Here is a 138,256-nt window from a genome sequence, read left to right as displayed (position 1 = left end):
AATTCAATCAGCTTGGATTATAAGCAAAGGAAAAAGGACGGCTTAAGAAGTTTGCAAATTATTTGTGTGGGAACTGTTTTTAGATACAAGAGATTCTCTGCCTAGCAGATAGAAGAAAATTTAATCTGAAATCAGATTAAGAAAATCTAGAATCTGAAGTCAGAAGTTCAGAAGGCAAGGTGTGAATATTTCCCAGTGTGAGTGGTTAAATATTGCAGCAATTTACCAACAGTTGTGTAAAGTCATTGATTATCCTAATTGACGGGTTCAAAACAGAATTATCTCAGGGAAGGCCTTATAGTGTTCAGTAAGTTTTCAGTAAACATCGCATTTCTTTCTAGTTACATAAGCTATGAATGTATCCTAGGATTTGGAAAGCCACTGGAATGCAAAAATTGTTCCATCACATAAAAGTCAGATAAGAAATGAATTCAGCTTCCTTTTAATGTTTGCTCAGATACAAAACGTTCTGCAGCCAAATTCCGGCATCTGTGTATTTCTGTGGCATTTAAAAATAAAAGCCATGACAAAAAGTTGAAATACGTTTTTTCATCAGATGCCTGAAATACAGATCTAAATGTGAACATGCTTTTATTGTTCCAGTGCAGGGGAACACATGAAGTTACGTTTTCATTTGTGAGGATAGTGTATAGATAACATTTGCAATGGATGGCAGATCTTTCCAGGACTTCATCATATAGCCTAGTGTTTAATTTGGATTGTATATTAAAAGCTCTAAGCACTAACCATGCAAAACCTAGAAAGAAATGTTTGTTCTTTGAAAATGTAACACGTAATGTGATTCCTAGTGAACAGACCTTGCTCCTTGTTACCCTTTTGCAATATTTCTCTAAGCTATTATTGGTATACGAAGTTGATAAACATGATGGGATGCTTGGGAAAGCTTCCATGAATGCTTAGGTAAAACAAAATATTTGAACAGTGTCTTTCCGTTTGTGTTTTCAGGCACTCCAACCTTGAAACCATTATCCATGCTGAGAAAATGTGAAGCAAAGGATTCTTCACTGGAACCAGATACTTCTACACCCATGAAAAAGAAGAAGGGATGGCCGAAAGGTAAAAGCCGAAAACCAATCCACTGGAAGAAAAGACCTGGTCGAAAACCAGGTTTTAAACTGAACCGGGAAAAAGTGACACTGTCAGTTCAGAGTGAGGGAGTTGATGCAGTGGTAACTAGCTCAAAAACGGGGCGTAAGCCCAAAATTTCAGATACAGAAGAAAGTGTTGAGCAGAAAGAAGAGTTGCCCCTTATTGAGGAAAGAAAAGAAGAAGATGCGAGTATGGAAGCAGAAGAGGTGGGAGAAGGGGAAGAGGAAGATGCAACCAGCAGTGAAGTAAGGGCAGTTTCTCCAGTGGACAGCAGCAGCAGTCCAGTGCCAGAAGTTAAAGAGCCTGAAATAGAGGAGGAGGTAGAGGAGAAGCCAAGGGTTTTAGAAGAGCAAAGGCAATCAGAAGAAGAACAGCAAGAACTAGAAGAACCTGAGCATGACCATGAGGAAGAAGAAGAAGTTACAGTAGTGACAAATCAGAATGAAGACCATGATGCTGATGATGAAGATGATGGTCAACCGGAGTCTCTGAAGAAGAAAGAATTGGAGGAACAGCCTGTGAAGGAAGGGGTGAAGGAGGAGCCTGATGTGCAAGAGTGTTTTTTAGAAACAAGCATATCAAGCAGTAGAGAGGATGCAAAGGGAAAAGATGAAGCAGAGGCGGATTCTGAGGAAGAGCAGGCTTCCAATGAGACATCAGTGGGTTCAGAACATGTCCCTGGGTCTGAAGATGATCATGAAGAAGAGCAAAGTAATAAAGAAGGGTTAATTGAATTAAAAGAGGAGGAGGAGATTCCTCATAGTGAACTAGATCTAGAAACTGTTCAAGCTGTCCAGTCCTTGACACAAGAGGAGAGCAATGAGCATGATGTAGCTTACCAGGACTGTGAAGAAACTCTTGCAGCTTGTCAGACTCTGCAGAGTTACACCCAGACTGAGGAAGATCCTCAGATATCAATGGTTGAAGATTGCCAGACCTCAGAACACAACAGTCCAATATCCTCTGTTCAGTCTCACCCCAGCCAGTCTGTGCGTTCTGTCAACAGCCCAAATGTGCCTGCTCTGGAGAGCAGTTACACCCAGATAAGTCCTGAACAAGGATCTCTGTCCGCACCCTCTATGCAGAACATGGAGACCAGCCCCATGATGGATGTGCCTTCTGTATCAGACCACTCTCAGCAGGTGGTGGATAGTGGCTTCAGTGACCTTGGTAGCATTGAGAGCACCACAGAGAATTATGAAAACCCCAGCAGTTATGACTCCACTATGGGAGGCAGCATTTGTGGAAATAACTCTTCCCAGAGCAGCTGTTCCTACGGGGGATTGTCGTCTTCTAGCAGCCTCACTCAGAACAGTTGTGTTGTCACTCAGCAAATGGCAAACATTGGCAACAGTTGCAGCATGATGCAGCAAAGCAGTGTCCAGCCTGCAGCAAACTGCAGTATCAAGTCACCTCAAAGCTGTGTGGTAGAAAGGCCTCCTAGTAACCAGCAACCAACAACACAGCCACAACAGCAACAGTCTCAATCACAGCAGCCCCAGCCCCCACCTCCACCTCAGCAGCAACCGCCAATGTCTCAGTGTAGCATGAACAACAGCTTCACTCCGGCACCTATGATCATGGAAATACCGGAATCAGGAAGCACTGGTAACATAAGTATCTATGAGAGGATTCCAGGGGATTTTGGGGCAGGGAGCTATTCACAACCATCAGCCACATTCAGTTTAGCCAAGTTGCAGCAACTGACAAACACCATTATGGACCCTCATGCCATGCCTTATAGCCATTCTCCTGCTGTGACTTCCTATGCAACCAGTGTTTCTTTGTCCAACACAGGATTAGCTCAGCTAGCTCCCTCTCATCCATTAGCTGGGACACCACAAGCACAAGCCACCATGACACCCCCACCAAACTTGGCATCCACCACCATGAACCTCACGTCACCTCTGCTTCAGTGTAATATGTCTGCTACCAATATTGGTATTCCACATACGCAGAGGTTGCAGGGGCAAATGCCAGTCAAAGGGCATATTTCCATTCGCTCCAAATCAGCACCACTGCCCTCCGCAACTGCGCACCAGCAGCAGCTCTATGGCCGCAGCCCACCTGCAGTTGCCATGCAGGCTGGCCCTCGTACATTAGCTGTTCAACGGGGTATGAACATGGGAGTTAACCTAATGCCAACCACCCCTTACAATGTTAATTCCATGAATATGAACACCCTGAACGCCATGAACAGCTACAGAATGACACAGCCCATGATGAACAGCAGTTACCATAGTAACCCTGCCTACATGAACCAGACAGCACAGTATCCTATGCAGATGCAGATGGGAATGATGGGGAGCCAGGCCTATACCCAGCAGCCTATGCAGCCAAATCCTCATGGAAACATGATGTACACTGGTCCCTCCCATCACAGCTACATGAATGCTGCTGGGGTACCCAAGCAGTCTCTCAATGGACCGTACATGAGAAGATGAGCAAGATGAACTTGCAACCCAAAAACTTAAATATATATAAATAAAGGAACCTTTTATACTGACGAACCAGAGAAAATGGACCTTTTTCCAGTTAAAATATTGCTGTAGATTTAGAGGGATTTTCTTTGGTTTATTTTATTTTTTAGAAAGCCTGGTCTCTGTTTTTTGTTCTGGGTTTTTGTTTTCTTCACAATCCTGAAACATTTTACAGCTAAAATCATTTACAAAATGTTTTTTAGGGGGAAAACATGCACAAAATCTTTTCATAATTTAAAGGAGCCTTACTTTGACCACTTGGACATAATATGTGCAACAATGAAATCATCTTTCTAAATTTTTTTCAAATGTATGTTCTTCTCCTTCTCCTGTGCCCCTCTGTAAGCAGTTCCGAGTGCTGCAGTCATGTAAAATGTCTGAAATTTCAAAAGGTAACAACCCTTCCCTCTAAACCCCACCTAGCATTTTCCACTTCTAGCAGGAGGCACTTATTGGGAGACTCAGAAGGGGACACGGAGGATAAATGAAGCTCTTTATTTCTGCAAGTCAGGAAATTTTTTTCATTATTAACTTTCCCTGACTCCGTTACCCTCACTAAAATTTGGAGTTATATGTAAACAATAAATTCTATTCACACTGGTGTTTCTGTAGATGAATTAATTGAAATAATCTGTATGTTTCATTCTGAAAGTATAATGGAACTTTTAAATGATTCCATTCACCATTCAGAAATGCACACATGCGTGCACATGTGCATGCATGCACACACGTGCACCTTCTGTCACTGAACTCATAGGAGCATCTCCAGATCCCTCATGCAGTTATGAGGAGGATAAGGTGGTTATTGTCTATTATGACAGGAAAATGGTTGCAGGCTCTTGTTTTGGTGACCTGCAAGTCTGCCATAACTCTGAAATTCCAAACTCTATTTTAGTATATACTTTGAAAAGTTGAGGGTTGGTTTGGAGCCTTGGAGTCAGGCTGAGATCAAGAGCATCTGTTTCCAGTGGTCTGCCTCTTAATATCTTTGCTTGCCTATTCTTGGAAGATGAACTATAGGCTTTAAGTGGCTTGAGAGGAAACCTGTGGTATCCCTGTCACTCTTCCCTTCCTGGTACGTGATAGGAAATTGCTGAATGTGCCGCTTTCTGGGGGAGTCAGTGTTGTTTAAACAGATCCTGCCCTGATTCTTCAGCTGTTTGACGCTGTTCTTTGGGCATAGCCACGCTTTTGAGATAATGTGGGAAATGATGGGAAGCAGCCTGTTTTACTGGAGTGAAATGGTCCGAACACCACAATATGATGTAGACAGTGGGATTTTGCTGTTTATTACTGCATAATCCAATTCATTCTTTTTTTGGCTACACTGCTCTGTGATAGAGACAGTACCTGCTGGCATGTCACCCAATACAAAAAGGGACAGCATTATTCACCCTTTAATGTAAAGTTCTTTTTTTGTTGTTGTTGTTGTTGTTGTTGTTGTATATGAAGTAGAAAGACACATTAATAAGACTAATTTCTTTTGTTTTTAAACCAAAAGAATCCAAATGAAAGTTGGGGTTTCTTCAGATGCACTAAAATGGACTTTCCTCCTATAACTGCTAACCATAAAAAGCAGAACACAAAGAACTTCCACTTTTTATTTCTCTTTGATTTTGAGCATGTACAAGGCTGTGTAGGACCCCATTTCTCTGTATATATGATTCCAGTTCCAAATCACCCATGTAGAAAGCGCACTGTGCTGCCCTCTCCTTTCTAGATCTTCAGCTGTGTTGCCGCTTCCTTGTTGATGGAGGGGGGTGCAGGTTGGGTTGGAGTCTGAGAAGGGAGAAGAAGCTGTTGAAATGAGGGCCGTGAATTTAGTTTGTTTGCTGTTTGGTTTGGTTTTGTTTTTTTTTTTTTTTTTTTTTTGTTTTTTTTTTTTAATCAATTGGGCAGCTCCCTTTTCCACAAGCCTTTGTGACTGTAGAACTATTGTAGAAAAAAATGTTCTTTTCTATATATAAAAAGAAATTATCCAACGCAGTAATATTGGTACCTACCATTTTTTCACTTCTGTTTAAAAAAAAAATGTATTTTTAGCAAGATAACTTGGGTAATCTTCTAAAAGAAATTAAAAAAAAATTCTCACTGTTAGTGACTTTGATGCCTTTTAAAATAAGAGCTTTTTCATTTCATTCCATCTTTAAAATTTTTTATCTTTGTTGTAGAATATTAAAAACTATTTTAAGAAAGATAAAAATTCTCTTTAAAGAGATCTTTAGAGTGTGTGAATAGGAGCTCCAGATGCCTCTAAAAGCCGCATGTACAAATGAAGCTGAGTCTATTCCTGTCTGTTTATATTTGCTTTTCCTGTTTTGTAACCTCTTTGTACTTTGTTCATGGTGACTTGTAAGCTAAGGGGAAGGGGTGCCTAGATGCCTTTGTAATTCTCCATGTCATGCGCTCCTGGCCAGATGGTCTCCCTTCCTCTCCTTGTATGTAATATCACTTTTTTTTCCCTTTCTAGCAAGTACTTTCAAAAGAACTCTGTACATTTTAACATAAAAAATAAATTATGTTGAGCCATTTTGGATGTCTGTTGTGCATGAGGATTTCTTTCTTTCCTTTGAGCACTGAACTCTCCCACTGATATTTGGGCCTGGGAATATGGTTCTCTGTGTGTCTTTTGATCTGGAGTTTAGTTAGGTGCACAATCTCTGACGATGTTAATTTTCGATTTACAGTTTCTACTCAGAGAAAGATTTTTAAAAAAGGAAAAGAAAAGCTTGGAAAGCTTCTCCAGGAATTTTTAGTTTTAAATTCTTCTCTGCAGAGTCAGCCAAAAGTTTAAGCTAAATGTTTTAGCTGTTTTTCATCACCATTTGTTTGTAAAATCATCTTGAGTTTTGAGTGCTCTAAAAAAAACCCCAAAAAACAGTATATTTTAAGCTTCCCCCCCCTTCTAGTTTCAAATTGCTTTTTGATCTTAACAGCTAGCTCTTTGAATAGGAGAACTAGAATTTTTACACAACAAAGTTACCAAGCAGCTTTAAGGCAGAACTGGATCAGTCATGAGCTTTAAATAAATAGCGCTGTGCCATTATGCCACTTCTGGGACTTCTTAGGGTATACTTACAGAGCTTTTCCTCTGCAAACTTACAACTTTCAAAACACTAGATGGAAGCAAAGGTTCAGTTGCTGTATGATTATCACCAAAATTTCATCTTGGGAAAACTTTGTGACAGATGGTAATCCTTAGCTCAGCTCCCTTTAGCAATTCAAGAGTGAGCTTTTGTCTACTGCTTCTGGTGGCTGGCTGGCTGCAGCCCTTCCTGCAGCCTGGCAGAAGCTCTGGGGCAGTGAGCAGGGAGCTATGAGGGAGCCAAGTTGGGACAAGAGGCTCTGCTAAAGGCTTTTCCACAGAGATGTTTTCACAAGTATTTCTTGAAGTAAGCAAACTGTGATTGTGTATCATGGTAAATAAATGAGAAGGACCTTGTGATTCAGTAACATTGGACTGGAGATACTAAATTTATTTAAGATGAGAATGTTGCTGAATCTTCCTTTACCCTGATGTACTTTTCTTTGAACTCATAATAGTTTTATTGAGAGAGCTGAATTTCCAGATGTAAACATGTAAGTCCATAAAGATAGGAAAGTCCTTTCTGAATAGCTTCTGTCCATGAGTGACTTATTTTTTCCCTAGCAGTTTTAGGGTATTGAAGCATGAAGGAGAAGGAGACAGAGTAATCTGAGATAGTTTTCACTGCAACTTTGATCACTGGTGAATTACAGTAGTATACACTGACAGTGTTCAGGAGCTCAGTAAATGTGTAACGTGTTCTGTGCACGTGCATGTGTGTATGTTCCCATAGTATTTGGGGTCTTTTCTGTGTGGGTTCAGTTTCTTTTGCTTTTTTTTTGTTGTTAGTGTTGTTGTTGGTGTCTTTTTTTCTCTTGTTATTTTCTATATTCACTGAATTTATGGGGCTTGATTTGACCACTAAAATGTGCTTGGGTTGATGGCTATCTACAAAGAACCCTGCCTAAGCCTGCCTTTATTTCTTAACAATTTTCAGAACAGCTCTCATTTTTAGGGTACAATATGGGGTTTAAAAATAAAATACCAATGGAAAACCAGTATATTTCTTCCAGCAATTGGAAATGGCCTTGATTTCAAAAATCAATGTATTGAACGGTTAGACTAGAACATAATTCTGAAAAATAATTCTGTTTCTTTAGATAGCTCGAATTCAGAATGGTCATGGCAAATCCGTTCTGTGAAATGACAACACGCAGTCCTGTTCTAATAAAATGTTTGTATTGTAAACTGACAAGTAGGACAATTCAAAGGTTTTTTTTCTGCTGTTCTGGTAACAAATTATGGTCACACCTGCTGATACAAAATGCTTCTCAATTGTTTTGAGAGCTTTGGAATACTTAATCAGAAACTGCCAAGTTTATAACAACTTTATCTCTCCCTCTGTGGGCCAGAGTACAAAAATAAGTGTTTATGGATATAAACAAGATTAAGGAAAATGTGATTCCAGAGCTAATGAGCTGATAAACAGCAACTGCTACTTAGGAAATGTTTATAAAAAGCATTATTTGTTCAGATATACTGCATTGTAAATAGCCTCTGTGTTTGTTGTATTAAAAAAAAAAAAAAAAAAAAAAAAGTCCTGTCTGAGTGGGCTAACTTGATAACCACATTTGGAGCCTTGAACAGGGTGACCTCTTTCTTAGTATCTTGTCATTGCAAACTATCAAACCTCACCGTTAGTGGATTTTTTTTTTTTTTTTTTTTTTTTTTGAGAGAGAGAGAGAGTTCCCATGCTAGAATAGAGCTGAAATCAGACTGTACTGAACTGCCAGAACTGTTAGTACCTTCCAGCCTGGGTGTGAACAGCTGCTGCTGCCGGCTGTGCGTTGCCACACAGTCGGATCTCACACTGTGGATGTAGTGAGAGTCGTTCCATTCAGCACTGGCAGATTTGCTCTAAATTAATTGACATGTGGACCAAAACCTCTATTACTGACTGTCAATGTGCAGCAAAGAGACTAAATGCAACCCACAGCAATGTACCAACTTCTTCTAGTTGAGTGTTGTGGCTGTGAAAGATGATAATTGAAAGGAGAATGGTCTTAAAGAGGGCTGACAGCTCTAAAAGCACATCAATGAGATAATTAAGGAAATGCTAAAAAGAATGGAACCATCTTAATTAGGTTTCCAACTTGGGGGGAGAGCTCCTTGCTGAGATCCAGTCTCTGCACTAATTGGGAAATGCAAACAGACTGAGGCAGGTTCAGCTTACAGCAGCTAAGGTGGGGCCTGCAGCATCTTTTATCTTCACAGGATGTCAGCCAGAATAAATTAGGCTAAAAATAACTGCCTGAAACCCAATTTAGAATGTTAAATCCTTTCACACCTAACACAGGGAATCTCAGCAGTTTCATCAAACATTGATTTTCACCTAGGACAGGGCAGGGTTGCAGCTACACATTTCATCTCTTGAAACAGCATGCAGAGGCAGGAATTCCTCTTTCTTTCTGTGCTTCCTTACAGAGGGTTTGCTCTGGAGGAGAGTTGTGTATGTGGAATGGCAGGTAATGACCTTGTTAATTTGTGTAATTGTTTTCTTAATGGTTCCCCTGTCATTCATTATCCATTTGTTCTTCCTTGCCAATAGTTTACATTGTAAATTCTTTTGGACAGGGACTCTGATATCCTTTCTTTCTTTTTTCTTTTCTTTTTCTTTTCTTTTTTTCTTTTTTTTTTGGGGGGGTGTGTGTATCATTTGTCCAACATGATAGAATCTCAGCCTATGATTTGGGTCCCAGAGCGTTATCATAATACAATTCACTTGTTTTGAAGAAGAAAGTAGTAAATATGGTGGTGTGAGGCAAAATAATTAAATAAGGTTCTTGAAAATTTTCTTATAACACGTTGGTTACTATGTGTGCATAGTACTTACACCTAAAAGAGGAAGTCTGCTTACTGAAATTCTGTCATCCTTTGTTTCCCTATTTTATATAGCTTTTATGTTTGTCCATCGGGAACAAGCAACAGCAAGATATGATCTATAAAATGTTTTCTACAGTTCTAAATAGTTCCAGAGTAACTTCTTCAAACAAGGGAAAAATCACTGTTGGAGAACAATTAAATGGTGAGTTAAGTGAAATTACTAGCAAGCCCATTTCCCACTTTCTCATCTGTCCTGTCCAAAATCCTTGCTCCAGTCTGAAGTAGCAGAGATGACAAAGGAAGTGAGCTGCTCTTCACGTACAGCAGATTGCTATGGTCCCTTTATACCAACCAAACACCCACAGCGCAAAAAAAGCTTGTTACCAATTGCAGGTCAATCACTTCATGATTTAGAACATCATGTTTGTAAGCCCCTGCAGAGGACAATCCAGAAATATCTTTCGTTATGTATATGGCAGAAATATCTAATTCTAATTAACTCAGTTTCTTAAACCATGCTGTCATAATTCAAGACAGATGTTTCAAGAATGGTCAATGACTCAGAAGCTCTGTTAACAAGCATGCCACTCCACCTAGAGTTGGAGCGCTAAACATAGTTTCAAACACCAGCAGCCGAAGTTTTACTAGGTCAACAGTCCTGGACCCAGAGTTTGATAGGGATGAAATCATTCCTGGTATCTTCAGGGAAAAGGGTGCCAAATAAGAATTAAATTGTTACTGGACAGCAAATTTCCTGCACCAGGGCTTCAGTTAGTTCTGCCAGGAGGAGCTATTTTACAGAGCGACTGGCTTAAATTGCTTTGGTGTTGCCTTTTGATATGTCATCTTTTGCAGACTGATGTAGGCAAGATTACAGTTGCTTTAGGAATCCCCTTGCCATCCTTTGGTTTGTATTAGTAAGCATTTAGTTGAGACTAAAGCGAATTGCAGAATTTCGTCCTCAGCAAGTGTTCGGAACTGCCTGGCCATACAGCAAGAGGTAGTCAGTAGGTGGTGGTAGAAAGTCTGAAGACAAAGAAAAACACTGAAATCAGTGTCTTTAAGGGCTATTACAGTTGCCCTTGATCACCTCTCCGTGCCTCCAGATGTGAGCCATGTACTTTGATCTGTTAGGAAGTGTGACTGCTGGCCTCAGGAGCCTTCCGCACAAATACCATGCACCCCTCAGTGAGGAGAAGCAGCCTGTCGGAGTAGGAACAAGGTGTATAAGGAAAGAATACTGATGTCACGGGAAGCATCTGTTTGGAGGCTCCCACAGCATGCACACAGCTGTGGACCACTGCACTGTAGTCAGGATTCTGAAGAATGCAATATTACCCTGGATAAGTTGATAAGGAAAAGACATTTGAACAGGGAAACATTTCTGGCCTTGGGAAAGCATGGGGCTCCATCTCAGCTGCACTGACGAGAGTGACTGATCTGCTCCTCCTTTTCTGGGGACATTAGGTGATATAGTGGGTGTCTTATAAAGTGTACCTAAAGGGGAATAGATCAATACTCCCTCTGATTTAGATACAGTATGAACCTGGGACTGTCTGGAGTCTTGCTAGATACTTCTCTCCTCTGCTTTGTGGCAGGCAGTCCAGAGAAGGAGGTCTTTTTATTTGTGCAATAGCCTGCACATCAGTTGAGGCCCCCTTTATGTTAGCAGCTATATTCACCTATGTTAATGAGGCTTATACTTTCTCTGAAAAATGTCATCTTTATGGTCACTCCAGGCTTGTACATACATATCAGGGTTCTCCAGAGTCCTACTAAGCTTATTAATAATAATTTCTCTCTTAGGCAGTGTTTAGAATTCCACCCTTCAAGCTGATTAAATGCCCCTGTTCTTTCATGATGCATTTTCTGGGCCTTTGTTCAGAGCCTGGAAACACTGCATAAAGCTTCCTGGAGGAGGAAAAGAAAAGCAGACAACCGAGATCTTGGATGTTCTCATTCACAGGTTTCTAATTGTGCAGAAAGAGAAAGAAGATAATGCCTGGTGCAAAAGCCAGCAGCTGTCATAGAAGTTTTAAAGCAGTAGGGACAAAATAAAAAGCTTTCCAAGAGACTCTTGTTCTCAACAAATTTGTCATGGTGATGTTTCTTAGCTCTTCTGCACAGTCTTTCCTTTGTCACCAGAAGAGTCCTGCCTTAGCCAGCCTCTTCTCTATCCCACTGCCTTCATTGTCCAGTGTTGCTAGCAGGTATGGAGCAAGGCTGGCCTTTACCTCACATGCTTCCCAGAGTTGGTGGCAGTAGCTGTCCTTCCTGCTCCTCATTCCCAGAGAAACTTAGGAATTTTCCCTTTTAGCAGCTGGGAGGTATCTCCCCAGAGCCAGGTAGTGAGCTCTGCAGCTGCAATGGTATGATGAGTATGCAAAACGAGACAGCCCCAGGAGAGGCTGTGAGTATGCACAGACTGGCTGCCTCACCATGTTGTTCACCATTCCCTGGCTATTTGCCAGTTAAAGAAAAACCTAGGACAAGCACTGTAGAGAGGAATCTTGAGTTTCATCATTCTGACATCAGCCATTTGAGCCATTACCCCTGCTGAGTCTCCAGAGTCCACTTCTCCTTGCTGAAGCATGAGACCCTCAGTTTGTGCTTCCAGCCCAATAACAAAAGCACACTCATGAGCACTAGTGTCAGGACTTGCACTGCCACATAGGGTGCATGCCAGGACATTTGCTCTTATACCCCAGTGTCAGGACTTTTGCTGCAGCTGTGTTGTGCTATGTGCTATAACTGGGCTTGCTGTCAACCTCAGGTTGCAGGATGATTTACATCCTTGTACTAATGCCAGGGTTTATGCTGCAGCTGCTAAGCATGATGTCTCCACTGCTGCACAAACAACAGGTTTGTGCTGTATTGAGTTGTGGGTGATTCTTGCTCTGCTGTTAGTGCTAAGGCTCAAAGTGATACTTGTAACCAATTGTCAGCTGAAATGAGCTAAGGTGACTTTCTGCTCCTGCAGTACTGCATTGTGGAATTGCTCTGCAGTCAATGCAAACTTCCAGGCTGCTGCTTTGATTTTACGGGGACAGGTAATGTAAAATGTGAATTAGAGGACATAGGACAGAGGACAACCAGGCCATAAGTCTCCATGTGGTGGTATTACTAACATCTGGCCATTCAGTGACTGTAGGAGCAGGTTGTGCTCAGAGCCAGCGCCAGGGCCTGTTGTGTAGACAGGGCTGGGGTGAGGGAGAGTTCAGCAAACTGCTATGGCTCCTGTGCCTTTCCCTAGTGGCATGGACAGCAGTGGCTGCAGCAGTTTCATGCTCACTCCCCTTCTTGTTTTAAACTGGTCATAGGAAGCAGTCACAGCTATTGCAGAGACATTTCCAGACCCAATCTCTGAATGCTCTGAGGAGCTGAATCAATACAGGATTAATTGGTTCCTCTTTTTCTTCTACAGAAGCCTCTTAAATCAGCATCTTCCTCCTGCAGCCATGGCTAGTCACTCTCATATCCAGACATTTCTCAGTGGTTTTCTGCTGTCTTCTGACACCAAACCTGTGTATGAGTACTGTTTGCAGTGGGTCAGAGTTGTGGAAGTGACAGGAGATCTCTAGATCAGGCTTGGGAAATATATTATGCCAGCTCTACTGGTTTTGCTGAGGGTTCTCACTTGCAAAGACCACATCTAGCTCTAGAGGCTGTACATATGGGCCCTTAAACATGTTGATCTTTGCCAGAAGCATAGAATAAAGTCAATTTATGCAGGGGAAGGGAAAGGAGGAGAACAATGTTTCTTAACTTGAGTGGAGCGAAAGGGAGAGAAAGCACCTTCCCCATTCAGCTGGGAAGATGTGCAGTAGTCTCACTTACCAGCTTTGGGAAGTTGTTCCGGGTTCTTGTAAAGATTCTCTTCAAGACATGAGATTCATTCTGTGGTAAGACGCTAGCACAACAGACACCATGCAGGTCTGTCCTCCATGCTACAGAGCCAGTATTGCCAACTTTGGATACTAGAAATCTGACTCAAGCCACCCAAATTTGCCTGTTTTGTTTTAGATCAGGGTTTTGGAATTGGCCCCGATAGCTCTTTACTTTGTGGCTCCCAAGCCTATTGATTCTATTCATCCCATGCTTTTCAACTTTTCTCTGCAATCATTAAGAGCTTAATGCCATTTTTTTTAAAAAAAAAACTTCCTTATGTTCTCTCAGTTTCAAAATCAAGGGCTTTTGAAAAATGTATGAAAAAATGCCCAACTCACACTAAGGCTGGGAGAGAGAGCAAAATCACAGTGCCACACCTGCCCTCTGACCTCATCTAATGTGTTAAGACAGGAGCTTGAATTCAAAATTGATAAGCTCATGAAAATGTTCTTGTTCCTTCTGTGAGACTAAACTCTCTCTGTTCTGCTTATAAGGAGTGAAGAGGTGGGATCTGTTTGTCACAGGAGGTGCAATATTAGGAGGCAATGTCCTACCTGCATGTACAGGCAAAGACTCTGTGTACTGCCACTGTCTGCCAGTTTAGCCGCATTTATAGCAGATGCATTCTTAACATCAGGAAATAAAGACTGCTTATGCCAAAGCCTGGGCTATATAGCACCAGCTGCCCTTTACATCCAAGCATGCAGATCCTGCTACATAACAGGGCTGGGTTTGTGAAGTCTGATCCAGCTCAAGTCATGGAACCAGGAAGGCAGGACTCATGTTAGGGATGACATGTTATATCCCAGAGGTGCCTCACCGCAGCCCTGTTGGCCATGCCTGGAGTTCAAGGTGGATAGTGCATCCGTTAGCACAGAAGGATGAGCAGGACTCAAATGCTAGTGAGGACATGTGGTCGGAACTGTGGACATGTGGTGGGTACTGTATGTAGCAGAACTTAGTTTCATTTCTGAATTCTCTATTTGGAAAATTAGGCAATTTCAGGGAAAGAATTCCAAGCTAGCAGAGAGCTAGTTTAGGACACAAAGTCCAACACACATAAGTAAGGAACTCACAACATGTTATGGTTACTTGTACCAATTAATTTCCTGCCATATGCCTGCTGTTGATCACAGACACCCCCCACCCTTTCTTTTTCTCTCTTTGGTTCCTTCCTCATTCAGCCTGCAAAGCGCTCATGTGGAAGACGCAGGATTAGTATGTCTGGTGCAGCTGTGCACCTGGCATCTCTTATCTGTGGAACTTTTCACTTTTATTAAATTTTGTAATATTTTTTGCAAGAACATTCACAAGATTTTGCTTGATTGCATTATTTATTCATAGGGGTACAGTACATAGAACTAAAGCTGTCCTTGGAAAAACTCTGTGCAGTTTAATGATATCCTTTTCTTCATTCCTTATAGGACCCCACAAGCCTTCTATGTATGCTCACCCATCACACTCTATAAAAGTTATAGGGAGATCTATTTTTCTGTTTTTAGCATCATCCTTGGTCTGTGGATGGAGCAAGAGAAGCAGAGGAACCTTAGAGAAGAAAAGATGCAGGAAATTAGGCTGGAAAATTTACTCAGGCAAGCCTCTTGGACAAAAAAAAAGTGACCTATATTTTCCATGCAGTTAAATCGTCATCTCCCAAGTTCCTGTCAGTCTGAATGACCTAAGAGTGACTGTGAATATTTGCTGAGAAAGAGCTATTAATCCCTGCTTGTCTATGTTTTGGCAGCAAAAGGGACCCTTTCTGTTCAGAATAAGGTGGGCTCTGCCAGAAAATTGCAGCATATGCAGGGCTTCTAGCTGAGCAGGTGAATGGTGATGCTCCTGGGGTTCTGGCCATGCCATGAGTTCGCACATGGGGGGAGGTTTTTCCTGAGAACAGGAAGTGAGCTGATAGAGGTGAGGCTGCTTGGAAGTGTCTGAATAGCACAGCACATTCTGCCAGGTCCTATTATCATCATGACCAGAATCTGCCTCAGTTTTATCCTGATCACCCCACACTGAGGCTGTGTGGTGGAATCTAAGTTACACCTCCAGGCTCAACTTACTGGCTTCCAACATGTAAATTGTCTGTGCTTTGGAGAGGCAGCTGCAGGCGAAATGTATGGATGTATGTGCAGAAGGGGTCACTGACCCCCAGGAGTGCTGGCCAGGGGTTCTCGAACAGGTATTGAGTTCTGGTGGTGCAAGGGTGGGCAAAAGCTGGTGGCCCCAGTTTACTTTTCTGGTGCTGTGTAGTCAAAGAACAGTCTGAGATCCTGGTTTCTGGCTCCCATTCACAGCAAAGATCCCTCCCCTCCTCTCACTGCTCACTCAGTGGAGGGATGCAATGAGGGAAGGATGCTGTTAAGCTGCACTTTACTCCAGTACTTGGCACATCCTTTGCAGTATTGGCTGTTTTCTGAGCAGAGATGCTGCCCGCCTCCTGACAGTGTGCGGCGATTCCCTATTACTCCCCTTGAAAGGAGCTGCAATCATAAGCCAGCAAACAAGCGGGTGATGCGGCTGCTGCACAGAGTGTGACTGAGAGGGAGAGAATGGGAGAGACTGGAATATGTGCCTGCCTCAACAGCACTGCAGTGGTAAAGCCACCGACTGACTACATGCAGGTTACTGCTCATAATGCATTGCTACAGGGAGCTCAGAAGTCAAGATGAAATGCATCAGCTTTCTCTTTTACTGCTTCTTTATTGTCATCATGCATTAATTGCTGAGAGTTATTTTTCCTCCTGTGGCTGACTGGCTGCATCTCTTCTTGTACTGCAGGAGAGAGTGAAGGAGAGAGCACAGCACCAGCCAGATGCCCTGTCCCGCAAGAAGGATTCTACATGATGTGTCAGTGCAGTCAAGGGCTTCTGCAATGGTGCACAGAACCTCTGGAACAGCTGGATTTAGGATTATTAATGTTTTATAGAGGTGTCCTGGACTCCATCTAGCATTTAGCTCAAAACATCAGCTGCCCTTTGGGGCTTGTAGTCTACTCTCCATCTTCCTCTCATTGCTGGTTTTGCACTCATCTGGGTAGGTAGTATTTGAGCTAGAGGAAGGGACTTTCTTGGCCAGGAATTGGAGGGTGCAGTGTGGAGAGTGCCGGTGTGAGCTTTGGAGAGAACTGTAGCCTGACCAGCCATGGCTCAAGCAGCTAAACAGCTGAAGAAAATCAAAGATATTGAGGCTCAGGCTCTGCAGGAGCAGAAGGAGAAGGAAGAATCCAATCGCAAGCGCAGGAACCGCTCTCGGGACCGGAAGAAAAAGGTAAGTGGCACTGGGGATGGCAGCCTTATATCCACAGTCCTGTGCTTATGGTAGTGGGTGCAGTTTGGCTAGCTGGGGGGTGGGGGGGTGGGGGAGGGGGCAGTTCCCTGTACAGATCTATGTGTTTCAGTCTGCCAAGCAGAGGACAACTTTCAGGGGCAGCAATCTGCTCTTTGCCCTGACAGCTTAGAGAGGGGATGACAGCTTAGAAGGAGGATGAAGGAAGAGAGGAAGCAAAGGGTTCATTCATCAAGGCAGCTCAGGAGTCTCACTCAGCCCAGTTCCAAGTCTTTAATAATCTACCAGTAACAGATTTGGTCTCCAAGGTAAAATTTCTGGCTTCTAGTGTCATGCAACTTCGCAGAGCCACTCAGTTTGAAGAGTGGAAGAGCAGGAGAACTGCACCCCTTTCTCTAGTGAAGCAGTGTTTTTTAATGACCACCCCCTGCCTTGCTTGAGCTCTACCAGGACCTTGAAACCAGGGTAAAGTGAAAGCAGGCCACTAAAGTAGAAAGAGCAGTTTTATGCAGGGTACTGTGAGCTGTGCCACTGCTCAGGGAAAGATGTGTTTTAGTGGGACATAGGTGTTCCCTGTCAGCAAAGACATGTTACTTGCTGGCAGCAGGTGAGTAGGGGATCGGGAGCAAGAAGAAGTGTCTCTCCCCTCTGATAACATGAACATGCTGGAGCCTTGGGTCCCCCAGCTGCTCCAAGTAGCAGCTCCTTTCTGAAAAGTCACTGCCTGTTTGCTTTTCAGCTCCCTGCAGGAGCAGGCGTGGAGCTAGGAGAGCTTTGCTGCCCATAGGAGACCTCTTGAACAGAATGCTTTTCTCACCCCAGGTCTGGGAACATACGTGCTACTCCAGTGCAGAGAGGCAGTGAGGAGAGAAGTAAAACCAAGGGAAATCCAGAGTGTATATGAGAGGAGGTTGCAGTACAGGCATGCCTTAGGTGGGCTCCTGTTCTGTGTTTAACAAAAGACTTGGATACTCCATGTGTCCCCCTGCAAGCAAGAGCCTTACAGCAGCACTCTGCTGCTCAGAGCCTGTCAATAGCTGCTCCTGGACAGCCCTGCCAAGTGCCCTGCTGAGATGAAAAGCACTGCTAACCAGCCCTCAGGCTTTTATTTTTCCTACCACACTGCTGGACAACTGCTGGTTCAGGCTGTCTGGCCAGTGCGCTCTTGCCAAGGGCCAATGCTGAACACTGGAATTTTTAGATTTCATCTCTTTTTCTATAAAGGCTTGCTTTGCATGACTTTGAAAAAAAAATCACCCTCTTCCCCTCTTTGCCCCAGCTGGACACACAAGTCCACAAGTGTGTCTTGGTGAAGAGCTGGGAGATCCAAAGATGCCTGTAAAGTGACTGGAGTTCCTCAGATGGAAGGTACTAGAGAGAGCATCCTATTGATAGTTCCTTGTGAGGGACCTGAGTTGTACTTCCTACTAAGATGCTCTGTGACACAAGAAAGGAAGCTGGAAAAACACTGCTAATGAACCCAAAGGAGTCTGGTTCCCTGGATGCGATGGACTTCATAGCCATGAGCAAGCCTTTTATATAGTGTACTGTTGGGGATTTTTGCAGCATGAAAAGCAATGAGAAAGGTCTCCTTGGAGAACTCTGCAGGGCTCTAGCACACCGAGGAGAGGTTGATCTTTAATTACTCCTTCCAGAGTGGCAATTCGCAGGACCATGCTCTGGCAAGGGAAGCTTGCCTACCTCTTAGCTCAGTGATTACAGTCAGGAGATGTAGAATCTCTGTTTACCTGCCTATTCCTCTTAGGACCAAAGCTAGGTGTAAGGGTGTTTTCTGTGTGACTTCATGCCAGACCATTTGACCAGGGCAGCCCAGGATGGCTATATCTCTGCAGAGAGCAGTGACCTTTTGGGAAGTCAGTGGAAGCATTCAGGACTGAAGTGAAATCTGCAGACAGCAGCTAGGGCCTTGGCTATGGGTCTTTCAGCTATCATGATGCTATCATGTCAGATGCTACCTTCCTCAGTGATAGCTGCTTGCTGCGTACAGGCCCAAGGCTTGTCCCCATAGGGACTCTTTTGCTCCATGCTGACAAAGCAGGTAGCCTCTTATGTTACCAGAGAGCTGTAAAAGGGGTCTGATGTTAAGAATTAGGTCCAGCTCTCTCTCCTTATCCCCCCTGTCTCAAAGCCTGAGTGTCTCTGGTGACAGTGGTTTATCCTGGAAGTCTCCTTGTTGGCATCAGGCTGGTGGCTACCTGAATGTATTTGAATTTCTTGTTCTTTTTTGCTGCAGCAGCTGTGGGGGTTTCATTTGTGTTAGTATGGATGTCTGGTGAATCTGCATTGGACTCTAACAGCATGTAATGTCTGTGCAAAAGGCCTCTGTTTCAAAAGGCTCCTGCACTGGCCCCTGGAATGAATTAAAACCACTGTTGTATCACAAGGTCCTTCTCTTTCTCCACCTGTGCCTGACTACTGTCCCTTGCTTTGTATACAGATATAGATATAGGCTCTTGGTGCAGAAACTGTTTTTTTTTTTTTTTGCTCTACATTTGCACAGTCCAGCATGTCAGTGCCTCAATTTATGCCTGATCCCACCATGCACCACTGCAATGCAATTTGTGTTAATAGTAGAGAAGTAACCTGTGATCCAAGGAGGTGCTAGCATGAACCAAAGCTAAAGGAAGGAGATAGTGTCCCCAGAACAAGTTTCTTCTCATCCCATGTAAGCTATCGTTATGCCTTGGGGCATGAGAGCTTTGTATCCTTTAGCATTTCCAGCCATTTTGGTGTGGTTGTATGCGCCCCGTGAACTGCCCAGATTATCAGTTGAGGGTTGAATCCTGCAATCTCTTGTTTCCTGTTATATCTGGAGGGAGTGAGTTCTGTTACTCTATTCTTTGTTGCCCCAAAACTTTCTCCTTGGACCAAGATTATGTTTGTTGCTTTTTAGTTTCCATGGTGATTACTTGGCTTTTGTTTTGAAAAAATGGAACAAGCACCTGATGACCTTATCCTTCCATTCTCCTGTCATGTCCCTCTCATTTTTCTCCTCAGCACGGTGACAGCCCTTGTATGCACCCTTGCCACTGCTCCAGTATTCCCTGTCTCCACTTTTGTAACTTGGATGATGAGAGCTAACGTATGATTTGACAGGGTCCGTGTCAAAGATATAAGGAATCGTACTCGGTTACTCACCTCTGCTCATTGTGCAGCCCAGCCACACAAATGCCATGGGGACAAGCAGTCAGTTCAACAGCCAGGCACTTCCTAAGAGTGATCCGAATCTGTGGGCTCTGCACTTTGGTTGGAGTTTGCCTGGGACTGAGGATGGCCCTGGTGAGCCAGGTTTCAGTGTTGCCTGTTCCATTACTACATTTAGCAGAACTGCTGAACTTCTAGCATAAAGTGTCTAGCATAAAGTGTTGGTAGCTTTTTAGGATGCACTATGGGCAGACAGGGAAGACAGAGTAGCCCATGAGCAAAGGAGAGTATGAATTAAATAATGTCCATGAAATGGTGCTATTAGAGAACTTGCCTAGCACCATCTAGGATGGCTCCTAGCTCCTAATCTCTAGGTTTTTTATTTAGATGGCCAGTCCACAACCCCTCAGTTACAGCTGCTGTGCTGCATGTGAAATCACTGACGTAGCCAGCTGTGCTGACAGTGAAGCAAGTGGTGACTGGCTGTATCAGTATCTCGTTTTTGGATCCAGCTGTCATTTTGTGTGGTTCTGGGTGATGCTGTTGGTAAAGAACACTTCTCTCCCTTCACTGTAGTTGAGCAGTGGTCACTTCAGAGGCAGAAAGCCTTCCCGCAGTAGTCACAGAGAGCATTTAAAAGATACAGCCATGCCTTCTGCAGGATTAGTGGGGGCAGCACAGCACCCTGTGAGAATGTGGTGTTTTGGCACAGCTGTGAGCCCGTCTGTGAATGCCGTATGTGAGTACAGTGCTGCTCAGTTCTTATCCAGTTGTATGTAGTTTCTTGTTGTGGTTATATGTTAAAGTCAGAAAATAGACTGAATCCCTGCCAAAGAGCCCTGGAAGCAATAGGGGAGCTCCCCAAATGAGTTGCTAGGAAAAGACCCCAAGAGGTGTTAACCTCATGCTGCAGTTAAGACTAATAACACTTCAGTATGAGTGACAGTGCCAGTAATCTCCGAAGGACACCTCAAGTGCACAGGAGAGTGTGCATGCTATCCGTGTGCAGTATAACTCTGGCTGCTATATTAAGAAACTAACTAACCGAAAGCTCAGAAGCTGACAATTTCAATGGCATTTGCTATCAGTGTTTAAATGATAAGCTGTTAGTGTGGAAGATGTTATACATCCTTCCAGTATGTTCAGGGAAGTTTTGCTTGGACATGGTAGCGTAGCGTAAAAAGGAGCACAGCACATGCACTGATGTCTGAGTTTACCACTGCTTTTTGAGTGATGAAGAACAAACCCCTTCTTTTACCTTTCCCCTCCTGTCTGCCTTGTTTGGCTTGCAAGTGTCTAAGAGTAAGACAGTCGCTTGCTATGGATTTGTACAGCACCTGACACAGTAGAGTCTTAAACACTAAAAGAAATGATTCCTAATAAAAAATTATCTATGTAAAACTCTTTCCCTTGTTTGTAGTTGTCTGTTTCTTGGAAACAGAATACAAACCAGTCTGAGGACTCATGACTCTCTACAGTATAGGCTGGCACCTATGCTTGGTGCAGTGCTTCTTTTACAGGCTGTAGCAGGAAATGTTTTTGTGTTCAACTATTACAAAATGAAATACGTCTCAGCAGGACAGGCTGGGGGGGATGCTTCAGATAAGGGAGACAAGAAATTGTCAGAGAGAGTTTAAAATAGATGGAGAAGAGGAGAGATAGAGAGAGGCTTTTCTGTTTGGCAGAAATTCTGTAGGAGAAAGTTCTTCCACCAGCTAGGATGAAATGATGGGAAGAAGCAAACAGAGCAGTTAGCGACAGCAGATGGGCTCACCCCCCTGACTATTCTTCAGCATGAATAGAGAATATATGCAAGGAATAACTGTGAACATAACAGATTGGCATCAGCTTTCAGAAGAAACTCCAATCTGAGGTGTGTGAGGTGAGTTGGGATAGAGGCTAGATCCTGGATGGGCAGCTTCTGAGGAGATAGAGGTGGTATTGAGGGTGATCATTCTTTTGCATAAAAGAAATTTTGCTTCCTTCGGGAAGTAGAGAAGTGTAGGAAAGAGAACAAGTCAAACAGGGTTTCGTACAACAGCCACAAGTTCAATCAGACAGAGGAGCAATGATGCTTCCTTAAATGTGGGACTACCAATGGTCACATAGGGTGACCACACTTGTGCTTGGGGTATTATAAGCTGAAGAGTTTACTCATCTGCTATTTGCTGATGAGTAGTATCAATGTGAAACCTGAGACCAAGCTTAGGATCCCTGACATGTAAAATCCAGACACCCCTGTCAGAATTATGCAATAAGCACATGAGAAACTGCAGTGAGAAATGGCTGCTGGAGTGCTGCCAAGGAGAGGTCGCTATGGCTATTCTCTGTGCTTGCCTACCATTCTTTCCAAGGGCCATTGTCAAGCAGCAGCCTTCAGCTTACACTAGGTTTAGAGAGGCTGCACAGAAGAGTGATGGACAGAAAGAGAGCAAAAGATTTCAGCAGACCTGGGCTGCAGAGAGCTTAGAACATCCCCAAGATGAGCCTGGGCTTCTGAGAACAATTGTGCACTTCTCCCATGGGTGTCTGGCCTGATGCAGTTGCTGGACTGGGCTACCTGGATTCTCACATTCAGTGGCAGTAGGTCCTGCCAAAGATGTAAGATGGCTATCCATCATCCAGGGCTGCACTGGCTGCTGGGAACTGTGTTGGTGTCTCACCTGCAAGCTGCAGATTGTCAGCAAGAGAAAGGACTGTGCCACCTGCAGAGTCTCAAGCACAGAGCTGCTTCACCTTCTCTGCCTGCTTCTAGAGCAACAGCTGCAGTGGCAAATTCTGTCATCTCCATCAGCCAAAATTCCTCTTGCCCAGCTTTGGTTTGGCACCAGGGTGAAGTAGACAGCATTGCGGATGCTGAAGCAATGCAATCTCTTGCTGAAGCCAAGAGATTTTCCTGGCTGGTCTTGCAGCCCAGTACTTGGATCTTGAATTCGCTTCTGGCTGCGTCCACACTTTTTTGCAATGGGATGCTGGAAGCTTCGGTATACCACCTCTAATCCCTCATCTGTCATTTTATCATTACCACCCTCTCTCTGAAGGCTGTCTCTGCAGGGAAGAGCACGGGATAAGAGCCTGGAGTCCTCACCAGCTTGGGAAGAACAGGGAAGTGAGACACTGTGGGAGGCCCACTGGGGTCAGTAGTCCTATTAGCTGACACCACACTGAGAAGCAGCAGAGAAGAGAAGCTGAGCAGGGAAAAGAGGTGTTGAAGTGCATGTATGCCATCTCACTTGAGGCAGCAGCAGCTGCAGAGCAAGAATGGTGGTTTTGCAGGCACCTTCCCATGGACGTTAACCAGCTGGTGGGGTGGGACAGCATTGAAGAAAGCACATTCAGGACCACATGAGATAGGCACCAGGGTAGACTGTTAGGACAGAAGACACCCAAGCCAGCCTCCCTGCTGTCTGCAGCAGCTCTTTGCAGCCAGGACTGGGTACTCCAGTACTCTCTCTCTGAAGCACTTCTTTGCAGAGAAACTGGTAACTGCTGCCTGCAGCATAATGCTACAGTACAGTGGCAGGGACATAGGATATCAGAACAGCCAAAGCCTTTGAGACTCAAGGAAGCAAATGAGGCAATGCATGAGCTCCCTGCTGTCTGCAGCAGCTCTTTGCAGCCAGGACTGGGTACTCCAGTACTCTCTCTCTGAAGCACTTCTTTGCAGAGAAACTGGTAACTGCTGCCTGCAGCATAATGCTACAGTACAGTGGCAGGGACATAGGATATCAGAACAGCCAAAGCCTTTGAGACTCAAGGAAGCAAATGAGGCAATGCATGAGCTCCTTAACAGGTGCTGCAGTGCTCTGAGTGATGGAGCAGCTGCTGAGGATTTGCACCCTGCCTCTGTCTGCGCAGCATGCCAATGAAGAACTGTTTTGTGTGAATACAAGCCGACTGTGACCCCCCCAAGCTCTGCCAAGGTTGTTGGGGAAGTAAGTCTCATCAGGATTTGGGGAGATGATGTTAGCTGGCTGCACTGTTGGGAGATTCAGACCTCTGACCTGAAGAAGCTTAATAAATATGTAGTCTGTGTTTCAGGCTGGGCTGAGAAATTCTTTGTGTGACGATGACTTCCTCTAATGCTGTTTATCTGACCTGCCACTGGAGTCCTTCACAAATGAAAATGCTGACAGGATTAAAGATAGCATCAGTGCTCTGCTTTATTGTACTCTGTTGCAGACTGAGGCCTATAAAGGGACACTTTTCTCTCACCCCACCCAGGTTCTCACTCCATCTCCCTCCTCCCTCTTTCAGTACGGTATTAGCAGGAAGAGGAGTCAAACTCACCTTGGACTAAATGCTTTGTCTGATTTCAGCCACTGTTGCTTGCAATCACCCTCCAGCAATTTCCATTAGGCTTCAATACAGTGTGCACTGCTTATAATGGGAGCATCTGTGCTCCCAGAATTTGTGTTTTCTGTCCAGTGATTGCATTAAGTAAGGAGGAGGAATGGCAGAGGACAGCATGTGGCATATTTGTGTGCAGGAAGGGAAACAACAGTGCAGAAATCAGACTGCTCTCAATGCTTATTTGCAGTGGAGAGGTTACAGAGGCTCGTGGCTGAGCATGGGATGTTGTAATGGGCACAGACCAAGACCTCTCTCAAACTGCTGCATTAGGAAAACAGCACGTTTGAATAGTGGCAAGTTCCTCTGTTGTGTTTACCACCTTCTTCTTTCACTTGCCCTTTGCAGGATGAAGTGCCCAAAGAGCCTAGTCTCTCAGATAATGTGAGCTCAAGTATAATGGCTCACATTTGCCTTAGGAAGTCTGTTCCTTTCCCAGTAACCGATTGTCCACAAATGCTAAAGTCAGTTGTAAGTGAAGAACTGCTTGTCCATGACTAGCTGGCAGTGCATTTTAGACTGTGTGCCTTTGTTCTTTCCTGACATTTCTAGGCAGGAGGAAAATGCAGTGCCAATGACGGGAGGGGGCTGGCTGATGGCTAAAACCTGAACAGAGTATAGGCATCTGGATGCGAGGGACATCAGGTCAGAGCAGACCCTGACTGCTGAAGGGAGGAGGCACTGAAAGGAAGCTGGTGTCAGTCTGCACCGCTGCTTTGCAGGCTGTTAAATTATTCAGGTAATAATGAAGTCTAGTATGCACTTGGTGAACCCACCAGATACCAGGTTGTTGGAATGGGGTGGGAAATGTTTGAAACCTTGCAGCATTCGGAAATCTGATTCATGAGCAAGTTCTTTCAGTCTATGCCCTATCCTCAGCGCTCAGTCCCTCACTGTACTGTGGGTAACAGCGAAGGTGCTGCCCAAACAGGACACTTGCTGTGTCCATGAAATGAGACCCATCTGGCTTGCAGAGTGTACCCCTAGGAGAAGGCAAGGCAAAGGACTGTGACCCTTACGAAAATGCTATGTTTGATGGTTCACGGGGCTGTTTATTCACTATAGGAAGCTGGCTGTAGTGTGCTGCAGCTGAGGCACTGTAAGTTAGAGCTAAGCTCAAAGGAAAGCAGCTTTAGAGAGTGCTAAAATTAGAAGTTTAGTCTGAATTATGCTAATTTGGTTTTATTGTCTAAGTATGTCAAGGTTCTTCATAAATGTACCCACTGTGTGCCAGTCTGGGAAGGTGCAGCATCACTGAGGGCATGATGGAGGGATGGGTCAAGGATTGCAGGGGCTTCTGGGTTCCCTGCCCTACTTGTATCTCTATAGCAGTCCTCATTGCCAGCTCTTAAAATGCCATGAGATTCTGAAAACATCAGCCATGGATTCGATAGTCTAGCCATGTTAAAGTCTTAGATGAGCAGAGGGCAGCTTCCTAGGAATGGCGAAGTTCCTGACATCTCCCTCTCTTTATAAGGGGATTGCTCAACACCTCAAAGCCCTCTGAAAATTCACATTGCCATTCACAGCTGAACTGTATCATGCTTTGAGCCATGTCAATGCTGCTGATAGTAGCAAAATCCAAGCTCCCTTCCTATTTGTGAACCAAATTTTGCTGAGTGGCTGAAACATTAAGCCAGAGCCATACAGTTCTATGCTGGGGCTGCAGGCATAGGGGACTATGTTAAATCTAGGGCTTATTGCAGCCTGTACAATTGTTAGTGAAAAAATCTACAGCAGAAACAAAGCAGCAGGTATTCACCAAAGTGTTTTGGGAGGTGGAGGCAGAGAAAGCAGCAGCAGAATAGCGTTTAGAAAACAGACGAGGTTTCTATATTTATACAGAGATGAGAGAAGAGGGAAAGAGAATGTGCGCCTGTGCATGTGTGTGTCCAGGTCACTGAGAAGCCCACTGTTTAAGCAAAAAGATACTGCAGGAAGACAAAAAGTAGAAATGAAGGCTACATTTCTTTACTGCAGCACACTACTGGGCCTTTTCAGGGCTTATTAAATGTGTTCACATGCATATGTTGGAAATACAGGGAACAGAGGGGTGAAACCTCTATACCATAGAATAGAAACTATGTTAGGTCTTTAACGTATCTGATGGTCTCTTCAAAGGAATCATGAGTAATTACACCTTTCACAGAGTCATTTGTCCAGAAAACCAAGGCTTCCAGATACTCTACAGGAAATGCTTAGTGTATTCTGAGTCCATTCATTTCTGTCATGATGCCATGCCTGGAATAGAGAGCACTGCATCTTTCCTGGGACTTGCTGATTACAGCACAAAACAGAGAATAGAATAAATGCCATGAAAATGTGCTGTTGTGGTGGATGAGTTTGAGACAGGTGTGGGGTGAGTTAAGGACAATTTCAGCTTTAATAGTGACCTTCCTGACTTTCACATAGCATCTTTGAACACAGGAGAGATACTGCCCCTTTCTGCAGACTGCCCTGTGATCAGTGTGCAGATATCTCACTGCTGGCTGTAGGAAGCAGAAGCATTGGCCTGTCAGTGAGATTGCTCCATCTAGATCCTATTCCAACTCTATTACCATGTCATCTGGCACTTCCGTGGACCTTGAGGCAGCACAGATGTCTGCCATCCTTATGCAGGATGCACCCTGAGGGTCTGCCATCTATTTTAAGTGACATATTGGGGAAGAGAGGAGGGGAGTGTCTGTGCTGTCACAACAACTGCTCAGCTCTCTGATTGACTGAACCAGCCTGTGGTCACACATGGTCTCAGAGCCTTGCCTTGGAGAAGTGTTGTGGTAAACTCCAAGGCTTTTGACCCTTTAATCGCCAAACATGCTGCAGTTAAACTTCAGTGTTCCCTAGAACATGCCTTGTTCATGTTGCTGGAACTACTAGTCTGTTCTGCTGCACCTGGGGGTCTCCCTGGTTTAGGAGTTTGCAATGAGAGAGTCTTGTGCTGGCACTTTGGATGGACATTGAATATGACTGAATTTTTTGGAACTGGAGAGTCCAAAAAAGCCATCCCTTTTGCTCCATTATTCTCCATGATCTTTTAAAAATAAAGCTAAGCTGACATTATCAGCAGGTGAAAAGTTTCAGAAACAACTAGGCTTTCTGATACCTCAGATTGACTTGTTGGGAGAAGTAGAGTCTTAATATGCAACAAGTCAAGACTGTGAAAATACGTTGGAACACAAAGCAAATTCCTACAGGTCAGTTGTCTGCCTTTTTGCAGGTATCATGAAAACTGAAGAGATGGAGGAGAAAATGTCCAGTTTGGCCTGTACCTTGCTTCCACTGGACAGGCTCTGTCAGAGCTTTAGGCAGAGATGGGACACCATCTGAACTACTTTTTTCATTCATTGTAAAGGGGAAGGGAGCAAAAAGGAGGGGCTCCTCCTTTGATCTTCTTGGGAATAGGCTGTATTCTGCTGATGACTTGAAGCATGAGCTTTTACTGTGTGTTGTGTGCACACCTTTTCCTTTTCTCGGTTCTTACTTTGTTGTTTGACTCAATAATGTTCTGCTGCGACAATTTCCATGGATTTGATTATAGAAATAAATATTGTGTTCTTAAATAGGATGCTGAACTTAAATAATCCAGTTTCCTTGACTTGCAAACCTTGGCAAGGAGTTTCTCTTCAACTGTTTATTATTATTATTATTATTATTATTATTATTATTAGTTTATTAATTTTTACATTCCTCCTCCGTACTCAAACTGACAGTGGCCATGGGAAATGAGGATGTGTGTGTGGGGATGATGTTCCAGAGAGCTCTCAGTAAGGGAAAAACTTCTCTAATTGTCTTTTGCTTCTCATCTTTCATGCTGAGATAGAAGTTACCCTCTGTGGGTCAATGTCTTTGGCATGGGGACATTTCAGCTTTAGGCAAGAGGCCTGAGTAGTAGGAAATGCATGCAGGAAGTATTTGCTGTGTTTGGCATGCAGGCTGTAATTTTCTAAGCACATCCTTCAGCTTTTTGCCTATTAGCTCAGCTCACATGACAGTAGTTTTTGTCCAAGCAAGAATTACTCAGTGGACCATGGCATGGCAACTCTCTTCACACACAGGTTGGATCTGCCACCACACTGATGCATAACAATGTGTACTTGTTAAACAGCAGCACGATGGTCAGCAGACTAACCTCCTTTCTGTGCATGCTGGGAAAAATGCTTCCTGTCAAAGCCCCTGTCAAATGTCTACAGTGCTGATATTGCAGTAAGAAGGGTTGCAGTATCACAGGATAGTGGTACAAAGTATTTGCTGCCCATCAGTACTGAGACACTGTATCAGCAAAAGTCCATCTCAGCACATGGGAACTCATCCCCATGAACAGTGAGGTATGCCTCTTAGATGTGCCAGAAGAGTGCCCCAAGGCCAGCAGCAGCACAGCAAGACATAAGCAACATCATACTCTTCATTGCCAAAATATGGTACAGCTGCACTCACTGTCTCCTGACAACATAAGTAGTAGGGATCAGCAGCACCTCTTTACAGTAGGGTCTCCCAAGGCATCACACATACCATCAGCATTGCCAGAGGCAACATGTGGGAAACACTCATTTTGTCTTTCTTGTGCTGCCATGGACTTTGTGGGTAAATTGCAGATATTTGGGAAGAGGAGCTGGCATTTTCACTAGTTTGCTTTGCTTTAAAGTCATGCTCTAGAGCTGGGCATATTATGAGCATGGGCCAAACTGATCTAGAGGCTGTGCTCACAGCTGCATTAGTGAAGTGGCTTCCTTATGAAGGAGAGAAATGCTATGGGGCTCAAGTAAGTGGATAGCCAGGGTGCTTCTTTCACTGCAGAATCTGACCAGGTGTATATCTCTAAGCAGGAATTAACCTCAGCTGCCAGTTTCACTGGCATTTCCTTTGCCCTCCACCAGCAGCACCAAGCATCGACAGTATGTGTATTTTCAATGTAGGCTGGCATCAGCCTTGCCTCCCACCACCATCAGCTTCTGGGTGGCATGCAAATCTCATTATCCTGTAAGCAGCCTGCATGTTGTCTAGCATGTGGGGAGGAGGGCCAGTGTTTTATCACATAGGGCTTCATCTGCATGGCAAGAAGGACAGTCTGAGCTTTCTCTGTTACACCATGCCTCTGGCAGACTCCAGTCAAGAGCTGATCAAGAGTCAGAGCCCTAGTCAGAGGGGCACCTGTCTTACACTTGGTGGCAGTGACAGAGCTTGGGCTAAAGATGCCCAGCAGGGCCATGTTCCAAAACATGGTTAGCAAGTAATGGAGCAAAGCAGCTGTAAGGAAACCAGTGTGCTCTCTGTCTCTGCCACAATGTGCTGTGGCCAGGATGTGCTTCCTAACCTCCCCACCTGCTCGCATGAGAAAATGGCTCCTCTTTTCTTTAAAAAAGAACTAGAGGAAACCACAAGAGGAAATAATTAATAGGGAATAGGGTTTCTTTACTGTTTAATCTCATGCATAGGCATGCACAGCCAGGGTATTTGCTGTAAAACAAATATTTAGCCTGCTCCCCTACTCCATTAAGTTTAAAAGAGGAAACCTAGAGGTTTTGGGTTTAGCTATTTTTGAGCCTGGTTGCCAGTGGCTCCCAAAGTTGCTGTCAGAGTTCCTGTGATGCTTTTCCCAAGAAAGTGTGTGTGTGTGTGTGTGTGTGGACTGACTCCTCTGTTCAGCCAAATTCCCTTTCAGGTAAAATAGAGTCACAAAGATGATTAAGGGATGGGAGACTCTCTCCTATGAGGAGGGCTATTCAGACTGGAGAAGAGAAGGCTGCAGGAGATCTTATTCATGCATATAAATATCTGAAGGAAGAGTGTAACAAAGACAGGACCAGACTCTTCTCGGTGGTGCCCAGTGACAGAATGAGAGGCAAGGGGCACAAACTGAAACACAGGGAATTCCACTTGAAAGCACAAAACACTTCTTTACTGTGAGGGTGATTGAACACTGGCACAGGGTGCCTAGAGAGGTTCTGGAGTCTCCATCCTTGGAGATATTTGAAACCCAACTGAATGTGGTCCTGGGCAACCTGCTCTGGCTGACTCTGCTTGAGCAAAGGGTGTTGGACCAGAAGGTCTCTTCCAACCCCAACTATATCTGTGATTTTGTGCAACTGCATTCTGCATCCTTTAATTCACTTCGCAATTTTAACTGGAATCAAGTTTCTCCTGTCTTACAAGTTCTCTGTAGCATTTCTGTGGGCTGCTGAAGGCTATTTTCTCTTACTCTTGGTATGGTCACATTAGTTTAGCAAGAGGATGAAAGAACACATGAAAAAATTTTTGATTGTGAAGTAGGCTTCAAATGAAAGTCGTAGAAAGGGGAGAGTGTAGGACATATGTCTTTGTAGGAGGCTACTCCAAGTTCCTGTTCATGTTGTCATGCAAATTCTGTCTGAAGTCTAGCATAAAACCCCCTCAAATACATAAAGTCTTTCTTGGTGACCTTACATTTCAGGGCTTCTTTGACTGTCCTGAACCGCCCTAGTGCAGTAGCTCAGCAAGGAATGCATGGTGCAGGGTTAGTGCCTAACATTTCCTGGCACTGGCAGCATCAGTTTTGGGCAAAGCCTCAGGGAATCCTGGTACTAAATGCTAGAAGAGAGTTCATCTTTGAAGGTAATGTAATTTTGCAGTCCTTTGGAACTTGTAGATATCCTTGTAACGCAGGGGGATCTCTGTGAGCTGCTGGAGAGGAGATCAAACAGCCTGCCTTTCCTGTGGTTCACGCAACCTGTTTGTCATTTAGAATTGCTTCCTCCTCCTCCTCCTGTGACGCAATGGGAGATGGGGACATGCTATGCTGCGTGCTGCTTGGCTCTGCTGGCGTTTCCGCGGCCTGAAGCAGCCCTGCTTGTTTCCATGTTAACTGCTCTGTGGCCAGCACTCTTGTGGTACTTGGCTCCCAGCACTCGCTGATAGTTCGGAGTAACAATATCTTATTTTTGAATCATTTAGTGGGAGATTTTTTTATTAATAACTCAGATTAGCTTGTGAAACAGCAGCTTGTTGGATGTTAAATATTAAGTTCCACTAAGTGGGTGAGCTGGAGCACAGGGACAGCAGCACTCTGGCAGAACTTGGCAGTGGTGCTTGCCATGCACAGAACCCCTTGCTCCTTGGAGAGCTTCTGTTGACAGGGTGGCCACGTGCCCCTCCGGCAGCTCTGCAGCTTCTGCATGGCATTTTGCATGCTTTCAACAGATCAGCACATCAAAGGCTCTCTCTGGCGTTGCCATGGCAGCAGCAGCTGAGAGGATTTGAATGATTTGGCTGTTTCTGGGGTGGGACTGTGTGGCCAGCTGCGTCCCGCTGAGCGGGGCTGCTGTCCACACAGCCGTGTCTGGTGGCCTGGCCAGTGCACCTGGCACTGCCTGCAGCACGCACATGAAGCCCTTGCTGCAGAAGGGGCCTGGCTGCCTTGCTTAGGGGTGCAGTGATGCAGACCTTGCATCTGTGCTGCTCGCCTCAGTGCCCTCCCATCCTGAGTCCTTCCCACGATGCATCGCACGTGGAAGTAGGTCAGCTGAACCCTGCCCTTAAAAATGCTTGTCTCTCTGCACTGACTCCTTAGGGGGCAGAGGCCCTGCTGCAGGTGTTAACTCCATAGGTGCCTAGCACTGTGTGGAGAGTTTGTGCTTCGGGCATCTGCCCCAGGCTCCGCTTCTGTCCTCTGTGGCTCTGTGCTCCTTATGGGATTACTGGGAGTGAAAGCATAGCTGAGCTCTAAACACCGTGAAAACATGGCATGGGTCTGTGCAATCTCCTACAGCAGCATTACCAAGGGGTCTGCTTCTGGCCCTCATTGTTAATCTGTAGAGCTGAAATGCTGTGTTCCCTTGGCAAAGTGCCCAACTGTTGTTATTTTGTGCTATAATTGCCATTGGAAATTCAGTGCTGCTTCATGAGCTCTTGGGTGCTTCTGGCACCTCCAGCGAATGTCTGCTGAGGGAACAGGCACACATATGTGACTTCTTCTGACACATTCTTAGCCAGTGGCCTTTGGGGTACAGTGGTAGGTGCTCAGGAATAGCGAGGTGGTTTGCGGAAGGAGAACAAGTCATGTCAATCACCCCCTTGGTCCTCATGCTTCCATAGCATGGGCAGCCAGTGGTGGCCTTGGTGCTGTTAGCCAGTGCAGTGTTCAGGAGATCGTGAAGTGGTAATAATATTCTGTAGTGTGGTTTGCAGTGGATGCAACATCATTGCCACTGTCAAGTTGCTGTGCAAACACCTGAATTAATTACAAACAAACCTGCAACAGAAGGTGCTTTCTGTTTTCATTGATGCTATGTGCATAAGATTAACATCTCTGCTTCCTGTTGTCTAGTGCTAGGCTTCCTAATGAGGCTGCAGACCCAGTGTTCCTATGAGCAGGGGCATTCCAACAGCAGTATGTGTTTTCTCTGTAGTATCTCAGGAATGATGCTCTTAAGAGTGAGCAAGCATCTCTCTTGCTTGTCTATGAGAAGATGATGTTTCAGGTCTCAGTCTAGAGACAGCCCTTCTGTCTCTAGAGGGCTTAGCTTCCATAGCTCTAGCTGTGGCCTATAGAACAGGCTTGCTCTAGAGCAAGATCAGATTTTTTCAAAAGCAGTTGCTTGCAAAAGGTCTAGTTGAGGATTTGGAGTATGTCTGGTCCGTGGGGAGGTTGATAGTCAGGAATTTCATATTGTAGCATGTTGCAGTGTTTTCCCAGCCTCTGTTGACTTTCCCCCAGTTTTGACCTGGGCTTGAAGGTAGAGGGCAGAGGAGCTGGGGATGCAGTGACTTTGCATGTCAGAAGTAGAAAGGCAGGCACAAGGCAGTTGTTGACAGCAGTGTAGCAAAGACCATGCAAGTTGGTAGAACAAAGTCCATTGCTCCTTCTTTGTTTACCCTGAAGTAACTTTGAGCTGATTCTGCTGCTGCCATACTGCAAGAGACCTATGAAAGAACAAAACCCAATCTGTTATGTAGAATAGGAACACTTTGGGGTTCTCCATTGCTCCTTGGGCAGTGACTTGCTGTCTCCTACAGACTCTGCCTGGTGCACTGCTCTGCAGTGCAGAATTGAATACTGAATGGAGAGTAAGAGCTTTCACTTCACTGCTGGCATGCACAAGTTCTCTGGAGTCTACAGCAGGGAAAGCTGACCCAGAAAGCATGGAGCCTCCGGTCACACTTTTGCTCTCCTTCACTTCTACATGTGTTTTATTCCCTGTCTCTACAATGGAGTAAGTATGTTCAGTTTGTGCTACTCCACTGGTTCAGGGCCAGATTGAAATAGGAGGGGACACACCTCTTCCTCCCTCCCCCTCCCCAAAATGAAGGTTCCTTCATTTGCAAGGAGCACCAGGACACCCTGTCAGCCAGGGTTACAGGCTGATGCAGGGCAAGGGAGGTTCAGCACATTCTGGAAGGACTGGGAAAGCAAAAGGACTGGCTCTTCAGCTCTGAGAGCAGCCTGCTCGCCATCCCTGTGCACACAACAGCTCACAACTGGGAGCGCAGTGAAGAGGAATGAACAAATGTCTCCAGGCTGTGTCCTTGCTGTTATTCCACATTCTCCTCTCTTGTGGAGGCAGGCCTAATGTGCTTGCTGGAGCAGTTGGAAGTACCTCAGTACTGCAGTAATGATATTTCTGGATGCCAGCATAGCCTCTGTAGATGCTTCATTGGACTTGCTGAATGTATTAGCTGGGGGGATTTCCAGCAAGCCTGGACTCCAAGAGCCACGCCTGCTGCTAGCGCAGCAAGGGCAGCTCTGGACATGTGATCTGTCTGACACATGAGCCCTTTGGAAGAAACTGCAGAAGGTCTGAATCCCGCCTGGAGTAGCAAGACAGATGTGGACAAAAGCAGTGCATCCAGTAATGGGAAAGCTTCCTCCAATCTCTGTGCATATACCTTTATAGCACTTCAGGCTGCAGAGCCAACTTGAACACAGCAGACTGCTGTAGGAAAGGCCACACTGGGCTTGACTTTGCAGAGGCCTGTTTGTTTCCTGTGTTAAGAAGGGCCATGTGAGTTTGTGTGTGGCCTACAAATGCACACAGTTGGGTTCCTCCATCTTCTCTCATGACTGGATGATCTCCTGCCTTTCTCTGAGCTTGGTTCCTGTCTTCTTTTGGAGGTCAAATATGCAATCCCTATGCCACTAGGTCCTCTCCATATCAGGATCACAGCATCCTTCTCTTGAGACTGTTCAGACTGCTTTTTCTTGATAATGGTGATCCTTGATCTGTTCCTCTCTAGTGAAACACCTGATTTCTTCTCTGCTTCATGCTCTGGACTGAGTCTGCACATGGTCCCACTACCCTGCTGGTGAGCTCAGGAGCATTTGTCTAACATTACTGCAGGAAAAAGGGCTGCTGTTCTGGGAGCCCAGTGCTTATTTTCAAGCATTTGGATGACATTTGAAAATGAAAACACAAATTTGATAAATGAGTTATAGGAAGAGAGTCTACTTTTCTCTTTTGCCTTAGCACAGTGTCCTGGGTGGCCCATGCTGTAGTGCTGGATTTTTACAGTACGTATTGGGGGAGGAAAGCTGGGGACTTGGTTAGGCAAACATTAATAGGAGAGACTGCTTGTGTAAGAGCTCTGTGATTTCCAAACAAGAAGTGCCTAAATGAGGACCCACAGGGTAGGTTTGTGGAGAGAGATTTTGGAAAAACTCCTTTCTTTGGCACATCTGCTGTGCAGGTTGGGGAGGTGAGGGCCAACACTGAGGTGGGTACACAAGCGCTGCGGCGTGGTGCCCAGCATTGCCAGTGCAATGCCTTTTGCTACCCTGAGAAGCAGGTGCATGAGCCATTGTGGAGCCTTGTGCTGTTGCAAACATTTCAGGGCTGGTTCGTGGCTGTTACGTTGTAGATTGTCAGTGTGTCCGGCAGCAGGGCAATTTTGTGTGTGCCTATGCTTTAGTGATGGTGACCACTAGAAGCTTTGTTCTGCTTTGATAGTTCAAGTTGCAGATGGCATTTGGCTAGTCTGGAAGAGGGGCAAATGCACTGGTGTTTTGCAGCTGGCAGAGAAAGGTCACTTCTGGAAGTAAACATCCCCCACCCACTGTGTGGTAGCTGACAGAGCTTTAGGGGCAGGTTCCAGAGAGAATGCATTCTGGTGTTACTGCTGAGGCTCAGGAAAAGTGCTGATGCTGCAGCCCTTCAGTGAAACATGTCAGCTGAGAGAAAACAAATAGTTGATCTCCTTCAATTTTAGTACAATAGCAAGACTCCCATTAACTCTGCTGGGTCAGTGGAGCTCTGTCCTCATTCCTCTTCTGCAGAATTGCTCACCTTCCAAAGTAGTATGAGTGAGAATTTCTGGGACTCTGCTCCTCTCATCTAGAGGCACCTTATATAATTCAATTAAACCTTAGAAAAAGCTACTATGAGATGAAATCATCCTAAATGCTGATCAGTGAGAGCAGGGCTGTGGGCATACAACAGAAATGTGCACATCTCTTCTGAATCATTCATTAATTTTCCTTAGATGGAACTCATGGGGTTTAAGATTTCAAATGGATTTCTGCAGATCTGCCAAATTATTCTTCAGAACATTACAATAATTGGAGAAAGGTGCAGGCTGCTGTTTTGTGAGCAGGATTCAGTGGAGTGGACTAGGTTCTTGCTGTAAAGCTTATATCAGTTGTCCAGGCATGCCTCGGGTGCTTGAGGAATAAATAAATCAATAGTAACTGGTTATTAGAACACAGGATGGATCTCCGTGCAAGAAAGCATTTGGCTCATTCATTTGCTCAGCAAGGTGATCAGTAAATGCACAGGTTTCTTAGGTCCTGGCTGTCTGTGAGGGACTGGACTCTCCTGGAAGGAGTAGAAATGTGCAGTTGCACTCCAGACCTCAGGGCATGAACTTTTTTGCTCTGAAGCTTTGGATTAGGCCTTTAGGAAGAGCAAAGACTGCTGGACTGAGAGGCTGGAAATGTATTTGTAAAGCTGTTCTCTGCAAATTGTGAACAATTCCATCTTGTCGGTCTGTTTGTTAAACAAAAAACCCAAGGCATTGCAGCATTTGTTGTGCCTGTCAGCATGCCTGGCTGTCATGTCATTCATAGTCACTCAGCAGGAGGATTATTACTCTGAGTGGGTTTCTCAGTGGAGAGAAGGTGCTTAGAGCCGGCTTCTCCCGGCTTACAGTACCTGTCTTAGAGCCAAGAACCGTAGGCAGAGGAGTCATGCACCTTGCCTACCAAGATGTAGTGGACTCCTTCTCCTTCTGATAGCAAGGAATGTAACTAATAGGTACACAGGGCTAAGCATGAAAATCTGCCTGCCTGCCTTCTTCGTTTGCAAATTTCTGTGGTGGTGTAGACCATGATCTTAAGCTCAGATGCTTACATATGAAGTGCTTCAATTGTAGTTTGGGAAATGGGAGAAAATGATGGTTTTCCCTCTCTTTCCTCTCAAAAGTCTCATTGGGTTGGACTTTTTGTACAAGCATTAATTGCCTCTTAGTAAAAAAAAAAACATACAGATGGCAAATATGACAGTGTTGCTGCTAAATAGTGAAGCATCAAAATAGTCAGACCTGGAGGGAAAACAATGGGAAATGGGATGGCCCTTGCCCTGGACATCTCAGGCTAAGGCAGAATCTGCAGCCTGTATTTTCTGTGTTTGTGGCTGTGGAGGGTCTGTCCTTGAAACTCTCCCTGGCCCATAAGCGGAAACAATATTCAGCTCTGATTACAGTTCCGGGCCCAACTTTCACTCCTTGAAAGTGTTTTCCCTGGCACTTGCCCAGTCCAGTCATCAGTGGTCTCTCTTGGAAGCTTCTTCTCAAGGAGGTTCAGCTAGGGGGGGCCACTCTGCAGAGAGACAGTGCTGCGCACATCGCAAGCTGGCTGCTGGAGGTAATGCTTGTTGTGTAGGGCTAGCTCTGCCAGTATGAGTGGTCTAACCTTATTACAAGCCCCTTAGACACCCTGCTCAGAAAGAGGGAGGAATGACCTTGGGAGTGTGTGTGAAAACTGCTTTCAGTGTCAAGTGAGGCTCAGACCTCCTGGGAGAAGGTCAGCGCTTTGTTTGTGAGGACACAGGGAGACAAGTCTGACTCCTTGTGCTGCTGCAGGGTAAATATTTCATGATAATCTCAGTGGCTCTCCCTGAATAATCTCCAAGAGCAAATATTAGTGACAAATGGGTTTTACTAGCACTTGCTATTTTCACAGATATTCTTGGTAATGTCTCTTATGGGATTTGTTTTCTTGTCTATTATGGAATTTGTTTTCTTTTGCTGTTGATGGCATAACCAGTCAAGCTACTATTTTAGCTCCCATGTAGGGATGCTTAAAGATCCAGGTCAAATAGAGATGTGCAGAGAATGGAAACTTCCAATGACTTGTTTATTTTTGTTTGTACCTTGACGCTGTGACCACTAATTCATGGTAACTTGTGGCATAGCGCTGCCATTGTCACAGATACTGCCTCCAGATGCCTTGGCTGCACTTGAGGTTCCACGAAGCTTCTTGCTGATCCTCATTTTGTTAATTCTGTCCGATCCTCATTTTGTTAATTCTGTCCAGATGTATGCCTTGTCTGTCTAGAGGAAAAAGCTCAACAAGTTGCAGTTGATTGTGGTATGAATATTGACAAGAAATATTTTTTGGTGCAAACCTTCCTGCTTTGTTATTGATATCTGAGCTTTTCATCAAACACAAGACAATTCCTGTGCCAAAGCACAGGTGTGCAGCTCACTCTGTTTCTTGCTGTCAATATTAAAACAGAGACTTCTCCTTGCTGAGCTCTGTGCCTTCCAGAGAGCAGGCAACAAGAATGCATACACCACAGAGTGACTCAAGTTCAAAAGATTTTCTTGCTGGTACAAGCCCAGAGAAAAATAATTTGACAAATAAAAAGAGAAGACATTTATAGAAATGGTTTTTAAGTTCTGTCAAACTGCCTGAATAAATGTGATTGGACAGGAGGAGCTCAGGCATCTGGAGATATTGCAGGGCTCAAGGACTGGGTGACTGCTGAGAGTCAAGGTCAATTAAAAGGGATGAAGGCACAATGATGGGGTGAGACCTGAGTTCTTGCTCCCCTCCTTCAATTCTCAGCATCAGAGCAGATTTCCTTCCAAGAGGAGCAGAATGCAGTGTGCCAGGTGGACTGCGCATTCATCTGCTCACACAGGATGTCAGTCTGCACTGCCTCCAGGCACACACTGCAGCCAAGTGCTGGATGTCTCTCTGTCTTGAGATCCCCAAACAGGCAGCACAGTTAAGGATCTTGGTGGTTCTGTAATCTCTCAGTTACAACAGGATAGTAATAGGATCAATAGGGAGGATTGATTAACTGCAGGCTGATGGGAGTCTTATGTCTTTCAGACTGGCAGCTGCCTGAGTGAAAGAAGAAACTTGTACCATAAGTAGTAATTAAGTAGTGATTTGCCCTTGGCCCATGCTGTGGGCATAATGCCAAACTCTGACTTCCCAGAGCTGGGATTTTTCGGTGATTCAGGCTGAGCTTGGGGAAACTGTTTGGTCTAAGGATTGGCTGGCTTCTAACAGGAGGAAAAAAACATGGATGTTAAACTCTGGTCTACTGGATGGAGAGGGTACCAAACACTTTTGGTCTGTGCAGAACTCTCCTCTTTTGCAGTCATAGCTCCTCTTCCATTAGAAAGCTAAAGAGCAGATGTCAGAGGGGACATATATTTCACATGCTTTCTCTGTTGCTTGTGGCTGATGATTCTAGCACTTTGGAAGCTGAGGGATTAGTTACCTGAAAGGTGAGGCACCCATTGACTTCCTATGAAATTATGGACCACCAAGGCAAAAACAGCAAATGATACAGGAAAGCAATCTCAGCATTGCTGTGCTCAGAGGACTGCCTGCTCTGAGCAAAAGAGTGCTTAATTCAGCACTGCAGAGCATTGTAATCTGCTTATTTCCCCAGTATCACTGCTGTTCCTTCTTAACAGGAGGGAGCAGCCTGACAGCTGCACTGATTTTCATCCTGCTTCTCTCCTCCTGTGCAGCCTGTGTGTTATTCATGACTGGGCAGCAGTAACAGAATTACTAAGGACTTAAATTATTCAGCTTCTGCTGCTGACTCAGCTTTAAAACTGCATTCGTGTTTCTTAAGGTAACAGCTTGTTGACCAGAACTGGGGAACCTGGGGCCTCAACAGATGATGGAAGCCCGGGGGCATTTTCCTCTGTAAGCAGAAAGGGGATGCGTTGGAGGAAGGTGACTCCCCTGAAATAAGCTTGTCCTTGCAGCAGGAGGGCACAATGAGGGCTCAGAGAGGAGCAACTCTCCTTTAGGAACTTCAGCCCTGGACTTACTTTAGCATCCCTTTTCAACCTGCTGAACACAGGACAGGCTGCATCTAATTCCTGTGAGAAAAGCCGTTTTCTCAAGGTAATGAAGCACACTGTTAAAGAAAGATATTCGCCCTTCCCAAAGGCAGGGTGTTTAAAGCTCTTTGCTGCCCATGCTCCTCATTCCCTTCAGTGAAAGGAAAAGAACAGCTGAAGATGGACTGGCAGCAAACAGCAAAGTTGCTGGTGCCCGGAGATTGCTTCTCTAGTTACATGAGAGATAACAGCACAGAAGAAGGAGCCTTGCATTCCTTCACAGCTACATCATAGTGCAGTTGAAGAGTTTCTTCAAAGTCTCTCAGGAAAAGGTCAGAGGCAGAACTTTGTATCTTGAAGAAACAAAACTCTTTGTAGCTGAAGGAGAAGTTTTCTTTACAGGTCTCCTCCTCTTTCTCATTCCTGCCAAACAGTTTCACTCTGCCCTACCAACTCTGCAGCTGCTGATAGAATTCATTATTTTGGGGCTGCTGAGTCCCATCCCAGAGCTATCACAGGACAGCAGAAGGAGGAATTATTTTTCTCATGTGTATGACAGATTTTATAACATCCAGGGAATAGCACTTAAGAAACACTGGAACTCCTGCTTGTAAAAATCCCCTGAAGCTCATAGGGCTCATAGCAGAGTGGCACAGGTGGGAGCTGACAGCTGTTATTCACTACAGCTCTTGTCCACTCTTTCACACTATGAGTTTGTTCTTTCTTACAGAGTGTTTTCTCTTGTGTCCATTGCAAACCTTTTCTCTTTGCAGAGCTCTGATTTAGTTCTGTGTTAGCTTTCGTGGAGGCAACACAACACTGACCTGTAGAATCTCAGACGTCTTTAAGGAGACATTCACAAACTCAGATACCACTAGAGAGAAGACGGTGTAAAATCTTTGGGCATGAGCCACCCAGCTAACTTCAGTATAGGGTCAGGGAACATGGAAGTGTTAAGGAATTGCCTGAGAACTTAACCTTTCGAGCTATTAATTTATTAGAGCTGTATTCATTAAGTTTCATGCTCTTCTGGGCTCTGATTTCTCAAACAAGATTGTGCCCATACTGCTATTTTCTCCAGAACTGTAAGCTGTGTGAAAGATGTTGTTGTTAGATCTAACAGGCAAGATGGTGCTGACAAAATGCTAGTAAAGTGAGTTGATCTAGAGAGTTCTTTTCAGCACTGGTATATACAACTCGCCTGTCCACAGTTAGACAGGTGGAACTTCAGGGATGGAGTTTGCCTCAACTGAGGTGGTACTGAGTGAGATGGGATCTAGTGGAGGGATCATGGGAAGCACACAGAAAGATGTGATTCATGTAAGACTGCAATCAGTGTAGCAAAAAGATCAGTTCCATTAGGGATGAAGCCTGAATCAGCCCTACAAACAGCCAAGGAAAGCAATAGATCTTAGTGTATTACATGCTTTGAGGTATGGAGCTCTGTTCCTCCCCTTCTTCTGGGAAAGGAACAAGCAGGCCTCCCTGCCACTTTGCAGGACCCTGTCTGTCCATGTTCTTGCAACTACCGTTGTTTCTAGACCTGTAAAAATGTGGCTGTTAGATTTAACCCTGTGGGCTCCAGTTGCCTGAAAACAAGATACCTGGTGCCATGTGACATTCCCGTCTACCTCAGCTGTTGGTCCATGTGTCTGCCACCATCCTGTGCCTGCCAGCTTGTGTGGATGTCATTGATAGCCCAGGACCCCTCAGCTACCTCTGAGTACTTTCTCTGATGCATGGAGAAGCTGGTGCAGGGCAGTTTGGTGGTGATGTTTCGGGGAGCCTGGGAGCAGCTGCGGGCAGAGCCTGCAGGGGGGAGCAAGGGCCTCTGACTTGGCTGCACTGGTTGGGACATTGCCTGGTGGTAAAGTTTCTCCATCAGTTTTCTCCTTTCTCATGGCTGCAGAAATGCTCTGGCTGAGTGGTGGAGACCTGGGGCAGTTCCTTCTTCTGCCAACTACATGGCTGCTAGGTTCCAGCCAATATACCCTGTGGTTACCGTTACAGTACCCCACCATCACCACAGCTATTTCCTGCTCTGCACTCGGGCCCAGGGTTTCCCTTGTGCAGGTATGGTGCAATTCTGGGCATGCATCATGCATGAGGGAATCCTGGACAGGAGCCAGGCGCCAAAGCAGTGTCCCTTCCTGCCCTGCCCAGGGTCCGTCTCCACCCTCATGAGGAGGACATGGCTTTGCTACTCTGGAGATGCTCCCATTCCTGAATTATTCTGTACCATTTTCAGGAAAGCTGCTCTTCCTGATCTTCAGCTGTTTACCAGTGCCAAAGGCTGCACAAATCACAGCTAAATTCTTGTCCCTGCATAAAGGAGTTCTCATAAAAAAGTGGGGGAGGACTTGTCAGCAAACAGGTGGAGAGGTCGTACAGGCACTTTTACACTGCTTTTCCCAGAGGTGTGATATGAGGTAACCCCAAATGAACTGAAGCATGCAGATCCCATTCCCAGAGCTTTGTCAAGTGTGTGTGTTACCTTGGTCGTTAGAGGGCCTTGGAGGAGGTCTGCAGTATGCTAAACCAAGGACTTTGAATAGGTCTGTGAGCTCTGGTTGGTAAAGTCTTGACTCCAAAGTGAAGAGGGCTCTTATTTGCATTCATGACATACAGTTATGCAGGAAAAAAAAAAGCAATATCTGATGTATTGATACTGTTGCTCTGTAAGTTCAGAGCAGCAGTGCTTTTTGGAGCAAGTGTAGTGTGCCAGTCAACAGTCGCAGTGCCCATCCTTTTGAGTGTTTACATTTGCGCTCTATCTATATTGGAGGTGGACTCTGTTGTAAGTCAAACATCTGAGGGATCCCAGACTTCCAGGGAAATACTGAATTGCACTGGGCAAGGGGAAGATGTTTTCCTTATGTTGAGGTAAGGATTCCACTTTGTTCTAATGCTTTGAACTGGCATTTTCTGTTATAAAAATCTCCATCGCTGTATAATGCAAAGCATTTTTCTGCCCTAACAGTTTGTCTTGATCTACTGTTTCTGCCTCCCAGCTGGTATAAACTTTCTTAGTGGTGGGCTGGGCTATTTTATAGGAATTCATGAGTGAAGATAAGCCAGCAGAGCTGTTTTTGTTCTCCCTGAAGCTGCAAGTGCTACAAGTTGTATTTGTTTGTATTCTGTCTAGACCTTCCCGTGTGTGATCGCCTCAGAGCCTAGAATTCACTTGTTTGGCCCCAGTGCCTGAAAGAAAACACCCTGGCCTTCTTGAATCTGTAATTTACAACAAGGACTTGGTGATCAATAGCTAGAAATAGAAACCAAGCTGTCCAACTCCCCTGCACTCCCCTACTGCTTTGTCAAGACTGCCTAGTTTAGTATGTGGACCCAAAACAGAGTTAGCAAAGCACTGGCATCTTTTACTAGCAGAAGGATGCGTTCTGCCAGCCAGAAGTGCCAAGTAAGCATCACTTGGTGGTACACTATCCTGTGCCTGAGTGTGCGGCAGGAGGGTGGGCGGGAGCTGTCTCCAGGAGGTCTGTTCCTATGAACAATTGGTGTGACTCCTTGCGTGTCTTTCAGAGAGGGCATGCACCAACCACTGTGGACCCCTTGCCTTCTTGCTGCAAGCAAGGATCTCCTGAAGGGATGCTGGAGCAGGAGTCTGCTGTGCAGGTAGAAGGGGGGAAGGGGCGCGTTCATTGTATTGCGGTAGGCCCTGGGCCCTGCAAAGGGCTTAGAATTGCTGTCACTAGACGTTATTTGCCATTTCAGTTCATTGACTGTGCCCTGGCCGAGGTCTGCAGATACAAGTTATGTTAACTGCCTCCACCTCAGCATTCTTTGTGCAGCACAAACCAAGAGACAGTGGTGTTCTGGCCATGGAGGAGTTTTATTTTGCTTCATACTTCTGAAGTTTCGTCTTCATTTGTACTGCTCAAAGAGCAGGCTTCAAGCACATGGGCTCCGCCCTGTTTACAACTCACAAATATGTTTATGGTGTGCCTCAGACACAGCACTCACGAAACACTTCGTATCCAGCCTGGCAGCTCTCCCCAAACCCCTGACGTGGGACGCCCTGTAATCTCCAGACCCCAGGCAGGAGCCTCCCCACTGCGCCTGCATGCAGGCATGTGTGAGCAGTGATAGGTGCAGTCGTGCTGCTGATAACCTCTTCCACACTGGCCGCTCACACTTTGTTTGACTACAGTGTAAGTGGGCTCGTCTGACCTGCAGACCCTGGCTATCCAGGGTGCCCTGTCTTTCTCCTGCAGCAATGCCATGCCTGCATTACTTGAGGGTGAGTATTTGGGCAGCTCCAGGTGAGGTAAGGGGCTCACTGGGCAGCACTGGGGAAGAGGAGTAAGGTCAGCTGTCCAAGTGTTTGTTTGTATGCAGGAGTATGAATATATCCTGGCCAGTAACATGGACCAGAGTCTAGTCCAGAGAAAATGGCCCTTTGGATTGCAGTCTAAGTGGACCGGAAAATGGCAGAAAGTATTTGCTGCCCTTCTTTAGTCACTGGCGACTTGCCTAAGGTCATGCTGGGAGACAGTGGCAGAGTCTGGCACTGGATCCAGAATTCCTGTGTCCCCCTGGTGCTGTGCTCACCTCTGTCCTTCTAACTACAGGTTTGTTGGGAGATGGAAGGTGCCTCCCAGTATTGTTTTTTTTTTCGGGGGGGGGGGGGGAGGGCCTCTATTTTAATGGTAGGTGTTGGTTTTTGTGTCATTGTATCGCAAAGCTCTGGACCAGGTGCATGGGATGATGTTTCTTCCTAGGCACAGTGCTGCACTAGCTCTTTTGAGGAGCAGGTGGCTTTGCTGCCACAATTCTTGCTTGCTTGTCAATCCTAGGGATCAGCTGGCAGGCGTATATTGCCAGGCCTGTGCTTCAGGTGCTTTCTTGGCAATGCTTTCTTCCGTGCATGGCTTCTGGAGGATGCACCCCCAAGAGCTGGCCAGACCAGCTTGAACGCTGCTGGCTTGCAATCTGTTGCAGACATGATGTAAGGTCTGCACTGCGATCCATTGCAGCGTGCAGGTCCTAACAGACAGATCATTGCTTGGAGCTGTCTGCCCTGCACAGGCAGGCAAAGCATGTGTGGACTAGCCCTGCTGAAGCAGAGGTAGAGGATGAGCCAGAGCAGACTGCAGAATTTAGGACCAATTTATAAGCAACCCTAAAAAAGAGAAGGAAGCTTCTCTCACCAGGCACTGGGTTGGACTCTGACAGTATTTCTGGACTTGAGCCCAGCTCCTGACCACAGGGGCACTGCACAAGGCCCATGGTAGGCTGGAGGCAGGTTGTCCAGGTGTGCCTCACAGACCTTGGCTTACATCAGGCAGGCTCAAAGGAGTCTGTGTTTTCCCTCCTTCAACGACAACCTGCTCTGAGTCCTGCCAGCTCTGGGCCTCCCCAGCATCCTCTGCACATGCCTGCATAAGCTATGTCATGGTCCAGGGAAGAAAGTGCATTAGGGAAGGAGGAGATATAATCAAGCAGGTGCATTTCTGCTGCATCTCTCTAACCAGCTATAAACCCTGTTATGTAGTAAGAAGAGGTATAGTGTCTGAAATGAGGCTCTGGTGTATTGTCTTCAGTCATAGTCTATATTCTTTCTGGTGAGGTAAAAATAGCTTTCCTTTCTCAGGATGCACAGAGAGCAGAGGCTTCTGCTAACATCAAAGGAGAATGACAGCTTTCCCCTGGGTATGCCTGGCTGCAGCTGGCAGGAGAGATAGCTGTGTTAATGCTTGCCTTGCTTTTGCTCTCTGAAAGGAATGGTGCTCTGGTCTCCATCTCCTTGTCCAGCCCCTCTCATTTTCCTCTTTCCCCTCATTGCTGCTGGACCCAGCACTGTATTTCCACTGGGAAATGATGGCTTGCAAATGACAGAGCAAGATTTTGATGCTGCTACTTAGAAAAACTCTTAGCAGGTAGGAACTAACAGAGGTAAGCTTTCCTAGAGCTGTAGGATGTAGCACTAGCGGATCCTGATCAGAAGGATTGGAGCCTACTGTGTAGGGGCAGCTCCAAAGTCGTTGCTCAAGACGGATTAAGCTGTTTCTGATATTCAGCCTCCTTGCAGTCCTGAACCTGCACCAGAGTCAACAGCTAGCAAAGGGGACCTATGAGACGGGAAGGAGGGAGCCACCACAGATGCTATTGGGGTATGAATGTGCTTAGCAAGGACAGAGTTAACCTTGGGGCTGAACTGCACCGCCAGTGATAGTCCAGAACCACTCCTCCTGTTAAAAGTGTGCAAAAATGGGATTTCCAAAAGCTAATTACTTGTTATCATATAATGATGAGGGCTTGTGTATAACAAAGGATCCGGACTGGCAACTGCACCCGAAAATTTGCCCCTTCTTCAGAACTTTCAAAACAAACTAACTGACAAGATGCCTCCTTACCTGAAAGTCCACAAGGGACTCTCCTCCCTTTGCTTTGGTATTCCTCTTCTGCGGGTTGTGCTAAGTTCTCTTCCCAACTCTTAAGAGCCCCTTGCTGCAGAAACATGAGCAGATCCTTCTGTTTCTGCATGCCTTGATTCTCCTGCTGGGAGATGGATGGATCCCTCCTTGCATTCTGGTCACTAGGGATCTCTGCCGAGCACGAGCCATTGGCCTGTGATAGTGTGTCAAGCAATGGTGTGTGCCTTGGGGGAGCTTGGTGGTACTGTGAGATCTCTGCCTAGCAGAGAGCAGCATGGACAAAATGGTTTACTTGGGGTGATACATGAAATAGGGACATACTCACTTGCCAGATGACCTCCACAGATCGCCTCTCCTTGTCAGTGCCTTGACTTTTGTCAGTCCTGTTAAGATCTGTGGTCCTGTCCTGCACCATTTGGGCCAGGGATGAGGATGGCAACAGAATAGTATTTGTGTGTATGGATTTATCCTTTTATCTGACAAGCTTTCCTGGTGCTTTTGCTTTTCTCTTTCACCTGAGTTTGCAGTATATGCCTGGTGGCCTCTTCTCTGTGCTCCTCTGCCTGCCTGCCTGAGGCCTTACTGCTATGGCCTCTCTGGAGATGGAGATGCTGTGCTCTGCTGAATCCTTTCTTCTACCTAGCAGACAGAAACCTGACAGAGGGTTTTATTTCCACTGCAGGGACCACTGAGAGTGTCAAGTTTTTGTGCATACACATAGAGGAGAAAGCTCTTGAAGGCAATGCAATTTCTGTTTCTGGGCGTTTTGAGTTAGATCTCTAATTCGGCTCCCCTGATCTTCTTAGGGAGACCCTAGAGGCCAGCTCTGACTGCTTTTAATTTTGGCAGCTGGTGTGTTTCTAGGGCTGACCTATTCTTCCCATCTGATGAGAAAGAATCCAGATTATTACCTGCTGATCTGGACATTTGATGCCTGCAAGGCAGGGAGGTTTGTATGAGCTCTGGCTCCAGAGAAATCACAGGGTTGGCCAGTATCTTACAAGTAAGCCACTACAGTGATGTAAGGGTTTGACCTCTCTGCTGGAAATAATGCATCAAAGGAGTTGGCTGTACCTGAGAACCATGCCCATTGCTGGACACAGGCCCACATGAGCAAAGCAACTTCATTCTTTTAAAGTAAAGGCATATTACGAGGTTTATTGCACTGCCTCCCCAGCTGGTAGCACTGACAGTGGAATTCAGCACCCTGTCACTAAGAACTGGAAGACCTCCTAGGATCTGGTTTCAACCTTTGCATACAGTCTAGGTAGGATGCCCATAGCAGCACATGGCTTTGTTGCCAAGAGTCAGCTGTGCATCTCACTGCTAGTCCTGGGGCTCTGTTGATTGTTGTGATAATTGTGTGCCAGCATCAGGCTGACATGTGTATCCTTGCTGGGCAGACTCTGTCCACTGCTCCAGGAGCCCATGGCAGCCAGGCTTTGTTTTCCCCTGTTAATTGGTGGCTCTCCTGTTGCTGGCTATCTGCTTTCCACAGGTTGTTTACACATCCCACTTCGCAAGACGCCTCAGCCAGCTTTGCTTCTAGTGTATCCCAGAGAAAATATGGCACATGTTGCTCCTGATATGGGGTTTGGAGAGAGTGTTAGAGCCATGGAGCTGCAAATGGATGACAGCAGTGTGCAGAGCAGGAGCTATTAAGCATCCTGCTAGGAGGAGCACATGACTTCCAGGGAATATAAAGGAGACAGTTTGACGATATAGAGTTGTCAGCAGTGGCAAAACTCCAGAGATCCAAATCTGCTTAGTGGTTTAATTGGATCTAATTGCTTTCAAGATCTCTGCTCTAAAGCAACCTTAGGAAGCTTTTAATGCACCGAAACCTGCTGTCTGTGAGCCTCCTCACTGACAATATTTTTCAGTAGCTAGGCCTGGAAGAAGCCAAACTGAGTGCCAGGGCTGACAGAAGAGAGCCTACCCTAAAGACAATGTACATGGCATGGTCTGCATCCCTCAGCCCCTGGCATGCAGGGGCTAGTATAGAGCTGCTGTGCAGACAGTTATCTTCTATTTTCATGCAGGTGTCAACCGCGTGGCTCAGCAGCAGAGTAGACCCAAACTCACTGGCCACTGGGACTGACTACAGTTTGGCAGAAAGGGTGGTTTTACCCATCAAGGCATGGGAAGTCGCCTTGTGAGTGCATCCTTGCAGGCAAGAGGTTCCAGCCTCTTTGGAGTGCCTCCATGTACAGTTCAGTGAGCAGCCAGCTCAGGCCTCTTCCTCGTGCTGATGCTGTAGAAACAGCTGAGGAGTGGCAGTCTTTGGCCAGGCTGCCTCCTGGCTCAAGCAGAGAACTTGCAGGTAGAAAAGACAAGTGGGCAGGGGGGACAAAGAGGGCAGTGTAGCAGGATGCATGTGTGCCTTCTGCCAGTTTAGAGCAGCAACAGTAATTTGCTTCTTGCCTGTCTATGTGGCCCAGAAAACACAGTGAGATTAGCATGGGTTTCTGAACTCATTTTTGCTTGGACTCATCTACATTCAGCATTTACCAGCCTGTGCAGAATAGGTTCCCGAGGACTGATAAACATGTCTACCTTTCACAGAAGTAGGCAGTGTTGTAGAGATACTCCCTTCCTTTATCAGTGATGTGCAGAGGGAGCTGGTGGGGGCCCTCCCTGGGTGGGAGCAAGAGCAACAGCACTGCAAGAACAGATTAGAGAAGGCTTCTGACCATAGCCAGAAGACAAGCACAGCAGGACTGCTGAACCTCTGACTGCATCCTGTGAAATCCATCCTAAACTGTTTTGGCAGAACTTTCCCTTTGCATGTTGCTTTAGCCACAGCAGCAATGCAATAGACTCTTATCAGGTCCTGATGTCTTATTTTAGAGTGAAGGGGAATTAGGGGCTAGGGCACGCATCTGGCAGCAGTAATGCTTTGCTGAGCAGGGCTGTAAGAGCAGGAAGGCATCTGTGAATAGGAATAGAGGAAGCTACTAATCAGGACAAGGAGAGAGAAAAAGGAAAATCTAGATTGTAAGGAGGCAAGCGGTGCTGTTTCCTGAAAGGAAAGAGAGGGAAGGCTACTAGAAGCACAGTCCAATGTGCTGTGTTATGGTTTTTACTTTAGATAGTCTTGGAGCACTTTGCAAACTCCAGATCTGAGGATTTTTCCTCTAGGAATTGCTGGAAACAGCATCCTGCTACTTCACAGGTCCACAAGTCTGTGGAGCATGGCACCTGTGTGGAGGATGTAGCAGTTGTATAAAAGTGCAAGTGGTACACAATAGCAAGTATAAGGTAGTTTGTCTTCTCCCTTTGGAATAATTCCTTCCTGGAAAATTGCTAGGAAGTCAAAGGAGAACAGAAACACTACAAACCACAAAGACAGGAAAACCACTAGAGGCATTCTCTGCATCTGGAAGCAGGTACTGCGTATTCTGGACACATGGATAGCAGGTGACTGCATCTGCCTTTGTGTGCAGCAGTGTGTGTGTGCACGTATGCCAGCTGGGTGCATGTAGTGTGGCCGTGTGTGGGTCTGTGTTTAGGTACATTTCTGTTGTGCTGACTGGGCTGTGTGTGTATCTTTCAACGTGCACATCTACTTACGTTCATAGGATCTCTCCGTTTCTTGCTGTTGCAGCTTCTTTCTGTTGAAATTTAGGAGATCCCAGGGTCCCAATCCATGCTTCAGTTCTCCAGGCTAATTTAGTGCTGTCTTGATCCCTGTGGCACTGCAAAGTAACAGCAAGCTGCTGTGAAGGAATACCCGAGTGATAGGTAGGCAGTCCCTTTGTGCATTCTGGTGTCAGAAGGGCTTGCTCATCTTTTTCCCCTGCTTTTACTGTGTGAGCTGAGCTAGCCCTTCTTCTCTGGCTGCATGTGTGGTCTGACTGCTGGTGTCTGATGTCCTGCAATTTCCTATGCGTCCCTGATCATGGGGAGCCGAAGCGCAGTAGGTCTGATGCACCCAAGTCTCACCATATTCTCCAGGGCCCCAACCCCCACCATCTGGAGGGCTGGAGGGCACTGCAACGCTTCTGCTCTGTGGCAGGTGTTACCTGTGAAACACCAAGCTGCTGGGGGTATCTGTGGGGCTGTTCTCTGCTGTTCCCAAGGTGGCACCTGCAGCTCTGACCTGCTCCCTGCACTTGGCAGCAGTCATCTGCTTTCCAGAGGCAACTTGGTATTAAATACCCTGTCTGACACAATAATGGAGAGAAAATGAACAAATTCCATTAGTGGCTGGCGATCCCTGCAGGGTCTACATTGGAGCGAGGAGGGAGTCTGTATTTTTAGACAGATTGCAATGTAACTTACTGGCTCTCTCAAAGCTGGGGAGTAGATAACTAAGGAGGGGGAGTGGGGACACCAGGCTCAGGTTTCAGCTGAAGTGCTGGACTATGGCAGCACGAAAGGGCAGGTCTGGTCCAGACGTGGCTGTGAGTATACAACGCACTTCTTCATGTCCAAAGAGACCTCCCCTTGCTTTTCTGCTTGCTTTCTGCTGTGGTCTCCACTGCTGGGTATGCTAGGGCTTTGGGAGCCCCTGTGCTCTTGGAGCTTGTAGAGTTTTATCCCTTTAATCTTTGCAACTCCCTATATGTCCTCTGGGTGAGAGAAGCTGGCTGAGCTGTGCTTTAAACTTCCCAGGGATTTGCTGTGCAAGGTCTGTGCTGTGCTTAACATGTCTGCAGCATAGCTGGGGTGCTGCCCTGTCACTGCGCCTGACCATGATGCAGAGGCTTATCAGGAACTGGAGTTGGGAAGGTCCTTTGCATTAAATTTGTTGCTTGGAGCTCTCAGTATTTCCTTGCTGTGAGTCGTGGCCCCCAGACGATGTGCAGGACTCAGAGGGCACATTTCTGAGGGCACAGTGCTGGTGCCGCGTCCTGCCTAGTGCAGTTGAGAAGGCTGAATGAGCAGGAAGCACTGAAGTGCCACGTTGTGGCTGCTCAGTGCTTACAGCGCTCTGTAAAGTCAGCAGATAGGTCTTGGATTTGGGTGCTTTTTCCAAAGGAACAAGGCTATGGTCTGAGGTGGTAGTGAGCTGGCTGGCAGGGGAGGTCACACAGTCAGCACGTGCTTCCCACAACGCCGAAGAGCAAACTGCAGTGCTGCCTTCTGCCACTCACTTGAGTGGTCCGGAGGTGCTGTGGCATCCAGCAGCTGCTTGGGGAGCCATGGCTGAGTCCTGCTGGGTGTGCCCAGCAGGTGGGGGCCTGTGCACCCTGTCTGGGGGGAGCAGGGCTGCAGGCCTGGTCTTGGCTACATTTCTTCAGGCCAGGATGGTCAGGGCAGGAAAGATGGGCCTGAGGAGGCAGGGGAAGGAGAGCAGAAGGCAGCTGAACTGTGTCCTGCTTCAATGTCTGAGTTCAAATGAGTGATACTGAGAACTGAGGGCAGGGGAAGAGTCTGGGGCCAGGTGCTGTGTTACTCTGCCCATCTCTGCCTCCAGTACTGTGCTCTCTCACCCTGCTGCTTGCAGATCCTTTCTCAGGAGCTTTTTAACCCTGGATGTTCTCCCGCAGCAAGGCTGCATGCTTTACAGGCCAGCCAGGGCTAGGTCAGGCCTCCTGGCACGGGCAGTGTACGATGTTTTCTGATTTTCTAGTGGGGCTGGAGGTGGAAGAGGGTGTTCTTCCCCCCCTTGCTGCACATGTCTCATTGCAGAGAGCTCTTCAGGCCTGACCCATTGTGAAGGCACTAGCCCTTGGTCATCAGCCCAGTGTCTCTGCCACATGGACCTGTGTTACCACATTCCCACTATGCTGTTCTCCAGCTGCTGGTCCATCCCATGTTGTGCCTTATGCTACCAAATAGCACTGTTCAAAGTATTGCTGTGCATTGCCCGAGGTGGCTGTGTTTCAGTGGTGCAGGGCAGGCATTACCTCACTCCTGTGATTCTCCTGGCTCCAAGGTGCTCAGTCAAGGTCACTGTTGCTGGAGCCAATACCTGAATTTACCATCATGGCTGGCCAGCAGTCTCTGGAGAACAGCAAAAGTGGGCTCAGCCAGGATGAAGTGTTTCCTGGGCCAAGGAAGGCTGCTATGGCTATAGCAATCCCCTTAGAGCTTATTCTACAGCCCTATGTAGAGCCCTGCTACAGGTGTTGGGGTGAGCTGCAGACCTCGTGTGGCTCTTCTCCCCCTTGTCTTCTCTGTCAGCAGATTAGCATTAAAGGGCTGCTCTTGATTCTAGATGCAGTTCCCAGCCCTGGTATAACCTGTGTGATTCTGGGCGACTCCATCTGTCTAAGCAACTCCCACCTTGGCCTGCCTCTCCTTGGTCTTTTCTGGCTGGTTTCTGTAGACTGCCAATTCTTTGCTGTGCAGCTGTACTGTGCCTGGTACACAGGACTGGAGCTTGAGGATCCATGGTGCAAGGGTGCCCATGGCATGGCCACAGGGAAACTGTCAGCTGTATGCTTTGGGCAGGGCCACAGCTCTTGCTGCAGCATGTGTGTCCTCACGTGTGCCAGCGTGCACAGAACAGGAGAGCATAAAGGGGCAACCCCCATTTGGACATGGCTGTCAGAGGTCCTTCTCCAACATCCTGCCTCAGAGAGCCCAGAAACACTCTTTTCCTTGTATTCCCTCCATGCTTTGTCACCTCCTGCTCATAATCTGAACAGCACTCACAAGGTATTGCAAGGGATGTGCAGAGTTAATAATAATTGCATGTCTGCACTCACCTGTGCTGACTAGAGCATCTCATAATCCACTTGTGGAGGAGCAGCTCTCCTCCTCCCCACAGCCAGGCAGATGCTGCAGGCTCATGCAAGTGCTCTTGTTGGCACTGCTGTGGCTGGCATGAGGCAGGCATAGGAGAGCTGCTTTATCAGGTGCCCGTGGAGATGGTCCCACTGATGACTGACGCTGAGGAGAGTATCCAGGGACTTATGCTCATGCTGTATTGCCACAAGCCAATTTCAGAAGGTTTTTGCTGCTTTCTGGCAGCACCAGCACCGTCTAGCTTTCCCTGACCTTACCTGGGGAGGCAAGGGACTCCTGTAGCCACTACCAGCATGTAGCTAGACTGTGGCTCTGCAAACACAAGAAAGGGAAATAACTTCTCTGTCTGCTCCCAGCTGCTATCACTGCGAGAGGACCATACTTCCCAGCACTGGCTGCTTCTCTGTGCAGCTCTGCCTGCAGGTTTAAACACAAATTCAAAGCAATTGAGTGCTCTCTGGCTGGAGTCTAGCTGGGGAATGCATGCTCATCCATGAGATTTGTTTACCCTTTCAGTGCCCTGAGTCAGGTTGGGTGGGAGCCTTTGAGGAGATAGGAGAATCGCTCTTGTTAAATGCATCCTAGGCTTAAATGTGTCCTAGCCCTGACCACCTCATCCCTCTTCCCTTCTGCTCCAACGCAGACCCTTGCCCAGCTGGTTCTGGTTGTTTACATCCTAGCTGCTTCCCAAAGCTGGTGGTCAGCAGCAAGGTGGCCGGATACAGTGCCCTGTGCCAGGGGCTGACTACAGTCATGCTCTCTGCAGCAGAGTGAAGAGATGGCACAGCGCCAGTTGCAGGGGGAGAACAGGGGGGGACTCTGAGTCTTATACTTTCTCTTTTTCTCCCAAAGGCTGATGCTGCAACCAGTTTTCTGAGAGCTGCAAGATCTGGGAACCTGGACAAAGCCTTGGATCACCTCAGAAATGGGGTAGATATTAACACCTGTAACCAGGTAGGTGAAGCCCATAGGAGTTCTGGTACCATCTCTAGTTCATGTGCAACTGTGCTATGCTGTGGCTCCCCAAGGCCCAGGTAATGATCACTGCATCCCTCCGTTACACTTCTCCCATAGCACAGAGGCAAGGAGGTGCTCCACAGTTTCTTGTTTCTCTGCCCTCCGGGTCTAGTTGAGTCTGCCTTGATCCCACAGTCATACCTGGTATGAGGCAGCGTGTAAGAGCTGCTTAGCACTACAGCAGAAGTTTAAACACTTTGCAGGAGATGCTGCCTATCCCGATCCTACTCCTCTCGTGTGTCTGGGTGTGAAACAAGCCCTCCTCTGTGATGATCTGCACTGTGCAGCCTCCAGGTCACTTGTCTGTGGAGCTGTGACATGCCCAGCTAAGGGCTAGATGCACAGCACCAGGCAGAGTGTGGTGCCAGGACTGTCAGCACAACAGTATGAATGGCCTGTGCTGAGGCCACACTTTGAAGAGGAGTGAGTGGCTGGTGGGTTGTACTGTCTCTGTGGATCCTTTAGGTGTGGATCTGTCAGCGTCCGTCCTCCCCTTCCCCTCGCTCCCAGGCTCCAGGTGATCTGCAGCTCTTGTCCCAGCCCAGGCAGGTGAACCAGGAGCTCCTAGCCAGGACTGAGCTGGGGGAAGAGGGGTGCCACACAAGGCAGAGTGCAGCATGAAAGTAGTTCCTTGCTGGGAGGCTCCCACAGCACTGAGGTGAGTCAAACAAGTCCTGTGCTGGGGAGGAAAACAGCTGACAAGAAGGCAGATCTGGACCAGTGGTCTTTAGGGCAGGGAGGGCTGTGATACCTAAGGATCTGGGGTGCCTGGCAGCCCTGGCTCAAGTGCAACAGAGGAGTTAGCAGGTGGGCAGAAAGGGTGAAGTGAGGCTCCTTCAGGGACGCAAGCAACCAAGACAGCTGGAAGGGGCTCAGTTGCTTGTCAGAGGGCAGAGCAGATGGCTGTAAAGAGTGCTGCACAGTGGCTAGGATGTTGCAGGATTCATTCTTGGGGATATTCTCTTTGCTTGCGATGCTCAGGCTTTCATATTTGCAGAAGCTGCAGGTGAACCTGGACAGGGGCTGTTTGCAAGTGCCAGTCTTGCTGGCCTAAGATGTGTTGGGCAGGTGAAGCTCCTTGTAGCCCAGAGCAGAGGCAGGTCTGACCCAGGGAAGAAGAGCTGCAGCATAGAGGAATTGTTTGCACATAATCAGCAGAACATTTTGTATCTGGGTGGCTGTCAAGTGCAAGCGGCTCAGGCTGAGTCAGGGAAGGTGCTGCAGAAGGAGGCTTAGGCTCAGCAGGGGTCACAGGCGATACTGTTGGCTGCTTTCTGGAGTAGCAATGATGCTGAGGAGGCCAGTTCGGTGTGTAGCACAAATGTATGTTCATCTATTTCAGCATCAAGCCCTCAAACCAAGCACAGTTTATACTTACTGATCTAAGCACTGCGGTGGCTGGTACAGTTACTGCAGGCAAGTTCTTCCTGGAAGCGTTGCTGTCTACTTTCCTTTTCTGACTGATGGTGCTGTGTAGATGCTGAGCGTCTGCAGGCCTCTGGGGCACATTGCAGCTTGCATTCTGCTCTCTGGGGCATGAGAAGAGGTTTGGAGAAAGCTCAAGAGATGCTGATTTTTTTTTCCATCACTGTATTATCTGAATTATTAATGTGTATTATCAGCATTGATGGAGTCTTACAGACTGCTACCATCAGGCTATGTGGGGACATAGGGCTTTTAAGTCAGAGGAGTCTTGTAGGGAGAAGTAGAGAATTTTTGGTTTCGTAGTCCTTTGAAGATAAGATGATGGGCTTCTGTTTGTGGGATAGAGGCTCTAACACCATAATCATTGTGGATTTATAGAGAGGTTTATAAAGAGGAGAAGCTGTGTGACACACTGGCAGTGCTGGGCTGCAGGACTCAAATGGACTCAGTACTGACTACATCACATGCTTATAGCAAATTGCCTCAGAACCAGGCAGGATCTTCCAAGCTGCCGTACTTTATTTCAGAATTTGGCCCACTAATTAAACCCAAGTGCTATTCCCCTGAGCTCTTGTGAGGGAGCAGAAGCCATAATTGAGCCATAGCAGGGGCCAGTCACTCGAAGCACTCACCTGTGCTCGTGGTTCCATTCACTCAACCACAAATTACCAGAGATAAATAGTTATTTAATGTACCAGCTTCTCCCTTACAAGTATCCAGGAAAGCAAGTCACAGGGAGCAGGGGGATCATGCTGCTCAAATCTGTGTCACACTCCTCTCCAGGAAGGACTAGGGATGCTGCCATGTGTGGCACATTCATGCTTCATGTCCCGTGTGTGCAAAGGTTGGAACAGAGCCTATCAGGGAAAAATCATCTTGCTTTGCCTGTTCACAAATGGCTCAGAGAATTCCCTCCTGCCAGTTTCCTGTGAGCATCCAGAGTAGGGAGGCAAAAGGAGGCTGCTGGGAGGGGAGGGGAGCTGTGTTTAGCCAAGCTGGTGCAAGCCTTTTGAGATGTGAGAATCCACAAGCAGAGAGCATCGTGGATATTCACTTAAACCTGATGACAGCCCTAAAAGCAGAGGGAGATTCTCTGTCCCCTGCTCCTGTACCACTAGTGCAAAGGAATACATGGTTCTGGAGAAGGATCTGCAAGGAAAAAAAGCAGAGACCCAGCCATGAGCTAAGGACAATGGCTTTGAACTTCTCCTTCCTCAACTAAAGCAATGGTTGATCACCACCTGTCTCCACTCGCTGGCTGCGGGGCCAGTCTCAGACAGATTGCTGCTGCTGGTGAGGGTATTTAACACCTTGATGGGAGCACATCCTTGCAACAGTATGAGACACTTCTTTCACTGATGTCTTTGCACTGGTTCCTGCCATCTTGCAGTGGTTAGATGGCACTTTGGGGTTTCCATCTGAGGAATATCAGACCTGTGGGAAAGGTCCAACCTCACATGTCCTGTATAGAATAAAGAGGGATGTATGTGGTCAGACCTATCCCACAGGCCCTGTATTCTTACACAAATGCAGAGACCTTGACCTGCCATCTGATCCTCATCCTGCTGATTTCATCCTTATCATTGCTGGCATCTGCATTGTCATCGTCATCCACCTCTCTCATGTCTCACTCCTACACGCTCCCCTCTCATATATGAGGAGCTAACGGCTGGAGGATGAGCAGACCTTGCTACCAGGACCCCTGCCAGCAGGGACTGGAGCTGTGCTGGCACATGGATTCCCAGAGATATCTCTGTTGGGTTGCCAGTTCTGGTCCTGGTGGGTAGTTCGAGGCAGGGACCTGCTTTGGTGCAGGCTAAGTGCAAAGCCCTATCATTTGTGTTTTCTGCAGGGCTGAGTTTGTTGCCCTGGCAGCCAGTGACTGGGATTTCTGGGAAGTGTTTGCAGCACTTAGCAAGGGGAATGCAGCACCTTTCAAATTAGGGCACATCCTGTGAAGGTTTTGGGTCAGATGAGCTGTCAAGCCAAAGGAAATGTACAAAACAGCTTGCTCTGTTCCTGATGCAGAAATATGACAGGACACTGGGAAGCAGTCTTCTACAAACATTGTACTTGTATTGCCAGCGAATAATCATTCCTTACAGGTTTTCAGTATTCAAAAGATTATTTAGGAACCTCTTGCATAAAAGGAGCATTTCCTTTTGATGGCCCTGTTCTGTAAGTGTTGCAGCATTCTCACTGAATTTCCCCTTAGAAAAAAGCCTCTTGTGTTTGAGGCTTTTAGAAACTTTGGAATTAGTTTGCTGAGGAGGCCAGTATTCACTGCAGGTTTTTTGCTCTGCTATATGCTGTGATCAGAGTTAAGAATCACACAGAATTTGAGTCTCTTTGACTGGGGTGTTGGATGACTGTTGCTTCCAGTGAGAGAGAGATGGAAAGCATTTTTGCAGTATGATAACCCTCTCTTAAAGCTGTTCTAAGTTTAACTGGATGGTTGCAGGCTGGTGCTGGAGCTTCCCTGGGCTTTTTCTGCTCCCCTGCCTCTATTCAGGTGGGGATGAAGCAACTCTGTGAGGTGACCTTCTAGGCTTTACAGGAACAGATACAGATGGTTGGCAGGTATAGTACTCACGGAGGGCTGTGTGCTCCCTGAGAGATGACAGCTCTCTGCTGCATGGCAGAGCTCCATAGGGGTGAGTTAGCTTAGCACATCCACCCGGGAGAAGTGAGACACATGGGAAATTTCCCTTAGTGGGGAAAAAGTGTCATTTGAAGTTGCCTGTGAGTATTTAACCTCTTTGCTAACACATATCCCAGCTCTGTTGCTCACATCTGGGAAGCATAGGAGTTTGTCAGAAATAATAGAGGAGCACAGGCTGTCCTGTCACTGCCTTAGTCCCACAGCTGGGGATGCTAGCATGGCCCCAGCCAGCTGTTTGCACTTGGTGCTCAGGAAAAAGGAGAGCTAAACTGGGGCACATGCAGAAATGTCCCTGGGAAGACACTTTACTCATGCTAGAACTATCCGGAGCTGGTAGAACTTAGCAGCCGCACAGCCACCACTTCCTCTGCACTCTCTGCTCCGGAAAAATTCTGAGGGAGAAAAGTAAACCCTTGGGGTGGGGGGGAAAGGTGGGGGAGAGGGAAGGTGCAGGATGGAGCTGTTGGTGGCAGCCTGCAAAGCCAGGAGGAAGCTAGCTGCTGGCCTGGATGCTCCTGAATCATTATCAGTTAAATTTGGCTGCTGCTTGGATAAAAATCACTGTCCCAAGCAGAACTTCTTGCTGCAATTCTGTTTGTGTAAATGTTAAATTTTAAGGCTTGCACACACACTGCAGTTCGGATATATCTTCACTCTGGGCCATAAACTCTGTGTTTTGGATTTGAAGAGCGTAATTGTGGGCAGGCGATCATGAAGAGAGAACTGGCACCTTCAGGAAAATCATTTTTGCAAAGACAGGAGTTGGAGGACCCTGAACATGTACCAGTGAGCTCAGGGATGGGTCATGAGCAGGGAGGAATGGGACAATGCATGTGGAGTTAAGGGCACAGGCGCTGGGCTGTGGCGATGCCTATCCGCAGGAAGTAGGCTATGAAAGCTGCATGTTTTGCTCATGTGAGAAACCTCCCATGTTAGGCAGCAAGTTGGCATTCAGGGCTGCATGCAGATGCTCTGGCAGTGTGGAGCCTGCTACAGCCAGCACAGGACTTGATGGCAGGGTGGTTGCTCCAGCTCCCAGCAGCAGTGCTGGACTGTGACTGTGCTGCCTGGCCATACAGCAGGAGCCTGACAGGTTTCCTTGGCTCTGCAGCTGTCCGACTGGGTGGAAGGTGTTTTGGTGCTGGCCCACTGCTAGCAGATTCCCTGGCTCCTGTATCTTCCCGATGGGGATGCAAGGTGGCTGCTTCCCCAGCCAGTCTTACAGGTCCTGGAGTCTAGTTCCAGCAGTAGCTGATACTTGATGGTGCATTGGGAAGAATATCTGGGGGAGAAGGGCAGGGCTGTGAAGACCTTGGGCTGATCCTCGTCACCCTTGCTTCCTTGCTGTGCCCACACTGGGGACTGCAAGCTGCTTGTGACCTGGAGCTGTGGCAGTGGAGGGGCTGGGAGGGGGCTATATGTCCCCATCCTGGAGGCCCCAAGACCTGGCTCTGCTTTCTCCAGCATTGTGAGCCAAGTGCCTACAGTTCTGTGCAGGAGCTCAGGGCAAGTGTTTCCTCAACAGCCCCAGCTGGTGACTAATGCCCCTCTTCCACTTCTGCTCCCTCCAGAATGGGCTGAATGCTTTGCACCTGGCCTCCAAGGAGGGCCATGTGAAAATGGTGGCAGAGCTGCTGCACAAGGAGATCGTTTTGGAGACAACGACCAAGGTGAGGATGAGGGAGGCTGGTCACATTAGTTGCAACTTGCCACCCTGGCACTGCTGCCAGATGGACTGGCAATAGCTGCACAGTGAATCCTGCTGTTTGCTTTCATCCTCCTGGAGAGGTTTTGTTGGTGGCAGTGCTGCTGAGCTGGGGCCTGGGCAGGGGCTAGGCTCTGCTTTTAGCTCAGTTGTGGCCTTGCTGGGCAGCTCCAGGTGGGAGCCTTCTTCTCCATGCATCTCCTCAAAAGCTAGGGCACCACAAGCCCAAGAGGAGAGTGACAGAGACCACAAGATAAGCTAGTGCAGTCTTCACCCACTTCTGCTGGCACAGGCTGCCACATTCAGGCCATGCCCGTGTTTTGCCAGGGCAGCTCCCTGCACACTGCAGCACTGAGATGGCTTTGGTGCCATTGTTGCAAGCCCAGAGTGCTCCATAAATAATAAATAGTTGTCACCTTGCATCACCACAGCGGGTAGTAGCACTCACTCAGTGATGAACAGGACAAAGGCCCAGGCAACAGGGCTGATAAATAAGCAGCCTCCAGCACTGTCTGAAGGGAGGTGAGGGGGAGGGAGCCTGGCTTGCCAGCCTCTCTGTGCTCTGGCAAGGCTTGGTGCAGAGCACAGTTTAGCATCTGTTCCAGCAGGAGTTCCTTATCCCTTCCACACGAAGGCAAATGTTGGAGGAGCTCATGTCTGCATTTTCCAGCCTGCTTATGCCCAACATTGCTGGGAAGCCTTGACTGTCAGGGCACACTTTGCAGTGTTGCCTGAAGACTGCCATCTCAGTTCCTTGTCTTCCCTCCTCTGCTTATCTCTTGGTGCTGGGGACGCACAGAATCTGAGTCAAAGCTTTCAGCTTTTGCTGCCAGTAACTTCATGAGCAATACAAAATCACTCTCTTCCCTGGCCATGACGATATGATTCGAAGCTACCTGATCTGTGGCTTGGATGAGGTTCAGAGCACAGACTGCCTGGCCCCAGAGGCTTTCCCTGGCCAGATGCTGTCAAATGGCAGCAGCTCTATTTGAATGTGCACGGACACATCAGGCCTATCTTTCCTCAGCATCGTGGGCTGCTCCATGTGCTGCCCCTGAGTGCTGCCTCATGGTGTCTTTCAGAAGGGGAACACAGCCCTGCACATTGCTGCCTTGGCTGGGCAAGAGGACGTGGTTCGGGAACTTGTGAACTATGGGGCCAACGTCAATGCACAGTCTCAGGTAGAGTGATCTGGACTGGAGTGGATAAAGCCCCCAGCGCACACAGTGATGGTGTCTCTGTGGTGGGAACTGTGCCCAGCATGGGTACCTCAGCAGCCCTTGGTCCTGTTGAGGCTTTGGGACTACTCTGCCAGACTCCTGAAAGAGCACGAGTGTGTGAGCAGGTGGCGAGGGGAGACATGAGGGAAGGATGGGCAAAGAAGCATGGTCTCTTTGCTGAAGGAGTCCATAACAGCACACACAAGCATGCTGAACTCTTCCTGAGAGAACTTATGGGTGATGCTGCCCTTGCACAGCTACAAGCTCCCTATCACACTCTTGCAGCTTTGTGCACCATGTCTCTTTTGTTCTCCTTTTCCTGGATCTGGTGTGGCTGCAAACTCTTCAGAATGTACCTGGTGGGAGAAACATCCCCAGAGCAAGGGAATGCAGTGGCAGTGAGTGGCAGGCAGTATCATGTGGGTTGATTGTTATTGTGAAGGATTCCCTAGTTCTTTCTGGATGTGGGGGCCCTCTAGCTCTCTACAGTTTCTCCCTGATCCCTCTAGGTTTTCATTTATCCCACCCATGCTGTGTATGCTGTAGCCCCAGTTCAGTCAGCTGAGTATGGGGAAGTGGTGTTGGTATGTAGGTCTATAAGGGGCTTGAGGCATTTGGGGAAGGGCTGTTTTGACATGCGTGGCTCTGTGTTTGCAGAAAGGCTTCACTCCCCTCTACATGGCAGCACAGGAAAACCATTTGGAAGTTGTCAAGTTCTTGCTGGAAAATGGAGCCAACCAGAATGTAGCTACAGAGGTGAGACACTTCGGGAGGACCCTAGAGCCCTGCATGTTGGGGCTGCTGTTGAGTGTGCTGGGTGCTGCTGAGGCCACTTGGTTCTGCACCTCTCATCCACCTCTCCTTGGCAGGATGGCTTCACGCCACTGGCTGTGGCTCTGCAGCAAGGGCATGAGAATGTGGTTGCTCACCTCATCAACTACGGGACAAAGGGTAAGGTCCGCCTGCCCGCCCTGCACATCGCAGCCCGCAATGATGACACCCGCACAGCTGCTGTGCTGCTACAGAATGATCCCAATGCTGATGTCCTCTCCAAGGTGTGTGGCTCTCCCACCCTGTCTCTGGGAGCTTTCCCACGTTTCCAAGGAGAGGTGCAGCTTGCTATGCTATTTTATCTGTCTTTTCAGCAGGGAGCATGTGTCTGACTAGTCTGATCCCTCCTTCTTTCCCCTAGACTGGATTTACCCCCCTGCACATTGCAGCTCACTATGAGAACCTCAGTGTGGCTCAGTTACTGCTGAATCGTGGTGCAAGTGTCAACTTCACACCCCAGGTGAGTGCAAAGTCGGGAAGTGACTGGGACTGGCATTGCTCTGGCATGGGGGAAGGGAGCTGTGCCTCTTTTCTGCATAAGTGCACCAGCAGCTACCAGCCAGTGTACTGTGGTGAGGTGGGGCCGTGTGGAAAGTAGAGCACTGGGCATGTGTAAGAACTTGCCGTTAATATCCAGCATGGATCTTTTCTGCTGTCTCATCTCTGTTGCAGCCATGCACACCTAGAAGCTCTTGGGGCCTTGTATCCAGGCTGAGGGAAGCTGGTGCTGCCATTGCAGGGCAGAGCTTACAGTCCCTGCAGTTGACCCATAAGTTGAAGTTTTCCTGCGAGCTCTATGCAGCTTCTGTCCACAGCTTTCAGCTCTGGGCAGGAGCAGGGGCTCACCCTTTCACTCAGCCCGGTGAAACAAGCAGTTCGTGTACACCATTCCCAGGCAGGAACGTGGAGCGCTTCTCTGCCATGCACGTGCATGTGTTTGTGCATGTGTGTGTGTGGGGGGGGGTAGCCTCCTTGGGAAGGGAAGAGAAGGGGCTGTTCCCCCTAATGAATTTCTGTGTCTCTTTCCAGAATGGGATCACGCCACTGCACATCGCCTCCCGTCGAGGAAACATCATCATGGTACGGCTGCTGCTGGACCGCGGTGCCCAGATAGAGACAAGGACCAAGGTGAGACCACTTCTGCATTACCAGCAAGTACATGGGCCATGTCCCTCCCTGGACTTTCTGCACCCCAGGGAGCAGAGCTGTGCTGCACTCTGCAGTACAGGCCGTTGTGAATGTCTTATGTGCTGCATGAGAGAAAATTCTTGGTGGACAAAGAGGGTGGACAAAGTGCTTGACTGGTGCATGCAGAAATGAGAGGAGGCCTCATGGCTGCATCTGGTGTCCCCTGGGGGCTGAGGGCAGACTCTCCGACATCCATGGCCCCCTCCTTCTCTAAGGTGACCCTTGCTTGCCCACAGCTATAGTGCCCACAGCAAGCCTCTGAACCTATCTCTCTCCACAGGATGAGCTGACTCCTCTCCACTGTGCAGCCCGCAATGGACATGTGCGAATCGCAGAGATCCTGCTGGACCACGGGGCTCCCATTCAAGCCAAAACCAAGGTGACTCTGTGGGGCTGCCTTTGGCATCAGGTCCCAGGGAAGTGCAAGGGTAACAAGCTGTGCATAGCTGTTTGATGCCATCCATGGCTGGGCCTCAGGACTGCCCTACTCCTCACCCTGGGGGCTATTCCTGTGTAGCCAGGGCTGTGCTTTTGGCCTGCTAAAGAGCAAGTAACTGCCTGACCTCTTCCTTAACCCTGGCAGGAGCCCTCTGCCAGAGGGGTGCATACTTTGATGGGACTAGCCCTGCTGGAGATAGCCTGCTCAAACGCAGCAGCTCTTCTGGCCCTATCCTCAGCTCAGCATTGCTTCCTTGGTGAGGGATCTCAGGGCTCCTCTCTGATAGCATCCTTGGGAATGTATGATTCCCTTCTGCCATGAGGTTCCAGTATAGAGAATGGGGCAGGGGCTGTGGTGTAATGCCCAGCTCCCCATCTGGCCCAGGCTTGACGCCAGAATCTTTGCTTGCAGAACGGCCTGTCGCCGATCCATATGGCAGCGCAGGGCGACCACCTGGACTGTGTGCGCCTGCTCCTGCAGTACAACGCTGAGATTGACGACATCACCCTGGACCACCTAACACCGCTGCACGTGGCTGCACACTGCGGGCACCACCGTGTAGCCAAGCTTCTGCTGGAAAAGGGGGCCAAGCCCAACTCCCGAGCCCTGGTGAGTGAAGGAGGGTCAGGCAGAGCCAGGACCTGGGAGAGAGGGGGAATGTGCTCACAGAGAATGACTCACATGCCTTGTCCATCTCTCTTTGCAGAATGGCTTCACGCCCCTGCATATTGCCTGCAAGAAGAACCATATCCGGGTGATGGAACTGCTGCTGAAGATGGGTGCCTCCATTGATGCTGTCACAGAGGTAGGTGGGGCTGTGAGTCGGTCCCCAACTCTTCTGCTGCCACCTATGCAGAGCCAGGCAGGACTGCAGGGTGGTAACAGCCCTGCTGCTTCTCCCTGCCCCCAGGCACCTTCTTTCTTTTGGCTTAGAGCTCTCTGCAGCTCAGTGACCCATTGTAGTTGGCAGCATCTGCCCCGCCCTGTCCTGCTCCCCACGGGGTGGGGAGTGGCAGGGGAGGCAGCAGCCCTCCATGCTCCCCTCAGCTCACCTGGGGATTGCTGAGGGCCAGGCTGGGGGCTGAGAGTCTGCCTCTGTGTTGGAGCCTGTCCTATGGGGTTGCTGCAGGAAGAGGTGTGGACAAGCCCATCAGCCCCCACCTTGGCTCTTGGATCCTCTCTCCACAGTCCGGCCTGACCCCCCTGCATGTGGCTGCCTTCATGGGGCACCTACCAATTGTCAAGACCCTGCTGCAGCGTGGAGCATCTCCCAATGTGTCCAATGTGGTGAGTCCAACCTTGGCTGGGATGCTGGGAGCTCATCATGGTGGGGTGCAGCAGGAGATGGGGAGTCTCTGAGTTCTGCTCTCCCTGATCTATTGGGCAATCCTTGGTGGACCTCCCTTGTGATGGCAGGTAGGGGCCATAACAAGGTGGAGACAGTGCTTTCCCACTATCAGGGACCAGAGGAATGATTGCAGGAAGGCATCTCCCCTCCTATGGCCTCACGGCTTTTTTCTGTCCTTGGTACAGAAAGTGGAGACACCCCTGCACATGGCAGCCAGAGCAGGACACACGGATGTGGCAAATTATCTGCTGCAGAACAAAGCCAAAGTGAATGCCAAGGCCAAGGTGGGTGTGAAGAGTCTGGGTGGTGGTTCCCTCACTCTTACCTGCCTATGGCCTTGCCTGCCAGTGACTGTGTAACAGCAGGAATAGGACCAGGGCTCCTTTGAGCTCGGAAGGCCAGGATCTGCCAACTACCTCCCTCTTCCCTCACAGGATGACCAGACTCCTCTGCACTGTGCTGCACGCATTGGCCACACCAGCATGGTGAAACTTCTGCTGGAGAATGGTGCCAGCCCCAACCTGGCCACAACAGCTGGGCACACACCCCTGCACATCACCTCCAGAGAGGGGCATGTGGACACGGCACTGGCATTGCTGGAGAAAGGGGCCTCACAGACCTGCATGACCAAGGTGTCTGATGTGGCCTGTGCTGATGAATGTGTGACCCAGCTGGGCCAAGGCTGGGCGCAATGTGTATCACAGAAGGGGTAGCCTCTCATATGCTGTAGCCTCCCTTGCTGTGCATGTGCCAGTCCTTTTCTCATCTTCCCTGTGCACTGTGTGATGGGCTTCCTTTCTCCCCAGAAAGGATTTACCCCTCTGCACGTTGCAGCCAAGTACGGGAAGGTGGATGTGGCTGAGCTGCTCCTGGCACATGATGCCCACCCCAGTGCAGCAGGAAAGGTGAGTGCTGTTCTCGAGGTGGCCAGGGGCTGTTGGAGGATTGGCATGGGGATGGTCTCTGTCTCACTTGTCTCTGCTTTCTCTTCCTCACCAGAACGGCCTAACCCCACTGCATGTGGCTGTGCACCACAACAACCTGGAGATTGTCAAGCTACTGCTTCCCAAGGGGAGTTCCCCCCACAGCTCAGCCTGGGTAAGGCTGGACAAGCATTCCTGGGAGCATGGGGATGTGCCATGTGTCAAAAACAGTCCAACCTAGGGCCAGCTGTGCTGTGTCCTGCACCACCCATTAATCTTGATGTGCCATCTGGGCAGCTCCTACTGGTGGAGTGTGTGTGTGAGGAACTGATCATCCAGTTCCACCAGCTGCTCTCTGCACGTGCTACTTATGCCAGCCTCTGCCCTTGCACCAGCTTGTGGGGCCAGCAGAGGTGTCAAGTGATTGCCCTGTTCAGGCAGGACAGATTGTCCTGTGTCAGGGATCTGCCCTATTTGAAGTGTAGTGGTTTGTGCTTGGGGATAGCGTTTCCATGGCAAGCCCTGCTGAGTAGCACTGCTGTCTGGCAGTTTGGGAAACCCCATACGGACATTTGCATGCAGCTGGGAAGCAGCAAGAGATAAAACCCACCATCTCATAAGAGTCCCCATGCTCTGGCAGCACGTCTCCCCAAAGAGCAGTCCGGCAGCCTCAATAACCACATTTGCAGAAGCTGTGTTCTCTGAACAGGCAAATGCCTGCTGGTGCCATCCCTTCCCATATGGCACTCCCCTCTCCTCCCTGCACTGGCTGCCAGCAGGCATGCTGGGCAGGCGTCAGGAAAGCAGCTGGTCCACATGCTGATCCCCCTACTGGTCTGCGTCACTGGCAACCTGTGTGTCATCTTGGGTGGAGGGTGCCTGCTAGGTGCTGTGCTCCTGGAGCATGGCAGCAAAGATGATGCTCAAGGCCCCATGGTCTATGCCTGAATACTGATCCTGCGTATTGCCAGCCTTGCTCTACCTCAGCCAGGCATTTTCTCACAGAGATGTGTCTGCCCTGGCCTCTCATGGCTCCAAGTGGCTGAAAGCTGCTGTAGAAATTCATGTGAGCAGAAGCCACAGGACAGCTGATACCAGTCAGGACTGAAGCAGGTGGTCTTTGAAATCCTTGCACTGACTTGGCTGGAAAAACAGGATTTTCCCTCAGCATCAGGACTAGTTTCTGTCAGGGAGATGGTTTGAGTGTAAGCCTGCCTTCCACTGTGGAACATCAGCTCTGGTAGTGACTAGGAAGGGCAGATGTGGCCTGGAGGGACAGGTTGGCACCTTCTCTCCCTGCTGGTCTGCCCTGTGGGTGCCAAGCACTGTGCAAGGGCTCCTCTCTCATTGCAGAATGGGTATACCCCCCTGCACATTGCTGCCAAGCAGAACCAGATGGAGGTGGCCAGCAGCTTGCTGCAATATGGGGCTTCTGCAAATGCAGAGTCCATGCAGGGAGTCACCCCTCTGCACCTGGCTTCCCAGGAGGGGCATGCGGACATGGTGGCACTGCTCTTTTCCAAACAAGCCAATGGCAACCTTGGTAACAAGGTAAGCTGGCCTGGTGGTTTTCCACCAGGCTGGAGGTGGATACCCTGGCAGGGGTTAGCAGACAGGGTAGCAGACCCTACTGCCTGCTGGTAAACAGCCGCAATGCTAGCATTAGCATTGTGTCTATGTCCTACTCTTTCTGCAGAGTGGCCTGACTCCTCTCCATCTCGTGGCCCAAGAGGGGCATCTGCTGGTTGCTGATGTTCTGATGAAGCATGGAGTCACAGTGGATGCAACAACTAGGGTAAATTAGAGGGTTGCCTCTGACTGAGGGTACAAACATATGCAGAAATCACGTCTCAGGCTCCCCCCGAAAGCAGCCCTGCTCTTTGTCTGTGCGCTGTCTTTTGTCTGTTCCCCTCTCTCAGTCTTTCCTTCCCATCCTGTCTGGGTCTCAGGGACTCATTCCTCTTCCCCCCAGCTCCCTGGAGGGGGTACTTCTTGTCTGCTCCCACAGCTCACTGCTGTACCCCTGGCACAGTGTGGTGTTGGCTACAGTGTGCCCTCCACCCCAGCCTTGGGCTCTCAGGCAGTGCCAGCACACATGCCCTCAGCACACCTAAACCAGAACGACAGAAAGCACTGATGAGGATGGGCTGATAAAAGCACTGATGAGGATGGGCTGATACTTTGTCCTGTCTTGTCTTTCAGATGGGCTATACCCCGCTGCATGTGGCCAGCCACTATGGGAACATCAAGCTGGTGAAGTTCTTGCTGCAGCATCAGGCTGATGTCAATGCCAAGACTAAGGTACAGGGATGGCCTGTGCTCCAAGGACCCTCTTCCATGGGCAGCAGCACTTGAAGGCTGATGGGGAAGGCTCAGCCCTCTGATCCCTTGGTTGGGTGCTGCTATAGTCCAGCTGCAGCCCTGGGCATTTCCTGGGTTCTGCAGAACCCTTTGCTCACCCCAGCAAGGCGGGAGCAGCCCTTGTGCTGCAGGCATGAAGCATAGTGTGAGGCGTGGGAGCCTTTCTGGGGCAGCAGACCCCTGGAGATGACAGCAACACCCTCTGTCCTCCCCTGCAGCTGGGCTACACACCCCTGCACCAAGCCGCGCAACAGGGCCACACAGACATCGTAACGCTGCTGCTGAAGCATGGTGCATCTCCCAACGAGATCAGCACAGTGAGTACAGCACTCCCCCTGCCCAGCTCGCCCTGGGGCAAGCTCTGATGCCCACCTGCTGGGGTTTCTGCATTGCTGCAGCTGAGCCATGTCCTGTCTCCTTGCACAGAGCGGCACCACCCCTCTGGCCATTGCAAAGCGGCTTGGCTACATTTCTGTCACAGATGTGCTGAAGATCGTCACAGAGGAAACTAGCATCCCAGTGAGTCCCTGGAGGATGGGGCTGACTAGGCCCAGAACCCTGCAGAGGAGGGCTGAGGCTGGAGGCAGCCGGGCTGGAGGCAGCCCGGCAAGAGTCTGCTGCCCTTAGCCAGGCAGTGAGCCCCAGGCAGCTGCCATGGGCTTGCTCCAGGATCAGAGGCTGGCCATGCACAGCTGAACCCCTGCTGGCAGCACTTCCGAGCCAGCGTCGAGTGCTGGGTAGCTAGTGCAGGGCTGGGAATCCGGGCTGTGGGTGGCTGCGTGGCAAAGGGCAGGCCTGCTCTGACTCCCCTCTGCTCTTGCAGTCAGTTGGTGAAAAGCATCGCATGAGCTTCCCGGAGACTGTAGATGAGATTCTGGATGTGTCAGAGGATGAAGGTGAGGGGTCAGAGCTGGGGTTGCACTGCTGGTTGGCCAGTGCAGCAGGCAGGAGCCCCTGGGATGGGCGCAGGGGTTTCTGTGGGGTGGGGAAGATGGGTGGCCCTGCAGGGGTCTCATGGAGAGGAAGAGGGGAGCCCATGAGACTCTTGGGTGGCACCTCCTTGCCTACATGCTTACCTGCACTGTGCAAGAGAGATGTGCCCACACATCTCCATGGGTCCTGTCCCCTAGGGGCAAAGTCCTCACAGAGAGCCCCGGGCATGCAGAGCATCCTGCAGTGCCATGCTCCCCCGGGCGGTACTGCTCCCAGCCTGTCTGCCACTGGGCGCCTCGTGCTCTCTCCCACCAACACCTCACCTTTGCCTCTTCTTACTTTGCAGGCACTGCTCATGTTACTCTAATGGGTATGAAATGTGTGTCCCTATGCCCTGGCTCGGTGGCCCATTTCACCCCACAGCCACTAACCATCTGCACGCCACATCCATCTTCTGAGCCTTGCTGATGGGCTGGTGCTCTGCAGCACAGGCCCTGCCATCCCACCCTGCCTATCTGTCTGTGCTACTCACTGTGGTGTGACTGCATGAACAGGATTGTCCCTCTGGTGTCTCCCTGCCAGCCCTGGGCTCTGTCCCTGACTCTCACTCTGCTGAGCACTGGTACCAGTCCATGCTCGCTCTGTACCATTCTGACCAAGGGTGGGGGAGGCATCTACCCAGGAACCGGAGTGCTGGGGGGTCTCCATGATGCTGGTCCCCAGCCCATCACCCTGGGGCTGGCTCCTTGCTTTGGGAGAAGCTGGACCCCCTTCCCCTAGGGAATTAGCAAAAGCTGAGCGCTTCTTGATTTCTCAGCAAGCACTAATTGGGCTAGTGGGTAGTGCTGGGCAGGGGCTGTGTCTCCAGGGAAGGCTGCACTGATGTGCTCAGCAGTGTTACAGCATCCTTCCTGTGGCACTAGCCCTGTCCTCACTCTTGTTCCCAGCACCCAACTGTGGCATGCCCCCTACTCTGTGTTTGGGAAAGCTCTGTGTTGCAGGAAAGGATTATCTGGCTGCCCAGGCTCTTAACAGCTATCACAGCTCCTGCCGCACTAACCCGCACCATGGGGCTTGCTGTGGACAGCATAGAGTCCATCTGGCCAAAGGCAAAGCAGGCCTGTGGCTACTGAAATCCAACGGCTTGGTGAGGCCAGCAGTGCGAGCAGAGAAGGGTCCTGCTGGCTCGAGCCCTGAGGGAGGGCACCTGTGCTCCCTGTCCTTCTGCACCTCTGTGTGCTGAGCCAACTCTTGGTTTCAGAGGAGGAGCTGATCGCACCCAGGCCCAAGACCCCTGATGCCAGGGACCAGGATGGAAAGAGGGAGGTGCTGGAGTTTGTGACCAAAATGATGCCGGAACAAATGTAAGAAGCCCTGGATGGCAGGGAGGGAGCAGCTGCAGGGCAGGGGGCTGGCCGGGTGCTGGGGGCAGGAAGGGAAGATGCTGGGCGGCAGGTGGAGCACTGAGCATCCTAGGATAGCAAGCACAGCTGGTGCTGGGCCAGCACCAGGACTTTAGGTCACTGCTGAGTCCCGTGTGCCCTGCAGCCCTGGTATTCCTTGGAGACAGTCTGGGGGCACTCAAAGATCTGGGGGTCCATTGCTTCAGTGACCATCACTGTCCTCTCCTGCACAGAGCGGAGTCTCCAGCCATCCTGCAGGTCCCTTGCGTTCCACCTGAAACTGTGGTGACCAGAGCAGAGGAGCCTGAGCAGGTAGGACCTATCGAGGCAGAAGCTGAGCAAGTCGGTCTGCTGCATGCGCCCTTGGTTTCCGTGCAGGAGGTGAGCACAACACACACATCTGCCATGGCCCCCAGCTCTGGGACATTGCTGGCATGCATATCAACTGCAGCCTGCTCCACCACTGCTGAGCACAGCCTGAAGTGTGGGGCAGGAGTGGGGCCTGGCTGCTGGGTGGGGGGGCTGCTGGGGAGCCTCCCTGCATGGTGCTGTGGGGAAGGCAGGTGGGTTCAAGGTCCCCAGGCAGGAGCCATGTCCAGCAGGACTGCCCTGGTCTCATGCAGCCCTCCAAGGAGTTCGATGAGGACTCGCTGATCCCCAGCAGCCCTGCCACGGAGACCTCGGACAACATCAGCCCGGTGGCCAGTCCCGTGCACACAGGGTGAGCGCCCGGCCCCTGCAGCAGGTGTGGGCCCAGCAGCTGTGGGCCCGGCTGGACCATGCCAGCCTGCCTGCATCTCTGCTGCCCCTCAGGTTCCTGGTGAGCTTCATGGTGGATGCCCGCGGCGGCTCCATGCGGGGTAGCCGGCACAACGGGCTGCGTGTGGTCATCCCGCCCCGCACCTGCGCTGCACCAACTCGCATCACCTGCCGCCTGGTGAAGCCCCAGAAGCTGCCAGCTCCCCCGCTGCTGGCCGAGGAGGAGGGCCTGGCCAGCCGCATCATCGCCCTGGGGCCCGCTGGTGCCCAGTTCCTGAGGTGAGTGCCAAGGGGTGCTGCGCCACGCTGTGGCTCTTCCTCCCAGCGCTGGACGTGCATCTTGGCTCTGCCAGCTGGTGGCAAGACCTGTGCTGCTTTATGCCCATGGAGGATCCAGTGCAGGAATGTCCCTGACCATGTCCCATGGCAGGAGTGGCCAGCAAGATGCACTAGAGGCCAGGGATGGCATGTTCCTGGGTAGGTTATCACAGGGTAGTGAAGTGATGGCTGTGCCACCACAGAAAAAGCCCCTGTGATCAGGGTCGTGTGGCATGGAGCAGCCCCGTGTGCCAGAGAGGAGTGTGAGGGGTCCTGCCTTCCTCCTGCAGAGTCCACTGGGAGTGGGCAAAGGGCTCTGCCCCAGCATTGGCGGGGGGGCTGCTGGCCAGTAGGGCATCCCAGTGGGCAGGGTCTGGGTGTGAGTGCCGTCGCTCTGCTGCCCGCAGCCCTGTGATCGTGGAGATCCCACACTTCGCCTCGTATGGGCGTGGGGACCGTGAGCTAGTGGTGCTGCGCAGTGAGAATGGCTCTGTCTGGAAGGAGCACCACAGCTGTTACGAGGAGAGTTACCTGGACCAGCTGCTTAATGGCATGGATGAAGGTGAGCAGATCAGGCTGGCATCAGCAGGGCTCAGCATCAGTGCAGTTCCTGCTGGCCAGGGCAGCCCCTCGCCCCTCATGGGGGCTGCAGTGGGCCTGGGGACAGGCTGTGCTCACAGCATAAGGTGATGGGGTTGGTGCTGAGCACAGCGTGGCATAGTCAGTGCAGTTCAGAAGACTTGGCAGATGAGGGCCACGGGCATGGTGCATGGCTGGGCCCTGCTCCAGTCATTGTGCTGCCTTTGCAGAGCTGGATAGCCAGGAGGAGCTGGAGAAGAAGAGGATCTGCCGCATCATCACCACAGATTTCCCTCTCTACTTTGTGGTCATGTCCCGGATTTGCCAGGACTGTGACCTGATCGGCCCTGAGGGAAGGTGTTTGAAAAGCACACTGGTGCCCATGGTGCAGGCCACCTTCCCCGAGACTGCTGTCACCAAGAGGGTGAAGCTGGCCCTGCAGGTGAGCCCTGGGGGCTCCAGACAGCTTGCTCAGGTGCCAGGCAGCACTCTTGCAGGGGCCTGAGGCTGCCCACCAGATGGGCCCAGTCTTGATGCCCACCCGCACTGCCCACAGGCGCAGCCAGTGCCTGACGAACTGGTGACCAAGCTGCTGGGGAACCAGGCGACCTTCAGCCCCATCGTCACAGTAGAGCCACGCCGGAGGAAATTCCACCGCCCCATTGGCCTCCGCATCCCACTGCCCCCATCCTGGAAGGACAGCCCCCGGGACAGTGGCGAGGGTGATACCACCAGCCTGCGCCTGCTCTGCAGCGTCATTGGTGAGGTTGCCCAGCCGTGCCACATGGGGGAAAGGGTTCTCCAGTGGGAACGGGCTGGATGGCCTCAGTGGGATGCAGATCCTGAGAACCAAAGACAAATCACAGTAGTGAAGTGGAGAGAGCAAGTGTCAGAGGAACACAGGCCCCAGGCTTAAGGAAAGGCAGCATGCTCACTCTTGCTTTCTGCTGCAGGAGGGACAGCCCAAGCTCAGTGGGAAGATATAACAGGCACCACGAAGCTGGTCTATGCCAATGAGTGTGCTAACTTTACCACCAATGTGTCTGCCAGGTGAGCCATGGGTGGGCAGATGGTGAGCAGGGGGCATCTGCTGATTTTGGATCATCCTGGGGTGTAGCCTCTTATGTTCAGAGTCTCCTTAATGCTGCTACGTTCCCATATGCAGGGCAGTTGAAGTCTTGAGACTTTCCCTTACAAGTGCTACCTCTGTATGCATCCAGAGACAAGTGTGACAACTGAATGTGTGGAGGGAAGCAGACCCTCTCTGTGCCTGGGTGATACATTTCTTGTGTTGGCTGCTCCTGTTCCCAGGGCTATTGGGGGCACCCTCTGCAGTGCAGTTTGTTACCGGGCTTGGGGTCAGCTGTCTTGATGCCACTGAACCAGCAGTCCCCACAGTCCCTCTAACCCAGCACCCCCGCAGGTTCTGGCTGGCAGACTGTCCACGCACAGCTGAGGCCGTGCACTTTGCCACCACACTGTACAAGGAGCTGACAGCTGTGCCCTACATGGCCAAATTTGTGGTGTTCGCCAAGATGAATGATACGCGGGAAGGCAGGCTGCGCTGCTACTGTATGACCGATGACAAGGTCGACAAGACTTTGGAGCAGCATGAGAACTTCACAGAGGTGGCTCGCAGCCGGGACATTGAGGTATGTCCCCAACAGCATGCTTGGAGGGCAGCAGAATGAGGACTGCCTATGAGGGGGGACTGATGCATGTGGAAGGCCCTGGCCCTGATGCAGGGAGGAGGGCCAGAAATTACCTGCCCCTGTCCAGGGGAATGGGAAGCAACGCTAGCTGTGGAAGGACTGAGCCTGTTTTCTGTTCCCCGGCCAGGTGGCGGAGGGAATGCCTCTACACGTTGAGCTTTCAGGCAACCTAGTGCCTGTCAAAAAGGATGCGCAGCCACGCACCTTCCTCTTCCAGTCTTTCCGGGAGAACCGTCTTGCAATCCCCTTCAAGGTAATGGCAGGACCAAGGGCTGAGCTGCAGAGCAGTCCCTGCTCCTACCATGCATTGGCCAGCTAATCTGGCTCTTGCTGTGCAGGTGCGGGACAGCAGCCGGGAAGCCAGCGGCTCCTTGTCATTCCTGCGCAAGGCCATGAAGTATGAGGACCTGCAGCATGTTCTCTGCCACCTGAACATCAGTATACCGCCCTGTACCAAGGTTAGTGCTGGGTCTCAGGCACTTCTGGAATGAGGCAGAGGGGGCCTTTCCCTCCTCCAGGCACGGGGAACAGCACTTGCTAGCTGACTTTCCTTCCTCAGCTGCTCCAGGTGGACGCGATGTGCTCTTTCAGGGCTTTGGGAGAAGTGGTGGTGTCAGGGCAGAGTTGCTGCCCTGTCTCTGCAGGCTGGTAACCCCTAGGTCTGTTGCCTTGCACAGGGAAGCGGCAGTGAGGAGCGGAGGAGGACACTGACACCATTGGCTCTGCGGGAGAGATACAGCATCCTCAGTGAGAGCAGCCTTGGTACGCAGCCTGCGGGCCTCTCAAGCCCTCCCATCACCTGCACTCAGGGTAGGGATGCCCAGACCAGGTGAAAAGGCCATCCCTATTATACTCTCACTCAGGGCATGTTCTCTTTCCCTTGTGGTTTCCTTGGCCCTACCCTGGGGTTGTCCTGAAAGGCGAGTGCAGTGCCTATGAGTCTGTGCAGAGCCCTGCACCTGGCAATCCTTTTACCTCCCCACCCTTGTGCAGCGCCCTGCACAGTGCAGCTGTGACTTCCCTCTTCTCCTCCAGGCTCTCTGAGCAGCACGGACAAGGCAGACCAGAAGATCGTTGATATAGCGGAACAGCTGGGCCTCAGCTGGGCAGGTGAGTCGACACTGTGCAGATTTAGATGATGCACGAGGCTCCTCTGAAACATGGCACTTAAGAATGCTTGAAACATGCTGCTGGGCAAAGTTTGCTTTGTGTTGTCCAGGGGAGTCTTGCTGAGAGCTGGTCCTTGGTGCAGCTTGTATACATGCAGTCTTCATTAGCTCCTCTGACAGGCTGTCTGTGCAGGTCCCAGCTAACCTGTGAACATACCTTGGCATTGAAGAGAGCTTACCTGCAGCTGTGCCTGCAATGCAGAGCATGCACACTGATGCCAGGCTGGGATTTTGCTCCAAGTTGTATGCCTTGCTGCAGTTCCAAAGCTGACATGTAGGTGGTGAGCATCAGCCACAAGGGCCCAGCACTCTCCCTACAGCTGCACACCCAGCAGCAGCACCAATGCTTCTCCTCAGCCTGAGATGCTGCTAAGCTGGCCACAGCCAGCCTAGGCAGAGGGACTTCAGCCTCTGCCCTGTCTCAGCTCCTGCTCCTGCGTGTTCTGCTGTGTTTGGCTGTATGCTGTATGGGGGGACAGTGCAGGATCTGGCTAAGACCCTCATGACATCCTTAGCCTTTTTTGCTCAGGAGCTGGTAGCTGGTGCCTGAGTGTGATGCTCAGATGTAGTTTCTCCCTCAGAGCTAGCACGTGAACTGCAGTTTGGGGTGGATGATATCAACAGGATACGTGTGGAGAATCCCAATTCCCTACTGGAGCAGAGTATGGCCTTACTCAACCTCTGGGTCAGCCGCGAGGGCAAGGATGCCAAGAGTGAGTACCTACCGTGTGCCTCTGGCAGCAGCCTGGTGATGGACCTGCGAGGTGGCTGGCTTCTGCTACTGGGGTCTGCTCAGGACCACAGCTCTGGCCCAGCAATTCTGATCCCTCCCTGATCTCTGGAAGCACCTGGGGTAGCTCTTAGCCTTCCAGCCAGAGCTGGGGCCAGTCTTCTGTGCTGGGATCTCTTTGATGTGCGTGCCTGGCTGCCCAGCACCAGTGCACACACCTGTGGTGCATTATGCCTGTAGGCATGGCTGTACTAGCCGTGCCCAGCAGCTGCATTGCACATCCACGTGTGCCTGCTCAGGGTCCACCAGCCACATTTAGCAGCCCTTTCACGTGCACCTTGTGAGTGGCGGGGGGCAGCTGTGTCCCCGGCCGTTGGCCTGCCCTGCCACTTGGTGACACTGACTTCCCCCTGCAGTGGAGAGCTTGTACACGGCGCTGAGGAATATCGACCGCAGCGAGATCGTCAGCACACTGGAGGGCTCTGGCAGGCAGAGCCGCAGCGTGAAGGGCAGCTGGCGCTATACGAACAGAGACTACTCCCTCTCGCCATCCCAGATGAATGGTGAGTCCTGGGCACCATGCTGGGGCAACGGGGAGAGCTGCAGGGGAGCGGAGCAGAGGCGAGGCGGGCTTGGAGGTGACATTTTGCCTGGCCAGGGCCGGCTGGCTTCAGGCAAGGCAATCAGCGGCGCAAGGTTGGGGCTGGACCCGGCACCCCTTGATGGTGCAGGCGGACAGATGCGACCACTGCACTGGGGGCTTTGCTGTAGAAAACACTTGGCCAGCCTTCAGGTAGCTTCCCTGGAGCTCTCTAGGTGGGATGGACACCTGCTGCCTCCTCATCCTGACATGCCGGGGAGGAAGGATGCCCCTAGCCTCCTGGGCTCAGCTGTGGCCTGGGAGCTTGCAGAGGCCCAGGCCTTTCCTTGCTGCGGCTGCGTACCTGGTCCCAGGCGAGGTGTGCTGGCTGGAGGGTGGCCGGGCTCAGTCGCAGTGTGTGTCTCTAGGGAGCAGGGATGGGGCTGTGTGCCGCCGCGGCCCTGTGCTGCAGCACTGCCTCATGCTGCTCCTGCAGATTGCTCTCTCCCCTTCTTCTGTGCTCTCTCAAACATGCCACCCAGCGCCGTCAGGTGTGGGCACTTTCGTGGGTCACTTCTTGTCATTGCTCTTCTCTGAGCTCATTCTGGCCTCTCCTTCTCTCATCCTCCTCCACTGCCTGTCTCCACTGTCTCCACCTCAGCTGAGCCCTCCCAGAGCCACTTCCGGAGCCATCCAGCTCCAGTGACCACATGTCACCAGAGACTGCCCCCACGCATGGTAGCAAGGCCCTCACAGTCAGCCCCCCCGGGCCACCTTCTCCTGCCTCCTGCACTGCCTTGCACACCTCACTGGGTGGCCCTGCACTGCACGGCTTGCTGCTGCCTGAAGAGAGGGCACCATTAGTGCACTGGGGGCTCCCAGTTACCCTCTGTGGCTTTGCTGCTGCTGGCAATTCCTGGCTGCCTGCAGAGCAGAACAAGTTCTCTGGGGGTGAAAAGGGGGCCAAGTTGCTCAGAGCTGAAAAAAGGCTGGGCAAAGCCACCTGCCTGGGCGGGAGTGCCTGGACCAGCTGCAGGTCATGTCAGTGCGCCTAGGCTGTCCACTCCACCATGGATGAGGACCTGACAGCTGCCAACAGCCCCAGAGACACAGACAGATTTATGGGGCCCTGGCTACATCCCACAGAGCCCCAGGGCTGCGTCACATGTGCCTGGGTCCCTGAGCAGTGCTGTCCCTCCCTGCCCCTGGTGCTGCCCCCAGCCTGCTCCTCTGCACCGTGCAGAAGGCTTAGTTTCTCAAGCTGGTGCCCACAGGACTTGGCAATGTTAGCTCTAGGCAGACCTTCTGCCAGATGGATGGGGCTGTGGGCAGGCACGCAGGAGCTGAGGCAGCAAGGCAGCCAAGAGGACTCTGCCCTGAAGTGTGGATGGGGCATTCATGCGGCCCCGGCTGGTGCCCTCGGCACCTCAGGGCCTGCCCAGCTCAGAGCTGGCACTCAAAGGGAGGCACTGTGGCTCTTGCAGGGACAAGAGGTACTGTTGAAAGGCCATCGCTGCTGCGAGCCACCTCTCTGCTCAGCCTAGCAGCTAGGGTCCAGTGTGGCCAGACAAATGCCATCCCCAGGGCAGGCACCCTCCCTGAGGCTGCTCCCCTTCTCCCAGCTGCGCTTGTGTGTGCGTGTGAGATGGCTGCTGGAGATGTCGCCTCTATCTGCCCATGTAGGTTATGCTTCGCTGCAGGACGAGCTGCTGTCCCCTGCCTCCCTGCATTACACACTGCCATCCCCGCTGCGTGCTGACCAGTACTGGAATGAGGTGGCCATCATGGATGCCATCCCCATGGCCGCCACTGAGCAAGATGCCCTGATGGAGATGTCCGACATGCAGGTGTGGTCCTCAGGACTCACCCCTTCACTGGTGACTGCTGAGGACTCCTCTCTGGAATGCAGCAAGGCTGAGGACTCAGATGCCACAAGCGAAGGCCGATTCCCGGGTCAGCTGCTGGCAGACACACATGATCCAAGCCACCTGGGCTCTATGGACCTGGTTGAGGATGACACAGTGGACTCAGATGCCATGAATGGCCTGATAGACCTACTAGAACAGGAGGAGGGTCAGAGGCCAGAGGGGAAGATGCCACCCAGTGATCGCCAGCTGCAATTGGCCGAGGAGCAGGACCCAGAGAATGAAGTGTCTTTTGTTTCAGTTCAGCAGAAGGCGCAAGCCAGGATCACAGCGTCACCTACTGTGAGCCACATTGCTGAGAAGAGTGCAGACAGGTACTAGGGCCTGGGGCACCAGGGAGGCTATGGGAGGGGAATGGAGCTGCATCACCAGCTATTACCCCGTGCTGGGCCAGCTGTAAGCATCTTCCAGCCCGGCTTGCTCCTGTGCTGGTCCCCAGCTCTGGAGTCCTAGCACCACTGTGCAGACAGAGTGGTGGCTCAGGCTGAGCCCCTGGCACCTCTCTGGAGATGCACTGTGAAGCTCCTCGCAGAGCTCCTGGGAGGGACCCTGCGCAGGCAGCCAGGCCCTGCGTGTAGGTCATGTTTGCCACAGGCAGTTTGACCTAAGCCACTTCCTCCCACACTCTCAGTGACACCAATCCTCCTGAGGTCCGCAGTAGAGTCAGGTGGTGCAGGGTGCTGCCTTAGACCCCATTGCAGTAGAGTGCAAAGCCCAGAGACAGTTGGGCCGCAAGGCCACGGGACAGGCAGGGAGCATGGGGAGAGGAGGTGTGTGCCTTTTTACGCATCTGCATCTCATGCAGCTTGTTCTGGGCCCTGGTGGCACCAAGAACCGGTGGGCCCTGAGCGTGGGGGTGTGCAGGGTGCACAGGTGCGTTTGCGAGAGGCAGGCTGGTGCTCCCTGGTGCAGCAACTCCGTGGCAAAGCTGACTGCCTCTCTCTCTCTGTCTCTCTCTCCCTGTCCCTGTCCCTCTCCGGTGCCCAGGCTGAGGGACTGGAATGCAGAAGGCTCCTTTATCTCCTGCCTACAGGACCTGACAGCGGGCTCCTGGCAGGAGGGGGTCACTCGAAGGCTGCGCCTGACACACACTACGGCCTCCGGGGTGCAGGGCCAGGAGCAAGAGCAGGTCCTGGTGCCAGGCGTGGAGCCGATGCGGATCAGCTCCGCAGAGGACAGCGACTGGCAGCCCCAGCACTCCATGGGCCAGGCCTTCGGCTGCTGGCAGGAGAAGATAGACAGCAGCTTCTTTATGCAGGTGAGGGTAAGAACAAGGAGACCTGGACCACAGGAGATGGAAACCTCACAGGCAGTGTGTTCCTGACCTGCCGCAGGGCCAGCTGGGCTGCAAGAGGTGGAGGTGTCCTGGCAAGCTGCCTGCCCCTGCCTCTGTGCCCCTCTGGCCTCTCTGCCCAGGGCTGACCCAGAATAGCCTGATCTACACTCTGCATGCCAGTGCCTGCTCTCCATTTATAACCTCGCTGGTCACCCTGCTCACTTCCTAATAGAGTATCTCCCTTGGCCCCTGTCCAAGAGCCTGCCAGCACTGGGCACAGAGCACCCAGAAATAGAGCTGGCCTCGGGGCCAAGGTGGGTGGTGGGAGTCCTCCTGTAGTCCCAGAGCATGTGCCAGGTGTGTACCAGGCCAGGGCATGCACCAGTGGCATGTGGCTGCTCAGCTGGCAGTGCCCCTCTGCAGTGCCACTCATGCCCCCCGCCGAGCCCCCAGACCTCCTTGCTGAGGGCTGCGCACTGCTACAGAGCCCAGAGTGGGCTGACGGGGAGGGGAACGGGGCTGTCTCCTGACCGGATCCATGGGAAGGGCAGTGCTGTCACCACCCTGGCTCTGATGACTTGGACAGAAGCGAGTGCAAAGGACACTGCAGCTGCCCGCTGCCTTCTCCCGCCCACGGCCAGCCCATCCGTGGCAGCTCGAGTTACAGGGCTGCTCCCAGGCTCCTTGAGCACCATGGCTGGGGTCTGAGCGGCAGGCTGGGACCACAGGGAGCCGCCAGGGCGGGATGTGGGCTTTCCTGGCACAGCTGCTGGTTGCCCTGGTGCTGCTGGCCTTCTTCCTGGTCAGCTGCCAGAACGTCCTGCACATCGCCCGGGGCTCCCTGCGCTTCCTGCTCAAGCACGCCCACTGCGAGCTGGACAAGGAGCTTGGGGAGAGCCAGGGGCTGGCGGATGATGAGGAGTCGTTCTCCACCAGGGTTGTCCGCCGGCGTGTCCTTGTGAAGGTAATAGGCTGGGGGCCGAAAGCCTAGCCCTGGGCCTAGTGGGGACAGCAGAGCAGTTAGGGACCAGGGCCCCTGTGGGAGGCAGAGGCTGTGGGTGCATGTCTGCATGATGTCCCACTGCAAAGGGTCCCCTTGCCCCCCCTGAGATGCCCCGCTGTCCCTCCTCTTGCTGCAGGGGAATGAAGTCCTCAATATCCCTGGGGAGCAGGTGACAGAGGAGCAGTTCACAGACGATCAGGGCAATATCATCACCAAGAAGGTGAGTGGCTGGGGCATAGTGCTGTGGTGGGCATGCTGCAGCACAGCCAGGGCTGTGCAGGGCTCCTGCTGCCTGCTGCTGCCATCAAAGTTCCCTGGCTTCCCTGGCTGGAGCTGGGGCAGGGAGCACAGGCTGGCAGTGACGCCCGGGGTCTGCTCTCCACAGGTCATCCGGAAGGTGGTGCGGCAGCTGGGCCCGGACGACAGGCAGGAGCACAAGGAGCTGCTGCCAGAGAGCTCCAGGCCGGAGCTCCACGACGCAGAGGCTGAGACTGAGCGCTTCATGGAATACACCAGCCTTCATCGGGACAGTCGGGGGGCCAAGGTACCGTGCAGCTCGTAGCTCAGCCCCGGGCTAACACTGCCTTTGAGGGCACCGGGGCTCCACTGCCGTCTGTGCTTCCTCCTGCCCTGCTCACTTCTCTCGCCCCTCTGCGGCTGCTGGGCAGCCCTTGCCCACTGCTCTATGGTCTTCTTGCTCAGTGTCTTCTGTCATCTGACTCTGCCTTTCCCTCTCCTGTCCTCTTCTGTCTGTCTGTCTGTCCATCCACTGGGCTGGTGTCCTGCTTCCTGCCCCTGCAGCTTTCTCAGGAGGAGGTGCGAGTCCGTGTCCCGAAATTGGAGGTCTCCGGGGGCAGGATGGGGGCTCAGATAGTGAAACGTGCCAGCCTGAAAAGGGGAAAGCAGTGACCCCTCAAATGGCCTCTTTTGAGGTAACCCCACCTTCGCTCTTCCTTCCGTGCAGCGCCCCGTGCTGCCTTGTGCATGGAGCTGCTGGACACACGCCTTGTCCCCGGGGAGTGCCAGCAAGACTGTGTCCAACTGCCAGCCTGCCAGGCGATTGCTGTGCTGCAGCTAGGAGCTGAAGACACGTGGTTTTAGTGCCCCAGATGCTAGCCCATGCCAGGGCCCAGGGCCTGGGTGAGGTGCATGGGCTTGTGCCCCTCCTCTGCAGTGGTCCTCAGCCAACTGCTGGCGCTGGAGCCATGTTTGCACTCAGCTCTCCACTGTGGCGCAGTGCCGGGGCTGCTACGGTGGCCTAGATCCTTGGAGTCATTACTCCACTGCAGTCCCATGTCCGCAGTGATGGGGCCACGGGATTGTTGCTGCTGGTTGCAGCAGGCTGCAGCAGAGGAAGGACTGTTGTCCAGAAAGCTCTAGGGACTGTGTAGTACTTGCACTGGGGCAGTCCGAGTTCTTGGCCCAGTTTCTTCTTACACTGCCCTGTGTCTGCCTTGAGCCGGACCCAGTGCTGCAGTTACTGTTATGGAATTGACAGTCCCCCCATGACTGTCCCCTCCAGGAAGGCCCCAGGACTGCCTCAGCCCAGAACAGAGCTGTCCCCTCCATCCACCAGCACCAGCTGTGCAGCCTCACTGCAGAGGAGTGGCACCCCTGGAGATGGCACCCCTGGAGCCTGCACCCCTGCCCCTGGGGTACAGCCCATTGCTGGCACAGGAGCAAAGCAGGTGTGGGTGTCATGTCTCTGCTGGGCCAACCTGGCCTGCTACCTCTGCTTGCAGTGCTCCTGATGGGAGATACAAGCAGTTCCTGCTGCCAGCCTTCCCTGTGAGGTGGCACGAGAGGGCAGCAACGAGGTTTGTTTAGACTCACACAGCTGCAAAAGGGCGGCAGACGGTGGGATGCTGCTGTTGGATATGAGCAGAGCAGGGGTGCAGGAGTGGTGAGGTGCAGGGCCATGATGCTTGTCAGAAAAGAGGGCAGGGAACTTTTTTCCTTTGCACAGGGCGCTTTGCATTGCTCCCCAGGGTGGGTGCTGGAGCATGCCTTGAGCCTTGCACATTCCCTGCCTCCCTAGCCTCCCCTCTTCGGTGAAGTGGGCCAGTCCCAAGGCATGGTGCTTGGCATGACATACTTGGACACAGCTGCACTGTTGTCCTCTGCATACTCACTGCTGGGCCGGGCAGCGCAGCACTTGTAGGAAGGTGCTGCAGGCATGCCTGCACGAGCAAGGAGACTGCCAAGGAAAGGCAGCCACTGCTCTGGCCTTTGCTGCACACATGCAGCTGTGTTTGTCCTCTCTCACACACACACACTCCCTCCTTTTTTCCCACTGTGTTAGTGGGATCTCTGTGGGCACATAGCAGTCAAGAAGCTCGTGCCTGTGTCCATGCCTGTTGCCTGCCCTGCGATGCAGACGGGGCCTGGGGCTGCCACCCCGCTCTGTGAGGCAGTGCTCCTGCTGCTCTGCAGCATGTGGAAGTGGCCTAGTGGCTGCAGGCAGGGTCTTCCCTCTGCTGTGAGGTCAAGGTGCAGTCGGCTGCCCTAGGCAAGCCTTAGGGCTCAGGGCTGGCCTCAAAAGGCAGGTGTTGGTCCCAGAGCCTGCAGCTGCCCACCCAGTTCTTTCCTGGTGCCGCACTGCTCGTGGTGCAGCCCAACCCAGGAAGTGAGCCAGGAGCTGTGAAAGCTGACAAGTCCTGCGCAGAACCAGCAGGAACCGAGGACTCCTGTTGCAGCGATGGATGGTGCCGCCTGTCCTGCAGCACCTTCCTTGTCAAGGATTGTTAACATGAGAGGTGCCGCTGCAGGCTGGTGCACACCCTGTGCGGGACCAAACGTTCCTGCTGCCCTGGCCAGTAGCAGGTGATGCATGCAGATTCACACGTGGGCAGCCCCTCTGAGCTGCAGGCAGCTCCCTGCAGCAGGCACAGCACTGCCAATACCACCCATACCCTTGCTGCTGGTTCCAGGCAGGGCACTCAGCTGGGCTCTGGTGCTGCCTCTCTGATGCTCCTAAAACTTGCTGTGTGCTGGCTGGACAGAATGGCTGCAAGTGGGGCAGTAACAGGGTGCAGAAGGAGCTGGGGCTGCTGTGTGCCCAGCTGCCCCCTTCCTTTTTCACTGCTGTGCCACCGTGAGCCGCTGGTAACTCCGTCTCTCTCTTTGTCTCTCCAGGATCTCACCTCAACACCAAACCACTGAACGCCACCTGTGCTCTGAGACATACCTGAGAAGAGGAGAGCGGAAAGCAGAGAGTGGAGGGGAGCAGGGCTGGCTGTACATGTTTCTATAGGCTAATGGCATGATTTCTGTATGAGACATACTTACCGTCCTATTCGCATGACTGACTGACTGCAGACGCATGAGCTACCGTACTTAATACTGACGGAGGGGCCTCCGTCCCCAATCCGCTGCCACCAGGAACCCAGAGATGGCCACAGGCATCATGGGCACCAGTCTCTTGGCTACTCTGGGAGGCAAAAGCTGGGCTGGCAGCAAACACGAGGGAAGGAGCATCCACCCTCACACGCTCGTGTATGTATATGCGTCCCTGTGCCCCATGCGAGAGGGAGTCTGGGGCAGCACGGTGCTGCCTGCCGTGCAAGGAGAGAGTCTCAGCCCCTGTCTCCGCCCTGCCGCTGCTGGACTTGCATCTCATCCCCCAGCGGTTGCTGGGGTATGGGAAGGGCAGCAGTGGCCAGGAGCATGGGACAGGTGGGCTGTAAGAAGCACAGAGTGGCTGGTGCAGGGCTGCCCTTCCTCTCCCCAGCACGTGCAACGTCTCGCACCAGGGCAGGGCTCTGGCCAGAGCACTGAGCTCGTTGCTTGTGTTGAAAGTGTAAACTGTACAGCAATCAGCCTTGTGTATATGAACCAATAAATACTATGCAAACCCCTAGGGACACTCTAGCAGTGTGTACAAAGCACTAACAGCTCTGCTCCCAAATACCTCTTCAGGCTGCAGGAGGGGCCAAGCCATTGGAGAACATGAGCAGCTCTGGTGACTGGAACTGGGAGGCTGTAGCAGACTGCTCCTGCCCTGTACTGCTCTCTGGTCATCTTCTAGTGTGAAGAGAGGGGCCTGTGGGAGATGTCCCATGGGTTTGGCCTTGGTGCAAGCCCCGGTTTGTGTTTGCTTCAGGTGGGGTGAAGCTGGTAGCCCACATGGAGGTGCTAGGCCCAAGGAGGATGTGTAGTGACAGAGCAGGGGATGCTTGTGCCACACATTGGGCTGTGCCTGGCTCTACTCAGCACAGTATCCGCTCAGGAGACGAGCCAGGAGCTGGCTGGAGCCAGCCGACCTGTACCACACACCTGCACAAGGGCTCTGCAGGCCATGGGGCCTCCTCCCCTGGCCTCTTGCAAGGGCACAACTGAGCACAGCTGCAACCTCCGCCAATGCTGACTCTCCCAGGACCAACCTGGGCAGCTGCACTTTGGCCCTGTTAAAGGCCCTGCTGCAGCAGGCCAGACCAAGCAGCTACCCCGAGAGCTAGAGCCAGCCTGGGGCCCGCTACTCCTGTAGTGATGGGCAGCGCTGCCCACGTGGCTGAGAAGTGCCACAGGCTGGATCTGCTGCAGTACTTGACCCCGGGAGGTCAGGATGCTGATAGCAGCAGTAGATTCCACATCCCCTGGCTCTGTCCCTTACCCAAACCAAGGCAGGGCCTGGGGGTTGCAGTACAGGGCTGCCGGGCCCCTGCTCTCCCCCCCACACACACCCAGAGGTGGCCATCAGGTGGCTTCGCAGGTCTGTAGTTGCTCCCTGCGGCCACACGCAGAACAAGCCCCCCGCTCGCTCCTGGCCGTGTGAGGGGGTGTGCTGGCAGGGCAGCCCCACATGGCAGCAGGTGTCCATCTGCCAGGAGAGCCCCGGGTCCCGTGCAGCCCGGGCAGGAAGCCTAGCTGCAGCAAAGCAAACAGCCAGCTTAGTCTCAGAGAGCAAACCAACTCCCCAGTTTGAGCCATGTAGGGCACAGACTCTCCATCCCTCACCCTTGCCACATACAATAACCTCCCTAGACCCACTGCAACAGCTGCTGCCAATAGCATTGCCATAGAGTTGTGTGTGGGTCCTTGCTTCGGCCTCGTATACTCCTTAGGGAATGTGCTGTGTTGCAACCGTGCCAGGCACCTGCAGTGGCATCGCTTTGCGCTCGGATTGCTAGTAGGGCTGGTAGGGGGAGGCTGCATCTGACATGAACCTAGGGAATGCTGCAGTCTGCACACTAGAAGCTTTTTAGAAGTTTTAAAAATTACTTTTATTTTCTTTTTTTAATTGTTATGGAAACAAGCCTTTTGGATCTCCCTGTCTTAGCCCCGATGTATAGATCATTTCCCTGTACACCAGTTATCAGATTATGAATTAATAAAGAAAATGACACAGACTGTGTCTCATCTCTGCTTCTCGGGAGTGGAGGGCTGAAGCTCCAGGGAACATGGTGAGATATGGTGTGTTTCCCCCCCCCCGGTGTCATACCCTACGGCTGGGGGGGGGGGGGGACAGGCAGCTGTTTGTACCCTGCCATTAATGGGGGAAGGCCGAGAGGTGCAGAAAGACACAATCCTTCCTGCACCAAGCGGGAGTCGAGGTTGACTTGGCAGCTGCATCCCAGGAAGGGGCTGCTCATCCAGTGGCATCTGCTCCCCATGTCCTTCTGCTAGTGCGTGCACAAGCATGTGCTGGCCTGGGGCCACGCGTGCCCTCTTCACACCTATGTCTGAGCTGCAGGAGGTCACCCAGCCATGCAGAAGGGTGATGGAGCTGCTGTGTCCCATGGGAGATGGTGCTGCCGAGTCCCCTGGGAGGTGGTGCTGCCCAGTCCCATGGAGGTGGTGCTGCCAAGTCCCCTGGGAGCTGGTGCTGCTGAGTTCCCTGGGAGGTGCTGCTGCCCAGTCCCATGGAAGTGGTGCTGCCGAGTCCCCTGGGAGCTGGTGCTGCTGAGTTCCCTGGGAGGTGGTGCTGCCCAGTCCCATGGAGGTGGTGCTGCCAAGTCCCCTGGGAGCTGGTGCTGCCGAGTCCCCTGGGAGCTGGTGCTGTCGTGTCCCATGGGAGATGGTGCTGCTGTGCAGGTGCATGTGCACAGCCCCAGCAGGAGTGCACAGCTCACAGCATCCCCAGCGCCACTGGCTTTCAAAGGGCAATTTGTCTGGAGCGAGCCAATCATGGGCTGGCCCTGTGGGGCAGCCAGTGGGAGCCAAGCCTGCAGTGGGCCAGCCAATGGGAGCAGAGCCTGCAGCAGCTCGGCCAATGGGGGCTGGGTATTCTAATGGACCACGTCTTTATCAGAGAAATGTTGCCTCTGGCCAAGCCCAAGTTGAGTGTCCGGCGCTGGTGGCATATCGGGCGTGGGGTCAGCCTGGGCCGGCGCCAGCACCATCCCCACCAGGCACCCTCACCAGCCTGCCTGTGGCCCCGGGCCCCGCCGGCTGGGTGCCCAGGCCTGACAGCCCCGGGGATGGGCTGGCCCTCGTGGCCCCGGGGCGCCAGGCTGTAGGGCTGCCACGTGCGGCTCACAGCGCCATGGACGCCAACCTGCCCGGCACCTTCCTGCTCAACGGGCCGGCACTGGGCCCCTTCCCCGAGGCCAAGGCACCCGTGTGCCAGTACTCCGTGCAGAGCTCCTTCTACAAGCTGGGGGCCCCGGGGCTGGGTGCCCAGCTGGCTGCGGGCACCCCGCACGGCATCTCTGACATCCTCAGCCGGCCGGCAGCGACGCCAAGCAGCGGCCTCCTCCCTGGCTATCCCCACACGGGCGGATTTGGTGGACTGAGCTCCCAGGGCGTCTACTACGGGCCCCAGGTGGGGACCTTCCCCAAGGCTGGCAGCGAGTACCTGCCGCGGGGCCGGAGCTGCTGGGCGGAGGCCGCCCCGGACTGGCGCGGCAGCCGGCACTGTGGCGGCCGTAAGTACAGCGAGGCACAGCGCGGTGCAGCATGGCATGGCATGGTGTAGTGCAGCATGGCACAGTGCGGTGTGGTGCAGCATGGCACCGTGTGGCGTGGCACGGTGCTGCATGGCACAGTGCAGCACGGTGTGGTGTGGCACAGTGCTGCATGGCACGGTGCAGCACGGCATGGCACAGTGTGGTGTGGCATGGCACGGCATGGCACGATGTGGCACAGCATGGTGTGGCACAGCATGCCACGGTGCAGGCAGGGCTGCATCTGGCTCTTCCCACCATCCATGTGGACACAGCTCCGGCCCTGGTGCCTGTGTGGCTGGCGCTCTCTTGCCTGCGGTGGCCTCTGGAGCAGGACCGGTCCGGGAGCAGGGATTAACTCTTTGCTCAGCCCCACTGTGGGCTGCAGCCGACTCTGCAGCACCTGCTGCTCTGGAGAGCCCTGGCCCAGCCAGGACGGGATGGGAACACAGAGCTATGGACCCAGGCGGGGGGGGGGGGGGGCACTGCCCAGCCGGTGCTGGCATTCCCGGAGCAGTGCTACAGGGACCCCCATCCAAGCGCGGAGCCTCAGCACTGCCCCAGGAGCCCGCAGGCAGGACCGGGTGCTGGCAGCCAAGCAGCTGCATCCCTGTTCAGCCCTCTGTCGCTCCTGGGTCACCAGAGTGCCAGGAGCACCCCATGCCTGCCTGGGAAGGCTGCCGCTGTGGAGCACACGGCTCCAGAGGGGAGTGTGGGGAGGGAGCTGCCAGTGCTGGCTGCTGCGGTGCGAGAGTCCTGTGCTCACCCGCTCCTCCCTCCCCAGCCCCGGCCCACCTGGCCGACAGCATCCACAAGAAGAAGCACACGCGCCCGACCTTCACCGGCCACCAGATCTTTGCGCTGGAGAAAACTTTTGAGCAGACCAAGTACCTGGCCGGGCCGGAGCGGGCCCGGCTGGCCTATTCCCTTGGCATGACGGAGTCCCAGGTTAAGGTGAGTGTGGTCCAGTGGGGCTGGCCCGCACTGGGCATGAGGTGGCAGCCACTGATGGTGCCGGCACTGTGGGGTGCAGGTGTGGTTCCAGAACCGCCGGACCAAGTGGAGGAAGAAGAGCGCCCTGGAGCCCTCGTCCTCCTCTCAGCGGGCCGGGGGCACGGGCGGGGAGCGGGCAACCTCTGAGACCGAGGATGACGAGTACAACAAGCCGCTGGATCCCGACTCGGATGACGAGAAGATCCGGCTGCTGCTGCGGAAGCACCGTGCTGCCTTTTCGGTGCTTGGCTTGGGCTCACACAGCGGCTGAGCACTGCTGCTGCCATCACAGTCCTTGCACCTTGGCACAGCCTGCCCCGTGGTGGCCACAGGGCTGCCAGCCCTGCCCCCAGTGTCAGTGCGGGTGGGTTGATGTTCCCAGCCTTGGGAGCCATCCTGGGTCCCTGGGAGCCACCCCCGATCCTGGATGCCATCCCCGATCCTGGACGCCATCCCTGATCCTGGGGGCGCTCCTGTGGCAGCCAAGCCCGGGCCCGGGAGGCTGTATCCCCCATCGAGGCAGTGTCCCCCCGCGGCCGGCTCTGTGGGGCGGCAGCGTGCTCAGCTGAGCCGGTGTGCGGGGCGCAGCCCTCCGAGGTGGTGGCCTCATCAGCACTACTGAAATAAAGCTCCCAGCCCCACCGAGTGCAGTGTGCCATGGTGCGCAGCTGGGGGGGGGGGGGGGGAGAATGCATGGAGCTGGGCCGTGCGTGGGGCAGGAACTGAGTGTGGGGCAGGAACTCTGCCAGGGGCTGGGCTGGGTATGGGGCTGAGCTATGCATGGGCCAGAGGCTGTATGCGGGGTAGGGGCCGTGTGCGGGGCAGGAGCTGAGCACATGGCCCAGGAAGGCACATGCAGGTGGGGGGGCTGGTGGGACCTGCAGCCTGTGAGGCCAGGGGCTGAACCCTGCTCCCAGCTCCGGGCCTGGCCCTGGGGGGCCCTGCTCTGCCCCACGGGGCTCCACTCTGGCCCAAGGGCCCCACTCCACCCTGGGAGCCTCCACTCCCACCCTGGGGGCTCCGCTCCAGCCCGGGGGTCTCTGCTCTGACCCAGGGGGCTCCGCTCCCACCCCAGGGGCTCGCGGCCCAGCACCGTGTGGGGTAAGCAGCCCCACCGTGGGGCCAGGCTGCAGCACCTGCCGGCCGCGCCCGCTGGAGCCACTCGTTGGGGCCTCTCGTAGGAACCTATTAGCAGCGAATAAATATCATTTATCTTGGCAGCGTGAGCAGCAGCCATTCACCTGTCGGGGCCGCAGGATTGATGCCGCATCGATAGCTGCGGCGAGTTTGCTGCCGCCCCGCCACCCCCCCCGCCCTGGCGTGGGGCGCGGAGCCCCGGCCGCCGAGCCGGGCCGAGCCGGGCCGGTCGGGGTCTCCCACGCGCCTGCCCGGCCGCGGGGCTCGGCAGCTGCCGGCGGCGGCGCCGCCAGGTGCGAGCAAACAGCCCCGCTGCCGCGGCGGAAATCGATAGCAGATAAGCGGCCGCAGCCCCGTCGGGCAGCGCTCGGCACCGCGGGGCCGGCGCAGCGGCCGCCCTGGCACCCGCGCGGCGGCCTCGGCCCCGCAGCTGCTGCCCGCCGCCCCGCAGCGCTCGGCGCGGTGATGCGGTGCCGCCCCGGCCCCGTCCGCACCGTCTGCCGGGCCCGGGCGCTGCTGAGCGCAGCCCCCTGCTGGCACCGTGTCCCGCTGCTCCCGTGTGAGGGGCCCCGGCCGTGCTGCAGTCCGTCCCCGGGTGTGGGGAGAGCTAGTGCCCCCGAGGGGTCCCTGTCCTGCCCCCGGCATGGCTGGGGCTTGTCCCCTCCTCCCCCCACCCCGTTCAGTCCCCCTCCCCACAGTGGGGCAAAGCCCACAGGGTGGCAGTGCCAAAGCCCCTCTGCAAGGGTGGCTCCAGGGGCCCCACAACACCAGCTGCTGAAGGCTGTGGGGCCAGGTAAGGCGGCGTGCCAGGCCAGGCGCGTTGTGCGCAGTGGGGGCTCCTGCGAGGCCAAGGGGGCTCCTGCGAGGCCGTGCACCTCGGCAGGGGCTGGAGAGGCCGTGGCACTTGTCCATGGGCAGGGCTGGCCCCCAGCAGGAGCCAGCTCAGCACCAGGAGAGAAGTGCCGAGCTGCTGTCGGGATATTTTTTTGACATTTTCTAAGCTGCCCAGCGTGGCTGACAATTTTTAATGTACTAACTGCCTGGTCCAGTGAGCTGATTAATTGGTGCTGTGGAGATCAATACAAAACAGAAAATTAAAACAATTTTAAAGTGATTAAGTAGTTTAACACCTGTCTGATGCCACGTCAGGGCCAGGAGACAAATAAAGCAGGTGGCAAAGGGCCTGCTGCAGCCGGGAGAGTGACAAATCGCAGCTGCAGCCCGGCTGCCCCTTGCAGCCATCGCTTCCGGCCAGGCCCGTGGAATGGTGCTGCTCAGCCCACGGGTGCCTAGTGTCCCCCTCCTCTCCTGGTGCTCTGGCCCAGCTCTGCTCCCTCGGTGCTGTGTCCTGCTCCTGCACTGGCAAGGGCTGGCTGTTGCCACAGAGCATCTCTCCGTGCAGTGCTGGGGCCTGGGCTGGCTGCATGCAGTTGCTGGTGGCCAGTGTCCAGCTCTGCCCCAATCCTGTCTGTGTTGCAGCTGGGAGCAGCTGCGCTGCTGTGGGGCAGGCAGGCAGATCCGGGCTCGGGAACTCAGGGAGCATGCAGAGCAGACTGCCTGCAGTATGTGGGGAAGGAGCTTGTGGATCACGTGGAGCAAAACTCAGTGAGTGTGTGGGGCACAAGATTGGCAGTATGTGCGACAGGGTGGGTGGCCATGGGGCCAGGAGATTGTGGAGCACACAGGGCAGAGCATCAGCAGCATGCAGGGGAGGGCAAAGCACCAGCTGCGTGTGGAGCAGAGCACCAACTGTGTGTGGGGCAGAGCACCAGCAGTGTGCAAGGCAGAGTGCCAGCAGCATGCAGGACAGAGCACCAGCAGCATGTGGGACAGAGCACCAGCAGTGTGCAGGGCAGAGCACCTGCAGTGTGCAGGGCAGAGCACCAACTGTGTGTGGGGCAGAGCACCAGCAGTGTGCAAGGCAGAGCGCCAGCAGCATGCAGGACAGAGCACCAGCAGCATGTGGGACAGAGCACCAGCAGTGTGCAGGGCAGAGCACCTGCAGTGTGCAGGGCAGAGCACCAGCAGCGTGTGGGGCAGAGCACCTGCAGTGTGCAGGGCAGAGCACCAGCAGCATGTGGGACAGAGCACCAGCAGTGTGCAGGGCAGAGCACCAACACTATGTGGGGCAGAGCACCAGCAGCATGTGGGGCAGAGCTGGAGAGGGCAGAGCGCAAAGTGCCAGCCTTGCATGCTCCATGCAGCCAGCGCTTCCTGGTCCCAGCTCTCCAGCTGCCTCCTCGCGGCTGCTGCGCCTGTTTGAGGGTGGTGATCGCAGGCAGGGCAGCCTGGCAGGCAGATGGATAGTGGCTCCGCTTCAATTCTGCATCGCTTTTCTCCCAGACAAACCCCGTCGGATTTTCATAAATCAAAGCACCACACTGTTTAATAAAAATTTATTGACTTACAAGTGATTATTTATCAAAAGGCCATTAATAGCAGCTCCGGGAATGATGTGCTGCTGGGTGGTGCAGGGAGACTAATAGCAAATCAATGCCGGCATCCGGGCAGAATGCATATGAGGGGCCCTGGCCCCAGCGGGCTGCACGGCTGCTGCAGTTGGAGCCCACAGCCACTACCCCGTGGGCCGCCCACCGTCCCCCCCAGTTATTTATCGCTTACAAATGAAATGATCGATACTTTTAATCTAGAGCTAAATTTATTAACTTTCCCATCGGAGAGAGACATATTGACTGGGGGCATGGGGAGGGGGAGCCGAGGTGAGATGGATGTGTGCCTCTCAACCTGTCCGGCACGCTCCCGTCTGCCGCAGAGCAAGACAGGGAAAGGCCAAGTTGGGTCCGGACGAAGCTGGGCTGGGTCCACCAGAGCTGCCCCGGAAGTCAGCAGTGGCACTTGGGGCTGGGATAGGACCGTAGAAGGAGTGGAGACAGCAAAAGCATGGACTGGTATAGGCAAGAATAAAAGGTAAGGCACGCCTGCCAGGAAGCTGAAGCTCAACCATGCTATAGGTCACCTGCCATAATGCATACGTTACACCCAGCATTTCTTATAAGACTGAAATATGATGATGAGAATCTATACATAAAGGTAACAACTGCCAAAGACATAAAGTTTGCTTCTTCTTCTTTTTCTTTTTTTAAGCAACAGAGAGCCCCAACAGTTAGTTATCAAGTACAGACAGGTGGCAGGTGAACGGGTGTTAAGAACAGTACGTAATACACTGGATAAGAAAAGAGACAAAAATGCTAGTGAGCACACCCTTGATACCACTATAAACTCCTGCGGAGGGAAAACTTCTAGCCTGGGTAGCCAGGATATCTATTAATAACATACTCCGTTATTTTGTCTTCCATGGGTAGCACACAAGCACAAGTAATCCATTGCAATCTTGTAGATAGTGTTAAGTATCTGCTGCTTGGCTTCAGCTGTTTTTGTTTTATAATCTTACAGGGAAGGGGAAAGATAGCAGACTTTCTTTTCCCCTGGATCAGTTACCATGGCTGAAGTTAGACCTGCCAGAGTAATATGAAACTGGTATAAGAACGAAACCAATTTAAAGGTGTTTCTGCTGCCAAGCAAAATCAACCTCATTTCTCTTGGTGAGGCTGGATGTTAATGGTGATCATGTGTAACAGATCACTGATAACTGCATGCAGTGTTTGTGTAGCTAATGTGTCTATGTGTGTGTATATTTATAACGGATCTCATTTTGAGCACACAAGAAGCAAAGGTGAATCAATTAAGTATAGAAATATTTCCCCTAATTGTACTTTAACAGATTGTGTAGCTTTACATCAATATGACTAGAAAGACTGTCCCTTCTGAGAGTATTTTATTGGGAATATTGTAGGACATCTGTGCTTAAACTGATGGTCTTGGGATAGGTAGAAAATTGCACATAGTGAAAACTGGGGGTCCTTGGTTATGGAGAGAAATAATATGCAATTATATATTAATCTGCTGGGAAAGATTCTTTTTATTATCAAGGAGCTGACCAGGTTGGTTTGAAAAAAGTTTGACTAATGTGTTGTGTTCAAAAAAAATTGCAGCTGATATTCCTCACTGTAAAGATGTCCTCTTTTTTTTTTTTTTTTTTTTTTAGTTCTGCAAAAAGCATATATTGTATATCATACAATGGTACAATGGCAAGCGAGAACACATTTTAAAAACTAAGACCACACTTTACAAGTAGGAATTTTGTGTTATGCACCAGTATCCCCCTCCTTGGGAGTGCAGAACTAAGCAAAACAAAAATCCTATTTTAGTAATTTTTGGTGGAATCAAGGCTTTTGTAGTCCTCCAGCATTTAGTATGTTACCTAATACTTCGTGCAATTACTGTGTTATTAGTAATAGATTACAGTATTATCACATACTATCTTTTTTGGTGAGTATTTTTGGAATCATACCTCTCAAAAAACCATATTGAATATAAATTGTTTGGTTTTCTAGTACTTTGGATAAGAATAATGGTACAGAATGCAGGATGTCATTTGAACTGAAATCCAAAAGCCTTGAAAGCAGGATTGATTTGAGAATTGTGTGTAACCTGCTCACAGATTGTCTGTACACTACTAAAGATACCCTAACTGACTCAAAGGAAGGGTTTTGAAGCCACTGACAGTGTGAAGAGGGGCAGTCGCACAGAACTGAATAATGTAACTGGGTGTGCATGGTTATGTCTTTTGGGAAAGGTTAGGGCAAGTTTTTGGTCTCTCTCTTGCTTTCTTTTCTCTGTCAGAATTAAAAACAAACAGGAAGACTACCTTGAATCCATGTTGGGAGCTTGTACAGAAAGATTCAGATTTAAGGACACTTGCACAGGAGAGTGGTCCTAACCTGGGCAGTAGCAGATGCCTTCCCTCAACAAACTATAGTTGGAGTACACAGGAGACATTTAATAAATATTGCGTCCTCATGGTTCTAGTAAAGGCAAGTAGGTGAACAGTGCTTTAGAGCTTCTGCAGGAAGCAGATAAACAGCATTTGCTCGTAAAAGCAGAGGACCTAATGAAGGTATAGAAGTTGGTAAAAACTTAAGGATAATTTGAAAGTATACAGGGTGAATGCACAAATGCCAATGTGTTTTACCGAATAACATACATGCAGAGCTCAAAGGGAAGGGAGTACCACCTCCAGCACAAGATTTCAGCTTCCTTAAAACAAGCTGATATTACACATGTGCATGTTGGTGTATAACAAGACTAGATCCCACCATCTTCCTCAGGAGACATTTCAAAGGGGATCTCCCACCTCTGCCGTGGAGTCTGTCTCTCTTACCTATCCTGGGCTCCTACCACAGGGCTTATGAATTTGTCAGAACTCTTACATACCAGTGAAAACAGCCTAGCAACCTGCAATGCCAGAGGACAAAGGAAGGCTTTTAAGGAGATTCATCCTCACTGCTTGAGGATTTCCAGCAAAGAGGCTGTTACCGAGATGCAGGAGAAGCAATGGGCTAGGTCAGGACATGACGGGAAGATGTCAGAAAGAAGAGGAAAGATTTTTCCTTGTCAGAATAAAGCTAGATATGGTCTGATGGACCACATACTGCTCCCAAGAGTTTTATGCGGCAGATATGAGAGGCACAGGCTTATGAAGACTCCCTTGCTTGTCAAGGCAGCTCACCACTTTCTGTGCCCTGAGAGACTTGTGACTCACACACACTAATCAACACACCAGCCCTCCCACTGGGCCTGTAAACACCATATGGAAACATACGACACCATAAGTGTTTCATTTAATATTGCCTCTGCAAGAGGCTTCACTGTAACAGTAACAAGAAGGCATATTTGCCAAAAGCTGCCCAGGGCCTAAAGGCTCCAAGCAGCAACAGTGCCTCCAAGAAAAAAAGAGCCAGAGGATGAAGGAGCAAGTCTGAGCAGTTCTGAAGTAGCCACAGTCCAAAGATACAGAGCTGCTCCAGGGTTTAAGAACTCTGGCCAGGTCCAGTAACAGTGCTGGAGGCAGAGGGCTCAGGAGCGGCTCCGGTCTTCATGGTTGCCTACAATCATTTTGCTGTAGAGTTTCTGTTGTTCCTCCTTGAATGTGTCTTTCACCTTCTCCCTCTTCAGACCTCCATCCCTGGGAAAAGAATCGTATCATTGAAAGAGCTATGGGCATGCACTGTGTGAAACTTCTACTGGGGCTGCTCAGAGCAGGCTGGAGCTCCCACAGCACCTGAACAGCTGTGTTTGTACCTCAGACTGCCAGGGCTCACTGCAGACTGATCATACTTGAGAGTAATACCTTTCACACCTTGCTCTGCCAGAAGCTGCACCTGTGGCCCCACATTTTGCTCAACATGGCTCTCCTCTCAAGAGGTATGAGCTCCAATACCATTACCTTATATCACTTGCAGAGTTCCTCCCACGTCCCAGGCTCTGAAGATCTCAGTGTTTGTAAAGGGATATTTCAAGCTCAACCTGCTTTGCTGAGCAGCTCTCAGTCAGAATCAGGGCACCCCAGTGCAAGCTGGGATCACAGAATGAGGCCTTGATGTCAAACACAGAGCAGAAGCAAAAACTTTGGTCCCAACTTTATAGAACGGCAGTTTTGGAGGTCACAGGCAAGATCTATCTCCATTTCCCCATAAGCCTACTCTGCCCAGTGCAAAACACGAACTTAGCAGTGCAGCACACAAGCACGTGCTGCGACCCAGGAATAAAGAAGCCTGTGACCAGGAAGTCTGCTAGGACTCACCAGAGCAGATCCACAAGGCCTCCCTGCCTGGCAATGGCTGACTTCACTCGATTGGCAAACTGTACAGCGTCCTCTTCAGGCTGTAGGAAAATTACACTCTTCAGCAGGAGCAAAGGGAGAAACAGGCAGCAGCTCAGACCAGCCAAGTCCAGCTTACTTACCTGTCTGGTCATTGGAGGCAAGTACCAGACACTGCAAACAATGGCCCAGCTGGTCATCATCCTAAGAAGGTAGGTCACCATGCCGTATTTACTGCTGTTCCAAAAGGCATCTCCAAACTGCGGATCATACTACAGAGATAGGAGAGCTCATGAAACTTGGGCAACGTGTACGCCCTCCCTGAAGGTCCAAGTTCTACCACCAAGCCCAGATATGGGCTAGCCCTCCCAAGAGCATTACACAGAGTGATCTCAGTTCCCCCATGCCCTCAGCCCAGGCCATTAACCCAACCATGCCAAGACTGGGGAGCCAACATTCAGCTCTCATGCAGAGAACTATTTGTGCTCTAAGAATATTTGCCTTCTTATACCTTAATGGCTACAGGATAAACTGTGGCTCCGATTTCAAAGCTTCCTTTCTTGAACATCATCACAGATGTGTTGTTGATGCAGGTCCCTGTAAGAGGTGAGCACAATCTCCTCAACTTCCCTTTCCAAGTTGGTCTGTGAGTCTAAACTATATGCTTAAAGGCTAGGCCCAGGCACCCAGCAATTCCCCCATTCACTCCAAACCCTGTCCTCTGTGGTTTGCATAGGCTATGCAGCATCACTAAGACAGATATCTGAGTTCCACATTCTGGGTTCAGTCAGCCCTAAAGATGCTACACCCCCTTTACTTCAGCAAAGGCCCTTGGCTGCGTAAGAAAAGAAGTAATGCAGACTAGGAGCTTCCTCAACATGCCCTTTCTACCAGGTGTTTTTTTAGCTTTGCTTCACAGCTCACCTTCAGGGAAGATAAGAATAGGCAGTTTGCTCTTGTCTTGGACGTGCTCTGTCAGCCTGAACAGGAGAGAGTCACTGATTAGCACAGTCCTCAGGTCAATGCAGCATGCAGCCCCTTACCCTGCAGCCAGTGGGGACTATCTGGGTGCCGGTAACACTGCCAAAACCTCCCAACAGCCACAGGGAGAGGCAGCTTCCTCACCCAAGGAATTGGGCAGTCCTACTTCCTCCCCAACCTTCAGCCCTCCCCTTGCAGCCAGCAGCTATCACACCTTTTGGCGACGAGGTGACGATCTCTGACCTCAGAGCGTTCAAACCAGACGTGGGGGCAAGCTTTCACCATAGCTCTCTGTATCACACCCATAAGCCCTCCGTGAATCTGGCCCACCTGAATAGGGCAAGAAGAGAGAGGTTACAAGACCTGAGGACACATGAAGGCCAAGGCAGCTCCTAGCTTCGTAACTGAGTTGAGTTCTTCTTTCTATCCCTGGCTTGGTAAGGCTGAGAAGAAAAGTCCCAGTCTCTGACTAGAAGGACAGATGTAGCAAGTGTCAAGTGCTTTTTACATTAAAGGTTACCAAGCTAAGGAAGTCCTCTGCCCTTCCATGGACAGCAAAGCCCAGAGCTGTACTTGCAAAGCAGCGTCCAGAGACCCTTGCTGCTCTGTGTCCCAGGCCAAACTTGCTGGAGAGCTGCACACAGCACAGTATGTCTGCACAGGGTCTGAGGGAGCCCTGCAATGTCATACAAGGCAAGGCAGTTCTGCAGCTCAAAAGCCTCTTGCTGACCACTCCTCATGCCACGCAATACAATTTCTCCTCCAACTATACCTAGGGCAAGGCCCTGTCAGACAAAGCTGTGGCTGAGGCGCAGACCTTACCATCGCATAATAGCCATCACTGGCCAGGATGATCACATCAATGGGGGATGTGTGATTAGCCACGCAGATACCTCCATTTCGGGGTCTGTTTTCTCTAAATGTAAAGAAAAAAGAAAGGTACAGATAAGGACAGACAAATGAAGTGTGAGGCCTGTGACAGGCACAGCACAAGAGCAGCTAGTGGCGAGGGATATTGTGCAGTAGAAAGTGCCTCCTTACCGGTCATGGTAGGTGATGATGGCTGTGAGGGCACGCACACAGATCCGGTAACACATCAAGTGGACATGCTTGCTTAGGAACTCCTTACACCTACAGCCCAGGACAGAGACCATCATGCCACAGTTTCACAAGCCCCCTGTACTGTTCCACTAAGACCAGCTGCCCCAGGCAACAAGATCCAGCCCTAACTTCACATCAGTCCCATATAAATATTTCCTGCGCTGGGTTTTGCTGTCAGCTTGTGACCACTGATTCTTAATTCATAAGAACCAAACTCCGGACTTTTCTTCCTTTTAGAGCTCAGGGATGAGAGCTCTCCCAGGGGTATAATGCTCACATTTAGGCCCTTTGTATAAAATTATTTGTACAAAATTATAGGGCATCTGCAGGCCTTTGCAGAAAAACTGCAGAATTATCAGCTCTTAAACTGCTCTGTCCAACAGGGTGGCTGTCCTGCCCCCTTTTCCCTCAAAGACCAACTCACCTCCCATTTGGCAAATATCCCAACACTGTAGTCCCAGTCACCAACAAGCTGATGCCAGTAAAGGCTAGGGCTATCCTGCAGAAAGAGTGAAGTTACATGCTAGCAAATCCAGGCCACAGGCCCTACTTATCAAGCAGCCTGCTTTGGCTGATCATGCTCAACAGGGTCAGTTGTGCTTGGAGACTAGCTGTTCCCTTGCTGCCATGGGAACAGGCTGACAACACAGTCTCAGCACGCAGTTTCCTGCAGCAACACTCACCTGAGGGGCAGAAGGAAGCAGTAGCGGATGAGCATGCCTAGTCCCCAGAGTACAGTGAGGCGCAGGCTGATATACTGGAAGTTGTAGTTGGTCCTGCTGAGGAGGTTCCAGGACTCCAGCTCTTCAGCTGAAAACCTCTTGGTCACTTCATCATCCATGATGGTCTCAATGCCTTTGCGACAGAAGTAGAAGATATCTGAGAGCTCAAACTCAGGCGTGTCCAGGGCTTTGCCACTGCCACTTCGGCGGATCTCCTTGATCTCCTCTTCCAGTGATGTAGGCTCCTTTGCAATGATACCTGCAACATGCCACAGGCAGTCCTGAGCAAAATGTGACTTGCCCATCCAGACAGAGCTATGAGCCAGGATTCTTAGCCCCTTGCCCTCCCAGAGGGCTCCCAACCTTTCTCTAGTCTAGGCAGGCATAAACCAGTCCTCCCACCAATCCAGAGATAAGGCACTCCGTGGGTGCTTTCTTCACCTTCCTCATGAAACAGACCTTTCCATAGTTTCCTCCAATCTATCTACATGAAAGGGGCTTCTCAGAATACATCAACTGCTCAGAGATATTCCATTTATCTCACCTCCCATAAAGAATCTTGAACTTCACATGCACCCAAGCATGAGGACAGCTAGCACTCCTTTTGGCAGGATCTTACCATTGACATAGGGCTTGTATAATGGATGGTTCTTCTCCTTGGCACCACGCTCTATTCTCAGCGTTGCCCACTGCAAAAGACACACATAGTAAGCAGAACTCTCAAGGCCTGCAGTTCCACTGCATATAACCTCTGCTTTACAGTTAGCTTCTAAGGATGACCACAGTTAAGGGGAGATGGGACTAAACAGGAGGCTTACAAACAGAACTGAAAAAGCCAGTGATGAACAGAAAACTGAGTGATAGGGAAGCAGAAACTGGGCTGAGAAATACTTTTACCACAGAGTCCTGTTTACAGTTGGACGAGATGACTGATGGGCAGATGGCCAGCACAGACCTATAAAAGCCACAGTTTGCACACATTTGTATGCTGTTCTGCATAGCAGAGCCCCAAAGAGAAGAAATCAGAGCTGGAGAGTGGGAGAGTGCACAATAATGAGATGGCATAGCAACATTTTCTGTAGTCTCTGTCCTCTAGGCTCTATTGCACCTGGAATGTGAATGCCACTGGACAACATCCAGATGGACCTTGTAACCTGCATATGCTCCTGCTGGGATTGTCTGCATCACAGCTCAGGAAGAAGATCATGGGACTGTCACTATTTTCCAACTCTCATTTCTTCCAAGCTCAAATCAGAGACTGTGTTTTCAGGATGCTGCTAAAAACATCAGACCGATCTTGTGAGGAGCTGGGATCCTTCCTTTCCTTGATTCAGGTTAACAGCTGCTGCTGTTCCTCAGCACAGCAGCATGTCCAAAACAGGAGCAAAGAGCACCCTGAGACGTCTGTTCTGGACTGCCAAACTCTATGCCCAGATTACCTACTATCCACAGAAATCTCTCCCCTCTCAGCTGCTTTTCAAGGGAGGCAGCAAAAAATGCAGTCTGGATTTCTTGCCAGTCATCCTGCCTGCCTTCCAAGTAACCATCTCAATGTCACACTCTTCTGCATTTATACAGATCTGGAAAAACAAGTTTCCAAAAGATGACTTTTGCACAACATGCTTTTTGCTCCAGGCTAGCTCCTTGATCAGGAATAGGGCTATTGACTTCTGGGAACTCCTGGCATCCCCAGTTAAACCCATTCCAGCATTAGACGAGGAGGTAGGCAGTGTTGTGGGAATGCTAGCTGTGGGTGGAGTGTCCACCTACCTGCTCATCTAGCAGCCTCCTCTGCCAGCAGAAGGCACTGCAGAATTGCAAAAGATTGTCCAGATACTGCCATCCCAGCAGGAGAAGTCAGAAGAGGTGCTCTGACCTAGCAGAAGCTGAGCAGCTTATAGAGGTGTTATACATAATTTCTAGCAAGTCTCTATCATGTTTGTGATAGCAGAAGGCCTAGATGCCTGCCTGGGAAGCACGAGGTAAGACTCCCTCACCACCAACAAATGCACGGATGCAACTCCAGACCCAGCAGTTTTGGCCTGTGTCTTACAAGTTGCCAGACTCAAAGTGCTGCTCCTCTAGGCCAGACTTGCAACATTGGTCTCTAGGTCTCTAGAGCTGGGAAAATCTTTTGCGTGAGTAATTCTTCCCATAAAATGTAATTTTGTGTAATTAAACCTAGCGACCAAATTTTGCACCAAATCTTTGAGTGTTGCTGCCAGAGTGCCCTTCTCTCCCACCACAAAGATTATTTGATAAAAGCTGAAGAAGATTTCAAAGCAATTGAAGAAAGTTTCAAAATTAAGCATCAACATATGTGCTGAGATTAAATGTTCCTGAACTGAAGTAAAGGAAAAAAAAAATCAGATAAACCAAACTTCTTTTTTTCAGCCACCAAATTTGAAGTCAGGTCTTCAGACATCTATGTCAATGAAGCACTCACTAAGCCTTCATGCTTTTGGGAGCAATCAGAGTTTAAAGAACTGAACATCGTGAGCTCCACAGCTGCCTTTCCAAGCCAGCCAGCACAGAGATACTCCCAGGGAAGACCAGTCCTGTTCAAACAACAGTAACCTCTTCTACAAATCCTTTAACAATCTGAATTCTACATCTAGGAATGTGAAACTTCCCTATCAAGCACAGGATATCGCTTTTCCTTTTCCTTAGGCTGTCAGGGTGGAGTGGTACAGGTATCACCTATTGGGAGTTTGGCAAAAGTTCTGGTCTCACCAGGGACTTGACTCAAGTAAAGGTGTTGGTTGTGAGACAGCCCAGAAAGTGAGTCTGCCAAAGGCAGGCAAGGGAACAGCATGACCCCAACTTGGCAAATTCTACTTGCCTTCTCTGTGCCAAGAGGGGTAGTGAGGGCTGCTGGTTGTCCTCAGGGGGCAAGTCCAGAAACGGCTGCTGGACTCAGCAGATCAGCAGACAACACTCTGCAATAGGTACTGAGAGGTCTGGGTTCTGGCCACAGAATGTTTGTTGTTCAGGGCTTGCAACTCAAAGCACAGAAAATCCTGACTTGCTTACTGCTTTTGCTTCATCCAAACATGCATTAAAGATAAGCAACCCACTGACTGCAGCCTTGTCCCTCCCATCCATGCCCCCCACACACCCCTCTTGGCTTCTTTCCATATCAAGCTGTAACAGCACTCTGCCTTGCTTGGGACATTAACCCACCCAAGAACCTGCCTTCTTGCAACAGAGCTACACCATACTACTACACTACTTGCAGACTTACTACCTAATTACAGGGAAAAAGCAGCCCATGAGAGGAGGACTAGTAAGCTGCATTTGGATGAGATGACTGCAAAAGATCATCCAGCAGTCACGAGCACCACCATATGCCACCAACAAACCAACCTCCCATCCTAGCATCTAGAATGCTTGGCTGAGAGGCAAAAGCCTTTCTTGCTAGCTTGACTATGCCTCACAAGACCCCCATAAACAGGCCTCCAACACAGCAAATGACTTACAAACATGACTTACCTGAAAAATCTTTAATAGTGTTTTCATATAAAGCTTGCGGATGCCAAAGGAAACTCCAAAAATTGCTGGCACAATGATGAAAACCAGAAGCAGAGTGAAGAGGACAGTTAAAGAAATCCCCAATAGGTTAACAACCAGGCTGTCAAAAGGGAGCAGAAGGAACATGGTGAAGGGCCCAGGCAAGGCTGGTGCCCTGCAACCTTGCAGCCAGAGGGGAAGGCTGCCCGCAGTGATTAACCAGTCCTCCTGTTACTCAGCAATAGTCTCAAACATGCACCGAGTCTGCAGCTGCTCACAGACCCCATTCCAAAGTTCACATCCTTTTTGGGCTCAGCAAGGGAAGGAATGCAACAGAATTAGGCAAAGTGGCTGGGAAAACAAGCAAACAGACTGTTGGGAGCCCAGGTGAGTTTAGAGAGCTTGAGCTGAAGAGCTCAAGGAAGATGGAAAATAAATGTAGGTTTCTCCGTGGGTTTGCAGCGGGCACTGTAGCAAAACGACTGTGTGAATGGGTAGTCTCCTGAGCAAGTCCTGCTGTGGCGCAGCTTGTGAAGCTGGAAGGAGAATTCCCTTTTGGCTGCTGAGAGCATGCAGAGTCTCTTCACGGGGACAAAGAGGAGTCCATCCCTGAGCCTGCATTGGAGGAGATCTAGGGAGTTGGCACTTCCAGGAGCCTACCGTACGTGGAGCTATTATTGTTTTTTCCACGAGGACACAGGCACTGGCGCAGATCCTCTCATGACGCCTGTACAAGGTTAATTCCAGAGGCCCCTGGCATCCACTCACGCTGAACAGCCATAACAGATACAAATGAAGCCTGTGTCCCTGGAAAGCTCTCCAAACAGCAAGTTGACCTCTTGGCAGAAGAAGCACTCACATGCTACCCAGCCCTAGGGTGGAAAGAGAAACCAAAGTCAGGCAAGTCACAGAACTCAGAGACACGTCAACTCAAGAGATGGTGGCAGGAGGCCAGGAACAGTGGGCAGGAAGGCAGTGTTCAGCCTGAGGACACATCACTCACAGAGCAGCTCCTGGAATACAGCAGCCTTGGGCTGGCACTCCAGCTACTGTCTTGCACAGTCAGAGACTTGTGAATCAGCCCCCTGCCACTACATACCCTGTATTTTCATCCTATATCCACAACTCAGATTGAGCAGACTTGTCCAGTACAACCTCTCTAGGGAAGACGTTGATGGCCTCTCTAATCAGGTCCCAAGACCAGGACAGGAACCAATGGAGTGACAGAAAACCTTTCATAATGACAAGGATCTTATCACTTCTCTCTCCTTTCAGAAGAATCTGAAAGCACTGAACCAGCTACGATATCCAGATTCCTGGGTAGGAATCATTTCCTCTGCCACTGTACAAACATCTCCTGGGTGCGGTTCACCAGCTGGTTAATACAGGGCAGCTTTATAAACAGTTCGTGACAGGAAGTTAGCCCAAGGGGAGAATCACTGCTTATGATTAGCCAAACTAGAACTTGTCAGGGCACAGGGACTAACCAAAGGTCAAAAGCCTGGCACTTTGGCTCTTCTGGGGGTGGATACCCTCAGCGGCACAAGTACACATACTAGAGCACAGAGCCAGCCCAAACTAATAAAAAGAGATGAGTCTGCTATGGGGAGACTTCCCTCTGCACACCACCTTCAGAGGACTATGAAAGGCACAAGTGTCAGCCTGGGGTAGGCCTCAAGATGTACTTGACATGGGCATAAGAGCAGTGGTGAGAAGCTGGGAAAAGTCCTTAGCTGCTCTGAACGATTTGTTTCAGATGCTGGTTCCACATCATTATTCTGATAATGCTAAGACATCATTAGTGCTTCAAGAAGCATGCAGGCCTGTACAAACTATCTCCTGGAAGAAGGAGCTTCCGTTCTCTGCAGTCGCACAGGCAGTTGACCATCATGCCAGACCTCTCATGCACCCAAGCCAGGGCTCATGCTTGCCAAGTAACTGGTCAGACCAGCTATTTGAGCTGGCACCTGGCTGTTCTAAAAGGGACTCAATTAATGCATTCCTTCACTGTATCACCTGGTTGGGGCTTAACTATCAGGGCAAGCTGTGTGCCAGCCAGCATGCACAGCCAGGAGCAACGTGTGATGAACCTTGGGCAAGCCCAGTCAGCCCTGCCTGCTGGCTTCAAACTCTGCTAGCTCAAGCCAGGACAAGGCTACTGATGCACACCAGCTGCCAGGATTTCTGGCCAGTGCCACCAGTGTAACCCCCTGTGCGGGGGCGAGAACCCCCCTGGCAAGGCCGTGGCCTGAACAGCACAGCCAACGCATCCCAGCAGGGGCTGCTCGGGTAATCCGTCGCCTCCAGGTTCCAGTTTCCGGTTCAGCAGCACCGGCAACCTCGGATGAAAACCTTCCGCCCAGGCCAGCAGGTACGGGCCCCGGCGCACCCGGGCCGGGCACGCCGCGAATGGCAACCCGGCGCGGCAGCCCGCGAGGGAGCCTCGCGCTCTCCGTTTGACCCACCGCGGCGCAGAGCTGCGCCGCAGGAGCCGGACGGCGGCGGGGACGCGGAGCGGAGGGCGCCGCTGACACGCTCCGCAGGGCCGGCGGGCGGGGCCCGTGACTCAGCTTCCGCCGCGGGCCGCCGGGCAGGGCCAGCGGGCGGCGCGGGCACTCCGCCGTCCGCGGCCCGGCCGGGCCGGGGGGCGCCGGGCGGCGGCGCCGGGGAGCGGGGGGCGCCGGCGGCGGGGCCGCGCCGGGCGCGGGCGGCTGCGCCGGGGGCGCGCGCAGCCTGAGGCGGCCGCCGGTTAACGGTCTGCGGCCGGGCCGCGCCGGGCCGAGCGCCGGGCCCCGCGGAAGAGCTCTGGAGGCCTCTGCGGGGCGGCGGACGGACGGGGCGGGCGGGAAGGCGGACGGGAGGGAGGGGAGCGGCGCGGCGCGGGCCGAGCCACACACTCACCTGCCGCCACTGCCGCCGGGCGCCGGCTCCGGCCCCGCCCCCGCCACGTGCCGTGCGCGCCGCCGCCGCGCTGCGTGCGCCGACGTCACCGCGCCCGCCGCGGGGCCGCGCCCGCGCCGCACCGCCCCCCCCGCGCGCAAAGGCGGAGCCAGGAGCCACGAAATAACTCGACTTTATTCACGGTCCGTTACAGGCACCCGCACCCGAGCCCGCCGCGCCGAGGCTGCCCGCAGCACCGGCCCCGTGCTGCAGCAGAGCTGGCAGCGTCACTGTGAAGCCAGCCGAGCCGCGCTGAGCCGAGCCCCGCTGCAGTGCCCGCCCAGGAACCTGCTGGCCTATACCTGTCACCTGCTAGACTGAAAACCCACTGGTCCCCCCTTCCCAGGGACTAGGGCTTGGAGAAGTGACCGCACCTACACTGAGCCCTTTCCCAGGGAAGCTGGAATGACACTGGAGCCCCAGCTGGCTGCCTGTGCCACAAAGCAGGCACAGCTCCTGACTAAGGCCCCTGCTGGTGCCTTAGGTGCAGCTTGGGAGTGCCATGCTCTGGTTTAAGACCCTAGGCACAGCAGGAGAGGGCATGCCCTTTCTCCTAAACATCTTCCCTACACAAGGCACTTGGACAGCACCTTTGACTCACAGATCCATGTTGCTGCTTCTCACTCTAAGCAGCCTCTAAACACAGATGTGGTCCATGAGCCATAACCCCTTCCTCCCATCCCTCTCCTGCTATCACAGTAGTACTTTGCCTTGAGAACCTAGTAACAGGAATAACAACAAGCAGCAGCTTCCAGCCTCTAAGGCAGGAGCCAGCATTGAAGAAGCTTCCATGAAAACCTGTAGCTGCTTGAACAGCAGCAGGTCAGAGACATGGAGGAGCTAACAAAATAGCAAGCAGCTATCTTCTGCAGCTGAACCCCTCCTCAAAGACCCTTGTACCAAGGCAGGAACATGGAGGGAATTTGCACACCCCCCCCCCATACACTGCTTTCCTACCAATAAGGACCCTGGGTCTCTGAGCGCCGCCAGGACTGCAGATGAGAAAGGACAAGGGCTGCAGCCCGAGAGGTGCCAAGATGCCCCTGGGCCCCACTGGCACTCTTTGCAGCATGGGAGGGTGAACAGATCGTGCCCACATGGCAGATTGTGTAGTTCCTCCCATGGTTGTTGTCCCAGTGGGTTTCTTGCCCGCATTGAAAGGAGATGCAGAATTCTATGGCTCTGCGGTAGTTGGATGGCTTGGGCAGGGTAAGCTCGAAGGAGAAGGTGTCTGTGTCGGCTGAACCATATGTGCTGTGCATATACTGGCAGGAGACATCGCGGAAGCTCCTCCAGCCATCAAAGGTGATGCGGACTGTCACTTTCTTCTCATACTCGATGTTTCTGACCTTCACTGTCCCTGACAGGGCACGGTCCTGGATCAGACAGTTCTCCAGGCAGACCAGATTGCTATGAAGGCGGCTGCGGAAAGCCACATAGTCCACAGAGGGCTGTGAGAAGTCCAGCACATACCTGCAGACCTGCGGGCGTGGGTCCCGCAGCCTGGGCCGGAATCGGGCAAGGTCAGACAGAGCATGCTGCAGGTCACACAGGTCTTCTTCAATCTTTGAGAAGAAGCGGACAGCAGTCAGTGAGAGACCCTTCATATCAGCAAACACCACTCTCTTCTTCTTCTGACCTTTCGAGCTCTTGGCGTTATCTCGACGCTCAGGCTCTGGTTCTGTACTCAGCTTCTGGTTGAGACAGGAGCGGAGGGGCTTTCGTCCCCGGCTGCCCCGCAGCTCCTCATAGGAGTTCAGCAGCTTGCAGATGGGTGGTGAGTGGCTCAGGCACAGCCTCATGGCCAGGTCCACAGGCATGGCTTGGGGAGCAATGGCCCGTGCACTGAACACCTGGAAAAGCCTAGAGACAAAAGGAGGGAGGTCAGGCAGTGGTGCCCCAGGCTGCTGGGGGGAGTAGAGGCTCCAGCTCAAGCCTTGGCTGCCAGTAGCATCCACGGCCTGCTGCGAGCCCTCGGAACACGCCCCTTCCCCTCCACCTGCCCCAGCCCCGCGCTCACTCGCCGCAGCTCATCGCTCCGTCCCGTCCTGTCCGCTCCCGGCGGCTGCGCACCCTCAATGGACCCGTGGGAGCGCCCGCAGCCGGGACACCTCCGAGGCAGCCAATCGACGCCGCCGCCCCGCCCCCGGGAGGCACCGCGGCCAATGGGGGCCCGGGGCGCCCGCCCCGCGCAGGGCAGCGCGGCTCCGCGCGGCCCGGCCCGGCCGCAGCGGCTACGAGCGGGGGCAGGCGGCCGGCGGCGCCGCAAGCCCGCCAAGCGCCGCCGCGTCCACCCGCTCTTGCCCTCCGCTCCCCAGGAGAGGGCCCTGCATTTTCCCTCCCCAAACGGCAGGGAAAGAGCACAGACCTTCCAAGCCCTGTCGCAGAGCAGCATCCTCTCCAAGTAAGGCCAATTAGTATGAGCTGGACTGACTCAGACTGGACAGAGGAAATTGAGCACAGAAATGAACAGGACTTAGTCAACTTTGCACAGAGCACCGGTGGCAACACCAGGTCTCCTCATGCCAGCCCAGCACCCTGCGTACAGCAGTACCATCCTCTGCCAGATCCTACAGGCCCTTACTGTGCTCCCCTGAACAGCACTGGCATTAGCCCTCTCAGCTGCAGCCTTCCCATCCTCAGTGTGAGGGAGAAAAGTTCCCAGGTTTGTACTGCTAAATTCAGCTATGAATTGGCTAAGAGCTGAAACACAGAAAAAGCTCCTGATGCCAGAACAACTTAGGTGCTTTTACAAAAATCACACTTAGCAAACTATCAATGCCCAGGGGAAGTTATGGGAAGAAGACAAGTGTGCTTTCTCACACTGTCCTGGGTGATGGTAGGTCTGAGCCATTTTTATACATCCCTTTCTCTTCAAGTGCTTGTTCCAAGACAGCTGTTCAGGGTGTCTAACCATGAAGATAGCCCCAGGCTCTAGACTCCTCCTATACCAAAGTGAGTCTCACTCAACTTTTGTCCCTGGTTCCTTGCCCTGAAAAAGAAATTTCAGTCATACCTGAGTAGGCAAGAGTGTGTGGTGTCCCTAACATTTATATTCAAAATCACCTTCACTGTTTAGCTTACATGTGACTCCTTGACAGAAAAGACTGTCACCTAAATCAGATCACCCCTGCCCTGTACTACCCGCTAATCTCTCCAGAGCTGTCTAGCTATTTATGTTAAGCAGACCTGATTTTTCCTGCTGACAGCACAGATCTTCATCAGCTCGTGACACAACCTATCTATCAATATTTATATATGGCTTTCCATTGTCCCTGTGTCTAAATTTCTTCAGTACAAGGCAAAACATCTCTCTCAGGATGGCCAGGAGAAGTAAGCTTGAACTCTGTGCTCAGCTGACAAGTTTGCAGTTCAGTCCTGGCCTCAGTCAGCAAATATATCACAAAAAGAAGCAACAAAGCCACGGCTGACACACTGTACCGTCCCCTAGAAGAGCGTGTGGCATTCAGGACATTGCTGGTCAGATACTCCTGCTTGGGGAGGAACACTGCAGAGCTCTTTGTGGGTAACCAGAAGCCAAACATGCTTGTCCAGCTAGGGTTGTAGGAGCCGGATAGCATCTATTGCTGCCCAGTGCTCCTTGGCTCCCCAGACTAGCCAGTATCAGCAACTGGACACACTTACTGGGGCTATTAAGTCCATGACCAGGCCAGACCTTCCATTGTCAGCTCACACCTCACATGCAGATTGAGAAGCCTTGAGCTGAAACCCTGGCTGGTGACTGTGCTAAGGCCCAAGCTAGAAGCAGCACTTCCGCTCTTCTGAAGCCAGCTTTGGGCAGGTGCAGCTGGAAAACTAGGCAATGTCACATCCTTCCACAGAGTTCAGCTGGAGTATGCTCAGTCCCACAAGGTTTAACTGTAGCTGGAATTACCCCAACTTAATAACCTAAATGACAGTTCCTACGGTCATGACAGCAAACTGACTCCCCTTTCTCTGAACTAAACGCTCTTGCTCATAGTCTCATGTCTGTTTCTGAACCTCTGAACACTCAAACCTTCTCCAGCAGAATTTCCAGGTGTTTCCCACTGTCATTTTGTACAGGTTGTTTTTCCTGTTTACTAAGTAATAGTCATCCTCACTGCATTACATGCTATTTGAAATCATTTTCCTGTAGACACTCAGGAAAAAAAAAAGAAGAATCCCACACTTCAACTGGTTTTACTATACAGGATTTTCAGAAGAACTCCCTTCATACTCCCTTGACAACTCTCTAATACAGACATTCCTCAATTCTGAGCAAAACTATGCCGTCCAGAAGCACAGCGATCTACAGTCAAGGTTAACCAGGGCAGCAGAAGAGCAGAAAAGAAATGCCAGGGACAGGTTTTCCACACACTCCTGGGTGCTAAGGGAAGATGGACTCCCTGTGCACTGTGGTGATGGATTGCATACTAGGAATTGCACGTGCTCACAAGTGGAGATGCCCTCTAGCATATACAATGTAGAAGGTGATGAGTCAATTTTCAGCAGCAATTGGCTCAGTTGCTGAAACTGGCTGAGGTCTACCTGTTACTTTCTGAGAACCACCTGTTCATCATTACTTCTCAGACTGACATGGCACACGACTTCCACTTCAGTGCTCTGAGGGAGTCAATAGAGCAGTGAAGGAGGCTTCCTAGCAACCGAAGCACTTGCCTCACCTTTCTCTTGCACTCTGAGGAGCAGATCCGGTATAGTCTGGAGGATAGGAAATCACAGCTCATCACCTGTGCCCTCCGTGTGACCTCTTTTTCCATCCTCCTACTTTGCCTTTAGAGCTAATCACTCAATAAACCCAAGCTCTCTCTGTCTTGGAGGGAGCAGAGAACAGGAGATACATTTCAGCCCAACCCCTACACAGACCCAAAATAAGCTGGAAAAGTTGTTCCCACTTTGTGCATTCTCTTCCAAAAGCACAGATTAGGATAGATGGACTGTTGGGTAATCCCATCTGTCTAAAAGTATATGCCAGAAGCAACCCTTCTTTGACAAAACAGAAGACACTTCTCCTTCCTCCAGCACAGACAGGGAAACAGATGTGCAGTGTCAGCAGTGAGACAATATCTAACCCCAGAGTTGTCTGGGTATTTAGCCATGGGAGGACACAAACAACAGCGGGATTTTCAGGTATACCTAATGTGAACACCTACCTCACCGATTGCTGCATATATCCAAGCCTTTCTAATAACTATTTCCAAAAATCTCATGGAAACTAATTCTGATGCAAAGTGCTCATTCCCTTCATCCTGCACAGCCTGTGATGATGTTACCATGTGAAGGCTGTGAGACCCCAGAGGTGGAGCTCTGTACTGAAGCTATTCTAAGAAGAATCAGATCTGGCAAAGATTCAGTTTCCAGGAAAGTACAGGGGCTTCTTCGGCTCACATTGCTGCTGACACGTGAGATGCAGCCATGGGGCAGATAGTAAGCTGTCTGGACAATTGTTCAGCCAAACTAAGTAGGGCCAAGGAGAAAGTCTGCCAGACATGCCACATAGGCATTCTCCAAGCAGCTCTTCTGTAGCGCATTTCTGCAGCAGCAGATTAACAATGACTTTGTTAATGACTTTGGCTGGGTGCTAGTCACCTTTGTGAAGCTGCCTGGCAGGGGGAGGCTGTAGGTGTGGGCAAAACATGGTCTACCGCCCTTCCTTAGGGGATGTGCAGAGGTATGTGCTACTGATTTCTAAGGATTAAACCCAGCTTCCTCTTAATGTCTATACTTAAAAGAATCTTCTTTACCTAAATGGATTCATTAGGAACACTATAAACCACACCACATGCAAAGCCACTCACACTACATGACACATTGCGTCACCTGCCTCCTCCTCACCTGGCAGAGAAAGGGGAGCACGTCAGAGGAGCAGCACGCTGTTCCTCACGCAAAGCATGATACAGGGAGGACCCTGCCCTGAAGGAAAACAAATCACTGTCTGTCTATGCACCTCACAGGCACTGGGCTGAGGCAGCAAGGGCACCCTGGCTGCTCCTTCAACTAGGAGAAGCATGGATGGGTCAGCAAGATAGGAGGAGTTTTTCCTGTGTGCCCAACAAAGTAATTGCTTGACCTTCTTGCCATCCAGTCCAGTATCAGGTACTAGCAAGAGCCACTTAAAGGGAAGGTCTTAGAAACCTACAGATCATCTTCAGTGCAGATTTTTTCTACCAGCTTCAGTAGAAGAAGGTTTCGCAGTTTGCTACCCTCACAACTGCAATCAGAGGCTGTAGTGCAACACCACACTTTCAGACAGGATTTCTTCAGAACATGCAGAAGACAGCACCTTTCTTCTGTGCTCATGTTTATGGTTACTCTATTTTAGTGAAACTGTCTGACACTGTTCTTAAAAAGAGTATTTCCTCTGACTTGTCACTGCATCTGTCCTATTGCCTTAAGTCTCTCTGGACATATAGCTGAATGCTCTGCTGCAGAACTCAAATACAGAGCCTTGGCCTAATAATAAGGGACAAGAATAATGCATGAAGTACCCGGGTTGGTGCAGGGGGAGAGGAGGCGAAGATAGGAAGACTTCTGTTCCTCTTACACTGCAGCAAGAGACTGCTCTGGGAATGTTCTGTCAACCTCATGCTCCAATACCTCTCTAAATAGCACAAAGGCACCACAAACTCTCACAAGCTGACAACACTCCTCAGAACTCTCCCAGGCAGTGCTCAGCCACCGATTCATGCATTGTTACCCTGCATCAAGAGCCCCATTTGCTCTGGAGTATACCCACAGAGTCAGCCTTGAGCTTGAAAATCAGATGTAACAGTGACACAATCTTTCTGAAGCCAGTAAGTCTGAAGAAGCAGGTAAGAGGCCAGAAAAGTAGAAAGGTCTCTGACCGCCAGCTGGAGTTGACCAACATGCAGAATTTCAAGAGGCAAAATAATAGCACCTAAACCCTCAGTGCAACAGGATCTGCTCTGGTGTTGGCTTTACCCAGATCTGTGCATGTAGGGGGCAGCAGCTCAAGACATGAACTTCACATGGGCTTGTACGAAGACTCCATAGCTCTGGCACAAACACCTTCAGCCTGAAATAGTTGCTTGTTAAGAGGTTTGGGCCAAGCCTGCAAATGCTGTCTGATATTTCCACATCTTTGATTGTGATTGCACCATTCACAACCTAATCAGAGAAAACACAGCTGCCTGTGGCTCCCAGAGGGGCTCACTCCTCAGCCCAGGACAAGAAATACTACTTTCAGCATAAGGTTCAAGGAACAAACCCAGATCCAGGACTATTCTGCAAAGAGATCTCCAATACCTGTAATGACCAGGATGAGTATTTTACCAGAACAGTGCTATTATAGCCAAAATGCCAGGACAAAGCAGCATAAATCCTCTCTGGTCATATTAGAAGGTGTTGTACTGACACAACTGTATCCACACTAGGACACAGGCTGCTCAGCTTAACTGCGCTGGCAGAATAAAGTTAGTGCAGCCTACAACATAAGGTCTTCCTTCCTCAAAAGCAGAAACACCAGAAGCTTTCCCTCAGGGAGGACAAGTTTGCTGTTTGGCCTGCAGAACAATCCTTCAAAGGACACTGAAGGCAAATAGAAATCCTGGATTCCAAAGTTCATGGCTACCTCCCAACTGTTACTGTTACTGTCAGAAACACAAAGGGAACATGCTTGGTAAGTTCTCCATCCCCCCTTCCCACTGCAAGTAATAAGCAACCCACAGATGGCCCTGTGGCTCTCCTCTGCTTACCCATGACATTCTATTTGCTGTACTTGAGGATGGAAACTGCAGCTCAACCTGTTCCCAATCCTTCCTGTTTTTTGCATGAGAATCAAGATTTGCTCTGCAAGCAAATACCTTGAGGTATTTGCAACACACGTGTGGCGGTATTTTGCTCAGTATATCATGTGGAAAATGTGGTGCAGAAGTATGCTAGTATGCTCCAATTCACCTCAGAGTAATCAGGCACTTGCACAACATCCAAAGTTCCACAGCCCCTGTGACAAGATCTAAGCTGAGGAAGGAGGCGGAGTTTACATAGCACACCCTTCTGTCGCAGTTCCCACCTGAGAGCCTGATTTAAAGAACCGTGCTAAACTGGGGCAGGAATGAACACACACAACCATAGGCCAAAGCAGAGAACACCTTGCTATTTGCATAGGCTGTATTTGCCTTTGTGGAGAGATGTCTTCTGTCCGCATCTGCTGTCAAAACAACCTTGAGAACTGGAGAGACAGTGTCTGCACTTGTTCTCCCTTGGGACTCTGAGGCAGTACTATGACACAGGCTGCCCATGCTCAGGAGCAAAAAGATAAAGGAGTCTGGCTGTATTCCAGGCATGTCATAAACCATCAAGAGTTTGACTAAGCATAGGGGCAAAGAGCCCTTCTGCATTAATAGAGGAAAAGACGTCCTGCTGTTTTATTTGCATGCTTTCCATTATACACCTGCAAATACTCCCTGCTGCCTTGTCCAGCACCAGCCCTCTGAGCCATGTCACATCTGCAGGGGTCGCTGCCCCAAGCGGGACCCATCATCCCGGTCTTTTCCTGCAGTGCAGAAGCGAGGCAGGGTGCTGCTTGCGTTGGGCTTGAGGGGCTCTGGGCCAGGCCCAGGAGGCAGTGGGGGGCTCCACCGTGGGGGGCTCCGTTCCGCCGCCACCTGCAGTCAGCGCTGGTGGGTGCTGCCACCTCCCGGCCTCCGTGCTGCACTGCTGCTGCTGAACCAGACCCACCACAGCCTCAGTAGCTCACGGCAGGGCCTGCTGCTGCAGCCTGTCATCCTGAACTCACAGAAGCCCTGTGCTCAGTGCTTACCCCACACTCCTCAGATGAGCTGAACTGCTCCCGAGGCCACCAGCGGGGCGATGGTTTTGTAACGGATCAGATGCTGTGAGCTCTCCTCCAGATCGATTGTGTACTCCCTGTAAGAGACAGATGTGGACTGAAGCTGCTGCTTCTTTTTCACTTTAACTCATACCAGTTTTGTGGAAACCCAACTTATACAAGTACACTGCACAGGGAAGGACCCACCTACCTCTGCTCATCAGTCTCTGGCTCAACCAGGATATTCTCCTGCCTCTCCAACACCCTCAGGAATACAAAGGAGTCCAGGTTGGGCTTTGGAACTGCAGAAGAAATGGATTCAGAGCACAAACTCAGCATTCAAGTATGCGCGTCTGCAGGACTCTAACAAAAAGGTACTAGGAACAACAAACTTCTGGCCAATAAAGGGAACATTAGAAGCTTCCAATCATATGTAGTGTGCACTGCCTCAACAAGAGATGACACTGAATGGCAGTGGCCAACGTGAACTACTGACAGAAGCACCAAGGGACAGCAGCACCAAGCCATGCATCACGCAGCAGAGAAATGACATGACACTGTCCTTCTGCATGTCATTCTACCAACCACCAGCTGAGGGACAAGTACTTACACTTCATGGTCCCAGCAGCATTCCCCACACACCTGCTGCTGTAATTTTCCAGTTACCCTGGAGTCGTCTGGATGTACTCACCTGATTTCAGGAGAGACACTTTCTGCAGGTTGGGCGGCATATGTTTGAGAGCCACGTTTTTCAGGTAAGTCTCTGTGTTCGCCATGTACCTGAAACATAATTGGAGCAACTGTTGGTTTAATCAAAAACAAATTTGCTGACAGAATATTGACTTAGAATACCAGCAAGCAACACCTCCTAGTCTTACAGGCATAGCCAAAGACCAGCCTAATGGCTTGCCTTGGCAATTGGTCCAAGTGCTTGGCATGATAAAGACTAAGCAGAAAAGTTATTCTGACTCTTTCCTTGACCATAAGGAAAGCTCCTGGTGAGGCCCCTGACTCTTACCGCAGCCCTATACCCTATTCAGCATAGGATAACGGGGAGTTCTACAACTTGTGCAAAGGAAGGGTAGTACACTGAAAACCTACTCACTCTTTAGCAAAGGCAAACTCCTCTGGTGACAGAATAGAGGGCTCCCCTTCTGCTCGAGACTTCTCCTTCTCCAGGACATGGGGGAAAAACTTCTCAATCTGATAACAGAAAAAAAAACCCAAAGACTGAAACAGAGCTTTCTTAGTAGTCAGTGCCTAGAATCCCCTCTCCTCAGTAAGATGCTTCCCCTCAAAGAAGTAATCCATCACTGCAAAGGCGCATGCAGCAGCCTCAGGCATGCCCAAATACCTACGTTTGAATTAATGATGATATGGTCAGCTATGGTCCCCAAGCTGCATAGGCACGTGTGTACATGGCAGCACCCACAAAGCAGATGCAAGAGTTCAGCTGTGCCATCCTGTTTCTACAGGAGGTCACAAAACACTCATGGCAATACTGTAATCCTCCTTGATCACAGTAGGACAAGGTGCCCATAGAAAGAGTTCCCATGAGTCATGCTTAAGAAGACGTAAAGAAGAGAGAGCTATAACTGAATACCTTTGCTGAAGCAGAAGGCATTGCACAGGTAAGAAAATCACTTCTGAAGCACCCTTTTTCCTCCTCACTGCAGTACTTCAAGTATTACCTTCACAAGCCTACATCGCAAATAGCTGCTAAGCACATAACGGATCCTTTCAATCTCCATGTGGTGGATGCTGACCTTCAAGTCTCCTTTCTTTGCCCGTTTCAGGTTTGCCTCCTGCAAAGAAAAAAAATGAAATGGTTCAAATGCTCAGCGAGAAACACAGAGAAACGGTTTTCTTCTTGTACACAGGGCCCACAGAAACAAACTGCAGCTGCTTTTGGTGACACAAAGCACTGCTTCCCTAGACATTGCATCTCCCTCCTTTTTTAGCAAGCTGCTCTCAAAAGTGGCTCAGAACAGCCCTTTCCCAGAACAGAGGAGCAGATGAGCCTGGCAATCCCAGAGGGAGCCCAGCATGCCTCCACCATGCTGTTGGGCACCAGGTAACCGGTAACAGGTGTTCCGCCACCTCAGCCCAGCAGAGCCTACCATGTGGTCCAGCTGCTCTACGACGCACTCGATGATCTCAGGTTTGCTCTCCAGCAGCTCCGGGGCAAACTTCTCATTCAGCCAGGCCTGGGGTGGGGAAATAGTGTAAGCAGGGACAGGATCGCTCCCGCTCTGCACCCGGCCCCGGCCCCCCCAGCACAGCGTACAGCCCGCCCTCACCGCGCCCCTCAGTCGTTCTCCCCACGTCGCGCTACCTGCTCCAGGGTGCGGATGAGCTGCGCCGGGGTCAGCACCAGCTCCTCGCTGCCCCCGTCTGAGTCGGAGCCCGGCCCCGGCCCCGGCCCCGGCCCCTCGCCATCCGCCGCGGCCATCCCGCCACTGCCTCCCGCCAAGCGCCGCGCGCATGCGCCGCCCGGGCCGTTGCGTGGCCGCGCGCGCGCCCATGCCGCCCCCAGTGCACAAGCGCAACGCACTACCGCGTCCGCCTCCCACGCATTTCACCCAGTGCGCAGGCGCGTCGCACTACGGCGTCCGCCCACTGCGCAGGCGCGCGCCGCCCAGGCAGGCATTCTCCCGCGGCACGAGAGCCCCTCAACAACATGGCGGCTGCGGCTGAGCGAGCTGCCCCCGTCACGAGCTGGTGACGCAAAGCGACAGTAAAAGCTGAAAAGCAAAGGCACCTCAAACGACCTGCCCAAGCACCTGCTAGGTGGGTGGGGAGTCCGTGTTACAAAGGCCAAGCTTCACATGCTCACATCAAACATCTTATTTCTACGTATAAAGATACCCTGTAAACCCTAAGTCTTGCCGAAATAGTGTTGTCTTAACAAGTACAGCTGATTCTGAAATTTTTCTTTGTTCAGTTTACCCTGCAACTGGAGTAAACTGCAAAGCTCAACAAGATGGTTACTTCGTGGGAGGCAGTGCTCTCAAATAGGAGACAGACACGGTTTAAGAAAAAGTTTACTAATCCATTGGTACTTCTGCAAAGTATTGCAACAGATGTGAAAGGCAAACACTGTTACAGTTTAGAAAAAAAACAAGTTTCATATAATTAAAATGTTAAACATCTCAAAAAAAAAAAAAAAAAAAAGGCTGAGTAGTAAGCCTGGAATTTCAGATCCAGTGTTAGCACCTACAGATCACCAAAAGCCAAAATGTTTGATCTATTCTGCATATTTTCCCTCATTTTCTCAATTCTTGAATTCATTCCACAATTCAGCAATGCCTCTCAGAACCTAAACCAAGACATCCTTAGTTTGATAAGTGAGAAGGATACAACAAAAAAAAATATTAAGCCAACTTGGTTTGTGGAAAGTTTAAATTGCAGGTATTGCTGAGGAATGTCTATGCCTGGGAAGATACTAAATAATGCACAGCTCTACTTTTCAACAGTTTGCCAGCAGCTAGAGTTAAGAAACCATCTTACACAACACCTAACAACTTGTCAAATCAACATTTTCCTATAAATTATATATAATAAATCCATAAAGAAAGTTTTACATTTCACATATTAATTGTAGGGGAGGGATCATATTCATTGGTTCAGCATCCATTTTATTGTACTTACTGTTTCAAGAATGAAAAAATAGACCTTCTCTTCTGACAAGCATAGACAGATGCAATAACAGCACAGATACAGTAGTAGCAAAGAACCTAGTATTAAATTCTAGTTCTTTCTCTCCCTTCTAGGAATAACTAAAGCATTAAAACAAGAAACACTTTGCCTTTTAGTTTTCAATAGGAATCAGCACAGGAAACTTAAAATGCTCAGTGCCTTGAGTCACTTCTGGCAGTTGGAGACACTGCACATCACTCCAGTACTGAACTGGAGGGAAGGCCTTGTTCCTGGAAAACACAACTCTGACTTGTAGCTTTCCAAAGCCCAACGGATGTACAGAAAGGTTCAAAAACTATGGAGGAACAGTGCTGCACTCAGGTCTAAAATTATGCTTCTTTGGGGTTAAGTGCCCAATTTCTTTCAGCAGAGTAAGCAGCTTTACCACTTCTTCAAAAAAGTAAAATGATCCCATTGCTTAGAAGTTGCCCGAAAATGGATGCTGACCAGCTAGGAGGTCGCCCCATGCAGAGTAGAGTTTTGGGAAGTTAGTCCTTGTAGTAGATGGCACTGTGGATCTGGCAGCAGACAGGAATGATGCTCTAAAGTAGGAGGTAGGGAAGCTTTGATACAGTGAGTCCATTGCTGAGCCACCTGCTAGAAAATAAGAAAAAAAAGAAAATAAACAAATTTTTGACATTACACAGCCACAAGTTAGATATATATACTTACACAATTGAGACCTGTATTTCATTAAAGTTATCATCTGAACTTCATTATTGTTCAGTGGCATACTGCCAACTATTGTTATTTTTACATCTTCAGCTGGTATCTGAAAATCTAATTACACAAGATTTATCTTAAAAGCCTTTGATTACAGGCAGTCATTGCATAAACATTCTCTCTCAGCAGGACAGAGTCTATCCTTCTGAGCATAGAGGAACAGGTTTAGAGTGGCATGTAATATGAAGTTAATAATACCTTAGACTCCAAAGTTTTATCTTCCACTGCTCATACCTCTGTCTTCATAAATGGTAATTTCAATCTGCAGGGAAGGGCTGTTAGGGAAATGTACTATAGAAAGATTCTGAAAATAGAAACAAACAAACAAAAAATGCCATTTCTAACCGAGATAAAATGCCAACATTTCACAGATGGACATACTAGTCAATAATCTAAGAAATCACTAAAGGATACAACTCTCAATCCTCTTTCAATAGGGTCTGTCAGAAGGAGGCCCTGAGGAGCATAGATCTTCTCATTCTGTTCCTGAATGAACTTGGCAATTTTCTTTAGAACCTGGTAACAGAAGAACATAAGAGGTCAGTTTCTTAATCAGCTTTTATTGCATTAGTCAGAGCCCCAGCTCTATCACAAATTTAACAACACTAGGGGAAAGTAACATCACAATGCCAGTTCTCATTACAAACAGAAATTGCATAATTCTTCTAAAATTTCAAGAACAAGGAATCATTATACATTACTCAGCTTGACTAATATACATATAAAAAGCTTGTCCATATGTAAACTCACTTTGTTGTAAGATCTGTTGTCTATATGGAATTGTACAAGAGTGGTGCAAGTCACAGAAAATGTACCAGGAAACAAATCCTTAATTGAAGTCTATGGAACATACTGCCTTCCAAACAATAAAGTAAACAAAAGAAATTCACCTTTTCATAATGTGTTTCCATGCACAAGAAGATAGTATACGCAGTCAAACAGGCCAGACACCCTTCAAGGTAAGACTGGCCTCCAAGTTTTTCAGCTTCTGCATAAAGGTTATTCAGTGTTCGGACAGTCTCTTCAAACTGCTGCCTATCAATCTGCAAAAGAAATCAATTTTATCAGTTGTGCCCTGCATACTTCAGAACTCTCAGATGTCATCAGATATCCGCCTTCATTTATTGTCTACTTGCACTTCCAAACTCTGTCAAAAGCATCACCTACAAACATCTAAAACAGATAATATATACTTAGAGCCAAAGCTTGAAGGACACTTTCAGTTATGGACCTTTAGTTCACTAAGCGGTTAGTCCAAGTCTGAATTCCAAGCCAATATGAACTCAAAGAAATTAGAAGTAACAAGGAATTAAATCAAAATGCAAGTGAGCTGAAAACAAACAAACAAACAAAAAAACAAAACAAAACCCAAACCAGAAAACTTAATCCACAGGCAGAGACGTCCACTAGATTAAAAAAAAAAAAAAAAAAAGAGCATCGAATGAGTGGATTAACAAAGCTAACTTCCGATATCTGTAATTTCTTGTGGCTCCTGCAGTGCTGTTCAAATAAGCCTTCAACAAAATCAACAAAAAAAGTGGAAAAAAAAAAGGACAATGACAAAAGGAAAAAGCATTAGCAAGGAGTGGTTATTTTTCTATCAGCTGAAGATGTTGCATTTGACAGTAATAAAATATACTTGAGACAGTACTTGTGAGGCTATTGAACAGACTCAGCAGACCTGTCTAACACTGTCTTCTCTTGTGGAGACCAGTGAATCACAGGGCAACAATGCATGCCTTATTCTCATTGACATAATGAATGCATTTTATTTTATTGCCACAAAGGACTGCTGTTATCCTGAGGATTAAAGATAGCACAAACTACCAGCATTTCAAAACCACTGAAACGAAGAATTTTCAAGAATTTTAAATGCAGATACTCATATCAAATTAAAAGCATTTTGTAGCTATAGTAAGTCAGTAGTGACATCTATATAATGAACAAAGTTTATATGCCAAAAAGCAAAGAATGTGGAAAGCAGGGTATACTTTCAAACTTTGAAAACATGCCCTCTCATGATGTTCATCAGAAAGGACCATGATGAGGGGAAATAAAACTGTTGCCATCTTTAAACTTAAAGGTAAATATGAGAGCTCTCAGCAGAGCCCCTTGGGGGAGAGCTATCCCCGGGCCACCAAGGGAGGACCCGTTTCGCTCCCCAGCCCAAAAGGAGGGTTGCAAGCAAGGGGAGGGAGGTCCATGAGGCGGGGGATCCGCAGCGCGGAGGGCTCTGCGGTTCGCTCACGGGACGGCCGCCTGTCCCCCCCCCCCGGGGGGGCCGGGGCCGCCGCCCGCCTTACCCGGTTCTCCAGCTCGGCCGGGAACTTGCTCTGGAACTGGCACCGCGTGCCGCCGCTGTAGTCCCGCTGGATGAACACCTTGCCCGACACGGGCGCCTGCTGCGGCCTCATCGCTCCGCGGCGAGTCGCCGCCGGCGCCCGCTCCGCACACCCCCGGCCGCCCGGCCGCCGCCTCCTCACTTACGGCTGTCGCAAAAACGTCAGCGTTACTGAGGGCCCGGGAAGAAACGGAAGCGCCCGTCCCGCGCATGCCCTCCACCGCGGACGGGTCGGGAGCGGAACGAAACCCTCTGCGCATGTGCTCCTCCCACAGCGCATCCCATTGGTTGCAAGGCGCCTGCCCTGCCCGTCATTGGTCTGCTTCCCCCCACGCGCGCACTGCTTGGTACAGCCCGCGTGACAGCCCCCCCCCGCCCCCGCCAACACATGGCACAGCCTCGGCCCCCCCACCCCCGGCCGCGGCCTCCGCGCTCCGCCGCGCTCCGCCGCCCCGCGGCCGCGTCGCCCCGGCGCTCGGCCTGCGCGGAGCAGCGCCCCGCGCGCTCTGCCGGGCGCCGGTGCACGCTGCTGGGGACGAGCCGCTACGGATGCGCCGCGGGCCGGGTGCCCGGGCTGCCCCTCCCTCCGGCCGCCCGCGCTGCACCCGTGGGAGTTCCGTGTTTCCGAAGGGGTTCGAGCCACCGGGAGCAGCCTGGCATTCGCTCCGGCTTCACTCCACGTTCGTTTTGCTGGTACGATCATTGCCAGGGCCGTTAACCCTTGGCCTGGGGAATCCTGCCTCTGCCAGGCATCAGCAAGGCCAAAGATCGTTTAGTTCGGGAGAACGGGAAAGCCCCGCTCGGCGCGGCTGGGCCGGGGCGAGGGGTGCTGCTCGCCGTCTCAGCCCGGAATTTTGCACCCTGTCTGCTCTCCCCTCTTTGACTTGCGTCACCGTCGTGTCCCAAAACTGGGTTGTGTTACCTGCTCCAGCAGTGAGGCACGTGGGCGTGACGGGCTGTGGAAACGCTGCTCAGGCGCATGGCTGATGAGCCCCTGCGCAGGCAGCTCCCGCACCGAGCCCCCCTGTGCAATCTTAGATGACCCGAAGGTACTGTTCCCAGGTTCAGAAGTTAGCTAATTAGTGCTTATTTAAACATTTATTGGGAACCAGCACTTGGGGAACAAAAAAGTCCCGTGTTTTGTCACTGTTTTCCTCTTGCCACAGCAAGCAGGTACGTGCACACATATGCATGCAGGGACGGATCTATCTCTGTATCTCCAGAAAAAAGACATTTTCAGGTATAGTCTTTCAGAAGACTGCTTGGGCTGCTGGCAAGTTGATGCTTCCTAGACATTTTCTGTGTGAACCCACTGTAATAACTGGTGAAGAAACTGCTTCTTCTTGCTCCCTCAGGTGGGGGACTGTGCAGTTTATTTTGGGGATAATAACTATAAAAAGCAAGAAAATGTCCTTATACTGGGCAAATTAAACACACATGTTTGAAGGCCTGTTGGTGACCAGCTCTGTGGCATCTGGCATGAGAGCTGCAGTGGTGGCAAGGCAGTGCCAAGAGCACTCCGCCGTTCCCAGCTCACAGGAGCCGAGATTTCATTAGACGTTGGTGCACTTGTCGGTACATCTGCAAATGCACAGTGAGTAGAGTGTCTTAAAATGCAAAAATGAGTCAACCCATCTCTCTGTTGAGGAAATACTCTGTTTTCGTTAGTTCTTGGCATCATTCTGTTTAAAGCACTTCCTGTTTTTTTTCCTGAATCTTTTTCATGCTTGTGGAGGAAAGGATTATGATATTCTACAGTGCAGTAATAAACTATTATTATTTATTAAAAAAGGAAGACCCTGTAAAAAAATAAAAGGAGAATTCAATCCAGATGTTATCTATTGCAGGAGTATTGGAATTCCAGATGTTGTTAGTAAAATGTGGTCTCTAATTTGTGTTTTTAGAGACAGAAATGCTCCTGGCAGGGTGACCTGGCCTTGCTTGGTGCGGCTGTGCTGTTTCACAGGCCTGCCCAGCCCGGGCACATCTGCAAGCGGTTGCAGTATCTGACTGTAAGGTTCAGCTTTACTCCTCTGCTGAAGGCACTTTTCTGCATTTTTATGGCTAAGAGGGCGATTGCAAGTACACCAAGCCGACGGTGTACATGTTTTATGATGGCAGTAAACCAGCGGCTGTGGAGCGGGCAGTGTGTTCCCACGGTGGGGCAGTGGGCTCCTGAGCCATCGGACACAGGCGCTCGTGCATGGATCGCTGGCCCATCCTGGGGAAAAACTAACAGCGGCATGTTTAGGGCTCTCCTTCCTAGGAAATTTGTGCAAGCTGGTTACAGGTTTGGACTCGTGTCATTACAGTAAATCACAAGCTGGTGTGAGTTCATCTTTTCCCTGTAGGACTGTGGCACCTCACTACTTTGCTTTTATTCATTATTAGAAAATATACTTAGGGGAGAAAGTCTGCTGCCACAGGAGGTGGGTGTGTGGCTGGCTTGCTTATATCCCTTGGGAGGGAGTGCTGTAAATGGCCCTGAGCTGTCTTCACGCTGCAGGAGCCCTGCACAGCCCTGTGCGGGAGCAGGAGGGACGGGAGTACTCTCCAAACTGTGCTTTGGCCACATGCTGAGAGCTGTGTGTGCAGTGGGGGTCTGCAGCGGACCCTGCTTGCCTGCAGGGTGCGTTAATAGCTGTGCGCTTAGCAAGGCCTGGAGCAGCCCTGGGAGCATTCCTGAGGGCTCCTAGGATGCTGAGACACTGCTAAGGTGCTCCTAGCCTGGGTACCCTGAGCGCAGAGCCAGCGTACGTAGCTGCAGCTGCTTCTCTAGGGCTGAGGGACAGCAGCAGCACGGATCTCAGGCCTGTGCTGCTGCAGTCATGAAGAAATGTTAGGATAACACCACCCCCCTTTGCAGGAATCCCTGCACAAAGCCCTCCTTGGGCTGGGCAGGGACGGCACTGGGGACTGCAGCTCTGCAGGGGAATCATTGTCCCACAGAGCACCCAGAGCCTCTTTTAAGTGGAAATGACTGTTTTTTCACCATTAGCTGGAACAGGAACAATTAAGCAGGGTCACTGCAATTGTTATCTCATACCTGATTGTTAGAGTTCAGTCTGGCAGGAATTACTCCCATGTGCTCTTCTGCTATGTTTTCATTTCCCTTTGCTGAAAAGCTGATAGTGTTTGCTCTTCCTGTCACAGGGGATACGGAAATCTGCATCCGGAGGAGCTGCTCTGGCACCTGAACCGACCTGCGGAGTTTGCAGGCAAATAAGCCACAGGAAAGACCTCTAGCCCAAACAGAGGCAATACAGAGGGTGGCAGACAGGGCTGGGGGCATCCGGGTGCAGGGGGGAAGCAGATAGCACCAGACAGTCTTAAAGACCTTTCACTGTCTGCATTTAACCCTTGCCTTTCTGGAAACTGCTCTAAGTCACTGGGGAGGCTGGGCAAGCTGCTGGGAGGGGAGTGGAGCCAGGGTGGGAATGGCCATTCCTCCGTGGTCCTACGCTGAGCACAGCTGGGGACCAGCGAAGGGTTCTGGCCCTCCCGTGAATTGAATCCCACATTTTTAGCATTTGCAATTCCCCTTATACATATTGGCCAAGCCGGGCAGCTTCATCTGCGTCGCAGCAGTGAACGCTGCGCTGGCATCCTTCCTCCACAAGAGGCCTTTGGATGGCCAGGGCAACACAGTGCTGGTGGAGCAGCAGGAGCTGCTGGCCGCATCCTCGCGCCCCAGCCACGGCTTGCCCTAGCCTTCTTCCCCAGGTATGCTCTCTGTGCTAAGCAGCTTGTAAATACAATAATGATGCTCCTAGTTTGCTCAGGGAAGAGATAAAAAGGAAAAGAATCAGGTTAGGTGGTGGGTTGCCCTGGGAGCCTGGGTATCAGTGGTTGTTGATCTTGCCTTGAGCCTCTGTTGGAACAGCCTGAACTAATTAACCCTCTCGCACTCCATAATGAAGACTAATAAACACCTAATTGGCTTGCTTGAGCAAACAGCCTCTGCACAGGCATAGGAAGCGCTGAGCTGCGTGGAGCTGAGTGGCAAAGCTGGGGTAGTGGTGTTGGTGGTGCTGGTGGTGGTGATAGTGGTGATGCTGCTCCTGCTCTCTAGGTCTCCTTGGGGACACCTTCCTGGTCCTCCTTGCACACCTTGGCTGTGCCTGGTGCCCTTGTGCTGGCTGGTGCCCCTGTGCTGGCACCCTGTGAGCCGCCTGCGGCAGGGACTGCTTGCAGACGGCCTGTGCCATGGCAGGTGCTACCCCCTCTCTGGGGACCCAGCCGTAAGTGTGGTGAAAATAAATGAGCAAATTCCTGCTGTGGACGATATGCCCATCATCCTGGTGCACGCAGTTGGTAATCCCTTGGAGCAGGACTCTGGCGCCACCACCAAACCTGGTCCTGCAGGAAATGTACTCAGAAATAGTCTGCTTGAAATACTGTACCAGATGGACTACGTTTTCCTAACCTTTAGCTGGTTCCAATGTGCAAACAGTTAAGATCATAATGTTAACATTTTCTCAGATGTTTTATGTGCATATAAAATATTCTCAGAGAATGTGCTTTTGAATGCAAAGTTTGATCCAATTACGATTTTACTGGAGTTTATAAAAACATAAAAAATATGTTTTCTTGGTGTCTGAGATCCCTCTGGCCTTTGTAGTGAGCGCTGAAGCCCTCGCAGTGGAATATAATTGCTACTACATGGGAGATGGCTCTGTGGAATTTTTATAATTGGGTGACTGTCCCAATTGTTCAGTCCCATATCTGGTCATCTCTGGAGATGCATAACACAAGAATAGTTGCAAACATAGATTCTGTCTCCACACCAAAACATTCTCTTTTCTGTCAGGGCCTGAAGGCTTGGCTTCTGCAGACATCAATGGATTAGGATCAGATACTAAAACCATAACTTAAGAGCTGAGGGCAACCATTCGATGGACTGAGTTGTTTAGCTTATTTCCCAGCAAGCGTAAGAATAGATCTCAATTTTCCTCCATGGAGACTGCAGCCACTGGCAGGCCCAAAGGTGTTAAGTGAGAATATAGTTTTCCATGGCTGAAAACCTGAATCAAGAAAGGAGGTAAATGAAATTTAATCCATATTAGTTTTAACTCATCCACTGTTGCATTTTTGGAATAGATAATATAGCAAATACTATGATCACTGGGAATCTTTTAAGTTTGGTTTGCTGTGTTAACATGAAAGCTGAGCATGGAAAGGTTAATCACATAATCTGTCCATTTCTAAAAGATCCACTTACTGCATTAGAGCATTTTATGATTCTATGCCTAAGTAGTTCATAATTTTAACAGCCTTATTCCTATTCAAGGATGGTGAATTAGAATAACCCTGTTAAAATTATATAGCATGTGTGCATGAAATCATAAAGGAAGGTAGTAAACTATGCTGTTCGAGAGCGAGCTAGGCGCTGTGCCCGAGCTGCACGCCACTGCACGGTGCCTGAAGCAGCTCGTCCCCCTCCGAGCCCTGCCTTTGGCAGTGCGTCCTCACCTGGGAAGCCCATTCTGTGCTTGCACCAAGTGCTCCACACTTGTGAAGGTCACGCAGCAGCATGTTTGCCAGCTGGGAAATACAAATGCGCTCATGTATTTCACTGTTTTATGGAAGTGCCCACGCCCCTAAGGAAGGAGTGGTGCACGCGAGCCGGGGTCTGGACAGCCCAGCAGCCGATCTCTGCGTCACGGAGCAGCGTTCTCCAAGGGCTGCCCACTCCCTGCATGGCTCAAGCCATTGCTTCAAGGCCACCCAGACAGGATGGCAGCTTACTCCCAGGGCTGGGAAGGGCTCAGGGAGCTGGCAGAGGCCGAGAGTGCAGCATGCTGCCTGCCTGTGCTGGGATTAGGGAAGGGTGTGTGGCACCAGCGCGGCCTCAGGAGCGACAGGGTCCAGTCCCGCTCCAGGAGGTTTCCCATGGGATGGGCTGTGCGGACAGCACAGCTCCCGCCCTCGGCGCTGCATGGAGAAGGGAATCTGAACCTGTATCAGTGGGGATCCCGCTCGGTGTTTACAAAGAAAAAGCAAGCGCAAAGAACAGGATTGCATTTGTTACTTGTAAGTCAAACCAGCTGTGATCAAGAGGCTGCAGATCCTGCTGCTGGGAAATGCCAAATGTCACCACTGCTTGGAGCCTCATCTCTCCTTGCCTTGCGGGAGGCTGGTTCTCCTTCGCTCCAACCTCCAGGTGTCAGTTTGCTGGGGCAACTGTCTATTTGCTTGGCTCCGGCAGGATTCCTGGCAAGCGTGCCGTGGGGAGCAGCATCGTGAGAGCGTCACGGGAGCAGCGAGCAGCACCGTGGGAGCAGCATCACGGGTGCCGCAGTGCCCCGTGGGGACGCTGGTGCTGCTCCAGGGCAGCCCGTGGCACGGCACAAGCTGCCGAGGCTGCTCTGGCTCGGCCGAGGCGTGGAAGAGTTGGCCACGCCGGGCGTCCAGGCCACAAGTCCTTCCCGTGAGCTGACACAGAGCTCTCCAGGCCAAAGTGGCTAATGAAGGGGAGGGAAGAGCCTGGAGCAAAGGGTCTTTCAGGCCACTGAACACAGGGGAGATCCAAGGGGACAAATGTGCTTTACAGGCATAGCTTGGATTGTGAGATATGCTTGCAAAGCCAATTTGTTCTGTTTTACAAGGCTGAAATAGTCTAAGCCAGGGCTCCCTGTATGGTTTGTGTTAGGTTTGGATAGTGGTATTCTGGGAAGCTGGACGGGGAGACGCTTTCCCGTGGGGCTCTGTAGTTCAGTCGGGGCCCTCTAGCACTTCTACAATGCTTTCAAATAAAATAGACCATGTACGCCCAGAACAAAGAAGTTTGGACCTGGTTAAGAAAACGGTGAACACCTGAAAATGGAGGTATCCATCTGGTATCAGATGTTTAGGAATATTGTTCCACACATGCATTGGTAGCGAAAGTGGGAATTTCCCAGGGGCGCTACTTTTAGAAAAGAGAGGGTTAGTAGCATCAAAATGGGATTCTTTTCCTACCAGCTTGCATCTCTGCTATTGAAAAGGTCATCAGCCTTTTTGTCTGCGACTGTGCGAAATATAAAAGCTGTAGGGAACTGCAGTGTAAAAGCAGAGTGGTGTCAAAGCTTTAGCGGAGAGACCCCACGGTCCGCCCTGGGGCAATCCCGCTGGCCCTGGGGGAAAGTGCAGATTCTTATCGCATAGCTGCTGAGGGAGCCCGTCTCGGCTGCTGCTCTCCCCATGGTGCAGCTGCGGCAAGACGGTGCCTGTGGCCAGGGCGCGAAGCTGCGGCACGGCGGCTGTTGGAGGGGGCCGGTGCACGGGAAGGACCCCGCTCCCGCCGCTAGGAACGTTCCCCGGGGAGGAGCACAATCTCCGTTGAGTCATTAATGCAGAAAAGGAGAGAGGGAATTTTAGGAAATGCTTGAAACGATTAGGTGATCTTAGCTCTAAGGAGCTAAACAAATGCAAAGCAATTCCCCCCCTGCACCCCAGCCCCTCGTGCTGCTGGGGAATGTAATCTCATTTCTAAACACACAATTACAGAAAATAAAAAGAAAAGAAAAGAATAATTAATTTCTGCTTCCTCATGCAAATCCTCTGACCAATCATTTAGGGATCAGGAGCAATTCAGCTTCTTGTGCAAATTCCAAACTGAAGGCATGAAAAAGGAAAGTGAATGGATTTACTTTTCTAAGAACCAGCATTAACAAAGGTTCCATTTTCCACGGTTGTGTGTCTGGCCAGACAGCCCTTGCTGACAAGCTCTCAGAAAACATGTGTTGGCCCGCTGAAAAGGCCGCAGTGTTGCCTGACAGACAATGCGAGTGACAAATTGTCCCATTGTACCCGGCCGGCAGAGCGCTGTATTAGATAATTGCGGCGCGGGGGGAAGCGGCAGGTCGCAGGTCAGAAGACACGTCTGACCCCATTCCGTGGAGCCTGGAGCGGAGCCGCTCCCGGGAACGCTGCCGCCTCCCGGCCCTCCCGGCTGCTCCAGCTCGGCACGGCTGCAGACACACCGTGCCGGCACGGCCGCAGGCTCAACACGGCTGCAGGCACACGGTGCCGGCACGGCCGCGGGCTTGGCACGGCTGCAGGCACACCGTGCCGGCATAGCCGCGGGCTCTGCACGGCTGCAGACACACGGTGCCGGCACGGCCGCGGGCTCGGCACGGCTGCAGACACACGGTGCCGGCACGGCCGCAGGCTCGGCACGGCTGCAGGCACACCGTGCCGGCATGGCCGCGGGCTCGGCACGGCTGCAGGCACACAGTGCCGGCACGGCCGCGGGCTCAACACGGCTGCAGGCACACGGTGCCGGCATGGCCGCGCGCTCGGCACGGCTGCAGACACACGGTGCCGGCATGGCCGCGGGCTCAACACGGCTGCAGGCACACCGTGCCGGCATGGCCGCGGGCTCGGCACGGCTGCAGGCACACCGTGCCGGCATGGCAGCGGGCTCAACACGGCTGCAGACACACGGTGCCGGCATGGCCGCGGGCTCGGCACGGCTGCAGACACACGGTGCCGGCACGGCCGCGGGCTCAACACGGCTGCAGACACACCGTGCCGGCATGGCCGTGGGCTTGGCACAGCCGTGGGCTCAGCACAGTGCAGGCACATGGTGCTGGCACAGCTGCAGGCTCAACACGGCCGTGGGCATGCAATGGCAGCAAGGCTGTGGGCTCAGTGCGACTGCAGGCTCAGCACAGCTGCAGGCACATGGTGCCGGCATGGCTGCAGGCTCGGCACAGCTGCGGGCATGTGGTGCCAGCACCGGCGCCAGCTCCGGTGCCCAGCCTGCCACCCGTGCCACGGTGCCAATGAGCCACCAGCCCCGGCTCGGTGGCTGCAGTGGTGGAGCTGGCGGTTGCTCCGCGGGCCCATGACACAGGTTGGCAGCAGTCCTAGCGGCAGCGCTGACCGTACAGGGGGTCAGCGCAGGCAGGAAGGAGGGAGCCTGTGGGAAAACAGGGAAAAAGGGTAAATGGCTGGAAGCATTTTCCCTTAGGCAGCCGGCACAGCCGGCACCTGGAGTGGGCTTGGAGCGGCTGTGGGAGTGCCGGCCAGGCCTCGGCCCGCGCGGGAGCCGCCGGTGCGGCTGGGATGTGCAGCCCGGGTGTCGCGCCAGGGCTTGGACCCTCGCGCCGCGTCTCCCTGCAAATGCCGGCCGGACCAGCCCACCCTCGCCCCGGCTGGCTTTCTGCCCTGGCTGCCTCGGAGGACTGCTAAGAATTATCGAAGCCTCTCTCGCGCCATAGAAATAAAATACGGCAAGGAACCGCAGCACAGCTACACCATTGAGAGCGCGGCTCCGCGGAGCAATGCCGATAATTCAAAACAGATGAGCCGCCGGCTCCAGTGCTGCAGACTTGGTCTCCCGATCTGCCCTGACCCCCGGAGCTCGCTGAAAGTTGCCTTGAGACTCACCAGAGCTCTGTGGAACTTCTGTGAGGGTTATTTATTGCAAAGTCATAAATATTTGTTATGGATTTTCTCCATCAATCTAGAAAACGAATTAGGTTAGAAAAAATTTATGTTTGTGCATTTTGGGCATATGTTTCTCTGGCAGGGGAGGAAAAGGCGGATCTGCATTGTGCCGGGGACGGGCCGCTGCAGAGCTCTGGGCTCGGCTGCCGGCGTTAATTAATTCCCTTCCGCAAATGGTTTAAACTGCACAGCACAACGAAGCAGGGGGGAGGGAGAGAAGAAGTTCTTCCTTAAATCCCTCTTAAAATCTTCCATAAAACTATTTATGGGGGAAGGAAAAGTCCATTTCCCCCTTTTCCCTCTGAAATGCACTGCCAGCCCATGAAAAAAAAAAAGAGATTTGGGGGCCCCTGTGCCCCAGGAAATCATCCTCAAGCCAGCGTCTCTGCAGGCGCTCTCGGAGGTGGCGGCTGGGTGCAATGGGGAGGGACGAGGGAGGACACCCGCCTGCACCGGAGTGCTCAGCCCCTGCTTAGAGGGTTTCCCAAGCCCGGGCAAGGGCTGTTCCTGCCCTGCGGGCACCTTTCTGCTACGCTGAGATGTTTTATTCGGGTGGGGGCTTCCGGGCATTCCCACCCGAGTGATGCTCCGCAGGCGCCTGGTCCTGCTGGGGTCCGGGCTTGGGCTGCAGCGGCGCTCCGCGGGCCGGGGCCGGACCGTGCCGGGGCGCAGCCAGACCTGCTTCGCCACTGGCCTCTCCGCACCTCCCTTCCCACGCGCTAACGTGGAGGGAAATTCGTTTTCCTCCCCAGCATTCGAGGGCTGCGTTTCTTTTCTGCATTAGTTTTATAGGAACCCCAGAAGGGATTCCCCTACAGGACCCCACAAATCACGCCCACACTTTTAAGCTGTTGGCTCTGGGGCTAATGAGCTGCTATTTTGAGAAGTTATTGCTAACAATTAAATCTGGCTGATTTCTTTTTTTATTCTGGTTGCTTTAAAATTGTCTGTAGCTGCTGCACTTAGCCTGAATGCAGCTGCGAGGAGCTCGGCAGAGCCCCCGGCGCGGTTCGCCGTGGCTTTCCGCTCGCTTCCCCCGGCCCCGCTCCCCCGTGGTGCGGGGCCGCGGCAGCTCAGCTCGTCCCTGCGCCTTCCCTGCCGGCACTGGTCTTCCTCGGGCCGGGTGGCCATGCCTTTTCCTGCTCCTCTCTAACACAGCTCCGGGCGGCCTCAGCGCCGGGTTTGTGTTTTCTGCCCGCTGCACAGCCGAAGCCGTGGCACAGCGACTGCCACCGAGGTGGCAAGACGCCGGCAGCGCTTCCCCTGCATCCTCGCCCGTGGGCGCCGCGACGCCCATGGACCTGTGAGCTCCCCGCGGGAGCGGGCTGCGCGTGGCACCTTCCCCTGCGGACGCGGCTCAGCTCGGCGGCTCGCCCCACCGTGGCAAGCGCCGTTTCCAGCTGGCAGCATCCCCCTTGGACCTTCGCCTGGCTGCCCGGGACTCGGCAGCGCTGCGGAGAGCGGGCTCCAGGGCGGACGTTCTGCGCGGGGTAACGTAGTAGTGGAGAAAGCTGACAGAGGGAGCATGACACCAGGAGCTATTTGTGCAATCAATGATTTACCAGATGTGTACACTGTACTAAAGGCTTGTAAACATACTTTAATGGCCAGCTGTAAATCCAGGCAGTAGCCGTGCCAGCTTCATCTCCATCAGACACGTTTTAGGAACAGCAGCGTGGGGGCTTTGAATCACTTTGGTTTAGGCTCTGTCAGTTCTGCAATTGTGCATGTAAATCAAAGAACCAATGTCCCTAGGTCAAAATTATTTGAATGTCAGAAGAGGTTTTATGATCAGCAGCTTTTCCTTTTCTGGATTCCCTGCAGTTCCGTGTCTTCAGTAAACCACATCTCCAGCTTGCTGGGTTTCTACCGAGTGCCCCAAGTGCGTGGCTGTGTTTTCACTGACTATGCTGGAAGTCTCTTTTGTTAATCACTGAAGCAAAGCATCATTAGCGAGAAGTGCAGAGTATACACAAAGAGGAACTTGCCAAGTTACTAATAAGCAGAAACTCCATCCATCTTAATGAGACAGGGTTAAGAAAATAGCAACCTAGAATATACACAATGGAGCCTTTCCATACTGTTTATTTATTCATGTTAGAAAGTAGTTCAGGCTCCGTCTCCGATGCTCCTCAGATTTTAGCATGATTTCCAAACCACAGGCTATTTATGCTTTTGCAAATCATTAAGCATGAAAAAGATAAATAAATGGCTGGATGGCTCAAAAAATTATTAGGGGCAAGATAAACATCTGGCCTCCCCACAAGTGAAACACCACCACAAGAAAACGTGGGTTGCAGGCTCTCTGCTGAGCAAGTTGAGCGTGCCGCAGACAGCGATGAAGAGCGCATGGCCCGTGGCCGGGCTGCGAAAGCTGCACTAGGAGAGCGATGCTGCGCAGCGCAGCCGGGCAGCACCCTGGCACGGGCAGCTCACGCTGCCAGCTCCAGGCTTGTGCTCTGGACACAAGCACTGGGGCCACCTCCGCTTCCTTGCTCAGCACAGAGCAAGGTTGGGGGGAAGCAGAGAGAGGCTTTTACTAGGGGTAAGTCAAGGAAAATGGTAAATCCATTTATTTTCTGGTCCCTACTGTGGGGGGTTCAAGGAGGAACTTGCAGAAAGCCGAGCCCACAGCCTGGCTTTCCCTCGAGCTGGAGACCTGGAGAGCCCTGCAGGCCCTCGGCACGATTTGCTGATCCACCTGGTGCCCGAAGCAGATACCCATGAAGGAGCCTGTGGTCCCTGGTGTTCAATGTACCGAGTCTGTGGGAGCAAAGGTCCTGCTGTGATTCCTGCTGATTTTGCAGATGTCAGTGTCTGGAGAGGGCAGCTCTGGGTTCAACACACCACGAAGAGCTACTGCCCATCTGCCTTGTGCAGAGCTGGTTCTAGCATGCAGCAGGCTGGAGCTGGAGGGAGAAGGTTCCCACAGAGTGAGAAGCATGAGGACGGAGGTTTCCTCCCACAGTGCAGGTCTCTAGCTCCCTCCCAGCACATTTGGGCTGGAGTCCCCACTTCTCTCAGGCTCTTCATCAGAGCGGCCAAGCACCCGCATGTGTTAAGTTGTGGCGGGGCTGCTTTTAGGTGCTGCGAGTGGGGCTGAGGCCCTATCACATTAGCCCCATAGGATGATTTGCAGCTCTCCAGTGACTTGCAATAGGTCCCTGGGTTACTCTGGCAAGGGGCAAGGAGCTTTCACCTACCCAAGGTCTCTCACACCTGTGCTGCCAAGCCACATTTTTCTTTTGTTGGGTAAGAAATGACTTGCAGCACATTTCATGTGAGAAGCTCAGCTGCTGGCTATTTTATTGAACTCTAGTGCTCGCTCTATGTTATTCAGGCATACTTTATATAGGCTACAGAGCCTCTGAGCAGCTTGCACCTGGTCCAGGGTAATGCTGAGCCTCATGGAGAAGAATGTGCTGTAATGCAACAAGTTATTACAGGATAAATATTTATAAGCCCCTGTAAATATTTGCCATCAGTTCTCTGCTGGGATTAAGGGCAGACGGTCAGAATTTTCAGCAGGGCTGACGGCATTAGCTGTTGCAGTTCTTTCTATGTTATCTCAGCTAGTAAACCTGTTGCTGGTTGTGTTCAGTTATAGAGTTTAATGGTGCTAATTTCACGCTAGCAGGAGACACCGGCTGGGTGCAGGGAGTGCCGTGATCCCAACCCAGCTGCAGGTTAGCCCCCAGGGGAAGCATTGTCTCCAGCCTAGGCTGTGGTCGGCACCGGACTGGGATGGCAGCGGAGGCTGCTACTGCTGCAAAGGCTCTGTGCGTAAATATCCTCATTGCAAGGGGCAAGGCGACATTCCTGGCTGTATCGGTGTTATTGAAACCTCGGAGCTATCTGCTGAGCAAAAACGGAAAACAAACACAGCAGAACTAACAAACTCCTCAGCAGCCTGACCCCGGCCAGGGCTATCAGTTCTCTGCTAGCGGGGGGGGGGGGGGTCTAATCTAAAGCAAATATCCTCTGGGGGTTTCCAGGAGCTGTGCTGCAGCGGGGTGGCACGGCTGGCTCCTCGTGCTGGGACAGGGCGGGAGGTGGCTGGCTGCCACTGATGCTTTCCTGCTCCTCCTCGCCCAGGGCGTGAGTGCAAGACAGATGATGCTGCCGGGTCCTGGCGCGCACCAGGGCCGGTGTCCTTCGTGTCCTCGCTCCTCGGAGCAAGGACATGGGATGCCTGTGGCCTGCCACCATTAGCTCTCCCATCACTGCTACCTCCGTCTGTCAGGGCTGAGATTGGGCTAGTGCCATGGTGGGAAAGCGGTGGAGAAATGCCAGGGCAGGCAAGGCCACGATGCCTCCATGACCTCCAGCCCAGCAGTAAGGCACCGGGCGCTGGGCAGGAGCACTCACTGGATTGCGGCGTGGGACCTGACTGGACTGGGGGCACCGCTTTGCTGCTCATGCACGAAAGCCAGTCATTTGGCAAAAATCAGCTCAGTTTGCAGCCATTGTTCCTACAGAGCCTGAGGCTGAATGGGCGCCGGGACTAATATATTCTATTATCCCAGGCCCGCTGGTGCCCCGAAGCGGCGTGAGGGCCCCACAGGCAGTGAGGCAGCGGGCAGGGTGGGTGCCAAGGGGCGCGCTGCTGGGGCAGCGAGGAACGGCAGCTCCGCTGCAAGCCGGGGCAGCGTGCAGTGCTGGCACAGCCGTCTGGGCTTTACGGGGCCCTCTGCATCGCTTTCTGCTGCACGCTGGTTTCTGTCTCGGTGATGCCTCTCCAACCCCCTCGGTGAGGGCATGGCGGTGCCTGCGGCCTGGTCCCTCCAAAGCTGCGTGCCTGGAGCAGGCTGGCATGAAGGAAGGCTGTACCCCTGGACAGGCATGGCTGTGGTGGATGGCAGGGTACTTGGGCACTGCAGGCTGCAGGGATTAATGACAGAGCCAGGAACAAGCACGGTTAATTGGACTGCACTTTTCAAAGGCGGAAGATGACTTGGGATAGCCAAAACTGTGCATGTTGCAAAGCATCTCGTTATTCAATAAGAATATGTTAGCCCCTGTGGGAAGGCCAGCAATAAATGGCTATAAAGCAAAGTTAAATGATGACATGAGAGACTATGTACAGGCTTAAGAAACAGCAGGCTACATAATTATAAACTGAAATGACTGCACAGGCTTCACTCTGGAAAGTTAACACCCAGCTTGGAAGGGGTTTGTCGGAAGAGCAGCCCATCTTGGGCAGCTGTTACCCAAGGGGCTTTACACAGTGTATTAAACAATTTAGTGGTCTAGATCGGAGCTGTGGTTTTTCTTTTTGGGGAGAGGTTGTTTGTTTTTTAAGGAAAAATGGTTTGCTAGACAATTCTGCTTCAGTCTGTGATTTGCTCTTGGATTCTCATACAGGTGCTGCTGCCATGAACATGGATATCAAACACAGCAGAGGGGAGCCAGCAAACTCTCCCTGGGCTGAGGACAAGAACTGCCCATGCTTTGAGTGCAGATGGATTTAGCAGCCAAAATGCACCGTCTTGTAGCTTTTCCACTTGGATCAGGAAAGCTGAACTCTGGTGGGCAGCACTTGAACCGCAGCAACTGCTCTACCGTGTGTCAGGGTTGCATCTAGCCCAGTAAGCAGTTGGGATGATCGCATTGTCCCTGGAATGACCACGAGAGGACATTTTCCTTTCTACCTGTAGTGTTTGCTCAGCTGCGGGTAACTGGAATCATGACTGTGGTTTTATTGCACTGCTACGGTTGTCACTTCTGGAGAGCTCTCCAGCTCTTGAACAAGAGCTTTCCTAAGTCCCCATCTTGCCTGCCTAGCTATGATGTTTCTATTATACTCTTCAACCTAGAATAAAAAGATTGTAGCACAGCCAAGTAAAACAAGGCTAAGCTCACTGCCACTCTTAAAATGGAGAGGCCCTGAGATTTTCTTATGGTCTTGCAACCAAAATCGGGCAGTTACACGCATACATTGGTCTCTAAGGGCCCCAAAAGAGAAGGAGGTCTGCATTCTGGACCAGAGATTCATACGTGAGAATGCAGCACTCACGTGCAAGTAAAGGTTCTTGAAAGAAATTCAGCCAAAGAATCCTGAAGCAGATCAGTGTTTTGTTCTACGTACCACACTGTGTCACACTACTTGGATACTGCAATATTCTACAATCTCAAACCAAAATGTTCCATTGTTTCTAAATTGGTAAAAGCAAATTCTAGGATGACAGAATTTCCCATGGGATGAAAAGTCCATTTTGTAGCTGTTTCTTGATGCAAACAGTGATCAGCACTTTGTTACCATTTACTGAGCTCCAGAAGCAGGAGAGGGTCTGCTCCTTCCAATTGCTTCTTTCATTCAGCTACTGGCACCTCATGGCGACGATTTCTCTTGTTTACTGCTGAATTCTCCACTTCATTAGTAGTGCTAACTGGCTTCTCTCTTCTGCTAGGCCTTAGGTGAAAGTGGCTCTTTCACGCTTCCAGGCTGCAGAGCCTCTTCCATTTACCTCTCAATGAGGTGTAGTTCCTGTATTAAATAGCACAAGCTGTTTAAGCAAAAGGCAGCAGCAGTAATGGGAGCTTTGTGTGATTCCAGAGGAGGGAGCTTAGGAGAACTCGCTGGGATGCAGAGCACATGGGGCAGAGATACTTCACAGACAAATCTTGTTCTCGTGGAGTGAGATAGCGCCTTCTGCCTGGCTCAAACCGAGAGGCACCCTGCTCTGCCCGTGTTATGCCTGCTCTGGCACTTAGGAAGGTTTGCTGCCACTGCCTTGTACGTGTTTAGCTCTTGGCTGTGATGAGCACCGAGCGCTTTGCATCCTGCTGGGGGGAACAGGGCTGATTTCTCCCCTCTCTCCAACACAGCTGTGCTCTCCAAGTGTCTCCTGGCATCTCATTCCATGCCAGGGCTGGGTGATTCCTCTCCAGCCTCGATTTTTAAGCAACAGTCACATATCAGACTGAAACAAAAGTGGGGGCTAATCTGAGGTAAGGAAATGCGCTGATATCACCTTGCACTGGATTTTCCCATAACCTGCAGCTCCCTGGGGGAAGCCTGGTCTGGCTGGGGATCATGCTGGTGCTGGTTGTGGGCTCTGCAGGGGAATGCACTGGCTGCAATCGCAAGTCATCAACCTTGCCGTGGCCCAACTCTTGACCAGCACAACTGTGGAGCAGTAGCCTCCCAGAGCTCCAAAAAAGCACTAGCCTGTGGCAGGCAGTGCTGCTGCTTTGTTTTGCTTTGTGCTGTTTTGCAGCAAGGGGCTGGTGAGGGGCTGGCAGTGCTGTCAGGGGAACAGTGGATGTTGCTGTTGCACAGCTTCAGCTTCCCTGGCAAGACTGAAGACTGAGGCCAGGCTTCCCAGAGTGCAATACCTCTTTAAGAAACTAACCTTCTCTCTCTCTCTCTTTTTTCAAATACCATAGTTTTCGTTGGAATTTGTCCATAGGCGAATGAGGTCTGCAGAGTCCAGTCCAGTTCCCAGAAACATTTTGCAACCTTGAAAAAACCGTTCAAGGTGCCCGGGCCTCCCAGGGCGGCTCAGACTCCGATATGCCTGGGCGCACCGGAGGCTTTCAGTGCCCCAGAGGAAGCAGGCATGCAGCACGGTTATCCACTGTGCTCATGTGGCCAAATCCAGGGGAACTCGATGGTGCTTTTGAAACTCCCACTGGCTGCCCAAGGCACCTATATGCCGCCGCCGGCGTGACCCGGCCGGCGCGGGGCCACGCAGGGCCCGTTCCTATGTCTGCTGCAGGGCAGCAGACGCGGGAAAACGCCGGCTGCGGTGTTACTCCGCGCCGCTCCCGCACGGAGGCAGCCGCAGCCACGCGGCTCCGTCGGGGCAGCGGCGGCGGCGGCCCCGCTCGCGGCTGAGGCCGCCCGGGGCGCGGCGCCGTCAGGCCGTGCCGTGCCGGTGCCAGGGCAGCGCGGCGGGCCGGGGCCGTGCCATGCTGTGCCGTGCCCGGGGCTGGGGCCGTGCCGTGCCGGGGCCGTGCCGTGCCGGTGCCAGGGCAGCGCGGCGGGCCGGGGCCGCGCCGTGCCGTGCCGGGCCGCGCCCCTCCGGGCCGGGGGCGGCCGGGCCAGGCCGGGATTGGTTCCCGGCACCGGTGATTGACACCGGCGGGCGAGCGCGGCGGGCGGCGCCGCCCTGATTGGCTGCCGGGGGCTCAGAAACCCGCGGCGCGGCGCGGCGGGGCCAGACTGGGGCCGGGGCCGAGGCTGGGGCGGGCGGCGGCGGCACCGGCACCGGCACTTGGGGGCCCTCAGAGTCCTGAGAGTGCCGCAG

The 138,256-nt window shown here is 51.3% G+C and overlaps 6 protein-coding genes and 1 long non-coding RNA gene across 22 annotated transcripts in view; 4 read left to right on the top strand and 3 right to left on the bottom strand.

Moving 5' to 3' along the window:
* Window positions 1–6,126, top strand: part of KAT6A (lysine acetyltransferase 6A) — a 46,536-nt gene extending 40,410 nt beyond the window's left edge. For both annotated transcript variants that reach the window (XM_062596722.1, XM_062596723.1), the window contains one exon: window positions 967–6,126. In XM_062596722.1, coding sequence (XP_062452706.1) covers window positions 967–3,554 — 2,588 coding nt within the window. In that variant the 3' untranslated portion in view covers window positions 3,555–6,126. The remainder of the gene's footprint in view (window positions 1–966) is intronic.
* A 37,389-nt stretch (window positions 6,127–43,515) lies between these two features.
* Window positions 43,516–85,413, top strand: ANK1 (ankyrin 1). Of its 9 annotated transcripts, XM_062596860.1 has the most exons (45): window positions 43,520–43,723; window positions 49,468–49,604; window positions 53,412–53,513; window positions 59,235–59,333; window positions 60,451–60,549; window positions 61,246–61,344; window positions 61,458–61,643; window positions 61,781–61,879; window positions 62,449–62,547; window positions 62,888–62,986; window positions 63,458–63,655; window positions 63,753–63,851; window positions 64,235–64,333; window positions 64,580–64,678; window positions 64,829–65,026; window positions 65,201–65,299; window positions 65,394–65,492; window positions 66,671–66,868; window positions 67,014–67,112; window positions 67,520–67,618; window positions 67,897–67,995; window positions 68,105–68,197; window positions 68,502–68,574; window positions 68,958–68,981; window positions 69,873–69,975; window positions 70,248–70,395; window positions 70,638–70,735; window positions 70,828–71,052; window positions 71,499–71,653; window positions 71,901–72,112; window positions 72,227–72,431; window positions 72,624–72,720; window positions 73,094–73,322; window positions 73,510–73,635; window positions 73,721–73,840; window positions 74,060–74,192; window positions 74,418–74,492; window positions 75,133–75,264; window positions 75,698–75,844; window positions 77,545–78,100; window positions 78,774–79,044; window positions 80,202–80,285; window positions 80,451–80,609; window positions 80,867–80,997; window positions 83,201–85,413. In XM_062596860.1, the coding sequence occupies exons 4-44, from the start codon at window positions 59,283–59,285 to the stop codon at window positions 80,972–80,974; spliced, it is 5,691 nt and encodes a 1,896-aa protein (XP_062452844.1). In that variant the 5' UTR covers window positions 43,520–43,723; window positions 49,468–49,604; window positions 53,412–53,513; window positions 59,235–59,282; the 3' UTR covers window positions 80,975–80,997; window positions 83,201–85,413. The 9 variants fall into 9 exon arrangements, with proteins under 9 accessions (XP_062452846.1, XP_062452838.1, XP_062452843.1 ...); XM_062596854.1 differs by lacking the exon at window positions 49,468–49,604 and having other exon boundaries at window positions 43,519–43,723; XM_062596857.1 differs by lacking the exon at window positions 49,468–49,604 and having other exon boundaries at window positions 74,060–74,144.
* Window positions 85,414–86,131: 718 nt separating this feature from the next.
* Window positions 86,132–88,452, top strand: NKX6-3 (NK6 homeobox 3). Its single transcript, XM_062596868.1, has 3 exons — window positions 86,132–86,931; window positions 87,734–87,903; window positions 87,983–88,452. The coding sequence occupies exons 1-3, from the start codon at window positions 86,247–86,249 to the stop codon at window positions 88,211–88,213; spliced, it is 1,086 nt and encodes a 361-aa protein (XP_062452852.1). The 5' UTR covers window positions 86,132–86,246; the 3' UTR covers window positions 88,214–88,452.
* Window positions 88,453–94,762: 6,310 nt separating this feature from the next.
* On the bottom strand, window positions 94,763–105,029 carry GPAT4 (glycerol-3-phosphate acyltransferase 4). 3 transcript variants are annotated; one of them, XM_062596865.1, is made up of 13 exons: window positions 104,977–105,029; window positions 102,058–102,947; window positions 99,185–99,254; window positions 98,527–98,824; window positions 98,268–98,342; window positions 97,784–97,873; window positions 97,565–97,658; window positions 96,957–97,072; window positions 96,686–96,741; window positions 96,273–96,358; window positions 95,905–96,033; window positions 95,744–95,823; window positions 94,763–95,125 (listed from the first exon to the last, which is right to left on the bottom strand). In XM_062596865.1, exons 2-13 carry the CDS (start codon window positions 102,220–102,222, stop codon window positions 95,017–95,019), a joined length of 1,368 nt encoding a protein of 455 aa, XP_062452849.1. In that variant the 5' UTR covers window positions 102,223–102,947; window positions 104,977–105,029; the 3' UTR covers window positions 94,763–95,016. The 3 variants fall into 3 exon arrangements, with proteins under 3 accessions (XP_062452849.1, XP_062452848.1, XP_062452851.1); XM_062596864.1 differs by lacking the exons at window positions 102,058–102,947; window positions 104,977–105,029 and adding an exon at window positions 99,463–99,738; XM_062596867.1 differs by lacking the exons at window positions 102,058–102,947; window positions 104,977–105,029 and having other exon boundaries at window positions 99,110–99,187.
* A 103-nt stretch (window positions 105,030–105,132) lies between these two features.
* On the bottom strand, window positions 105,133–116,007 carry GINS4 (GINS complex subunit 4). Of its 4 annotated transcripts, none has more exons than XM_062596872.1 (7): window positions 115,927–116,007; window positions 115,498–115,611; window positions 114,912–115,009; window positions 114,498–114,586; window positions 114,018–114,108; window positions 113,798–113,904; window positions 106,791–106,878 (listed from the first exon to the last, which is right to left on the bottom strand). In XM_062596872.1, exons 1-6 carry the CDS (start codon window positions 115,927–115,929, stop codon window positions 113,808–113,810), a joined length of 492 nt encoding a protein of 163 aa, XP_062452856.1. In that variant the 5' UTR covers window positions 115,930–116,007; the 3' UTR covers window positions 106,791–106,878; window positions 113,798–113,807. The 4 variants fall into 4 exon arrangements, with proteins under 4 accessions (XP_062452855.1, XP_062452854.1, XP_062452856.1 ...); XM_062596873.1 differs by lacking the exon at window positions 106,791–106,878 and adding an exon at window positions 113,404–113,700; XM_062596871.1 differs by lacking the exons at window positions 114,018–114,108; window positions 114,498–114,586; window positions 114,912–115,009; window positions 115,498–115,611; window positions 115,927–116,007 and having other exon boundaries at window positions 105,133–106,878; window positions 113,798–113,880.
* Window positions 116,008–116,833: 826 nt separating this feature from the next.
* Window positions 116,834–120,774, bottom strand: GOLGA7 (golgin A7). Of its 2 annotated transcripts, none has more exons than XM_062596876.1 (5): window positions 120,532–120,774; window positions 119,119–119,271; window positions 118,643–118,744; window positions 118,427–118,490; window positions 116,834–118,099 (listed from the first exon to the last, which is right to left on the bottom strand). In XM_062596876.1, the coding sequence occupies exons 1-4, from the start codon at window positions 120,640–120,642 to the stop codon at window positions 118,443–118,445; spliced, it is 414 nt and encodes a 137-aa protein (XP_062452860.1). In that variant the 5' UTR covers window positions 120,643–120,774; the 3' UTR covers window positions 116,834–118,099; window positions 118,427–118,442. The 2 variants fall into 2 exon arrangements, with proteins under 2 accessions (XP_062452860.1, XP_062452858.1); XM_062596874.1 differs by having other exon boundaries at window positions 116,834–118,102; window positions 120,532–120,770.
* Window positions 120,775–121,073: 299 nt separating this feature from the next.
* LOC134151924 (uncharacterized) lies at window positions 121,074–125,152 on the top strand. The gene is made up of 2 exons (XR_009960927.1): window positions 121,074–121,262; window positions 123,723–125,152. It is a non-coding gene; the product is annotated as an uncharacterized LOC134151924 (long non-coding RNA).
* The last annotated feature ends 13,104 nt before the right edge of the window (window positions 125,153–138,256 follow it).

The sequence above is a fragment of the Rhea pennata genome, chromosome 28 (genome assembly GCF_028389875.1).
Source record: "Rhea pennata isolate bPtePen1 chromosome 28, bPtePen1.pri, whole genome shotgun sequence".
NCBI lineage: Eukaryota > Metazoa > Chordata > Aves > Rheiformes > Rheidae > Rhea > Rhea pennata.
Note: the sequence above shows the minus strand (reverse complement) of the source record. Positions and strands in the feature narration are given on the sequence as shown.

Bases quoted from the DNA above. Each gene is read 5' to 3' on its own strand.
- ANK1 (XM_062596854.1), top strand. From the start codon at position 43,700: ATGCCATGCCTGCATTACTTGAGG. The intron at 62,548-62,887 runs GTGAGACCACTT...CTCTCTCCACAG, and splicing joins AGATAGAGACAAGGACCAAG to GATGAGCTGACTCCTCTCCA. The intron at 79,045-80,201 runs GTGAGGGTAAGA...CTCTTGCTGCAG, and splicing joins ACAGCAGCTTCTTTATGCAG to GGGAATGAAGTCCTCAATAT.
- NKX6-3 (XM_062596868.1), top strand. From the start codon at position 86,247: ATGGGAGCAGAGCCTGCAGCAGCTCGGCCAATGGGGGCTGGGTATTCT. The intron at 86,932-87,733 runs GTAAGTACAGCG...CTCCCTCCCCAG, and splicing joins CAGCCGGCACTGTGGCGGCC to CCCCGGCCCACCTGGCCGAC. The intron at 87,904-87,982 runs GTGAGTGTGGTC...TGTGGGGTGCAG, and splicing joins TGACGGAGTCCCAGGTTAAG to GTGTGGTTCCAGAACCGCCG.
- GPAT4 (XM_062596864.1), bottom strand. From the start codon at position 99,630: ATGCCATCTCATTATTGTGCACTCTCCCACTCTCCAGCTCTGATTTCT. The intron at 99,255-99,462 runs GTAAAAGTATTT...TGTCTTTTGCAG, and splicing joins ACTGTAAACAGGACTCTGTG to TGGGCAACGCTGAGAATAGA. The intron at 96,034-96,272 runs GTATAAGAAGGC...CTATCTCTGTAG, and splicing joins TTTATCCTGTAGCCATTAAG to TATGATCCGCAGTTTGGAGA.
- GOLGA7 (XM_062596876.1), bottom strand. From the start codon at position 120,642: ATGAGGCCGCAGCAGGCGCCCGTGTCGGGCAAGGTGTTCATCCAGCGG. The intron at 118,745-119,118 runs GTGAATTTCTTT...TTCTGTTACCAG, and splicing joins TGGAAACACATTATGAAAAG to GTTCTAAAGAAAATTGCCAA. The intron at 118,491-118,642 runs GTATCCTTTAGT...CCTTCCCTGCAG, and splicing joins TTGAAAGAGGATTGAGAGTT to ATTGAAATTACCATTTATGA.